The sequence below is a fragment of the Vipera ursinii genome (assembly GCF_947247035.1).
Source record: "Vipera ursinii genome assembly, chromosome: 1".
Classification (NCBI taxonomy): Eukaryota; Metazoa; Chordata; class Lepidosauria; order Squamata; family Viperidae; genus Vipera; species Vipera ursinii.
In genome coordinates this window covers 191,443,126-191,587,304 of record NC_139512.1, presented here as the reverse complement: position 1 = coordinate 191,587,304, position 144,179 = coordinate 191,443,126, and the positions used below count along the sequence as shown (strand labels likewise).

Here is a 144,179-nt window from a genome sequence, read left to right as displayed (position 1 = left end):
ACATGCAGGAGAGGAAATACAACTGAACTGATGGGAATTGCTTCCAAATAAACATGATAAAGTGACACTATTAGCAAACTCTAATCTTTCTGCAGTCCTCTTTTAGGGGTAGCAAAGTGTGGCCAATTGGAATCTTTAGAAAATAGATTTGAAATACTGACTTCCAAAGGGTTTATCTTTTCTAGCATAAAAGGAAGGAAGACAGACATGGCCTGAAATTAGCCAGGCCAGCAAGGTTCCTAGGCACTGGTTAGATGTTTAGAATACTTCAGCTTGCTTTCAATTGGGTTTCTCATAAAGAACATTGGAAAACTTTAACTGATCCAAAATGAGGCATTTGACTGCTAACTGTTGAAAGATACTGAAACCATATATTGCCAATTCAGAACCGTGTACATTGATAACTAACTGCTTTCTTGATTCAGTTCTACAAGTTACCCTTGAACTTTATTTTAAATAATATAGGGTCAGGTTATTTGATGGTCATGGGCTTTGAGGGTACAACTAGGCTGGATAGCCCTTTCTGGGACACATAATGGCCTTCTTATCAGATACATGGTCAAGGTCTTCTTCTGCCTTGATCATGAATTGTGGATGAGATTTTGGAATAGTGTGGATAGAAATTAAGACATGAACCTTTAATTTGATTTTTTTTCCCTAATGGTTCATAATGGGTTTTGAAATATTGCATTTGTTCTTTATGTTTCTCATGTATTTGTTTTTCTTTTTTAACATCTGGTGCTGTTAGTGAAAAGTAATTTATAAGAACTTATTAAAAATGATTTTTTTCTACAGTTTTTCCAAAAGAAAAGTTGTGACTAAGACCATGTGGATGAAATTCTCACAGTGAAAGGTGGAGTCATTTCAGTTACTTGGTTCTCAATAGCCACATCCAGATAAACCAAAATGACATCAAATAGATGATCATCACACAAATGCAGCAATTACATATGTAGTTCATAACACCTAGCCCAGATATATAAATCATAGTATTGTATGTGATGCTATCATTTGTCACATCTGTCATCATTTGCACACCTGTGGACACCCTGGTTCCAAGATAAGCAAGATGTCTGTCCTATTTTTCATCATGCAGCAGATTATACTCTTCCTGATTTTTCATACTTCAATTAAATTTGAAGAGAAGCCATCCAATTGCCCTACTTGCCTTTTTTCATAACACAAAGCAGGCAGCCAAGGAGGATTCAGGGCAACAGAAATACACATAAAAGCCTATTCACTATCCCTAACAATCTAACACAATCCAGAACACAACCCTCTTGAGAATAAACAAGAAAACAAATGCCTCCTTCTCTGAGGAAAAAAGCAAGGCCCGTTTCAGACTGCATTGAATACAAACTAAAATCTCTTGCTTAGGAAACCTGTAACTGGACTTCGTTTCAAATCCTAGCTGAGCTCTTGAGCAGTGATCTCAAATGTCACCCCTCACTAGTGGTGAGATATTTGTGTGTGCTTTTGTGTTTGTGTGTGCAAAGAGTTCTACTTACACTCTTGCTCTTTATTATGGAGCCTGGCGCTGGTTCAAATTACTTTTTCTCATCATTTCCTTCACCAAAAAATGCCTTATGAATTAATGGGATCTCCTACCGTACCAAAGGTTTCTGTCAGGGCTTTATGGTGCTTTAGATTTGATCTGCGAAGATTTGAAGTATATAGGAATGTACTGTAAAGTCCTATCTTTAGTTGCCATGCAACCCCAAGTACAGTCACAGCTGCCTCAAGGTATTACAGACAGGTGCTAAGTTAACACTCCTGTGTGCTCCTAATCACTGTTTGGAGATTAGGGTTGGTGTTGGTGAGTTTGATTGGGTGCATAGTTCTTGAGGAGTGGACCTGGCAGAAAATGATAAGTGGAGGCGAGATTGTTTTTGCCCTTTATTGAATTCAGTGTTTCTCATTTGTAACTCCTAAAAAAATCATCCTAAAGTCCATCCAGTTTTGGTAGCAGATTCTGAGCAATTTAGGATTTAGCATGTGTATACCCTTCCCCCAGAGATGGGATTCAAATATTTGAATAACCATTTCTCTGTGTGGATGCTGCTTCCAGAAGTCCATTCCGGGCCTGGGCAACAAAAAATTAGCTACCGGTTCTGCCGAACTGGTGCGAACCGGCTGAATCCCACCACTGCCTTCCCCTCTACCCTTCCCCATGAAGTTGTCACCATCCAGTTTGGCTCACTCTGTGACAGGGATGGTACAGGTGGTCTTGCAAAATGTGTGTGTTAAAGCTGCAATTTTATAACAGCATTCCCCAGCTTAGTGTCTTCTGGCTATATTGAGACAGCCTGCAAGAAGCTTATGCTTGTAAACAGCATATCTACATTTAGCAAGAAATATATAGAAATAATTTCTGTCATATCCTCTGACTCACCTATTGGATTCTGCCACATATGCAGTTGACATACATTAATCTGAATAACCTCTATCTATATTAATTGTTTAAATTACACTAGTTTACACTGGATAAGATAATACTCTTCTGGAAGGAATAGAAAGATATGGATGTATAAGGAATGGAAATAACAACAACAACAACAACAACAACAACAACAACAAGAAGAAAGAAGAAGAAGAAGTGATAAAATAAAGCAATTTAGTACCAATAGTTATAGGTGCCTTGGGTGCAATCCCAAAACATCTGAAGCAACACTTGAACACCATCAGCACTGACAAAATCCCACCATCAGTCAATTGCAAAAAGCAGCTTTACTCAGAATATCCTGTGACAATATCTTTAAGATATCAACATCTGACTATTCCAGGTCCTTGGGAAGAAGTTGATAGTTGGACAAAAATTTCAAATCTAGTTTAAACATCTAGCTGAGCGTGGAACAAACCATTATATCCTTACTATGAAAAATTGGAGGCCTTTATTTATTGTGGACATAATAAATAGCTGAAGAAGAAAAATGTGGATGGTAAATTATTACATCAAAGCCAGCAAAGAGAAAATGCTCATCAAAGTTTGCTAAGAAACATCTTGGGATAAATAGCAGAAACAAAGAATTATAAAAGTGAATTGTTAGAAAACCATTCATAAAATTGGAAAATTAAGCCATGGTTAATACATAGAAGAAACTGAAAATACAGTGGCTACCAAGAATGGTTACAAAGTATCACCATCAAGAAGGAAACATGAGATTTTGCTACTCAAGAGTAAACAGTAAAGCAAACATTGAAATAAAGAATTCAACATGTATTAAACAATGGCAATTGCAAACTGCTAGAAAAAGATGAAACAATGGGTCTGCAATTGGTAGATGCAATAAAATTGCTGAGACTGAGTATAATCACTATCATGACAGTGTAGCCACTACAAGTTTTTGGTATCTGTACAAAAATTATAATTTCTGAGCTTCCTGAACCTGGTATAATAATAACATTGAAAGAATTGTTGCTGTTAAAAATGTATGGGATTTTGTCTTTTAATAGATCATTAAACTAGAATACAACACAATCGATATAACAATAATTGAAAAAATAAGAAATCTTTTTGTAGAAGTAGCAATGCCTAGGGAGAGCAGAATGGAGGGAAAAAAATGAAAGGGATTACAAATATACAGATAAACAGATAAACAAAGTGTAGATTATTGAAAAGATCTTGCAAAGTCATCTCTAGAGTAATTGATGTATTAGAGTGATTAAACATATTTTTAAAAGAACTAAATATTTTGGCTCTATTAGCTGGGGATTTGGTGGAGCAGTGGGCTAATGCCTCCTTAAGTAACACCAGCTGCCTGCAATTAGTGCAGGTTCGAGTCCCACCAGGCTCAAGGTTGACTCAGCCTTCCATCCTTCCGAGGTAGGTAAAATGAGGACCCAGATTGTTGGGGGCAATTAAGCTGACTTTGTAATAATGCCGCTGGGGGGGGGGCGAAAGCCCTAATAAGCAGGCATATACATAGAATGAAGGCTACTGCTAAGCTTGTAAGCCGCCCTGAATCTTTGGAGAAGGGCGGGATATAAATGGAATTTAAAAAAAATAAAATAAAAAACAAAACAACTTGCTGGGTCCAACTAACCAGTGGAACAACCTGCCTCCAGAAGTGGTGAATGCTCCAACACTGGAAGTTTTTAAGAAGAGACTGGACAGCCATTTGTCTGAAATGGTATAGGGTTTCCTGCCTTAGCAGGGGGTTGGGCTAGATGACCTCCAAGGTCCCTTCCAACTTCTTCTTCTTCTTCTTCTTCTTCTTCTTCTTCTTCTTCTTCTTCTTCTTCTTCTTCTTCTTCTTATTATTATTATTATTATTATTATTATTATTATTATTATTATTATTATTATTATTATTATTATCTTAAAACAGCTAGACTCCTAGACTCAAATTTCAAAAACATTAAAGATTCTTTTCATTTGTTCTTTGTTATAATAATAATGCTAATGAAAATAATTAAAACAACATAATCAATTATTATTAATCACTATACTCATTTTTTGACTGAAAAGAGCCTATCTTTTACAGCACAATTTTAACTAAATAATTTAATCAATTTATGCAGGACAAGTCTCATTCATTAATGTTTCACAACTCAGTTAGTTAAATTTCTCTGACCTAGACTTTTGCTTCAGACCACATTTGTAGAAAATTTATGGAACACTCTTTTGACTTGCTAGAGGCAGAATGAGGTTTCTGGATGGCTTTGGGAACCCTCTAGTGGTTAATTGTTGAAGACTGGGAAAAATATTTCTTGTCATATTTAGCTGTTGAATAAGAAAATATACTACTATATGGCAATTATAAACAAAGTACTTTGCATGTTTCTGAGATATCAATGCTCAGTGTTCAATTTCACCATTAAACCCAGAATAATTTAAAGTTCTATCTCATAAGGAAATGCTTTCATATTAATGATTAAGAAGCCCATATAGTATATAGGCTAAGTGACTAAGTAAGAATTTTAATATTTTGTGTACTGTTTTATCCAGTGCTTTTTTTGTAAAAGAAAAAGGTGCCAGAACTCACACATGTCATACAACCCGCCTTGCCTACACTACAAGGTTCCATCCAAAAAAGGTGGCGGAACTCCATTCTGAGCGTTCTATGACAAAAAAAAGCCCTGGTTTTATCCATTGTTGTGCCCTACCTAGAGTTGCCTTTTGTGAGATGAAGGCTATGTAAATTTGACAGACAGACAGACAGGAGCCATTAACTTTTCTTTTATTTTCTTATTCTAAGCTATCTCACATGATTCTTGGGATAGTAAAACAAGGGAGAAATTTGGATCTGGTGTGAACTTTTCAGAGAAAGTCTGAAGATGATATTTTATTTTTATTTATTTATCAGAATTTTTTAAGGCTGCCTGACCTCCAGGAAGACTCCAAGCAACTTACAATATGCCCAAAACGTATGTTAAAATGTGACAGCAGAAAAGGCATGCTGTGAACCCTGTTAGTCAAGGAATTTTGGCTGGCTGGGTCCACTAGAAGAGCCTTTTTTGCCCCGGTGCCTGCTATCTGGAACATTTTTGCCTCCTAAGGTGAAGTCTGCACCCACCCTTTTGGCCTTCGGAAAGGGCTTGAAGATCTGGGTCTGCCAGCTGGCCTGTGGCCCCAATGGGGGAGTGGCATCCTGGAGGTGGTTAATGGATTAGACAGGAAGATGCTGTTCCAAAGGGCGGGAGCATAACAGAGAAGGGATGCTTCCTCAGTCACACATTTGATTGAAGGGACTTGAAGTACACCCCCTCAGAAAAAGTTGGAGACAGGCAGCCCCTCATATAAGCAGGCTTTATAGGCAACAACCAGCATTAAGAATTACACATGGAAGCCCATTAGTAGCCAATGGGGCTCACATAGAAGTAATGACTCACAAACATAATGAGAAGTATCAACTACTGCCTGTGCTACTGCATTTTGAATCAACTGTAGCTTCCAAGTCTTCAAAGGCAGTCCCATGTAGACTTTCGTAGCATAGTACAATTGTAGGGTGACATGGGCATCAATAACCATTTGAGGGGCCTTCCAGTCAAGAAAAGTTAACAACTGTTCCCCATTTGTAAAGGTCCTCCTGGTCACAGCTGCTTTTCAATCAGGAGCTGCCAGTCTAGGAAGATCTCCAAGATGTGTACCAACCCAAACAGATGGTTTCATGTAGATGTTCAGCAGGAGAGGTGAGAGTGTCAAATCTGGAGGGACCCCACAAGTGAGGCACAAACTCTCTTACAGATTCTTTAGCTCTGTTTTAGATGGTTGGGGAAAGAAGAGACCCCAGTAGTGAAGGAGTTGGGAGAGTGGCTTGTTCAAGGAGGTAGGATTTTGGGGGGGAAAACAAAACAGAAGGGTTTCTGTCATTTCTGTCCCAGTAAAACGTAGGAGAATGAATACAGAGGATTGGTACAAAAGTCTAAGAACTGCTAAAACTGACATTTTCATTTCAAATGCTTTTAAAAAATTAGTTGTAAGAAAGTATAGCTTAAGCAGCTACTTACTATTACCATTTTTGCAGTTTACCTATTTCTTTTTTCCTCTAACTGCAAAAATGTGCACGACTAGAGAAGCAGAGATCCATTTTAAATTGTATGAGGGTCAATTTTACTTTGGGAGAAAATACATTTAAATTCTCAAAGGAATTTTTGTTTTTTAAAGCTAGAAGTAAATGCAGAAATGAAACAGAATATATTAATGACAAAAGCTGAGGAAAATGACATGGACTGGAAATAAGACATATTTATCCAATTCTGCAGGATGATGCCATGTATGCAGAATTATTACGAATGAAGGCGAATAGAGGTGTCCCAGGGTAATATGGCAGGATCCAATCCAGGTTGGTCACCGGGACCAGAATTTGAATCTTCCGAGCTTTTGGACTAGTGCCAGAGCCCATCCCTCAGGGAACTTGTCTCTAGCAGAGTGTGTGCTGTTCTCTGTGTGGTATTCATAATGCCTGTTGTATGTGGCTTTTTAGATGTTTAGATGACACTCCGGTCAACATCGAAAAAGCCACACACAACAGCACTATAAATACTGCACCCAGAACAGCACACACTCTGCTAGAGAGGAGTTCCCTGAGGGATGGGGGCTTCACCACGAGCCTAAAAGCTCAGAAGACAAAAACCTCTGGTCCCGGCCGTGACCGACCTAGCTTGGATCCTGCAGAATTTTGTCTGCTATTTCCCCTCACACCCAATTTCATGTTTATATCATGTCTTAGGTCCAATGAAAATGTATTTTTGAACTTATTTGAGCTTTGCCATTCTACCAATTAATGATGCTTAATGCCCAAAGCTGGGCAGGCAAACTGGGCAGGTCTGCTCCTTTGTCTCAGCCTCATTGTGGAGTTCTGGGCCTGGTGATAGCAGCGTGACTTATTCCAGGCATCTGGAACATTTTCCTTGGTACTTAAAGAAAAGCAAATTAGAAACATTAAATATTAAATATAAATATGTTTTTCTTTCTAGGCCCTCACTTTTCATAGTATAAAACTTTAATCACAAAACAGGGAGAAAAATGGGAAAAGGCTGCCCGTTCTGCTTATGTTAATTCTTCATATGTGCAGCTGGAAATGAGCTGCTCCGAAATGACTGCTGCTCTCTTAGCTTTGCTAGAAATGAAAAGCAGAACCTAAATGCCAACGTCAGTCAAATGTTTAAAGGGAGCATCACGACCCTAAATAAAAGCTACAGACAGAGCATGCCAGATGCCGAACTGATTTTATTATGCTTCCAGTTTAGCATAAATGGGCAACTGTCAAAACACAGAATCTTGTCGTTTGACAAACTGAAATTCCACCAAACTGAATTAAGTAGAACAGAGAATTGTTTGTACTTTTGACAGGTCATCCTTTCCCTTCCCTTCCACAAATGTAAGCCTATTTGGCAGGAGGCTCAAGCTTCAAATGAATGAAATGTGTTGGAATATTTTAAAGGAGAGATAGAAGGCATAGGACTTAACATGTGAAGTTTATTAATTAGAAGATACACTGACAAGCCAGAGTGTGTGTTAATTGTGGATCTGACTAGAAGAAAAGGTTGCCTTTCTGAAGATCCATCAGCCAGCCAGCCAACCTTCACCCTGGAAGTTTAGCTGTGTTTACAGTTTGCCTTGTTAAGCCCTGACTTTACTCCATGCCAATTCTACTCCTGGATTTACCTGAAAGATGACCCTCCATTTAAGACAACCTTCCCCAAATAAAAATATATGTAGAGAAAAAGTTATAAGCACAGACAAATCCTCTCACTGAGATGACACGTGTCAACATGCATAGGCCTAAAACTGAGGTATTTAATTAAATGAACTGTGTTCCTATCTGTATATTTCATCAGGTATATGTATGAACCATTCTCAGGAAGAGAAGCAAATACACCACACAGATTTAATGCCCAGCTTCAGAAGGGTCACTGAAATCACTAGATGGATCACTAGGGCAACATGTCTATGGAGATTCTCAGTCATCCAGGTCACAATTATCCCAAAGATGCTTTTTCACAAGGCATCTGGACTTTCTTGTTTTTCTTTGAAGACATTTAGCTTCTCATTCACAAAGCTTCTTCAGCTGTGATTGGATGGTGGGGAATGGCAGGATTTATAATCCTTGCAGACAGCTGTTCATTTACATTCTTTTAGCAAGACGTAAATGCTATCTGGAGGCTTATCTGTGTCTTCAGGGTCACCTGAGTAGTGTAAATACATGTGGCCTTTTTGAGGCCATCTGTGTCAAAATTGAACAGCCCTCTCTCAACAGAGGGGAAGTGATCTGACATCATCTATCTCCAGTCTACAACATAGTCCTTTCAACAGTTCCAGGAAGGCTCCACACCCATTTGCACTACTCAGGTGACCCTGATGACACAGATAAGCTTCCAGGTAGCATTAATGATTCACTAAAAGAATAAAAATGACCAGTTGTCTGCAAGGAGTATAAATCCTGCCATTCCCTACCATCCAGCCAAAGCTGACGAAGCTTCTTGGATGAGAAGTGAAATGTCTTCAAAGAAAAACAAAAAAGTCCTGTTGCCTCGGTAAAAAGCACTTTTGGGATCACTATGGCAACTTGCAGAGAGGAATCACATCAGATTTGCTTCAGAAAATGTATGAGCAACTGGCTAAGTTACAGGATATGTTCAAAATCTGGAAGTTTTGAATGAATTCTGTCCAGAGAATTTCTATAAAAATTCAAGAAGGAACTCAAGGAGATTCAAATAGAGTTAAGTGTAGTCAGAGAAGACTACACAAATATTTCATGGTACAATATGAGACTAAAAGGGATAATACTATAAGCACTACCAGAATAGGTTTTTCTATTTATTTATTTATTGACCATGGTTTATAAATACTTAACATGGAATATAAATGTAACAAATGTTCCTCAAAAGAAAAAAAATCATTATTTGAAAAAAGCCAAGATATATAATTTGCCTAGAAGAGAGACAAATTAGAAAAAACAACGTAAAATCAGCTGAAATATTTGTTTTAGCAGGAACAAAAAACAACCACCAAGAGTTCTTCTGTATGCAAATCCCCAGCTAAAACCAGAACATGTTCTGATTCATGAGGGTGGTAGATTTAGTAGGGTTGAAGTTAATTTGCAAGGGACTTTGCTACTGAAAATTTATTTATTTATTTATTTAATCATTCATTCCGTTTAAATGCCACCCATCTCACCTGGAGGTTACTCTAGGCAGCCTACAATTTGTTATTTATTAATTTATGCTACAAATGAAGACAAAGTATCATTTTATAAAGAACTTGTGAAGAGATGTACAGATTTATCTTATGAAAACCACGGTATTTTGTGGTTGATTAGTATATAGAGTTCTCCCCACAAGTGGATAGAATTTCTGAGAAAAATATTAATATCAGGGCAAATTACCAAAAGTTTTCTTTTATTTAATGGACAATTTAAAGCTGGTTGATATATGAAGAAAGAAAAGTGGCAATTCAAAAAATATACTTACTTTTCTGAAAATATCAATTCTTCTCAAGAATAGATTTCAAAGAACTTGACTACTAAGTTTTTCTAAGTAAGGATATTGCTGAAGACATTTTCAGTTCAAAACTGGTGAGTTTGGTTTATGAAACAAAATCTGGTCCTCTTAGATGGTGACTAAATAAAATTTGCTACAGAAAGAAGTCATGATGGAGGATTTTAAAAGAAAATTAAAAGAATTTTTTGAAAATAATTTAAGTAATGGCATTAATTTAAGAACAATTTAGCAGAGGATATTTTATAGAATATGATACTGAATTTAAAAGAAGGAGAAAACCCAAGCTATTTTGGATGAAATTAAGAGGAAAAAAAGAAGTAACAAAATTTCCAGAGAAGATAACATTTTTCAACAAAGCAGTTACGATGATAATTATCTATGTTAACCATAGGAGAAATGGAGGTAGAAAATGAATTATGTAAAGCAAAAAAAAAGTTGCCAAATAACACAGGGAAAGGACTAACATATAAATAATGAAAAGAAAAAGAAAATGATACTAAAATTACAAGAGGGAGGCATTGTGTTAATAGACAATGCAGCCATACGAGAAGCATTTCATCAATATTATTCCACTTGGTATAAAGGAAATGACATCTCTCTAGAGAAAATAGACGAATATCTAAAGAAACAAAATGCATTGAGAATTAGAGGAACAGAGACAGATTATGAATGGACGTATGACAATAAGGGAAGTTTCTGAAGCTATAAAAAGGATAAAACTAGGAAAGGTGCCTGGACCAGATGGATTATTAGGTTCTGTCCCCATCCCCATGGCAATGTATGATGAGGCATCTTTTCTTTATTTCTGCATAAATTCTGTAAAATTCTATAGGATCTGTGATAATGCCAAAACAGGAATTGTCCCAGTGTGAATCTATAGGCAATTTAGTGGTTTTCACAACCACACTGGGCAGGTATTCTGAGATCTTCTTGCTTTGAAGTTAATGGGGTTATTATATTCTATATATTAATCTCATAGTCTTTACAACCTTCCCTAAAATATTAAGGCCTGAGCTTGATATTCTAGATTCTAGAATGTTTTAAGCAGAGAAAACTGAAGCATTCTGTTTTAAAATGCTAGAAGTTGAACTGATTAGGTTGGTTACTTTGCAAAAAAAATGAGTAAAAGTTTTGCATTTGAGATTTTCATAAGCACCAGCCTTTTGGTAATAAGTCTATTTTAAAAAAATCAGAGGCAGCTAAAAATAATGATGAAAGCATTTGGGAAAGTATATCTGTTTTGGAAAGGAAACAAAAGCTTGGAGCATAAATGCTGAAAAGCAAAATTATATTTAATCCTGTAAAACTGTCCATGTATTGATTCCTTATGGTCATCTGATTCATGTGATCTTATAAACAGCAGGGTAATTGCACATCAGAGTTACTGCATCAAACATCCCAGACAAAAAAAATTTCCAACTGCAATAAATCTCAGTATAAATATATGTTTGCTCAGTTTCAGAAAAGTTTCAGCATAACATCCAAATTACTTGTGTCCTCAAATTGCTGACCCTAGTTGTGGACTTTAAGTCAGCAAAATGATCCTTAATCTTTCCCCTTTTAATCTTTTTATGCTTTCCTTGTGTAGTCTCATCCATCTTTTTAACTAGCACTGTTTAAAAAAAAGAAAAGAAATAGCCTTCCTAAGAATAAATGTGTGTGTATGCATTTGTAGCAAGTATGGGAGAAAAATATCTGGGAACATTGTGGAGGTGAGAAGGAATGAGAACATCCATAAATTACTCTCTCTTTTTTTGGTCATCTCTCCTGTCCCTGCTCTAAAATATAAGCCTTGGTGACTGCACTGTTTGGGCAAAGATATTTTGAGAAAGCTTTCTGATCTAGAAATGACAATGAAAATTTTGAGGAAGAGCCCTCACTGTCAAAATGTGTGCATCAACCAAGAAAAGACCATATATCTGGCAGGTCAGAGAAATAAATATTTAGCTATGAGTGAACAAGTCTGTAAGTCAGATGGATTAATTAAATAATAATACAACCAACAATTTGCAATTTGCCCTTGCTCTTTAAATCAGGTTGAATGTTTATTGCACAATTATGTTCTACCTGTAGGCTAAGACCACAGCTTGGCCAAGATGTACTATGCTGCTAGTGACAGGCAGGCTACCTACCTAAATTGCAGGGGACTCATCAAACTCTAACACTTAGAGCCAGCCGACTCAGCTAATTCTAAGTTCAGTATTCACAAACCAGGAATGTTTCAAAAGCACACATAACTAGCTTCACATTGCTAAAGGTTTTTTTTAATTAGAATCTAGAAATAGAGAAGTAATATTAAATCTACAAAATATCTAGTTATACCCTTATCATGGAAACATTTCGAGTCAGGTATGTTCAGCAACCAAGCAAGCTCATAGACTGGCTTATGCATAATACAGAAGTAGATATGAAGTAGTGCACAGATTGCGTTCCATGTGCATGTAAATATACTGGAAATCAATAATTAGTCTACCCACTGATTTAACTATTCAGCTGAATTCAGGAGAACTCCCGTAGATAGATTGGATGCATTCTAAAAATGCATCTCTCAAAAGCAAAAATTATTAGGAATAATCTTTTGATCAGAGTAGGAGTTGGAAAAGTTCTTGCTAATAAAGGACAATTGAAATCTGTGTATCTCCCAAGGTTGTTAAATTGTGTGGAAATTTGTAAGAAAGAACTGGAGATTTCTTTGCAGTTCCATTTTTTTTAATGAGATCTTACATTAGAGATTCAAAGTACAGCCACATCATTAGCGGGTCAGGAAGATACATAAATTCAGCTTCATTCTGCTGTAGTTTAGCTTTAGAATAAACTCAGAAGCTAACTTTGAAAGATCATAATTACAGTTAAATTAAGGACACTACAATCCTTAAGGTTTGAATTACAGACATGTAACTGCTGAAGACAAGCTTCTAAACTTGGTTAGCCTATCCTATCTCATCCCACCCCTTCCAGTTCTATAAAACAAACAAAAAACAGAATAGTAATATTCTGTCAAAATGCCTTTAGCTCTTAGACTTAACTTGTGAGAATGATACTTCATAATTCTATATTCAGACCTATGGTTCTTTCAGAACAGAGTAACAAGGTTTTATTTTGGGTTTGCTTTACAAAGATGAAGTGATCTAGTCTATGTCTCTGAAATTCCTTTCTTTTCTGAGAAAAACACAATGTTTCAAAATTAAGAAGTGGTGAGCTTATTTGACCCCTGCATATCATAAAATGCTTGGTGTATGCATAGCTGTACAGTAAAAAGTATTGTGTTCTTGCTTCCTACTCAGAGAGATTCTATTGAACATCTGTATAAATTGTAAAATACCAGTTACAAGGAGTACAGTTAAGCCATTTCCAGATAAGAAAGTTTTGTTGACTACAAAAATATATTGGAAAAAGAAAAAGAGATAAACATGTTAATATACGGAGGGAGAGGGAAAGGATTAACCATGGAATTTTGATTTCCTGATATGACCTTCAAATAGTTTAGGCTAGCAGGATACAATTAGATTATAAAATAAAATATTCCTGATGTATTAATTATAATAGTTGGGATTTTAAGTTGCTGATGTTATTAGCTCGTATCAGTCAATAGTTTGAACTTTTGACTATATACTATTTTCTAATCTAGGGCATTTTCTAATATTCTATCAAATATTAAGAGCTTATAAACTACCTAAAATTAGAAGATTAGGTGACAGATATATTTTAATAAATAAATTGTGTAAAGATCTTATGTACTGTTTTGTTTCCCTTTTTTAAAAAAAGCATTTTTAAAGATATTTTTAAAGAAATAACTTAAATATACATAATTTAGCAAAAATACCATAAATAACTATAGATTAAATACTGACAATACCATTTATAGAGTTGATATACCATTTCACCCCAATGTGAAGTATCTGAAAAACTCAATCTCTTTAAACAATATCTTTCAACAATGTGATAAAGGGCAACCAAGGAGATACTAAGTCTATCTACTGAATACTTCCTATTGTTTTGACATTTCTGACATTCCAAGGCTATCCCATAATTTGATAAATGATATTTTCCCATGTTTAATTTCAAAATATTTCCATCAGCTGCAATATATGAGTTGTTTGTTTTATACCAGATCCATCTTTCATATCCATTATCTTTTGTTGTTACAGAATAGTCTGGATTTTAACTAAGGGCATATATGTATATGTATCCTAGTTTTATTGATGTAGGCTCCCCATTGGGATTCTTGTCATCTTGATTTTAAACCAAGTTAAAAATTCTTTTCTAGACTTGAGACTTTGTGGATACAGGCAGCAAGGAATTCAGTCCAAGCCCCACAGAATCCTTCTTCCTCTAGTGCTAGGCATAATGATGTATGATGACACACAAGTCTGTTGTAGTGTACTGTATTAAGACATACGTAAACCTCATTTTGGGGACAGATGGAAGAATTTTAGGTTCAGATTTAGTCCCAGATAAGGTAAGTCTAGCCATTGCAATGTTTGTTTATGCAGCTTGTAGAATTTGTACATTGCTGACTAAAAAATAGTGCAGGCATAATTATCCATTTTTTCTCATGTATACTTTGCTTTATTCTGAATGTTCTATTTTGTAGCTGCATACCACAAAGTGTTATGTGCTATATTTAATAATCACATTAAAATATACATTTTATTTAGTAAATTTTATTTAGTTTTGGTTACTGACCTGTAAAAAGAATGTGATAAAATACACACACATACACACAAGAACACAAGCACACGCAAATACACACACACATGCATGGACATGCACACATTCTATCTATTCATCTATCAATCACATGGAAGGAAGGATGCTCAGAAAGAAAAAAAAGTAATTTAAAGACCATTCCACTGGATTTAGACCTAGCGAGATTGGATTTACAAGGCATGAGTTACAGTATGTTGATATTGGTATTGAAAAATTTAGGGTAACCAGAACTAATGGTAAATATTGGCTCAATAAAAGAGGCCTTCCTTCCTCTGCAAAGGGGAATAACCCTTTGCCAATAATGTTGCAAGTAACCTATAAAGAGGCAAAGGACTCCCGTAAAAGCAGAGAAAAACTCCTTGCAAAATGTTAATTGAAAAATATGCATGGAGGCTAAATTTGGAAGGGAAAAAAAATAAAGGATTAGTGTTCATTTCTGCTTTCCTCAAAAATTTCTATCCCCTTCTGGTGATGGGGCAGCTAAGAAGGGTGAATAAATGCTAAGTTAGCATAAAATGGAGTGGGTAGTTCAGGGGTTGTGGGAACTCAGCATGTCATGTGAATTAGAACCTCATGTTAAGCTATATAATAATTTATTTAGCCATATGAACACAGGAATTGCTTTTCATTAAGTTCAGTTTAGAATGTAAGCGAATTCAAGTGATAGAAAATATAAATCCATATGTATACATTCCTCTGATAGAAACATAGGAACAAGACAACTTTACTTTATATACTCACCTCTCAACATTTGATCAGTAGACTCTACATTTAACTTGTTATTTTTAAAACTATGTCTTATTCACAGCAATGATTTTCCCTCACTACAAAGAAATGGAACTTTTTGTGACCCATGATACTCTAACAGTTGAGTAAATTTGTTGTTGTTAGTTGTGAAGTCATGTCTGACCCATTGTGACCCCATAGACAACGTTTCTCCAGGCCTTTCTGTCCTGCACCATCTTCTGGAGTCTATTTACGTAGGCTCATGCCTACTGCTTCAGTGACTCCATCCAGCCACCTCATTCTCTGTCGTCCTCTTCTTCTATTGCCCTCAACCTTTCCCAGCATTAGGCTCTTCTCCAGTGAGTCCGTCCTTCTCATTACGTGGCCAAAGTATTTGACTTTCAACTTCAAGATCTGGCCTTCTAAACAGCAGTCAGGGTTGATCTCCTCTAGGACTGACTGGTTTGAACACCTTGCAGTCCAAGGGACTTGCAGGAGTCTTCTCCAGCACCATAGTTCAAAGGCCACAATTCTTTGGCGCTCAGCCTTTCTTATGGTCCAACTTTCACAGACATACATTGACCATAGCCTTGACTATACACACTTTTGTTGGCAGGGTGATGTCTCTGCTTTTTAGTATGCTGTCTAGATTTGCCATGGCTTTCCTCCCCAAGAGCAAGCGTCTTTTAATTTCTTGGCTGCAGTCCCCATCTGCAGTGATCTTGGAGCCCAGGAAAATAAAATATGTCACTACCTCCATTTCTTCCCCATCTATTTGCCAGAAATTGAGAAGGCCGAATGCCATGATCTTGGTTTTCTTAATGTTAAATTTCAAGCCAACCTTTGCACTCTCCTTCTTCATCCGCAACAAGAGGCTCTTTAGTTCCTCTTCACTTTCTGCCATTAGAGTGGTATCATTTGCATATCTTAGGTTGTTGATATTTCTCCCGGCAATCTTAATTCCAACCTTTGATTCATCTAGACCTGCCTTTCTCATGATGTGCTCTGCATATAAGTTAAACAGACAGGGTGACAGTATACAGCCTTGCCAGAATCCTTTCCCAATTTTGAACCAATCAGTGTTTCCATGTCCAGTTCTCACTGTTGCTTCTTGACCCACATATAGGTTTCTCAAGAGACAAATAAGATGGTCTGGTACTCCCATCTCTTTAAGAACTTGCCACAGTTAGTTGTGATCCATACAATCAAATGCTTTAGTATAGTCAATGAAGCAGAAGTAATTGTTTTTCTGGAACTCCCTAGCTTTCTCCATGATCCAGCATATGTTGACAATCTCCGCGAGCTGCATTGGCTTCCAGTTGCCCTCCGAGTGAGATTCAAGGTGCTGGTGATGACCTATAAAGTCCTAAATGGCTTGGGTCCGGATTATCTGAGGGAGCATCTGCTGCCGGCATCCACTTCCCATTATCCTGTGCGCTCCCGCAGGGAGGGCCTTCTTAGGGTACCACCAGTGAAGGATTGCCAGCGGGTGACTCCCAGAGAGAGGGCCTTCTCTGTGGGTGCGCCTGCCCTTTTGAACCAACTTCCGATGGTAGTTAGGACTGCCTCCGATCTCCGCTCATTCCGCCGGGACCTGAAAACTTGGCTCTTTGAACTGTCGGGCCTAGACTGAGGGGTTTTAATTGGGTTTTAAATGTTTTAATTTTTAAACTTTGGGCTTTAAATTTAATTAATTGTTTTAATTTTTTTTAACTTTTTTTTATTGAAAAGTTTTACAATACATTTTTAAATACAACCCCCCCTCCTCCCCCTCCCCTCTCCCCAACCCCTCCCTACCCTACCCTCCCCCCACCCCGACTTCCCAGAGCTGAATACAGGGTATAAAAATACAAACAAGCATAATCTAAAATATGCTAACAATAATAAGACATTAAATTCTGTCACACTTTAACTCTCCATCATCAAAATATTAATAAAATAACTACTAACTAGTTATACATCATATAGATCCAGTACTTATTCAATGTAATAATAAAAAAAAATGCTAAATGAAACTTTTTAACTTTTGTATGGTATGATTTTAATTGCCCTGTAAACCGCCCTGAGTCCTACAGGAATAGGGCGTTATATAAGTCGAATAAACAAACAAACAAACAAACAAATAAATAAATAAATAAACAAATACATTTGATCTCTAGTTCCTCTGCCTCTTCAAAATCCTGCCTGTACGTCTGGTAGTTCTCAATCCACATACTACTAGAGTCTAGCTTGTAGGATTTTAAGCATAACTTTACTACCATGTGAAATGAGTGCAATGGTGCGATAGTTTGAACATTCTTTGGCACTGCCTTTCTTTGGAATTGGAATGTAAACTGATATTTTCCAATCCTGTGGCCACTGTTGAGTTTTCCAAATTTGCTGGCAAATGGAATGTAGCACTTTTACTGCATTGTCTTTTAAGATTTTGAATAGCTCAGCTGGAATACTGTTACCTCCACTAGCTTTGTTGTTGCTCAGTTTTCCTAAGGCCCACTTCACTTCACATTCTAGGATGTCTGGCTCGAGGTCAGTGACCACCTCATTGTGATTATCAGGGACGTTAAGCTCATTCTTGTATAGTTCTGTGTAATTTTGCCACCTCTTCTTAATCTCTTCTGCCTCTGTTAGGTCCCTGCCAGTTTGGTCCTTTATCATGCCCATTTTTGCATGAAACGTTCCTTTCATCTCTCCAATTTTCTTGAAGTGATCTCTGGTCCTCCCTATTATATTGTTTTCTTCTGTTTCTTTTCACTGTTCATTTAAGAAGGCATTCTTATCTCTTCTAGCTATTCTCTGGAATTCTGCATTCAATTGGGTGTATCTTTCTTTTTCTCCCTTGCCTTTCGCTTCCCTCCTTTCCTCAGCTATTTGCAAAGCTTCCTCAGACAGCCATTTTGCTTTCTTGCATTTCTTTTTCTTTGGGATGGTTTTAGTTGCTACCTCTTGTACAATGTTGTGAACCTCCGTCCATAGTTCTTCAGGCACTCTGTCTATCAGATCCAATTCCTTAAATCTATTTGTCACCTCTACTGTATATTCGTCAGGGATATGATTTAGTTCATACCTGAGTGGCCTAGTGCTTTTCCCTACTTTCTTCAGTTTAAGCCTAAATTTTGCAACGAGAAGCTCATGGTCTGAGCCACATTCAGCTCCTGGTCTTGTTTTTACTGACTGTATAGAGCTTCTCCATCTTTGGCTGCAGAGCACATAGTCAATCTGATTTCTGTGTTGACTGTCTGGTGATGTCCATGTGTAGAGCCATCTCTTGGGTTGTTGGAAGAGCGTATTTGCTATGACCATCGTATTCTCTTGACAAAATTCTATCAGCCTGTGCCCTGCTTCATTTTGTACTCCAAGGCCAAACTTGCCTGTTATTCCAGTTATATTTTGGCTTCCTATTTTAGTATTCCAATCCCCCATGATGATAAGGACATCATTTTTTGGTGTTAGTTCTATAAGGTGCTGTAGGGCTTCATAGAACTGGTCAATTTCATTCTCTTCAGCTCCAGTGGTTCGTGCATAGACTTGGACTACTGTGATATTGAATGGTTTGCCTTGAATTCGAACTGAGATCATTCTGTCATTTTGGGGATTGTATCCCAGTATTGCTTTTCCTACTCTTTTATTGACTATGAAGGCTACTCCATTTCTTCTGAGGGATTCTTGCCCGCAGTAGTATACCTGATGGCAGGGCTTTTTTTCTCATAGAACACGCAGAATGGCGTTCCAGAACCTTTTTTTGCAAAAACAAAAACAAAAACAAAAACCAACCCAGCTCGCTTATTGGTTTTCCTAAGCCTATTGCAGGGCTAGCAATCTTGGCTCTTTTTTATGACTCGTGGACTTCAACTCCCAGAAATCCTGAGCCAGCCATGCTGAGGGGAAAGAGAGAGGTTTCCAAGCTGAGCCATGCTGGCTTAGGAATTCTGGGAGTTGAAGTCCTTGAGTCATAAAAGAGCCTGCACTACAGAGTACATTAAAAATATTTACAGTATTACTTCTTTAGGAACTAAACTTTTAGAATCTAAAACAGCTAATTCAGAAAAGCCAACAGGAAAGAACCTCACATTTTTCATCTGCTTCTGTCTTTTGGAAGGTAAAATTAGATAACAAAATAATCTATTTCTTATGTTAACATCTCTGCAATGAAATCAAAGGTAACAGGAAAGAAATGAGAAACATTTTTCTCAATGTAATATGTCTAATTTAGCTGATTCTAGAAAAAAATAGTATCTTTTGTACACTCTTGAAAACTATTTTGAATCTAAACAATTCTTAAGAATGAAATATTCTTAATTTGGACTTTACTTTTACTGTTTGGAGTGTTGTGTGTTTTGAAAAATAGATTTAGAATCTAGTTATGCTGCACTTCAGTCTTTAAATAATTAACCTAGTATATACATAACAATATATGATGTTTTCCCTGGTGAGCTTAACATCAATGACAACATTTATTAAAAAGACTAAAATAATTTCTGGGGTATTATCTGTATAGTAAAATTTTGGACAAGCAGTGATCATGTTACATATGTGCATAAGCGTAGTCAGTAGCATATGCCTTTTTAAAAATATCAAACATGCAAAGAAACAAAAATAGGTCCAAAATATCTGTATTACATCCTGAAACGCCAACTTTGCAACCAATATTTCTCATCCATAACTATGGCACCCTAAGGATACCTGCATACATGCAAATGTTTCTCTGAGATCAGTAACGCAACAGGGATTGCTTTTTCCTTCCAGTAACATATACCTAAAACCAGTTTATTGCATTTGGCAATTGTACTAAAAAAATCTCATTCATTTAATTTGAAATGAAGTGAAAAATTGATTTAAATTATTTTATTAAAACAAATTAATGGCAATTCTTTTATAAAAAGTTGCCTCAAACAAAATGAGTTTGACATGCCTGCTCTTGATAGTTGAATGCTCCAAAATAAATTCTAGACCAGGCCTAGATGCAGCCTACCAAGCACCCTTGGACAGAGCACAGACTTTTTTTTTAAAGTAATAAAATCACCACCACTGCCCTGAAAGTCATGTTGCCTAGTGCCTCCATGGCTTACCATGACCACAAGCTCCAACACTGTAGATGCTCCTTTAGTCACCAAATCATTGATTAGCCCACCAGCATTCCTTTGCAGACCACAAAGATTTTTAATTTATCAGTGTGGCCTTTCCTTTCTACAAGTTAATAATAATAATAATAATAATAATAATAATAATAATAATAATAATAATAATAATAATAATAATAATAATAATAATAATAATAATGAGGATGAGGATAAGGAGGAGGAGGAGGAGGAGGAGGAGGAGGAGGAGGAGAAGGAGGAGGAGAAGAAGAAGAAGAAGAAGAAGAAGAAGAAGAAGAAGAAGAAGAAGAAGAAGAAGAAGAAGAAGAAGAAGAAGAAGAAGAAGAAGAAGAAGAAGAAGTTGGAAGGGACCTTGGAGGTCATCTAGTCCAACCCCATGCTCAGGAAGGAAACCCTATACCATTTCAGACAAATGGCTGGCCAGTCTTTTCTTAAAAACTTCCAGTGTTGGAGCATTCACAGCTTCTGGAGGCAGGTTGTTCCACTGGTTAGTTGTTCTAACTGCCAGGAAATTTCTCCTTAGTTCTAGGCTGCTTCTCTCCTTGACTAGTTTCTATCCATTGCTTCTTGTCCTGCTTTCAGGTGCTTTGGAGAATAGCTTGACTCCCTCTTCTTTGTGGCAGCCCCTGAGATTTTGGAACACTGCTATCATGTCACCCCTCACTCTTCTCTTCATTAAACTACACATACCCAATTCCAGCAACCATTCCCTATATGTTTTAGCCTCCAGTCCCCCAATCATCTTTGTTGCTCTTCTCTGTAATCTTTCTAGAGTCTCAACATCTTTTCTACATCATGGTGACCAAAACTGGATGCAATATTCCAGGTGTGGCCTTACCAAGGCATTGTAAAGTGGTATTAGTACTTCACATGATCTTGATTCTATCCCTCTGTTAATGCAGCCTAGCTGTCAGGACCCACCCCAAACCACGTCTTAGGAAGACAAAAACTCTTGGAGTCAGGGTTTTAGTCCAAAAGAAATCTTTACTATGACATGCTCGGTTGTAGGAAATGAGACAGGGCTTAATGGTTCCACGATGTAAATCCTTATAAAGAGTTCCCGGTTTAACCCCCCTTAATCCCCATTTGGTCAGTCCCCCCATCCTTCCTCTCGTATCATCCATCTCGTGGGAAAGAGGAAGTTAGGACCCTTTTGTTTATTGCTGTCTACCGTGACAAAAGCCAGATGCTAGCCCCCCCTTTTGTTTCCCCAGTTCAAAAGGCTTCTCCTTTCCTTTGAAATGCCTATTGCCGGTTCAATACACATCTATCCTCTTCTCTTCGGGAGATGGCAGAATCCATGGGATATGTTTGAAACATTCCATTTATGAATATGATATAAATGGATTCTGACAGTCCGCTCTCCTTAGAAGAAAGATGTGTCCATCTGTAGGGGGAGAAAAGAAAAGAGAAGGAAAAAAAACATGTGTAAATGTTAACTTGGTTTGTTTGGATATTCTGTATGAAATCTCTTAAGCAGCTTTGGTGGTGTTTCATTTTCTGAGGAGGGGAGGTGTTTCCAAGCCACTAGATATTGAGTTGTTCCATGATGTCTCCTGGAATCCAGAATTTCCTTCACCTCGAAATGTTGTTCTCCTTCCACCATGATGGGAGGTGGTGGTGGTGGTGGAATTTTTGTTCGTAGGGGAGATTGTTGTTCTCTCTTTATTAGACTGCAGTGAAAGATTGGGTGTATTCGTCTATGATTTTTAGGTAGTTCTAATTCAACTGTTACTGGGTTTATGATTCTTTTAATTGGAAAAGGTCCAATGTATTTTGGTCCTAGTTTTTTACAGGGTTGGAGAGACTTAAGGTATTTTGTAGACAGATATACCATCTCTCCCACCTTGAACGGTGTGGGATCAGATCTTTTCTTGTCTGCCTGTGTCTTGTGTGCTAGTCTAGCCTCTGTTAATGCTTTTCTGACAATAGGCCAGGTGTATTGTAACTGAGCAATCCATTCCTTTAGTTCTGGAATTACCGGTTCTTTTGGAGTTAGATCAGGTATGGGGTTGAAGCTCTGGCCTGTGGCTACTTGAAAAGGAGTGTAACCTGTGCTGGAGTGAATTGCGTTGTTATATACCACTTCTGCGAAAGGCAGCAGGTCTGTCCAATTGTTCTGCTGAAAATGTACATAACATCTTAAATATTGTTCAAGTACAGAGTTAGCCTTTTCTGCTTGCCCATTACCCTGAGGGTGATGACTAGATGTCAGTCCTTGGGTGGTTCCTAACAGAGATAAAAATTCCTTCCAGAATGCTGAGGTAAATTGCACCCCCCTGTCAGATATGATGCGTTGTGGTGCCCCATGCAATCTGTAAATATGTTGTACAAAAAGTTTTGCTAATGCTTTTGCAGTAGGAATTTTTGGGCAAGGTATGAAATGGACTTGCTTAGAGAACAGATCAGTAACAGTCCAGATAACGGTGTTTCCGTTGCTTTCTGGTAGTTCCACAATAAAATCCATGGCTATTTCTTTCCATGGGGCTGAGGGATTCGCCACTGGTTGTAACAGTCCTGGCGATTTCCCTTGTAACCTCTTGGCCATTGCGCAAATTTGACAGCTACCCACATAGCTTTCTATGTCCTTTTTCATAGATGGCCACCAAAATTGCCTTTTAGTTAAGTGTAAGGTTTTTACAAAGCCAAAGTGTCCTGCTGATTTTGTATCATGGCACAGTTGCATGAAATTGATTCTCTGTGTGGCCGGTATATATAGCTTCTCCCCCACCCACAGCAGTCCATCTTTAATTGTGCACACATGTTTATTTTTTTGGAACCATTCATCACTTTCCAAAGATTTCCTGAATTCTATTCCAGTTTGGCTATCTACCTTCGGCTTCATTTTTTCTTGTGCCCTGGTGGTGACTGGTGCTGCCAGTTGTTGTTCCGGTACAAGTGGTTTAAAGTCAGTAACTCTTGTGCTGTTATATTGGGGCATATGGGACAATGCATCTGCTAGGAAATTCTTCCCCCCTGGTAAGTGTTTGAGAGTGAAATTGAATCGGTGAAAGTGTTGGGACCAGCGGGCTTGCTTAGGAGTGAGCTTCCTGGGCGTTTTTAGTGCTTCTAAATTTTTGTGGTCAGTCCAGACTTGGAAAGGTATTTTATTTCCTTCCAAAAATTGACGCCAAGTTAATAATGACCACCTTAATGAGAATGCTTCCTTCCCCTATATTGGCCATCGTTGTTCAGTTCCTGTAAGTTTCCTGGATGTATATGTGCAAGGTTGCAATGCCCCCTCATCATTTTCTTGTAGTAATACGGCTCCGACTGCTACGTCGCTCGCATCTGCCTGTATTACAAAAGGTTTGTTGGGATCTGGGTGTTTAAGTACAGGTTCCGCAGAAAAGAGTCTCTTTAGCCTCTCAAATGCTGCTTAACATTCCATTGACCATTTTAGAGGCTGGCTGGGTTTCACGGGTGACCCCCCCTTCGTTTTCAACAAATTTGTGAGGGGCATGGCTCTTTGGCCAAATGCAGGGATGAATTGGCGGTAGAAATTTGCAAACCCCAGGAAACTTTGCAATTGCTTCCGTGTGCGGGGGGGTGCCCACTCTAGTACTGCCCTGACCTTCTCAGGGTCCATTTCGATGCCCTCTGGAGATATGCAATATCCCAGGTAGTCGATTTTTTCCTGATGGAATTCACACTTCGATAATTTAGCATATAAATGGGCAGCTCGCAATTTCTTCAGGACTGCTCTGACTAGTTTGATATGTTCCTCTTTGGTTTCTGTGAAGATAAGGATGTCATCGAGGTAAACCAGGACCCCCTTATATAGGTGCTCTCTCAGTACGTCATTAATTAATTGCATAAAGACTGCGGGGGCCCCTTGCAGTCCAAATGGCAATACTTTGAATTGATAGCACCCCATTGGGAAGTTGAATGCAGTTTTCCATTCGTCTCCTTCCTTAATCCTAATACGGTAGTATGCTTCCCTCAGGTCTAGTTTGGTAAAAATCTTTCCTTTCGATAGATGGGATAGCATATGCTTCATTAGGGGAAGGGGGTACAGATTACATTCACTAATTGTATTTAGGTTCTGGTAATCCACAACCAAATGAAAGGACCCATCCTTCTTCTCCCTGAACAGAACCGGGGCGGCTACTTTGGGTTTGGCGGGCTCAATAAATCCTCTTTCTAAGTTTTTCTTTATGAATCTTTCCATTTCTGCCATTTCCCTTGGGCTCATGGCATACATCCTGGGTTTTGGGAGTTTTGCCCCAGGTTTGAATTCTATGGTGCAGTCTGTGGGGCGGTGGGGGGGGGAGCTCATCTGCTCTTTCCTCACTGAAAACCTCAGCCAGGTCCCTGTATTCCTCCGGTATCTCTGTTAGCCCCTTCTCTTCCCCCACTGCTGCTTTTTCCTCCCTCTGGGTTGGGGGGGTGTTTGGGGGTTTTACGTTTTCCTGTTCCCCTTTTGGGAAGTTGAGTTCTGCAGTCCTCCAGTTTATCCCGGGGTTCCATTTCTTCAGCCATTCCAGTCCTAAAATCATTGGGCATGCCATGCCTGGGGCCACTATAAATGTTATGTCTTCCTCATGGGACCCCAGGGACATGTGGAGTGGTAGAGTGGCTAGGGTAGTTGGTCCCCCCCCTGCTATAGACCCGTCTAATTGACTGAAGGAGATTGGTTGTTTTAGCCTCCTCACTGGGATGCTCAGTTCCTCCACCAGCGTTGGGCTGATGAGGCAGCGGATGCAGCCAGAGTCTATCAGAGCTTTTATTTCATTGGCTTTTGGTGCAGAGGAAGCTAATATAGTTACTGTCTTAAGTATGGGTGGAAGAGGTCCACTTACCAAAGGTTCTCCCTCTGAGCTGTCCTCCGAAGTGTCCACCGCCCCTGCAGTGTAGGCCGGAGTCCAATCCCAGGTTTTGGCAGAAATTGTGGACTCTACAGCCTCTGTCCCCTTCATGGAAGATTATTTTGGGTTGCCTTGAGACTTCCCCAGCTTTTTGGAAGATGGTGCCTCTGTTTTGCGTGGAGGGGCTTTCGAACGACATTCTGCAGCATGGTGGCCCTCTCTCCCGCAATTGAAACATCCCTTTGATTTTTTAGCCATGGCCGGTGGGTTTTCCCCCTCACGTGTTTGCTCGAATGGCGGGCGGCCCCATGGTTTTCCTCTGCGTTGTCTTTTCAATAGGTCTATTTCCACTTCCTCTGCCAGGACATACCAGTCATCGAGATGGTAGGGGTCTCCCCGAGGCAGGCAAGCGTCATACAGGTCATAGTTTAGACCGTCTTTGAAATGGCTGAGGAGGATGTCTTCTGGCCAGTTCAGCTTGCTGGCGATGGCTCGGAATTCTTGGGTATATTCGGCCACTGTTCTCCTGCCCTGCCTCACCGTCTTGATTCTCTCCCGGGCCTTCCGGTCAGCCAAAGGGTCCTCGAATCGTTGCCTCAAGGATGACATGAATCGGTTGAAGTCATTGAGTTCTGGGGCGTTGGAGTCATGCAGGTTCACCACCCAGTCTGCGGCCATCCCGTCCAGGGCAGATTGCACAATTCGGATGCGTGTTTTGTCACTGGGGATGTCCCGTCCGTACTCTTCCATGTAGCTGAGGACTTGGGTTAGGAAAAATCCCAGTCGTGATGGCTCCCCCTTGAATTTTGCTTCCAGGGGTGGGAATCTTTGGCTGGATCGTTGTCTGCACCGCAGAGTGTATCGCTCCTCATCTCAATCCCCATCTGTGGGTCTGGGGGGGGGTACCGCTGAGTCAGCGGCTCCTGTTCCATTGGACAGTCCTGGGGTTTCAGGTGTTGGATCCCTTCCGTTACCCCTCCAGTTGCGACCCCAGGTGTTGTGGTTTCCAGCTCTCTCCTCCTTTAGTGAGCTCAGGGTTGTTTTCATCAAGTCAATAGCTTTTTCCAGAATCCGCTCTTCCTCACTGGCGTGCAGGGAGTTCTCCATCTCTTGCCTCCATTCCGGTTGGTGGTCGCTCTGTCTCAGGGTCACTTCTCTCGAAGCCTTTTCCCACTCACTTTTCCTTCCAACGCCCATCGACCACCGGGGTTTTTGTTCGTGCTGCTCCGCCGTTTCCTCCCAGGAGGAATATGATGCTTCAGCTTCCCAATGTTTCTGGGAGTTCGGCTGGGAGGAAGGCTCCTTCTCCATGGGGCTTTCTTCCCTTCTTGCTTCATCGTCAGACATCATATTTATTTGCAAAGTCCCCCGGTAAGGTTCTTCTTCCCGGGTTGACTTTCGTTGCAAGCCCTGTCTAATGTCAGGACCCACCCCAAACCACGTCTTAGGAAGACAAAAACTCTTGGAGTCAGGGTTTTAGTCCAAAAGAAATCTTTACTATGACATGCTCGGTTGTAGGAAATGAGACAGGGCTTAATGGTTCCACGATGTAAATCCTTATAAAGAGTTCCCGGTTTAACCCCCCTTAATCCCCATTTGGTCAGTCCCCCCATCCTTCCTCTTGTATCATCCATCTCGTGGGAAAGAGGAAGTTAGGACCCTTTTGTTTATTGCTGTCTACCGTGACAAAAGCCAGATGCTAGCCCCCCCTTTTGTTTCCCCAGTTCAAAAGGCTTCTCCTTTCCTTTGAAATGCCTATTGCCGGTTCAATACACATCTATCCTCTTCTCTTCGGGAGATGGCAGAATCCATGGGATATGTTTGAAACATTCCATTTATGAATATGATATAAATGGATTCTGACACTAGCACTGTGTTGGCTTTTTTGGCAGCTGCAGCACACTGCTGGCTCATATTGAAGTGATTGTCCACTAGGACTCTGAGATCTCTCTCACAGTTACTACTATTGAGCAAGGTACCACCTATACTATACCTGTGCATTTTATTTTTCCTGCCTAAATGTAGAACCTTACTTTTTTCACAATTGAATTTCATTTTGTTAGATAGTGCCCAGTGTTCGAGTCTGTCCAGATCCTCCTGTATCTTAAGCCTATCTTCTGGAGTATTGGCTATTCCTGCCAGCTTGGTGTTGTCTGCAAATTTGATGAGTTCCCCATCTATCCCCTCATCCAAATTGTTGATGAAGATGTTGAAGAGCTGCACAGACCTCTTCTAGATTTTTCTCTTGCCTTTCCGAGTTAACTCCTTGGTCTGTCATTGAGGAAGAATTGACTTTGTAGGGAAGCATATTATCATTTGATGTATATTTAACATATGTTCTACCTTTATTTACCAATTATATAATATTTGTATGCAATCCACATGGCGAGGTTTGGGGAAACTTACAATAGAAAAAATATATATTTAAAATCATAAGATTAAAACATCACCTGGCCTGCACCGCCTCCACTGCCCGCATTGCGCAGCCCTGCCGTATACAGTGGGCTCTGCTGCTCCCACAGCACCAGCTGCGCCAGCCCTGGCCCCAGGGAGGGGAGCCTGCCACCAACACCCTTCGCACCTGTGACTGCAGCAGCACCGCCCCCCACCCCCCTGCCTCCTGCATCCGCCAAGATGACAGTTCCGGCACCTTTTTTAAAAAGAAAAAAAGCACTGCCTGATGGTCATCTGAATTAAATTCAACCATTTCTGTCCATTTTAGTTCACTGATTCCTAAAATGTCAATGTTTAGTCTTGTCATCTCTTTTTTGACCACGTCCAGCTTGCCTTGATTCATGGATCTTACATTCCAGGTTCCTATGGATAAAAAAAAATCTTTGCAGCATCGGACTTTCCTTTCACCACCAGATACATCCACAGCTGAGCATCCTTTCGACTTTGGCCCAGTCGCTTCATTCTTTCTGGCGCTACTAGTATTAGCCTTCTGCTCTTCCCCAGTAGCATATTGGATGCCTTCTGACCTGAGGGGCTCATCTTCCAGCATCATATCTTTTTGCCTTTTGGTATTGTCCATGGGGTTTTCATGGCAAAAATACTGGAGTGGGTTGCCATTTCCTTCTCCAGTGGATCATGTTTTGTCAGAACTCTCTGCTATGACCTGTCCATCTTGGGTGGCCCTCCATGGCATAGCTCATAGCTTCATTGAATTATGCAAGCCCCTTCACCACAACAAGGCAGTATTCCATGAGTAAATTATTTGTTTATTATTAGGCAACACTGGACTTTTTCACAAATACACCAACATGGTGGGTCCCTCTTTTGGGGTGGGTGGAAGGGAGATAGAGAGAAAGAAAAGAATATTGACAGAGTTCTTTAAAGTTTTTCAAACTACAGTCAATAGTGTGTGACCAGCTAGCAGCCTGCTGGCTTACCTTAGCTATATGGTGCATTAATCTTACTGCTGTAATATAAGAATTTATGTGCAATACATAAATCTTTAAGTGCTACATCCAAATTAAAGCATCATGTCTCTATGCTTGTTATCTAGGGTTAATGAGAAAATGCATTATGAAGAATGGGAAAGAAACCCAAATTCAATAGGGCAAGTCAGGGAGAATGAAAAGTTTGGGTGCCTTTGGGCAAAGTTTTGCAAGACATCTCAAAAATTGCATGAAATGGGGCAAATGTTTGTCTTTTTATTTATTTAGATGTTGTTGGAGTCTGGGAATGAATTCTAAGATGCCTTTTATATATGAAATGCAAAGCCCATGTCTGTGTGGATGCTCTGTGCTATAAAACTGTATTTTTCAGGCTGAAAATTTTTTCTGATGTGTTAGAAATGAATATTTGGTAGGGATGGCCGGTATCTCCATAACAACCTGTGACCTTCACTTTCTGTGAAATTTACCATCTTTCTTGAAATATATCCTTCCTTCTCTGCCTCTAGAGATACTAGCTCTAGAGAAATCCACCAACACTGAAATGTTACGATGCTGTGCCCTTTTGTGTTCTTATGGTGCCATTTACTCACATGGTCTGTGGCCAAGAATCTCAAATAATATTTCAAGTACATTGGCCTTTTGAGAAAATATCTTTACATCTTCTTCCCCCACCCCATTCAACTGGTATTTTTACCACATGGTGTCTGTCAAATTTGAGAATGGGGGCAAGATTGTTTTTTCAGAAGTAAGATGTGTAATACAAATAAAAATTCTCCAGCTTTTCTGACACAAATTGTAATAATTCCACCCTAACATGCTTTATCATACTCAATGAAGTAGAAGGAAATTGTGGTTATTTATCATGCCTAGGTTCTGAGGATTGATTATGACCTGTGCTTTTATCTTTCAAACAGTCACTAAATCTAATTGCCTTGTTGTAATGCATTAACCTTTGAAGTTCTCAGTAGCATTTGTATTATGTTCAAAGAAAATGACAGAGACTTGGAAGAGTTTGTAGGCTTTTGCTTCTAGAACCTAGAAACGTTTTTACAAAATAATGTAAAAGCCCATTACAGGATTTCAGAAGTGGGACCAATTAGATCTTCAATTAAAGCAGTGCTTCCTAAATTTCTTTCTTTGTAACCCAAAGCTACTTATCAGACAGCCTTTTTTACCCAATATGTAGGTAAAACACATTTAGGTCAACTTAAATGCTCCTATTGTGAATATCAATGGAGAAACTGCAGTGAATCAGTCAGTACCTAACAAGAAAGAAATAGTGCAGTTCTGGGCACAGATATGAGATAATCCTACCTGATAATGAAAGATCTAGCAAAAGGGGCAGGACCAGGCAACTACAAGCCAATTACTTGCTTACTAACAACTTTAAAATTGCTAACTGGTGTGGTAGCTGATGCAGTCTAACAGCATCTAATTGAAAACGATCTCTTTCCACCTGAGCAGAAAGGAAACCAACCCAATAGCAGAAGAACAAAAGATCAACTCCTAATCGACACAGTGATTTTGGAAAAGTTCAAGAGAAGAAAGACCAACCTGCATGTAGCATGGATTGACTACAAAAACACATTTGACTCTCTACCACATGACTGAATAATCAAGTGCCTGGAAATAACAGGAGTCAGTAGAAACATTAGAAACTTTGTGCAAAGATCAAGGCACAATGGAAGACACAGTTGCAAGTCAATGATGAGACACTGGGAGAGGTTAACATCAAGAGAGGAATATTTCAAGGAGATTCACTATCACCATTACTATTTGTCATTTCACTGTTTCTCTGTGAACAATACAGAATAACTTAGGCCATGGCTATCAAACATCAAAAACATCTACCAGACTATCCCACCTCCTTTACATGGATGATCTGAAGCTGTATGGAAAAACACTATTTGAAATAGAATCACTGCTCAGCACTGTCTGTATATATAGCCAAGATACTGCAATGGAGTTTGGATTGGACAAATGTGCCACATTCACTATCAAACAATGAAAAAAGTGAAAACTGGGAGGTTCCATTTGACGTCACAGTATAATGGGTGCAGGAAGACGTGGCTTCATCTTCCATGTTCAATTTTGCCCTGCTGGGGACCCTAAAAAGGGGTCAAAAGTCACCCTAAAGAGGCGATGGAGAAGGAAGGGACCCTTATTGATCATGAGAGGATGGCAGCCCTTCCATTTGAGATCCAAGGAAGCCCTCCAAACTGGCAGGAGAAAGACTGGCTACATTTGTGTGGCCAGTCAGAAGCTGCTGACAACCAAAGAAAATAAGCATTAACCAGCACCTTTCGAGCAATGTGGATCGAACAGGGTGAGACCCTATCTTCTCTTTATGACTTTAAGACTTTTTCCTGGGAAAAACCACCCAAAGCAAAGAATCCTCCCCAGTGAGAGAGGGAAGGGGAATTTCTACCCCATTTCCTCAGGAAAAGAAAAGCTGCAAATTAATTGCTTGAGGGAAAATAGAGAAAATTACAAGATTAATTTGGAAGCAATACACATACATAACTTTGAAATTTGGGACTAAAAGTGCTTTTGAGATTTTTTTTTAAAAAAGTGACTTAAAAAGCTTGTAATATAAGTTTAGATGTAAAAAGCTGGAAGATGGCGTCAATGACATCTAGTGGCAAACTACAGCACTACAATTTATTATGCCTAAAGGAAACTTGGCTGGAAGCCGAGACTCTGATAAGACTCTTGTTGTTTTCAGAAACTTTCACTTTTGAAGACTGCAGCTAGGAAAAGGGGGAAAAAACCAAAATCCTCTTGGGCTGCTTATCTGTGTGGCAGAGACAATAAAATATTTTCAAACTGGCCTGCCTGGACTATGAATATAAATACTAACTGACTTTTAGAGCTGTGTCATGGAGCTATTCCCCTATAGGAGAAACATACATTATTGATTGAGATGATGGAATACTTTGGACTATAAACCTTTGATTAATGAACAATTTTAATGGCACTTCTCCCTCTGGGCAGAAAAGGTGTGTTTTTCATTGGATAGAAAAATTTGAAAAATTCAAACTTTACTTATATTTGCTGAGGGGAGACTTATGGATGGACTGAGAGGTCAGCTGGATAATTAGGAGTTCAAATGACAATTGACTGAAACTTTTTAAATCCCTTAAATAGATTGGACTAAAAAGACTACATATAAAACAAAATGGATGTTCCATACTTAGCTTCAAATGGTAAAAAACATCTCTAACACCTGTCCCCAAAGTCCCCAGTTTGACACACCAACAAGAAAATGTTGATGAATTTCAGAAAGAAATTCTTTCTATGTTGAAATCAATACAAGATACAATTGCCTTAGCTCATGATGAGACTAAAAATAATACAAAGGAGAAAAAATAACAATTCTTTAATCTAAATCTATAAACTCAGAAAATGACTACAAAGAAGGAACTAGCAACCCAGAAAATAGAAGGAAAATCAGAGGAAGCAGATCCAAAGATGGAGGACCTAAAGAAAGTAATTAACAGACAGACTCAGACAAATGAAGAATTAGAAGAAATAGTAATAATATTGGAAATGGAAAGGATATCTTACCTGTCAAGATCTCAGAACACACTTGAGGATAAGAAAGAAGAGCTAATTGAATGGAAAATAGAGCTGTTAGGAGAATTGTGGGACATTGGATAAAGAGGAGGCTAGTTAATGAATATCAATGGGTTGAGCATCCTCCCAAAAATACTTTAATCAAATTGTCTTTCTTATTCCAAACAATAATAATATTCCAAACAATATTCCACAAAAATAGAGGAAGAATTACTTGATGATTCAAATGCATTGACTTGGAAAGTTAGTTGGCAAAGGAAGAAAGCTAGAGTAAGACTGAAGAAAATAGAGGTTTTGACCCATTAGATGGGATATTATACTATTAATCAGATGTTTGAACATGGCTGAGATAATTATTAGAAATAGAAGTATTATTATAAGTAGAAAGATAGGATTTATAACTACAATATTATATTTTGGTATGAAAAGGGAAATATGAAAATGCTAAGAGGGTTTGAATAAGGGAAGCTTTTGGTTACCCAAATATAACTTATTATGAGAAATTATAAGTGAGAGAGACATTTTGAACACTGATGAGAAATTAATTTTTTTTAAAAAAAGCAGGAAAAACAGTATATTAATTGAACAAATGGATATTAAGTGCAAATGCATTTAAGATATATTTTGGTTAGAAAAGATATTTTAAAATGACATTATTGATATTATTAGGAAAATGTAACAAAGATGTTGATATTCAATTGTATATGTATTAACAACAATAAGAAATGTATTTGCCTAATGTGGGAAAATGTGTACTATCGGAAGAAGAGAGGAAGCATTGGATGGTGTAATATTGGGCCTAGATTGAAGAAGTTAATATGTACCACTGAATTACTAATGGACCCAGACAACACATTGTTTATTAAGTACTTATGATTGTAAAACTAGAAAATTAGTAAAATATTTATATAAAAAATAGTGAAAACTGGATGAAGATGATTACTAGAAATGCCTAGGTATCCTTTAAGCTAACAACATCAAGCATGCTGAAGTCAAGAAAAGGATTAGAGATGAATGTTGCAAATACATCACATGGTTCAAAAAGAAAAATGGGCTTTGGAAGAATATTTGAAGGACAATGATGAAGATGCACTGAAGTTAGTATATCAGGAAGGTTTACTGACTACTGGAGAGACTAAAGTGGCCCAAAAGAAGGACAAAAGGAAAAACAGAATGAAGGCATGGGAAGACAAAACACTAAATGGCCAGTACATGAAAAAAATAGCAGGGAAAGCAGATTGCATTGCCAGCAAGACCTGGCGATGGCTAAGAGCAGGACAGTTTAAGAAAGAGACAGAGGGACTAATTCTGGATGCACAAGACCAAGGCTTAAGGACAAATGCATACAAAGCCAGAACTGAGAAGACTGGAACAGACAGTAAGTGCCACCTATGCAAAGAATCTGAAGAAACATTGGACCACCTGGTAAGCTGCTGCAAGAAGATCACCCAGAGTGATTACAAACAATGGCACGATAAAGTAGCAACAATGATGCATTGGAAGATCTCCAAGAAATATCTACCTGCAAGCAAGAACTGAGAGGACCATAAAATAGAGAAAATTATAGAAAATGAAGAAGTTAAACTGCTCTGGGACTTTAGAATTCAAGCAGACAGGCACCTGCCACATAACACCCCGGACTTAACAATTGTCGATAAGAAAGACAAAAAAGTCTGGATAGTAGACGTGGCAGTGCCTGGAGACAGCAGAATAGACGAGAAAGAACTGGAGAAGATAACAAAATACAAAGACCTACAAATAGAAATAGAAAGACTGTGGCAAAGGCAAGCAAGGGTAGTACCAATAGTAATAGGTGCCTTGGGTGCAATCCCAAAACAACTGGAGCATCACGTGAACACCATTGGCACTGACAAATTCGCCATTAGTCAATTGCAAAAGGCAGCCTTACTAGGAACTGCTTCCATCCTGCGATGATATCTGTAATACCATCAAACATTGACATTTGCCTATCCCAGGTCCTTGGTAAGGACTTGGTAGTTAGACAAAAATGCCAAATCCAGTCTGAACATCTGGCTGACTGTGCGATGATCAATAATAAGTTTATAGATAACTACAGTTATGGGATAAATTTAAGATAATACTAAACTTCATAACTGTTTGTAATTGCTCTGTTTTTGACTGCAGATTATGAAAAAATGCATTGAGCTAGTATATTTATTTTTAGAGAACATCGAATGTTATTGCTTGACATTGAGTTTGTTTGGAATTGTTTATTTTATGGAAAAATAAATGGAAGCAAAACTGTAAGTATATGCTGTCCTGTCTGCAAAGGCTTCCATGCTCTTCTTCTAGAGCAGGCATGTCAAACTCACAATGTCACGTGACATCATGCGACGTATCACAACTTTTTCTCCATTGGTGGCAATGGGGTGGGCGTGGTTTCGGTGTGATGCATCCAGCCTGCAGGCCGGCAGTTTGACATGCCTGTTCTAGAGCTTCTGAAAGCTAGTCACACACACCAGAGATACAATATAGTTATTATTTTATTAAGGCTACCATGCCTGGGCCTCAAAAATTGGAATTTAAGATAAGGGGCAGCAAAGTCATAACAAAACTAATTCCTTGCTGCCGTCCTATGATTGCCAGGATATCTATAGCCCCAATACAATAGCTATAATTGTATTTATACATTTTGCCCACTACAAGTTGTTTTATTCCCAAGCTAGAACTTTAGTGATTATAGCCAGCACTTCAATTACACTTCGATATGAATTTGAAGCCAAATTAAAAAGCAACAAAGAAACCACTTCAGCATTGTGTACCATGGAACCATCTAATGTTGTGTAAAGAAAACTTCATGTAGGGCAAAGCCTGTGATTACTCCACCTGAGAATCAGCTATGATTTAATGGAAGAAAAAAATGTGACTCTACATCCTGATCAGGCCTGCCTTCTCCAAGATAGACTTAGCTATGCAAAACTGCTCTTTGTTAAGCAGCCAACAGATCACTCATAAGCAATGTCAGGCCCAGAAGCATTGCAGAGTTGAGGAACTCTTCAGATGATGGCTTGTAATCCAATGTAAAATGGATAATCTTCTCAGACAATCATAAGCATTATTGATCTAATAATAAAGGCAATAAAGTTTTATTATTTTAATCCCACTTTTTTCATAAACAACCTAAGGTGATGAACATGCCATTTTCCTCAGATCCTTTGTGCCATTTTTATAAAATTCCTTGTGCCCTTTGAGGATGTATCATAAAGTAGTACCTTTATGTATTTTTTAAAAAATATTTCTTTATTTTTATTTTGGACCAGTTGCATCAATGAGTCTTTGTCTTGATTTCCTCTACAGCAATTAGGCCAGATCCTTCTGCTTTAGACCTAATATTTCCTATGAACCTCTTTCCCAAATTATTTCAAACTAAATAATTACTAAACCATTGCCTTGTTTAGTAATAGTTTACATATCTTGGCTACCATTCCTCTCTGATTGTTTTGATTGAGAAGTATTAACTCTTTCACAAAGACTATCTCTGAGAGCTGGGAGAACCCAAACAGTTTCCTTAAGAGGCTGGAGGTGAGAAAGAAATGGAAAAGTTAAAAGGAAGATTTTGGAAGAAGGTACAGTTTTTATAGTCTCCCCTGAAGTACAATATAATAGATAAATACATAAAACACACTAAGATGCTATTGAGTATTCTAAGGTTGTGGTTGCCATTTTTTTTTGAAAGCTCCAGTTTGGGAGATGTGGCATCAGCAGATCAAGAGCCAATCCCAAAGCCATGTGCCACAAGACAATTTTATTTCTAATACATGATTTGGAATAAATAGTACATTTTTGTTTATTTGTTCTAAACAAAGATATTTTACCAGACTTGGCACATTGATCCTCCCTCCCAACTAGCATTTTTATAATCAGAACCACTTAGTGCTATTACTGAAATATTGTTTTGAAATTTCTGAAACCCTACAATTGCAGAAAGACATCTAATTATATGTGAAGGAATCCCGAAGCTGCTGCTGGTGAAGTGGAAAATAGAGACAGAAACCAGCAGAAACTTAGTAATGGGAGATGTTAAGTGGAATTTGGATATGAATCCAAAATAATGACTAAAGTTATGAAACAATGAATGAGACTTTGAGGAAATATCATTGCATATTTGTAGGCTAAATTGAATCACAAGGAGAAAAATATATTGTAATGCAAGAAACAAAGAATGTACAGTTATTTGTGGCTTACAAAAGAGGCATATGTCACTGTTTAATATTCAAAACCCAACCTTATGCACACATAGTTGTCTAGTATGTAACATTACAAGTTTAGAAGAATTACAAACTTGCTTATGCTTAAAATCCCATGTGACCAAGTGTCTTATGAAAAAGGCAGCATTAGTAGTATTCTCAAAAGAAGTAATGTAGGTAAGGTTCTATCCTTAAAAATGCACTTTTATGGACCATAAGGCTCTGCGCTTCTTGAAACAAGAGAAATTCATGATGGAATTGCATAAAATCACAGAAATAGAGAAACATGCATGTCATTTACATAGTAAATAAGTCATGTAGTTAATCTAGCTATACACTTTAATCCTTCAGTTTATTTACATTAAACAACACTTACCCAGGAGGAATTAAACATGGTTAGTGCAACATTATCATTTCTTTTATATTTCATTTTATAAGCATTTCATTGAAGTTGATTCTCTTCATTCCATTGCTAAATGTTTCCATACTGTCCAAAATATCTGAAATATGCAGAGAGCAAACTTTTTGCAAAGCATGCAAAACCACTTTCTGTTTTAAAATTTATTGAAAGTTCTCATTTTAAAAAGATTGATTTTTATATAGGTATCTGAAATAAAAAGCCACAAATGAAGTACATGATGAAATGTACTGCGCCCAAAGTGTAAGGGTTGGTCTAAAGTGTCTTTTTCTGGTGTTTCTAGCCAAAGCTGAGCTTTTTTGTCTAAGAGGCAGAATTCTCAGATGCTTCCTTTTCCAACTAAGGAGAAGACTTCCAGCACTTCAGTTTCCACACTGTGCTGTTGTTGGAAATGTCTTCTCACCATATCCTGCCTCTAAGTCATGCCTCACTTGGAGTGATGACTATAATCTTCTCTTGACATTATGATGTTATGAAGCATCTTGAGGGTATTTTAAGCAAAGGAATGCATGTTTGGCCACATCTGTGAGCTGACAACTCAAAAAACCTTGCTAAGGAAATATATTTTTCTGTGCAGCTAGTTTTCATACCAAACAAAATTCTGTAGTAATTAGATGTCCCATTTGAACAAAATTGTTTACAAGAAATAAATCATTCCTGGCACTAAGAAAACATAAGACCAGAGACTTGCAAGAGAAGCATCATTTCATCTCTTCATTTCTCATAAAAGTAGCCCAAACATGTGTCTTCTATTCTAATAAAAGTATGACTTCTGCTTTCAGTCATGGCTGCTTCATATCTGTACCCTGTTATTATCATGCTTGCTGAAATACATAGCTGTATTTGGCTGCAGAATACATCTGCAGCCTGAAAGTCTAGTCTTAAAGATGCTTTGATTGAATCAAACTGAGACCAGGTTGGACACAAAATGATAAAATTCACTTTGTTGATTTTGCTGCCTGGATTTGGGGCTTAACAATGTCAGTTCATCATCATTATCATTATTATCATTATTATTATTATTATTATTATTATTATTATTATTATTATTATTATTATTATTATTATTATTATTATTATTATTATTATTATCTGAAGCAAGAATGAGAAACCCAGGCAGCATGACTATACTGATGGATACTTGGAGGGATAGTTCAGCCATAACTGGAATTTCATAGCTTCTCCACCCATATGCTAAAAGGCTTTTTAAAACAATTACAAGGAGGTTAAATAAATATGAAATTAATTGCAAAGTTTTGTGACCGAGTCAGAAATAATCAGCACCGACAGTCAGAACCATAGCACTGAGACTTTTCAATGCAGCTATCAGCAAACTCAAATGAACAGCCTCCAGATGAAGAGCTACAGCAACAATTCTGCAGTGTTTCCTCCAGAGCTGCAAAGCTCACCTCTCAACCATGAGATCACACACACAAACACACACAAAGAAACAACATAAGCACGACTTCTTAGTTTGTCACTTGCATTTATGTTCTTCCTCTTACTGTGAAAAGCTAGCATGGCCAGGTACAGTGAAGAAAATTAAAGATTGGTTTTGATTTTCTTCTCATCATTTGCTGGAATCCCATTGGCTGCTGGGCATCAAAAAGTAGTGAAAACATAATTACTGTATAGAGTTGAAGGCAAAGCAAGAAGCATGTAGAAAAGACTTAAAAAAAATAGATCATTGAAGCCCCTCAGCAACTGAACTCTCTCTGAAATTGTTTAGCTATCTGACAAAGGCAGTGTTGTTATCTAGTACTATGAAAGAAACCTGGTCATCTCAACATTGTCTTATGTGGAGGTGGGAATCATTTTTAATATGTTAGATTGTATACAGTACCTTATTTGCTTAATGCAAGTTATCTCAGTAGCGAAAGGGTTGTTGTACATGTATAAGCTTCTGGCATATTTGGTGGAATACCTCCCTTAGCTTTAATAAACCTGACGTTAATTGAGGTAGCACCTGCAATGAAAACAGCCCTATATCAGTTTTAAGTCATTTCTCTTTTCCCTAAGAGTAAACTAGCCTGAAATACTAATAGCTGTAAAAATAGCAATAGCAATAGCACTTAGATTTATATACCGCTTCATAGTGCATTACAGCCCTCTCTAAGCAGTTTTACAGAGTCAGCATATTGCCCCCAACAATCTGAGTCCACATTTTACTCACCTAAGAAGGATGGAAAGCTGAGTCAACCTTGAGCCAGTCAGAATCAAACTCCTGGAGTGAGCAGTGAGTTCTAACCGCTGTACCACAACAGCTCTAAATGAAGGTCTATAGAATACAATTTGTTTGGTTTTGACTGGATAGATATACAATAGACAGTTGTTTAATATACTTTCGTCAAAGATTTAGTTGTGGGGATTTCTGTGTTTGTCCAATTCTGGATGTTTGCTGTCCTTGCACTTAAGGGGGTGTACAGAGCCAAAATGACTTCGGGTGTCACTCTTGCGGCTGGGTCATATATGAGGTAAGCCAAGTACTTGAAGTTGGTGACAAAACCAATAACCAACATTGAAAAGCAAGTCAAAAGCAAAGCAAAAGCAAGAGTTCAAGACCAAAGAATAGGCCAGAAGAGCCAAAGATCAATGCAAACCCATTCAGGAAATGCAATGTAGACGCAAGCCAAGAGGTACTTCTGAAACAATAAGCTCAGAATGCAAGCAAGCCTTATGCAGAAAGTGAAGACTACTGTCTAAGTGAGTGGTAGCACTTTATAATCTGCATTAGTTAATCTGTGCCATGTACAAATCAAAGGTTCACTTCACAGGCAGGTTATATTTGAGCCCAAATGGCCTCTAATGCCACAGAACATATTCATCCATCCATCCATCCATCCATCCATCCATCCATCCATCCATCCATCCATTCTCCCTTTCTCTCACATCAATCTGTATATTAAACACATATACATACAGGAGTTAAAAAAAGAGAGGCCCTGTGTGTTTTACTACACTAATCATAGCCAGGGTTTTTTTTGGGGGGGAGGGGAATGCTCATCTATGTTTCTAGGTCATTGAGCGAGCACTGTCTGAAAACATTTCTGCAGTCATGTGTTCAGCATGAGCATGCGGCAAAACACAGAGCACTATTCCCACCTATTTATCTACTTGCATTTGCATGCTTTTGAATTGCTAGGTTGGCAAGAGCTGGGGCGAGTAACAAGAGCTCACACCCTCATGCAGTGCTCAGGTCTCAAACCTTGGGCTGTTGGCTTTCCAGCCAACAAGCCCAGCATCTTAGCCGCTGAGCCATTGCACATCCCCCTAGACACACAGGGGCACATAAAAATGCACACAGATCCCTCAAACATAGGGTCAATGGCCTAGTTTGTTCTTCATTTCCCTCCATTTCAACGGATCAAGTCCCAGCGTGCTTCTCTTTCCAAATCAGTATGATCAGTAAACAAAAGCGAACAGGAGGAGCTTTAGCCCGTCAAACAAGCTGATCTGTTGATTTGTCAGATACCCTCTTCGAGCACATGGGCAAGCAAGGCATCTGATCATGCTCATCTTCAATGCTTCTGGTACAATCATAGAAATACTGAAGATGAACATAATCAGATGCCTTGCTTGCTCAGTATGCCAGAAGAAGGCAAAGGTATCTGTCAGATCCACTAATTCTTCTAAAGAAATAATCCACTTCAGAAGACAATAGCAGAGCACAGCAGAGCAGAGCAGAACTATGACTTTGACTATGGATGGCCCAGTTGCTATACAAGGCTTCCTAGGTATGAGAGCTGCTAGTTCAACAAATGGCTGATGAATCAGGTTGAGGCACCTTTATTAAAAGTTATCATTAATTAATTACTTGTTTGTTGGCAGTCAGAAAGAAAGACTGTGTACCCTTTCATCTGAATATTCAATTAACTTCTAAAATAGCCACCAGATATTTAAAATAATTCTTTTTATAATTTGAAAGTGAAGAATTGTTTTTTCTTGACAAACGCAATAGCCAATATAAATATTGGTGGAGCTGATTTTATGCCACATCTCTTACTATTCTTCCAGTAAAAGAATTTGCCTTTGGGGTCACTCACAGTAAAAAAAAAGCAAACAAATAAACTCCAACCATTTTGGTGAGTAAATTTAGCAAAGCAGAAGAAAGTGGATATTATTATTTGTTAAGTGGCTTCTTAGACTTTGAAGTTGGAAGAACCCGCCTCATTCACCACACAGCTTTGGTCAATTTCTCCATAGTAGAAATTGTCTTCCTCCGAATGTCATTATGTGAACCCACTGCCCTTTCCACAACCACAAAGGATGTATTTTTCACGATTCTGTAGCACTGTACCAGTTGGATCACGTGGCCATATAGGAATCACTGCCAAAAACCATTTCTGTAATGTCTGTGAATCAGATTACTGTGGCACAGCACTGTTGACAGTTTAAGGCAATGTCAATACACGAAAGATAAATCTATTTTATTTGATACAAGTTTTCCTGTAACAACTGGCTTCTGACTTGTATAATGGACAAGGAAAAATACATTTGTTCATCTTAAAACTGGGTTTTGGCAGACCAATAGAATCTCCAGCCTAAAGAGCAATAAAATTGGTTCTGCAGAATACCTTTTAAATAAGCCATTTTGTTGAATCTTGGAATAATCCCAGGTGTAAAGAAGAAACAGCTTATTAAAAAGTTAAGTTATGTGATCTCCCATCAAGTTCAGCTTGAAGTGCAATGATATAAGCCATCCTGAGACCTTAGATATGAGATGGATGGCAAATAAATTTCATAAATAAATAAATACATTTGAAAACTAAGTTTAATATACCATTTGTTGTTTTTGAGGAGGCATAACTCTAAATCAGACAAAAAAAATGAGAGATGAGGAATGGGGATTTTAGTTGGGGAAGCTGTCTCTCACTGGGCGGCATGTAGGTTTGTGTGTCTGTCTGTCTGTCTCTGTGTATAATGTATATCTGTCTCTCTGTGCATGTGTAATGTCTGGCACAGCCCAAACTATTGCTAATCATACCACTCTATTATTCTTATGTGATGGGGTCTAGATTCCTGCTGTCCTCCATTCCATTCGATCGTTACTACGATTTTGGCTTTGGGATCTGCCACAGGCTGACTTTTTATTGATTCCATCTGCTGGCACCCTTCATTGTCTGATGTTACCGTTTCCCTTTTGTATGCCAGCGTACACTGCAGCAGAACTTTACTCGCTGCGAGATTCTCCCCTCTCGCAGGAGCGTCCATCTGTTTTATGGAAGATCTTCCTTGATGACGGCTTGTGGGACCCTGAGAGATGGCATGCCACAAAGAGGAACCTGAGGGGATTTTTACTAAGATTTTTAAATAACATTTTAAGGGGATCCGGGAGGGGGGAGGCCCAAGGGATCCGGAATGAACTTGGGGGAGTTCGACCCGGACAGCAGTCCAGACCATCGGATGGTCACAAGGGGGGGAGTAGGGGTTTGGGAATGGACGCAGCTCCGAGTGAGGAGCGTCTTTCTATCCTGACAATGATTGGGAGGGGCAGAGAGTGTGGGAGCAGAGGCCTTTATTGTAATCAGGGAACGGGCCACCGCTGTCTTCAAGCGGTGGCCTGTTCCTGCCCTCATTGCTCTTCTCACTCCCTGGGGGCATAGGATTACAGGAACCTGGGCTCAGGTTGGTCTATATCAATGCCAGGTCCATAGTGAACAAGGCTCCCCTCATACAGGATCTTATTGAGGAGGAGAACGCAGACCTGGCTTGCATCACAGAGACCTGGTTGGGCGAAGAGGGGGTGTCCCTCTCTCGGAATTATGCCCACCAGGTTTCCGGGTGCTTCACCATCCGCAGACCCAGGGCAGGGGCAGGGGGTGGTGGTGGTGGTTATTATTAGGGAGAGTCTTTGTCTGCGAGTGGCAACTGTCCCTCAGATAGGCGGGTGTGAGTCTCCCCTTTTGAAGTGGGGTCCTGGAATTTAGTTGGGCCTATTGATTACATACCTGTCTCCCAGCTGCATGTCATCGGTCCTGCCCAAGCTTCTCGACGTCTTGTCCGGGTTGGCGATTGAGTTCCCCAGGCTTATAGTTCTGGGGGATTTCAATCTGCCTTCTGCAGGTGAGGCGTCTGAGTTGGCCCGGGAGTTCATGGCTTCCATGAAGGCCATGGACCTGACTCAAATATTTCAGGACCCGACCCATAATGGAGGGCACACACTTGACCTGGTTTTTATCTCTGGGCAGTGGATTAATGATCTGGGTAGGGGGGATTTAATCATCCAACCCCTGTCATGGTCCAATCATTTTCTTCTCCAGCTAGACTTTCAGTACGCCACCCCCCCGCCACTGGGAGGCGGAACCGACCAGGTGGTTCCGCCCCAGGCGCCTGATGGACCCTGAAAGGTTCCAGACGGAGCTTGGGACATTTCCTGCTTCCCTTGCCCACGACTCTGCTGAGGCCCTAGTAGAAGCCAGGGGAGAGGGTGGCTGCTGGGGCCATGGATCGAGTTGGGCCTTTGCGGCCTCTGACCCGGCGCATATCCTGGGTGGACCCCTGGTTTACCAAGGAGCTCCGGGAAGAAGCACCGGAAAAGATACCTAGAGAGCTTTTGGAGATCCAGCGGATCCGAATCTGATCGAACACAGCTAAGAACTTATCTTAAGTCTTACCTAGTGGCGATGGAAGCGGCAAAGTGTGTCTACTTTTCTGCTCTCATTGCATCTGCAGATAACCACCCAGCCGCCCTGTTTAGAGTGACCCGCTCCCTGTTTAATCAGGGACCGAGGGATGACCCCTTGCAGGGTAGGGCTGAGGAATTTGTACAGTATCTGCAGGACAAAATCGCTCAGATCTGGACTGGCTTGGACTCCGACTGGGCGGAATCCAGCGGAGTGGAGAGGGCAGGTCTTGATCATACCATTTGGGGTGAGTTTGACCCTGTGACTCTGGATGATGTGGACAGGATCATGCATAGACTGAGCACTACAACTTGTCTACTGGACCTATGTCCCTCCTGGCTGGTTTCGGCCACCTGGGAGGTGACAGGGGGCTGGCTCCAAGCAGTTGTCAATGCTTCTTTGATGGAGAGTGTCTTCCCCCTGCCTTAAAAGAGGCAGTGGTGAGGCCTCTCCTCAAGAAGTCTGCCCTGGACCCAGACTCGTTGAATAACTACAGTCCTGTCTCCAACCTTCGCTTTGTAGCAAAGGTTGTTGAGAGTGTTATGGTGCATCAGCTCCCGCAATTCCTGGATGAAGCGGACTATCTGGACCCATACCAGTCTGGTTTCAGACCCGGCTACAACACAGAAACGGCATTGGTCGCACTGGTGGATGATCTCTGGCGGGCCCAGGACAGGGGCTGTTCTTCTGTCCTGGTCCTACTTGACCTCTCAGTGGCTTTTGATACCATCGACCATGGTATCCTGCTGCGATGGCTTGAGGGGTTGGGAGTGGGAGGCACTGTTTTATGGTGGTTCTCCTCCTACCTCTCAGGCCACTTGTAGTTTGTATTGGCAGGGGGACAGAGATCTACCCCGAGGCCCCTCACTTGTGGGGTGCCTCAGGGGTCAGTTCTCTCCCCCCTCCTGTTTAACATCTATATGAAGCCACTGGGTGAGATCATCCATGGCTTTGGGGTGAGGTATCACCAATATGCGGATGATACCCAGTTGTTAATCTCCACCCTGAGCCAACCCAGTGATGCCCTTGACGTGATGTCCCAGTGCCTGGAGGTGGTGCGGGTCTGGATGGGAAGGAACCCCTCCAAGACCAAGTGGCTGTGGATACCGGCATCTCGTATTGCCCAACAAGTTCCATCTCTTTTGATGGGGGGAGGTGTTGCCCCCCTCAGAAAGGGCTCACAACTTGGGTGTCCTCCTGGATTCACGGCTTAATTTGGAAGATCATTTAACGGCCGTGACCAGGGGAGCCTTCACACAGGTTCGCCTAGTGCGCCAGTTGCTCCCCTTTTTGGACCAAGATGCCCTATGCACGGTTACCCACACCCTTGTCACTTCTCGCCTGGATTACTGCAATGCTCTTTACATGGGGCTGCCCTTGAAGAGGACCTGGAGGCTTCAACTGGTGCAAAATGCAGCCGCGCGGGTGCTTATGGGAGTATCTCGGTACTCCCATGTTACACCACTCCTGCGCGAGCTGCATTGGCTTCCGGTTACCCTCCGAGTGAGATTCAAGGTGCTGGTAATAACCTTTAAAGCCCTACATGGCTTAGGCCCAGGGTACTTGCGAGACAACCTGCTGCCAATGTCAACCTCTCATCGCCCGGTTCGCTCCCACAGAGTTGGCCTCCTTAGAGTGCCATCAGCCAGGCAATGCCGGCTGGCGACCCCCATGGGGAGAGCCTTCTCTGTGGGCGTGCCGACCCTCTGGAATGAACTGCCCCCAGAGCTGCAGACAGCCCCTGACCTTTGGTCCTTCCGCCGTGACTTGAAGACCTGGTTGTTCCAACAAGTGGGCCTGGACTGACTATGGTTTTTAATTAGGCTTTTTACTGGGTTAAATTGTCTCGTAATTTTGCATTTATTGTTTAATTCTCTTTTAATTTTTTTACTCTATGTTTTTTAATTTTTATTGTTGTGAGACGCCCTGAGTCCTCAGGGAGAAGGGCAGCATATAAATTTAATCAAATCAAATCATTCCAATAAACATAAAGAATGAAAATCTGTCTTTAAAAAACAGCTTAATTTACTTTTTTCATTTCAGAATCCCCCAGTTCTAATTTAATGTCTTTCTCCACAGCGACTCAGCTTCTGAAGCTGGCTCACAAATACAGGCCTGAGACCAAGCAAGAGAAAAAGCAGAGACTGTTGGCCCGGGCAGAGCAGAAAGCCACGAGGAAGGGTGATGCTCCAACACAGTCACAACCTTGGTGGAGAACAAGAAGGTTCAGCTGGTGGTGATCGCACACGACGTAGACCCTGTTAAGATTCGTCATCACTGGGGTGGGGACATCCTGGGTCCCAAATCGGTCGCTCAGATTGCTAAACTCGAAAAAGCCAAGGCTAAAGAGCTGGCCACCAAGCTTGGATAGATGTGTCAGTTTTCCTGTATGCAAAGTCACGTGGTCGCACAGAGAGACGGACACTTGAGCTGGGTAGTATTTCTTTTATTTGGATCAGGAATGAATCTGGGACAAAGGGATTTACCTGGTGTTTCTTATACCTGCCCAGGTGAATGAAGGCCAATAGAATTGAACCTGGGCTTCCCGCCAGTGCATGTGGCCAATAGGTTTAAACCCTGGCTTCCCGCCAGAGCTGACCATGCCGGGGGCTGTCAAACTTGCTCCGTCCGGCTTTTCCCGCCTCAGCGGTTATCGCCTGGAGCTGACCAGCCCCCTGCTGCGCTGGCATTTCCTGTGTATGCTAGCAGCATACACTACACCCCTTCCCCCATAGTGAGGATTTTCCTCTGTCATACCATCTCCAACTATATACACATATTTACAAAACATGGTTACAATGGATACACTTGTTGATCTGTTGCCCCCTTATGAACGTACATAGTCAGCGAGGTAGCTTGGTGCTTTGTGTGGCCTACTTGACCTTCTTGGTACATGATTTTCCAGAGGTATGGTGGCGTGGCTATTCATTCCTTCCTGAAGCTCCTGTTGAGGAAGGTTGCTGTGTGTCTGTGTGTGTGATTTGCTGATTCCTGGTGACTGCCTGGTTTCTCTATCAGACTCCTGCCTGTACAGGGGTTGCCATTGCTCCCCCCCAACCATCCTCCTTGGTGAATGTGTTTGTATTGGCTTTTGTGTTGGATCTTCCTCCTCACCCCCCAGTGTGTCCTCTGCCACCCTTTCAGGAGTCCTTTTCCTCAGTTGATCCAGATGCCTTTTCCACAGGAGTCGCCCCTCCACCCTTACTCTGTAGGAAAGGGGCCCTGTTTGCTCTATAATTTCCCCTGGCACCCATGGATAACCCGTACTGTAGTTCCTGGCCCAAATGAGGTCCCCTGAGGCAAAATGTGTCTTGATGTTGGGGTTCCCCGTGTCTGCGGCTACTCTTGTCTGGATGGAGCCTGTCTAAAGTTGTAATGAGGCGTCTCCCACATCTGAGTTCCGCTGGGCTTTTGCCTGTGGCAGTGCAAGGTGTTGCGTGTTGGTGAAGGAGGAATGTGGCTAGTCTTTGCTTCCAATCTCCCTGTACTATGCGCTTGAGTGCATCTTATGTTGTTCTCACGAATCATTCTGCCAATCCATTACTGGCAGGGTGGAAGGGGGCCGAGGTGACGTGTCTAATCCCCAAGGTCCTCAGGAACACCTGGAAATCCGAGGAAGTAAATTGCGTTCCATTATCTGACACGATTACATCAGGCAACCCATGTGTAGTGAATATCCCCCTCAATGCTTGGATGGTCCCTGCTGATGTCATGCTGCTTACAGGTACCACCTCAAGCCATTTTGAATGACTATCCACAACTGCCAGAAATGTGTGACCTTGGAATGGGCCAGCGTAGTCTATGTGCACCCTGGACCAGGGTGAGTGTGTTTCCTCCCATTTATGGACTGGTGCATGTGGTTGTTCTGGCCGTGTCCTCTGGCATGTGTAACACCCCGCTACCTGTGCTTCTATCTCCTTGTCCAACCCTGGCCACCACAGGTAACTCCTTGCTAGAGCCTTCATTCTTACTATCCCTGGGTGTCCTTCATGTAGTGATTGGAGAACTCTTTCCCTGAGCCTTGTGGGAATTATGACTCTGTTTCCCCACAAAAGGCACCCTTTGTGTGTGGACAGTTCAAACCTTCTTGAGAAGTAAGCAGTGAACTCTTGCCCTGGTGATTTGTCTTGCCACCCACTACTCACCCACGAATGAACCCTGCTCAGAACCTTGTCTTTTGGTGTCTCTGTGGCTATGTCCTTCGCGTTGAGGGGGCATTCTGGCAGTTCTTGGATTGCCAGGATTTGGGCAGCCGGTGCTGGGTCCGGCTCCCTGTCCATTAGGGGCAGACTGCTGAGACCATCAGCATGCCCCATCTCCTTCCCTGGTCTGTGTATCAATTTACAAGAATATGCAGAGAGAAATATTGACCATCTTAGCATTCTAGGTGACAAAATCTGTGGTGTTTGTCTCTCTGTTGTGAATAGTCCTAATAAAGGTTTATGGTCTGTGAAGATTATGAAATCTCTGCCATACAGGTAATCATGAAATTTCTTTACTCCAGCAACCACTGCCAGTGCCTCCTTGTCTATCTGGGCGTAGTTCCACTCTGCAGCTGACAGGGTTCTGGAGTAGTAGGCGATGGGAGCCTGAGTTCCATCCTCCTTGAGATGGCTGAGCACTGCTCCAATCCCATAAGGGGATGCATCGCACGCAAGACAGATTGGCTGATCTTCCCTGAAATGGGTGACAGTGGCATCGCTTGCTAACATGTTTTTTAGTGTTTGGAATGCTTTTGCATGTTTGTCAGTCCATTCCCAAGGCGCTTGCTTGTCAAGTAGCCTATGTAGGGGTTCTGCAATTGAGGCTTTGTGAGGCAGGAATGTGTGGTAGAAATTGAGGAGCCCCAAGAACGCCTGCAATTCAGGCTTGTTTTTGGGAGCAGGGGCTTCTTTGATTGCCCTCACCTTTGATGCAGATGGGTGGATGCCTTGAGCATCTATCCTGAACCCCAGGAATTCTGTCTCTGGGACCCCAATCCTGCACTTCTCCCTTTTGAGTTTGAGACTTGCCCCCCTGAACCTCTCAAGGACCGTCCTTAAACGGGTCGCCAGCACGTCCGGGGAGCTGGCTGCGATCAGGACGTCATCAAAATAAGGGCAAACCCCTGGTATTCCCTTAAGCGTCCTTTCCATCACCTCCTGAAATATCCCCGGCGCTACGCTAACCCCAAACTGCAACTGGTCTACCTGGAACACTCCCTTGTGAGTGATGATCGTTTGTGCTCTAGCAGCCCCTGGGTCTACCGGCAACTGCTGATAAGCTTGGGCGAGGTCCAATTTAGCGAACACCGACCCGCCTTGTAGGGACGCTAAGATGCTGCTGGGCACTTAAAGCTCGGTTTATAGTCCCTTTATAATCAGCGCAGATACGAATTTCCCCATTTGCTTTAATTGGCGTTACGATGGGAGTTTCCCAATCTGCTCCATCAACTGGCGTTAACACCCCCTGGTCTACCAGCTTATCCAATTCCCGCTCTATCTTTTGCTTTAACGCGAATGGAACACGCCTCGCCTTCATCCTTATGGGTTGTACCTGGGGATCTAGTCTAAATGAGATTGGGGGACCCGTGTACTTTCCCAACTGCCCATCGAACACGTCCGCGAATTCCTCACAGACTGCTTCTAGGGACAAATGGCTCCGTGTCTGATTAATCCTTGTGATTTTGATGCCCAAGGCGTTAAACCACCCTAACCCCACAAGGCTAGTCCGCTGGCCCTCGACGACCAACACACTTAATTTACCCTTGAATCCCTTGTACTGCACCCACAACAACACCTCCCCCCGGATTTTGATCGGTGAATTTTGAAAGTCAGAGAGGGTCAGTCTGGATGTCCTCAAGGGAACCCGTTGGCTGCTCTGCTTGCAAATGTCTAAAAACGTTCTGGCGGAGATGATGGATACGGCTGACCCTGAGTCCAGCTCCATCAAACAGGGGACCCCTTGAAGCCTCACCCTCAGTTTTATTTTTCAGGCTAGCGCCGCAGGAGCCCCTGTTTTGAAAATGCCCGGCTGTCCCGACGTGTGACTCACAGTCAGACCCAGCGACCGCTTCCCAGTACCTGTGGCATACTGGAACTCAGCTTCCACCTCGTGTAGGCTGTCCCGCTGCTTGCCTCTGCAGACCGCCGCGATGTGCCCCGTTTTTCCGCACGACCGACACTTCGCCGACTTGAAACGGCAGGTAGACCGGGGATGCTGTCCTCCGCAGCTTGTACAGCGGGTAGACCAGGAGCCACTCGCGCCACAGCCGGAGCACTGGGTAGACCGGGGCTGTCCGTAACCGCTGTTCTGGGTAGACCGGGAGTTGCAGCCGCAATGCTGGGTAGACCGAGGGCGATTCGCGCTGTGACTGTGAGGCTGGGTAGACCGGGGTCCGCTCGCTCCACATCTGCACTCCTGGTCTCTCTCGCCTGCCGTGGTTGGTCTCGGTTCTTTTCTGTTGTCTCGGTCAGGGTTGAAGGATCGCTGAGGTCGGTTGATGGCATCCACCTCCAGCTCTGCCCCGTCTGCGTCGGTGCCTCTTCTCACCTGGTGGATGGATCCGCCTTCCCTCGTCTCGGGCTCCTCGGCTGCATCCAAGGCTAGGAGTTCGTCTTGGACATCCCTCAGGGTCAGTTTCTGCTTAGCAAAAAGTTTCTGGCGCAGCTTCCTGTTCCTCACCCCACAAACGAGCTGATCCCGCAGCCTAATTTCTAGCTTTTCGAAATTGCAGAGGCGAGCTGCCAGCCTCAGAGCTGCCATATACTGTTTGGCAGACTCACCTGGTCGCTGATCCCGTTTTTCAAAACGATACCGCCAGGCGATCTCAGACCTCTCGGGCTTGAAATGTTCAGACAGCTTCGCCAGCAATTCGTTGTAGCCGACGGAGTGGATGTCATCGGGTGCGCAGAGACCGACCACCAGCTGGTAGGTTTCTGTGCCGCAGCTGCAGAGCAGTACCGCCACTCTCTGCCGGTCCTCCTTCACCCCGTTCGCCCTCAGGTAGCATTCTATCTGCCCCACGAAGGCTTCCCACTCCTCGGGGCGGCCGCTATTGAAAAGGGGATACTGACCCAGTTGTGTCATCTTGTCGTCTCGGTTGTCCTGCGTCTGGATCCGGGGCTGCCGATTGGATTCCGTCCGCGGCTAGCGTTGTCCGATGCAGGATCCCACCTTCGTCGCCAGTGCAAAGTCGCGTGGTCGCACAGAGAGACGGACACTTGAGCTGGGTAGTATTTCTTTTATTTGGATCAGGAATGAATCTGGGACAAAGGGGTTTACCTGGTGTTTCTTATACCTGCCCAGGTGAATGAAGGCCAATAGAATTGAACCTGGGCTTCCCGCCAGTGCATGTGGCCAATAGGTTTAAACCCTGGCTTCCCGCCAGAGCTGACCATGCCGGGGGCTGTCAAACTTGCTCCGTCCGGCTTTTCCCGCCTCAGCGGTTATCGCCTGGAGCTGACCAGCCCCCTGCTGCGCTGGCATTTCCTGTGTATGCTAGCATCATACACTACACTGTACATAAAAATAAAATTCTAAAGAAAAAAATGAAAACTTTTCACTTTTATACTTATTCGCTTGTGAATAAACAGTGTACACTTCAAAAGGGAAGCTCTCCACTGCTTGCTGCCTTTCCCAAAAGAGTTAAAACAGCATTTGCGATTCCACTGAGTGGCAGATCCCTCTATCACTTACCAATTTCATCTCTGTGGCTGATGTGACATCCTTATTCACACTGTACTGCAAAGTAATTGAGCAGGTCAGTGGTAACTGTAAGCTTCACCCATTCTTAATTTCTTCCTTAGCCTTCCTGAATGAAGCTTTTAGAGTTAAATACGTTGCTTATTAGATAAAATAAATACAGAAATAATGTCAAATTAAAGCAAAACAAAATGGTGTGGAATTAAATTCAGACTGACACTGAGCAAACAGTCCTGGGATGGTATCCTTAGATGCTTTTTGAAGTCGGCACGGACAGTGGCGGATGGTTCCAATTAGTTCCAGACTGAAGGTTCTTCCCCGCAACGGGCTGCGGAAAGGCTGCACCTTCGTGGGCAAAAAAAGAGCAGTGCAGCACTGCAGATGCCCTGGAAGAATTGCAGGAGGGCTTCTGATGCAAAGAAGAAAATATTTACAAAATAAAAATGACACATGTATCTTTGAGGTTCTTGCTGTGCGATGGAAATGCTAAAGAATGTGCACATCTGTTTTTTTTTAAAAAAAAAACACATTTGAAATGTGTGTGAAATTTACATACTGAAGAGTAAATAAATATTGATCAGGAAACCCCCCCTTCCTAAGGCCTTGTGCACCGTTATCAGCATGGCCACTCCACTCTCCGAAACAGCTTTCCAAATGCCTCAGGACAGAAAAGCTTCTACAGTTCCATTTGGATTGGTCCTTTATAGCTTTTTAAAATATGTTCTCTGACTTGGTGAATGAAGCATTGAATGTTTGCTTTAAATTTAATAACTTTGAGCTTATGTGAAAGAAGGAAGATACAGCCAAACCAGTTTTAGAGCATGCCAGCAAGCATGAGACTGGGCTTGATATTCAAAACAATCTGAGTAATTGAAGTTGTCTCCATCCAAAATGAAAAAAAGAGAATTAAAAACTGGAAGAAGAAGAAGAAGAAAGAAGAAGAAGGAGAAGGAGAAGGAGAAGAAGAAGAAGAAGAAGAAGAAGAAGAAGAAGAAGAAGAAGAAGAAGAAGAAGAAGAAGAAGAAGAAGAAGAAGAAGAAGAAGAAGAAGAAGAAGAAACATTTAAGATGCTTACAATTTTATGAATGCATTAAAAATATGGGAACTCTTAAGTTTACTCACCTTCTTAATGTTTGTTCTCTGCTATACAAATCTGATAAACAAAGTAGGTAAAATAGAAGGAGGAGGTGTTTTGGTATGTTTGCTGACTTAAGTTGTACATGAAAAAAGGAGGAATAAAAATCTCTAAAACAAATAGATAAATAATAAACAGGAGACAATTCTACACTCTTGCATGGTTCGGTATTGGGCTAAGCAAGGCTTAGCTTTCATGCATCTTTATCTTGGAGCCTCACCGCTGCAACTGAGGTTTAAGATGTAGTGGGAACTAGGGTCATTTTTAGATAAGATTCTCAGTAATTTTGCAGCAGAAAGATGATATAATTATGTCAGCTATTGCTGGGCAAGATACTTTGTAAAGGCCCATAGATGGGGTAAGCAGAAATCTCAGGAGTAGTAGACAGTCTTTAATATTATATCTGCCTTGCTGTCACATTAAAAACTACAGTATGGCAGAGTAAGAGAATTATTAAGGAGGTATCATATTCGCTGATTTCTTTAATTTAAATTCAACATATACTTAGTTATTTTTTTAATACCTAGTATGGTATTTAAAAGTTAATTACAGTTCTCAGCCCCTACAAAACTGCACATACATAATTTAGATGATCACCCAAAATTGTAAATATTTTCTTGAAGCAGAAATCTGTTAGCACTGCATACAGGAAAATATTCTAGTGGGGTGGATTTTTGTTTGTTTGTTTGTTTGCATTTTTCATTCTAAATTTAAGATGAAACGCTCACATTTCAGACAGTATTTTCAGGATCTGTGCATTTATTAAAGAGTCTTTTGACTCTTTCTGAGATAATACAAAATACATTTTCTTAGCCTTTTGATAAAGCTTGTTCCATCTAGCAGGAATAAACTTTGTTTATAGAAAAGGATCTACCAAAGTGTCAACCATGGTAACTGCAAAATTAGATTTAAATAGGGAATTTTAAAAAATGCCATTTTTGTGAGTAGTGTATGGTACACCGTTGCCTTCATCAAATCAACAAGAACTTGCAAATCTTATGACTTGCTGGATGTACTAACAAAGATCAAAGAGAAGATATGCTACTAACTATCCCCTTTACCTTGGACCACCTTTATTATGTTTACATTTTTGTGCTATTAATGACGTTGTCACCATATGGATTTTCTATATATGAACTGGAAAAAGTTGATTAGAGCATTCATAACACGGTTTTGATCATTCTGCTTTAACCACCCAGGTGCTTCTCTTGCTAAGCAGAAGAAAGACAATTGTCAGTGTTGTTTCTCTAATATTTTATGATGCTGAAGGATTTTGTCAATTCCAGTGCTTTTTCCAGTCATCCCAAGGAATGCAGTGGTATATGATCAGCACATTGTGCCCAGTCTAGCAGACTCATTTTTAAAAACTCAGTTGGCAAGAGTAGGATTTTATTTCAAAGGCTTGGCTGTTCTTTCAAAAATAAATTTAAAATGTTATTACTTTAGTGTAGAAAAATTTAGAAAAAAATTACAAAAAGAAAAGAAGAAAGAGGAAAAAAAGGGAGAGACAAAAACAAATGCTCAATTTTTAAACAAAGTATTAAACCTTGGCTGCACAGAAAGTATTGATCAGCTTTCCATTACACAGCCAGTTCATAAGCAATAAGAATATAAATCTGTAAGGGCACTGCTTTTTCAACATAAAAGGGTAATCTTTTTTTCTACACCTCCTGTGTAAACCCACAGATCTTCATAAATTAATGAAATCCAATTAAAAATCACTTTTATATCTTTAATCCTTATTAGTCTTTCAAAAACCACAGCAACAATGTATGCATACTGTATCTCACCAAAGCAAAACACAATCAAACAAGCCCATAGTGTGTGTTTAAGTGTCCCTTCCATCATTTGCACTAATATGCATCACAAAGTTGTCAACCAACCTTTGTAGAAAAAAAATTGGGGGTATCCAATAAGTGTACAAGAAATCTTTTGTTGACTCAGTCTCTTCTTAAATACTTAAAAACTTACTTAATGTTTCTAAGATTCTTAACCACTGATATGTCATTTCATTTCATTATTTTTCCAAAACCTCTGCCATATCAGACAGTTTATTAATAATTTCTATTCATGCAAATAATAATTTGGAAGTTTGATTGCTTGGATTCCAGAGATAACTAGAAGTAGAAATGCATTCCAATGATACAAGTGAGAACTCAGAAAGTTACTCCCGACCCCCAAAACATCATTGGATAACCATAATTTTGACAAGGGTAATCTAAGGATTTGCCCTTCCCATAAAATTTTCTTAATACATTATCCATCCATGTGCAATACAAACATGGTATCCCTCATGTACTTACATTAGTCTTGAAACAATAGTCAGTTTTACAACCTTTACATTTCTCCTTAACGATATTGGAATTGTTAACCATCTATTTATATCAGCATTAACCCAAAATACACAATTTGAGGTATTTAAATCTACAGCAATTTGAGGTAAGATATTTCAGGAATTCAAACACCAAGTAATTTTTTTTGCACATTTCCAAAAATACATTAGAGCCTATAACAAGCGTATTAAGTTTACTCTTGATTAACTTAGTAACCTGTCTGCAATATGAGTGATTTTCATGTCAGTTGCCTGATACAACAGGCAAAGGTCATTGTTCCAATATCAAGTTACATTGAATAATTGATAAAGAATATCCCCAATGAGTTTAGTGAGATGTTTTGATCAAAGAGGAAATAATTCAAGGCAGAAAAAGATATAGTATCCTCAGTATCAGATTGGGTATTTAAACTTGGAGAATATGCAGCAATGACAAAACTAACAGTATACATATGTACATAACAACAGTTTGAGGTAACCCACTGCATGCTTCCCTCCATATAGATGTAGTTCCATCAAGGACTACCCACTAAGTGTGGTTGGTCAACCAACTGCAAGTATATCTGTAATGATACTGTCTGTCCCACATTGCTTTGTCTCATCAAGTAGATTGTGATTTACTTTGTCAAATGTCTTACTGAAATCCAGGTATACTCAATGCAATGTGTTTCCCTGATCCATTAATTTAGTCATTTTGTCAAAGAAGGCAGTAAGGTTTGTCTGAGCCTTAGCTTTTCTAATTCTGTCCTTGCAGATTCATGCTATTTTGCTGGTATTCTGCTTTGATTATGGGATACTCTTTCAATTTTTTTATACTTGTCCTTTTTGTTCCTCAGTTTGTCAGAGAGTTCTTTATGCAACCTTGATGGTTTCATCTGGGGTCTCTTGTTTTTGTTTTTCTCTGGTATTGTATTTGTTTGGGTTTTTATGGTATTATTTTCCACAGCCACCCAAACATCTTGAATAGTTTTTCCATCCATGAAATCTTTCCTAATCTCTCTCTCTCTCTAGTCTCTCTCTTAGTTTGTTGAAGCCAGCTCTCCTCTGAAATCTAAAACACTAGTTTGACTTGGTTCAATTACCTGTGCCTGCATTATGTTGAATTCTAATATGACATGTCCATCCTCCCTGAGGGTTTTTACAATTTCTACTTCTTCTATCATTTCATCCCTATTGTAAGAATTAAATCCAGTATAGTTGACTCTCTAGTTCCCTTCTCTACCTTTTGGGTGACAAAGTTGTTGGTAGGCATGTCAGGAATCTGTTTGATCTCCCACTTGTTGCAGAGTTTGTGTCCCAGTTAATGTCAGGGTAGTTAAAGCCCCCCCCCATTACTACTGTGGTGTGTTTCTTGCATACTTTAGTTAATTGGTTAGCAAAACTTCATCTATTTCCTCTGCTTGGTTAGGTGACTTGTAGTATACGCTGATAGCAATGTCATTTCTTTTTCCTCTATGCTATGTATTTCTATAGAGATATAGTGATTTCTCACGTATAATGAAACTGTCTCTCCTCTTTTGTTGGGTTTTATTTTTTGAACAATTTATATCCTTCTACCAGTATGTTCCAATTATGGGTTCCATCCCACCAAGTTCTGTTAATGCCATATCTATCCTCGTGTACTAGGGCTTCAAGTTCATCCTGTTTGTTCCCCAAACTTTGAACATTAGTTTATAGGCATCTCAGCTCTTTATAGTTGACCTTGCATTTGCTTCCTCCTTCTCTTGTTTTATACCTGAGTTCCCTTTCATTCTCACGACTTCTTTCCTTTTTGTCTGCTTGGTTATCAAAAGGTTTACTTTGGGGTTTATGTTTACTAAATATTCATCTCCTTCCCCTTCCAATTTTAGTTTAAAGCTCATTGGACCAAGGAATAAGCCATGTCAATTGTTTTCCAAACACATTCTTTCCACATTTTTAATAGCAACATATCAAATATAATACTAATATCTACTATTATCTGAGATTTGTCACATTTATAAAGCCAGACAATGCAGGATGGACAATCATGTGTAAATATTATCTGTAATCTGTGTTCAAGGTCACTCTTACATAGCATCAATATTTAACAAGGAAATCAGCAATGGTTTGCACATTAGTACAGGCTAAACATTGCTTACCTTAATATACCATCATAAAAGCTTCACTAGATGAAATAAAAAAATATAAAAAAGCATAAACACTTCCAACAATTTAGGAGTCAAAATAGGATAGATTGAGTGATCTCAATTATTTTCTGAAGAGATAGTGAGACAGTTAAATAATCATCTTGATCATATGTATTTTTTGCAAGAGCTATATTATTTACAAAATTATTCCTTTCTAAAATTTGAATCAGAATTTAAAAGTCATATATAATTTTTTTATCATGTGATTTGTTGAATCATTGTGTACTCAGCTTATTATTTTCAGTGAGGAATCCAGAAATTCACTAGATTTTGTCTTCAGTTCCAAAACCTTTTCCTTATGCCACAGATATTTCTATATTCTTTATCTAACGTATCGAAAGAATTAAGTTTCAATTTAACTGACAAAAGTTATATATAGTCTTGGTAAAGATTGTCTTGCATATATACTCAAAAGTTCCTTAAGTTTAATTTTCATATCTTCTTGCTTAGACTTTTGTTCCTTTTTTCCATGAAACATGTCTAATAATGAGTCTCAATTGGAGAAAAGCAAAGTCTTACATTTAGGGCAGGAAAAACCAAAGGTACAAATACAGATTGGGCGAGACCTGGCTTAAAAACAATTAACTGTGAGAAGGACCTTGGAGTCCTAGTGGACGATCACTTGACTATGAGCCAGCAGTGTGCAGCAGCAACCAAAAAAGCTAAGGAGGAACAAGTTATAGAAACAATGATAATATGGGCAAAAAACGTTGGACATACTATAGAGCTTGAAGAATGGGAAAAGTTATGGGACAGAAATATTAGATTAACCAAAGCTGTACCATATAAAGAAAATTTGTATAAAATGTTTTATAGATGGCACATGACACCAGTGAGACTAGCAAAAATGTTTAAAAATACTTCAAATGTGTTTTGGAAATGTAACCAAAGACCAGGTACTTATTACCATATCTGGTGGTCATGTCCTAAAGCTAAAAGGTTTTGGCTTAAGATACATTTATGGTTGGAGAAAATGATTAAAAAACAAATAGAATTTATCCAGAATTGTTTCTGTTAAAAAATGATAGGCCCCCAACTATGACAAGGAGAGCGGATACTTAATGTTACATGTATTGACAGCAGCGAGAATTATGTATGCCCAATATTGGAAAAATGAAAAGTTACCGACTAAAGAAGTATTAATCAAGAAAATATTGGATTGTGCAGAAGTGGATAGATTAACTTTAGAGATTAAAGAGAAAGAGCATTCAGTTTACTATAGAACTTGGAATAAATTCTATCAGTGGCTAGATAAGCGAGTTAGAGAGAAAGGAATGTGATATGCAATTTTGAATTTATTTGAGTAAGAAAAATACTATACATTGAAAACTAAGTATTGTTTATGATAATCTATTATACCTATCATTGTTATCAAATATTAGCTTTATTATTTTTATTTATATATATTTACCCAGACAATATGCTGTTATTGGGGAAAAACCCAACCCTTACCCCCAACCTTCCCTGTACCCTAACCCTAATTCCCACCCCTTTACCCCCCTCCTTAACCTTACAAAAACTAATGAAAATTTTTTTTAAAAAAAGCTAATACAATCCTGGGTCGTATAAACAGAGGCATAGAATCAAGATCACGTGAAGTATTAGAACCACTTTATAAAACCCTAGTAAGACCACACTGGGAATACTGCAGCCAATTTTGGTCACCATATTACAAAAAAGATGTTGAGAGTTTGGAAAAAATTCAGAGAAGAGCAACTAAGATGATCAAAACATACAAAGAACAGCTACGGGACTTGAGTTTGGCTAGTCTAAAGAAAAGAAGAAATAGAGGAGACATGATAGTAGTATTCCAGTATCTGAGGAGCTGCCACAAGGAAAAGGGGGACAGGTTGTTCACCAAAGTACCAGAGGGAAGTATGAGAACCAATGGTTGGAAACTGATCAAAGAGAGAAGCAACCTGGAACTAAGGAGAAACTTCCTGACAGTGAGGACAATCAACCAGAAATCGTGGGTGCTCCATCACTGGAGATTTTTAAGAGGAGACTGGACATTCACCTGTCTGAGGTATTGTAGGTTCTCCTGCTTGAGCAGGGGGCTGGACTAGAAGACCTCCAATGTCCCTTCCAGCTCTATTCTATTCTAATTTGATGAGAAAGATATGTGTTAAAATACATATTACGTTTGTGTCATTTTGCTTATGTTTGATAATACCTGCAAATCAGTGTGCGCAGACAACAAATTAAATTATAGTTAATAAAAGTATATGTGCATCTAGTTTTATATTATTACTACTCAATGACCTAATCTGCTCTGCTATATTCAAAACAGGTATAGTGGCCTGGTTTTCAGTTATCCATGAAACATGTCCTGAAAACATTCTGTTTTGAAAAAAAGTAATTAAAAAGAAGTATCTGCTTCCAGGATCAGAGGTACTACAATCTTATTTCTATTTCTGGCCAGCAAAAGCAGGAAGAGATTCTTGCCCTCATCACTTCAATATAAATTTTATAGTAGTACCTGGTTGGCCACCAAGGTAAACAAAATGCTCAATAGGGTGGACCATAGGCCAGGCCCAGCAGATCATTTCTTAAAACTTTCTTTTGAAAGTTACATTAGAGTTTGAATGTTAAATACTTATCTAGGACTTTAGTTAAACCAGGGGTAGGCAACCTTGGCTTTTTTATGACTCGTGGACATAAAAGAGCCAAGGTTGCCTACCCGCTGGGTACCTCTACCACCGTTTCCACTTGTGTTCTATGGTAAGGAGCCTCATCACACAAAAAACATTTTAAGGAGCAATTCTTATGTAAAGATTAATAAATGGTTAAAGTTTCATTGTGAAAAAATCCACCACATTAATAGTATCACTAGAAGTACATTGAATGGTGTCACAACTGAAGAGAACTCCAAAGTTCAGAAATGGAAAATACAAATGGCACAATGGCTTAGGAGTGTAAAAAAAAAGAAATCTTTAGAAGACAGTGCATTTGGTAATTTCAGAGAAGTCTTTGGAATCTATCACTAGGCAATTTCTTTGGAAAATTACATTCCCCTACACACATACATCACAGACATTATTGTTGAAAAGTTTGGAGGTCTTCAGGAGCTCCGGGTACAACAAATGGAGGAGTGCATTTGTCAGCCTTTTCCCCATCCCATGGCCACATTCCTTGTGGAAGACATTCTCTCTTTCTCTGAATCAGTAGAGGAATGGAAACAATGGTCTGTGAATTGAGTGGAGAATGAGACATTCAATTAGTTGCAGAATAAAAAACAGCTGTTGAAATATAATAGTTGTTATTCTGAACACATGAACCTGAAAAAATACTATTTATTTTATAAGACAAACAACGTTTGCCTTCTGTTTGATCTCAAAGAGCATCTACCACTGGAAGTTGTCCGTTCTCATTTAGTCAATTCTCTGCTGGAGTAGGCTGTGCAGAAGCTATAAACACAAAGCAGAACATATCACTTTCCATGTTAATTTGACAGTAAACAATACTAATTTGACTTTGCGGCTGTTTATTGATAGCAAAATAATACATTTCAGTGCAGAGAACAGTAGCTAGTGGATTGGGACTGAATAGTTTATAAAACCCAAGGAGCCAGGTTAGCCACAAACTCTCCAACTAAGGAATTCAACAAGCAACACCCTGGGTTTGTGGCTTTTCTTCTGCAGTTTAACAGGCAGAGGTGGCTATTGCTTGACATCTGTAATTTGGATTTTCTGCCTAGGTGTCTTGTTTAGCTTTTATTGTTCCAACATAGTTCAGCTTCCAATGTTGATGACAATGGGGAATCATCTCCTGAGTCAGCCTTAGACAATAAAACCATTCTATCTGCTTCAGATTGAAAAGAAGAGGGAGGGTTTGCTTAATTCAGATGTTATTCGAATAGTTTGGTGCTATTTTTCTGTGGATGTGTCTTGCAGTGATCCAATAAAGTAAGAAATTAAAACATCCTGTGGAAGAGGTACATCACTTCCAACCTCTGCATATAGTGTAAATGTTGGGACCTGTGATCTTGGATAATATATCAACCTATCCAAAATCTTATCAGATCCACACAACCTCTCCTGCCCCCAGCCAAAGTAGGAAACATATTTTTGCCTGGTTTCAGTACTCATTTGCCTACACTATTCATCAGGCATTGTGCCATAAACCAAAAACAGCTGCATTGCATGAAAGGTGTCTATTGAGCAAATAACACCAGATCATTCAAGCATGTGAGCCAAGTTTTATGTTACAGTAGATAGCAAGTATTTCATTTTTCCCTCCCTTCCCCTGCTTCTCAGCCTCCAGCCAAACTAACCTCTGGGAAATTATTTCCTGGCCATAGATGGAGCAAACATAAAGCCGGAATATTCACTTCATCTGTTTGAAGACCAGCCCCTGAAATTTAATTTATGGAAAGTCATTGAACCACCTCGGCATATTTAGATTTCTGCCTTAATTGCTGATAGAAGGCCCTGAATTGGATCTCTGACTTCTCAATGGACATCAAGGCACTGAAGGGAGAAGAATTAGTAGGGAATTGGAAACAGGATGGATAGAACAAGGGAATCATCAGAGCAGAATCTGATGAACAGACAGGAATATTTCTGTCACAATTCTAGGATCATTTTCAATGCAGTTTTTAAACTTTCTCTTTTAAAAAAATATTTTGCCAATGTCATATGCATTGATGGTATAAGTCCATTTGAGAGTTGCTCATAATAGCAATAATCACTCTTGAGGAGTAATAATTATAAGTTCAGTGCAAGCCCTTCTTTTTACCCTCTGGTTGTATCTTTCATGTGATTTGAGTGCCAGTGTTTAGCAAGCTTATTTCATTCCAACATATTTAGTTTTCTGTGTATATTATTAGCTGTATCTTTGGGATGAAAACTAAGCAAGATAAATAATCATGCTGCAAATTTATGTATGAGCCAACAAAGTAGATTCTGGATCTTTTTTCTTATTAAGAAAATTCAGATGCTTTTAACTGAGATTTATCAAGTAATTTAACATTGTTTTATCAGATACATCTTTTCAGGAAATTGGACACCGTGGAACAAAAGAAAATGAGAGACATGCATGGAAATCTTTTGCAATAAATCTATATGCAATCCCTCTATAAGACAAGTAAGAATGTGGCAAACATGATCAAAAGACATAGAAGCTGCCAGACAGTGTTTACTTTCCTCCCCCTCCCCCTTCTGGTGACTGAAATTCTTTAGATTTGCATTTCTTTTTATAACAGTTTTGACAAATGTGTCTAGTCCAAAGGTACAGAAATGTAACAGTAATCATGGATTTCTTTGTTGTCAGTCTCTTCATGCAAGTAGTTGCCAAGTTGCTGCAGTGAAGCAAGGACATCTTGATTTTGTTCAGTGCCAGATTCTTGTAAGGGAGTAAAGAGAAAAAAACCTGAACATTGAGAGGCTTCAAGTAACTCTCATAACAAAAGGCTTTGTATCCTCTTCTTTCAGCCCATATAGCAAATCAGTCTGAACTATATAACACAATGCTGATGCATCTATAGAGGAATAGTTCCCCCCCCCAGAATTTTGATTACAATATTAAAATCTAATACAAACTAAAGAAAGAAAGAAAAGACAAAGAAAAGTGTGGGGAAAAAAGAGAAAGAAAAAAGTAAACATGTGATAAAGAGAAAAGAAATATATAAAGAATTCCAACTCTCAAAAGCATAAACAAATTTAGTGACTCTTTATCTCCTTCTAAGGGTACAAACATTTATCTCTTCATCCCATATCCTATCACTTATCTACAGACAAATCCATGAAGCATCATCTTGTCAGTCCTGGTGACTGCAGAAAGTCCAAACGGTGTAGTCAGAAGTAACAACATATCTGTTGGGGGAAAGAATCAGGACCATCTGTTAGGCTGCAGCATAGAAGATATATTCAAGTCTATATACAAGAATTTAGTCAACTAAAGTTCAATACTAAATTGGCACAAGATGAAAGGTCAAAAAAATTCAGGAGGGGTTGGGTTTGGACCTCTTGTGGGAATACAATGATTCTAAGCTAATGATACATTTCACCCCATCCCCCAGTGCTCCCTGCTCTTCTCCTAAAATATCTTCTTTTAAATTTGATCAAATAAACCAATTTTATATTCCTCCCCTTTACTTCTAACAGTCTTAATCTTTACTTCATTGACATATTATTGTAGGTTTTTATTTCACTTTATTTTTTCTTTGTCCCATCACACAGAGTTCTTCAAGGCTTTAACAAGCCCCTTTTGTAAATCCAAGATGAAAAACTTGTCCAGATAAACTTACTTGATTTATCACTCTCTTTTATTTCCCTTTTTAATTTTAAAATATCAACCAATTTCTTTTGCAGATCCAGTAAACATTCTTTTTAAAATTATTTTCTTGTCCTGTCAGTTGTTAAATTGAATTTCAATATCATCCCTATCTTGTCAGAAAAAAAAATTGTTCTACAACTTCATTTCTTCAAAAATATCTTTTAGACATAATCTAGTCATAGAAGCAGGCATTGTTATTGATATGATTATTGATTTCTGATTCCATCCTTCTTCAGTATTTTCATTGTTCTTTTTCATTTTATGTTTACATTTCCCCTGTACCTAAATCTTTAGTCCTGTCTTGTGTCCAGTTTTTAAGTCATGAAATTGGTTATATCTGTTATGTCTTCCAAAAACCAAAGCATGAAAAGTTGTTTGTCCGTTACAATTAATTCCAAAGTCTTATTGTAAAAATTTCAATATTTCAAATTTATCTGGACCCTTAGTCCTTTTATAATTACCTAAAATCAAAATTATATTTAGCTTTTTAATGTTTATTTCAGATTCTTTAAGTTCTTAAGTTTATAATTATTTTTTATTTTATTCAGGGTTGAAAATAAACACACCCATTGAAGACTTTTCAAACTTGTGATTCTGAAGGCCTCTAATAATTTTGAAATGGTTAATAAGCAATTTCCAAAAGTGATTAGAAAGTGAGGTTTGCAAATTTAAAAGGCTATTCAAGCAAATGTTTCACCCCAATGGGATTGGCCTACCCCACTCTTTCTGGCAGTAGGGGCATGCTGAAGACCGGTTGGCCAAGGAATTCCAGCCAATGGGGGCCAGGAGAAGGGGCTTTTCTGCCATGGCTCCTGCCCTCTGGAACACTGTTCCCCTTGAGGTAAGATCTGCCTCCACCCTCTTGGCTTTTCCCTAAGAGCCTTAAGACCTGGTTCTGCTTTAAATGTTTTTCCTAATGGAAAGCAAACCAAAACCAAGATTATTAGTATCAATTTAACAAGTTTAAATTGTGAAGAACATTATTTTAGACTAGGGGTATCAAACTGGTGGCCCACAGGCCAGATGCGTCACATATAGGCCACGCAAACCCCCGCTCCGCAAAGGCAAAAAACATCACAGTACGTCACGACACATCATGTGACATGATTGAGTTTGACACCCATGTTTTTACCCATTAGAGGGTGAAAATCTTCTTTCAAGGATCATTTTTTTCAAAGTCCACTACATGTTTACTTAGATAAACATAAAACATTTCACTGAAACAATGCAATATTAGAGATCTCATATTTAAACTCAGGATGCAGATGGCAATTCCTATTCTCTGAAATATATTTGGGTGTATTTTCTTTAAAAGAATTCTGAAGAGATTTTCAAAATTGTGAGGGTGCTTCTACATAAGGGTTTCACAACCAGTTTAAATGCAGCTCCAGATCACTTCTCCACATTTGAAGTTTATGGTAGAGTATGGATCATTTGGCTCATGTAACTGTTCTGTGCAAGAGTCCCAATTTCAGACCCATTGTGCATTTCTCTTGAGAAATAAAAGCACAAAGCTAAACATTAATCAACTTCTTCATTTTTTTTCATTTCTGCAATTGTTTGACCACACTACAGATTCAAGGTGCTGGTGATGACCTATAAAGCCCTAAATGGCCTGGGACCGGACTATCTAAGGGAACACCTGCTGCCGGCATCAACTTCCCATCATCCTGTGCGCTCCCATAGGGGGGGCTCCTTAGGGTGCCGCCGGTCAGGGAATGCCGGCGGGTGATCCCCAGAGGGAGGGCATTCTCTGTGGGCACGCCTACCCTTTGGAATGATTTACCTGTGGAACTCCGGACTGCCCCCGACCTGCGCTCATTTCGCCAGGACCTGAAAACCTGGCTTTTTGATCTATCTGGCCTGGACTGAGGGGTTTTTTAGTTTTAAGTTTTTAACATTGTTTTATTGTTGGGCTATTATTAATTTAATTCTTTTTAATTCTATTTTTATCTTAATTTTATATTGTCTTTTAAATATTGCCCTGTAAACCGCCCTGAGTCCTTCGGGAATAAGGCGGTATAGAAAATTAATTAAATTAATAAAAATAAATAAATAAATAAATAAATAAATAAATAAATAAATATACATCAATTGTGAGTAATCCCTCCTCTGTTCTCATCTAAAGATATGAAATCAAGGGAGCTAATAAAAAAACAAATAGGGGATTAGAGGCTAAAGCATGAATGAATGATCAATGAATCAATGAACGTTCATAAATGTTGAACAATTGTGGGAACTGGGCAAGTCTAATCCAGCGAAGAGAAGAACTAAGGATGACATGATAGCAGTCTTGCAATATCTGAGGTGCTGCCATAGGGAGGAGGGGGTCTAACTATTCATCAAAGGACCAGGACAAGAACCAACAGATGGAAATTAATCAAAGAGAAATTCAATCTAGAACTAAGGAGAAATTTCCTGACAATGAGAACAACTAATCAATGGAACGGCTTGCCTCCAGAAACTGTGGGTGCTCCATCACTGGAGGTTTTTAAGAAGAGATGGGACAGCCAATTTTCTAGAATGGTTTAGGGTCTCCTGCTTGAGCACAGGTTTGGACTAGAAGATCTCCAATTTTTTATTCTGTATTCTATTAGAGCAAAAGTAGGCATTTTCTTTTGATTGTAGGTGGAAGTGGCAGTCTAGTCTTGAAGATGGTTGGCTCTCTTTTCCTGGAACTATTAAGCAAAGAGGCTGAAAGCTCATCTGGCAGGGATACTGTATTTTCAAACATGGTGCTTGGACAACACAACTTCTAAGCTCTCTTCTAGTTCTATGATTCTATGGTTCAGCACGATAGCAATATCATTTAGGCTTATATGCCATCCCATAGCGCTTTACAACACTGTCTAAGCAATTCACAAGGTAGAAGCATTATAAATAAATAAATAAATTTGCATATTTTCCCCCCCCCCCAACAATCTGAGTCTCATTTTACAGATCTTGGGAGGATGGAAGGCTAAGTCAACCCTGAGCCCCATATGGATCAAACTCAAGGCTGTGGGCAGAGTTTGACTGCAAAACTGCACTTTAACCACGGCACTACTGGCATACAAGAGATATGTTGGAGTTAACACCAAAGTATATTTAAAGCTGTTTTCCTGGGATCTGAGAATATTTTTTAATTTTAATTTTAACTGGGTTTTAATTTTCTCAGGGTTCTATTTAATCTCTTTTAATTTTGTTTTAACGTTTGTATTGACTGTTTTTTAAATGCCCTGTAAACCGCCTTGAGTCCTTCGGGAAAGGGCGGTATATAAATCTAAATAATAAATAAATAAATAATAAAATCCCAGAAAACAATTTACAGACATAGGACATTCTATTGCTAGCTAAATCTGCCTGAACCTATCATTTATCTGAAAAGGTATCTTTATCTTTACAAAAGAATTGGTACAAACTACCCCAGGATGCAAAGCCAAGACTTTTGAACCATGTATTTTACCTATTTTTTTAAAAAAAATTAGTGGCTGAATTTCTATCTTGTTTATTGTATTGTGCTATTTAATGTCTTATTTTTATATTGTGAGCCTCCTGGATTGTTTGGGAGTTTGGCAGCACCTAAATCAAATAAATAAACCTGACCGATCGATCCTTCATTTACAACAGCAATCGGGACCATAAATTTTGTCACTAAGTGATGTGGTTGTAAAGTCACATAGTCATGTGACTGTGTTATTTAGCTTGGACAATCCTAGCATTCCCCATTGTTATTTTATTATTAACCAAAACCCACTAATCATTAGCTGAGGACCCTCCTCACCTGACACAGACTTTGAAGAAACTTCTGTAGAGGAAGAATATGATTATTCAGACATCCCTTTCTTTTAGGGAACCCTGCAGATTGACCAACCCAGAAGCCCTCAGCCAGCCCCTTCAATCCCATCAAGCCTTGGGTAATTGGACGTAGTGAGAGTCTTGGAGTCATGATAAAACATGGTTGCTTCAAGCGGTAGATTTTGGAGGAGCAAGATGGTGATTTATTCTGGTATAGAACACCAGCATTCACTTTATGCTGACATTTAGCTTGCTTCTCCTAGAGCGACAGGGAATGTTCTTCTATATCCAGCCTTGCTAATATTGTGATAGTCCTTTAGTAGCTCAAAAGAGTATTTAAACACCTTACTTTATTTTAGATTTATCAGCTCCACTGCTTTCTGTATCTGAAACTGGAGATAATGAGATACCCTCTTATCATTCACAGCAAATGTGTTGCTCTATATCTCTCCAAATTCATATTCTTTATAAAAAGCATTACTTTGATTGTTACTGCCTTGGTTCATGTATTTCCTTGAGATGAATTTCCTCACAAATGCATTAGCTTGGTGGCTATCAAGCATTTCCATTTTTAGGGTAATAATTACGGCAATGCTTACCTCAGGCTGTTTCCACTAGAATGCCCTGAACATTTGCATGGAATTCACAGCCAGAATCTATCTCACACTAGAGTCCTGCTGACAGCTTAATAATGTGACAAGTTTCAGGCATGGACAGGAATGCAGTTGGAGTTGGTCTGACCTGGAGTTTTCTAAACAGCCCAGAGTAACGATGGAATACTTGACAAATAACCTTTCCTTGGCTAGCCTGCTCAAATCCATCAGCTCTAACCAGGTGCCATACAGAGGCCACATGCCACCATTAAAATGCTAAATGGAGTGGCATGGCCATCAAATGCTCTGAGAAGGGACATTGCAAGTTATTATGGTTGTTATTAATAATGGCCTTCCATTGCATTCCTGAATATTTGTGGAGCACTAAATCACCTGGTTGCCCATCAGTGGTCCTGATAAATCAAAAGAGAAATACAAATTTAGGACAGCTATCAAATCTGACTTTATACTAATGTATTGCAAAGCTTAAGGGAGGCACTGTTGAAGGGCAGAAATCAGCCAAGGAGAAGAGGAAGAAAAACAAAACAGATCTGAAAGTGACACATTGGGAGATGGCCATAGGCTGGTCTGCTGGTGCCTGGGATTTAGTTGCTGCTGCTATATGACTGCATCACAGCTGGGATGGGTGAGCTCAAAATGGAAGTGGTATCAGAGAGATGCAGTTTTCAGTGTTTAGGAGGAAGTAGACAGCACTAAAGATCAGACAAATTCTGGTATTCCACCTCACAGGATATTACTTCTCTATTGGCCTAGCATCGAAAGATTCCTCTCTCCCTATTTTAAAATATCTGAACCAGGGAAGGAAAAAAGTTTGTATCTGAGTCTGCTGAATGAGTCAGGAGATTGCTAGCAAATCCTATGGTCGTGAAGAATCTTAATTTGCCTGTTGACATCTGCATCTTTAAAGGAATTCACAATCTTAATCTACATTAATAGAAGATATATAGCAGTTAATGAGGTTTTTTTATAAAGTTTTATTATTTTTTAACAGAATTCAGTAATAATTATTCAACAAAAATGTGTTGTCTGAGTATCTTATTCACTAATACAAATTAAATTCCTAAATCTTTTCTCTAACCATTAATAAAACAGGTCCCAAGTTTGAAAATAATCTGTTTCTTCTGTTTCTTTCAACCTTAAAGTAAGTCTGTCCATTTCCGCACAGTCTAATATTTTTTAAATTATTTCTTCTTCTGGTGGTATTTCTTCGTTTTTCCAATATTGTGCAAATATAATTCTTGCCACTGTTATCACATGTAGAATCAAATATGTACTTTGCTTATCACGTTTTTCTGGCATTACACCTAGTAAAAAAAATTCAGGTTTGTAGTCTATGTGTTTCTCTAACATTTTTTCTAACCAAGTGTGGATTATTGCTCAATATCTCCTTGCTTTAATACATGTCCACCACATATGATAATATGTACCTGGTTTGTGTTTACATTCCCAACATTTCTCTGACATATTTTTAAACATTTTTGCTAATCTTGTTGGTGGCAAAGTGCCATCTATAGAACATTTTATATAAGTTTTCTTTATATGAAGCTGACATTGTCAATTTATAGTTTCTTTCCCACAAACTTTGCCAGTTCTCTAAGTTTATATTATATCCAAAAAAATTTTGCCCATGCTATCGTCTCTTTTACTTGTTCATCTTCCATTTTGAAATTTAATAAGAAATTATACATTTTTAATTAGGTTTTCATCGGAAGTTAATAATGTCTGATCAAACATAGTCTGCTCTTTATAAAATCCATACTGTTTAATATCTTCTTTGTCATATCTGACTTGCATTTGTAAAGGTGAACACCTTGTTAAATTGATGCTCTGATTTTCCATCTCTTGCCTGGATTTTAAGTTCCCTTCAAAATTTATAATATCTTTGTATGTCCATAGTTTATCAAGACTGACTAGATTTGGGTGTACAAATGTTTCCATTGTTGAAAGCCATCCTGGAATTTTCAAATAAAATTTACATTTTATTTTTCCCCAAGTTAAAAATAGTGCATTTCTAATGTAGTGGTTTTGGAAGTATTTGTGTATTTTATTTTTTCCATACCATAATAAAGCATGCCAACCAAGTTGCAGATCATGTCCCTCCAAATACAGCAATCTTTTATTTCTAAGAGTTATCCATTCTTTTTCCATGTTAATACTGATGCTTGATAATACAAAACCGAATCTGGCAAGCCAAAACCTCCATTTCCCTTGACATCTTGTAACATTTTCAATTTAATTCTAGCTTTCTTTCCTTGCCAGATAAATTTTTGAATTAAATAGTTTAAATCTTCGAATAATTTTTTCTCCAATTTTATAGGTATTGTTTAAAAATAGTATTTTTGGCAATATATTCATTTTCACTGTAGCAATTCTTCCTAACATCGACAGTTGAAGATTCTTCCATTTTTCCCAAATCGAGCTTTATTTGATTTAACAATTTAATGTAATTATCTTCTTTTATTGTTGAACATCTTGCTGTCAAATATATTCCAAAAGTATTTGACCTTTTTTGACTATTTGGAACTCTATTTTTCTGATAATTGCTTTTTTTGTTTATCTGTAAGATTTTTAACTATCACTTTAGTTTTTTCTCTATTTATCTTTACTCCTGCTATCTCTCCAAATTGTTCTATCTTTACCAATAGTTTAGGAATTGTCTCTAAAGGTTTGTCTAGAATGAATACCAAATCATCTGCAAATGCTTGCAGTTTGTAGGTTTCACCTTTTATTTTCAATCCTTTAATTTCTGGATCTTGCCTAATGTTTCTATTTAAAGCTTACAAAGTTGAGATAAATAGCAATGGGGATAATGGACATCCTTGTCTTGTGCCTTTTCGTATATCAAAATTATCTGCATAATCCCCATTTACAATCACTTTTGCTGTTTGTTTCTGATATATTGTCTGAATCGTATTTATAAAATTTTGACCAAAGTTCATTGTTTTTAGTTGTTGAATCATAAATTGCCAAGAAACATTATCAAATGCCTTTTGGGCATCTAAAAATACTAATGCCAGTTGTTTCCTGGATGAAGTTCATAATATTCCAATATATCTAGTAATACCCTCAAATTATTTTTTATTTGTCTCTTCGGCAAAAATCCGTTTTGATCTGGGTGTATAAATTCAGTCAAAAATCTTTTCAGCCTCTCAGCTATTACTGAAGTGAAGATTTTATAGTCCACATTCAGTAGTGATACTGGTCTATAATTTTTTATCTGGGTTAAATCTGAGTCCTCTTTTGGTATCAAAGTAACTTTTGCTTCTGTCCATGTATTTGGGAGTTTTGAGTCCAATAAAAGTTCGTTACATATATCTTTCAATGGTGAACTTAATGTATCTTGTAAACTTTTATAAAACTCTGCCGGGAGTCCATCTGGTCTTGATGTTGTTTTTTTTTCCATTTTATTGTCTTTTTCTTGCCTCTGTCAGTTTCATCATTGTTATTTTTTCATTTAACATAGTCTTGAATTTTTCTGGAATTTTTGGTAAATTATTTTCTTCCATATATTGTCATTTTCTCCCATGGAGTTTCTTCCTTAACATACAGTTTCTAATAGTATTCTTTGATTATCTTTTTTATTGCTTCATTTTAAAATTGTAAACAGCCTTTTTCATCTACTAAATTGTTTATCAATTTTTTCTCCTTTTGTTTTTTACGTTTATAAGCTAACCATCTTCCTGGTTTGTTTGCATTTTCAAAGAAGCTTTGCTTTGCCCTTTTAATTTGCTGTGCCAATTTTCCTGATTCTATTAAATTTATGTTTTATTATTTCCATTTGTCTTTTCAATATTTTCAATATATTACCTATGACTTTTTTCAACATGATAGAGGAAATTGGTGTACAAGATATTTGGAGAGAAACAAACCCAGGAAAATCACAATATACATTTTATTCTAATAGTCATAAATCTTGGTCCAGAATTGATATGATGTGGAGGATGCCTGAATTAAGGGTTAATATGCAGGAAATTGAAATAGAATTAGGTACTTGGGTAGATCATAATCCTTTAAAAATTGTGTGGAAATGAATGCAGAAAAAATTAAGATGGACTTTGAATCAATCTATATTAAAAGAGAAAGAATTTATAGACTTAGCAACAAAAGAAATGGAATTTTTCTTCAAAGAAAATAAAAAAGAAGATACAACATTGCAAAATGTATGGGATTCAGCCAAAGCATATTTTTGAGGTGTAGCGATAACATATATGGTGGGAAAAAAAATAAAGAAAAGAGACAACAATGTCAGTTGTTAAGAGAATAATTTAAAAAATTAGAACTTGAACTACAAATAAACCCGCAATTAGTGAGATTTTTTAATGATGATGGTGGTTTATATTTACCACTGTAGCATTCCCACCTATTTGTCTTTAATAGTATGTATTTCTCTCTTTACTGTTTCAGAATAGTTTGGTGATTGTCCTGACAGGTCAAAGTTCCAATTTCCTAACAAGCTGACAGTGGAATCAATTATGGAAGGAGGTGGTAAGTCCTTTGTCTGAATGTATTCAAGCAGTGACTGGACAGTTTTCTGTCAGAAATACTTAACAGAATGTCTGAAATGAGCAATGGCTTGAATGGTCTCTTCCAACATCTCCTACTATGAATTGACTCACTCCAAATGGCGATGGCAACAATATTGTAAATTTGGTATGAATTGGAAAGAACGTGCATTCTCAAGCACCCCATTGGCATTTTGCCTATGCAAAACTGGAACTTTTATTAATTTTTTTCTTTTTTTGCAACATACTATAATATGTAAATTATGTTGTTAAATGTTAAATTATATCCTGAAAAACTGAATGAGGTATTGTAACAGTTTCAGCAGAATGGGATTTTGATATTCAATGTCAGAGTTCTGTAGCGGATGGAGACTTCATTTAACTTCTGATGCTATGCAAAATATTACATCACCTTTGGAATGTTTCCAGTGAATAAATTTATTTTAGAATTTACTACCTTGTTATATATTATTGGCACCTTTACATTTTGAGGGTAAGAGGTAGTAACTGTTTTACAGAGCAAGCCATGCCTTCTTAAGATTTTCAGCAGAAATTCACAAGTTTTTTTTTGCATAACTGTTGTCATTAGGAAACACGAAAATTACCACCCATATACAGTAGAAAACTGTGAGAATATATCATGTGACAGAAATATATCATGATTCTTTCAAAGGGGAAGCCAAGTTTACCTATTGCAATAATTGTTGTTCTACCTGACTAAAATATTGTAGCCTCCTGAGGCCATAATACTGCTTTTAAAACAGGGGTGTCAAACTGCTGGCCCATGGGCCGGACGCATCATTTGGAAGCCATGCCCACACAATTGCTGGCAAAGGCAAAACAGTCCCGATACGTCTCGCGACATCATGTGACATTGCAAGTTTGACATGTCTGTTTTAAAACATGCACCCCAAGAGCCATAACCCAGAAACATGTGTACTCTTGCAAAGTGTCTACACAGGACATGACAGAGTATTACCTGAAATTAGGATTGTTCAGCACTATGATGGATAGCCATAGGTTTGGTAAAGGTTAGGATCCCAGCGTGCTTCGGAAATAATTTGTAAAAACAATTTAGGAACACACTGGGCTTCAAAATAGCATCTACCTGCAACTCTTTAAACAACTTGGATTGTTCTGGGATCAGGATAAGCTTTAGACAGTAATACATCCATGTCTTGGGATGCTCCAAAGCGCCTTTTTGGATCTGAATCTGTACCACACAGTCTTAGACAGATTTCAGTACAATAGACTTGTATTGATCTTTCCATTATATGGAAAGCATGATAACCACTGAAAATACATCTGTACAAAGTGTATTATTTCACTGGGGTTCCTGGCAGTTTTCTTTATTTCTCAAACATCTACTTAAATTTTCTCTGCTAACCAAAAGGAGGTTACAATGCTTTCTCTCGGCACTAACTGCTAAGAAGTGTGATACAATATCTAGGCCCTTTGAATTCACAGTTGCCTGCCTAGATATAAAAGAAAAAAGTGATGTTTTTCAAGGAAGAATTCTTTCTTTTAAGAATTCCAGATGATCCAGTTTGATTTGCTTAGTTTAGTTTTCCATTTTTTTCCTGATAAGAAACCTCAACATACTATTATTTACTGCAAAGCTTAATAATACTTGGGGGGGGGGGAAACCGGAAATGATTAAAGAAGACTGACAACTGCTTGCTTAATATGAGAAAATAAACCCTTTTATTGAAATCATTTAGTATTAATCAGGAAAGGGGAAAATATTATAAAAATCTCAGTTTTGGAAAGTTCTGTTTTATCTTTCAGTACATACATACAAATGTTAACACTTTAAATACAGTCCTTCCTTTTTTGATACAATCATGGAAATAAATTTTATACTTATCAAAGCAAAATGAACTCAGCTGTTTTAAATGTAAAAATACATTATTTTACCCTTGGATATCTTATTTTTTAAATGCATTACTTAACAGTAGTTGAGTATAAACACATAGCAGTAATTTTAAAGGCAACTTGATAGTCCTTAAAACATCAATGATTGTGTTGTATCAGCAAGACCAAGCTATCCAGTAGCAAAATTCCAATGTGAAACAATGACAGCAACAAGTTTATGGCAAGACTGGATTCTCCTCAGCTTATGTTACATTTTGTTCCCTTATTTATCTCAGTAGTCTCTGAATCAAGCTTGTTGCTGACGACTGTATGGCTGTACCCATGTAGCTTGCTTGGCAATAATTTGGAAGTTGTTTGCCATTGCTTTCTCTTGAGAGGTTTTTTTTTAAAACAACCAGTCTAGCCAACAGTTCAACCTGATTCTTCCTGGTCTCTGAGCCCATTTATATGCAAATGTCAGAGTTACACCTTCTTCTTTATGCTATCGTTATTATGCCTCTAAAACACAGAAATTACCTAATATTATATACATCAGCAGGACACATTTTAAAGGCTCGTAACATTTGGCCTGTTTCATCTGATATGCAAATAAGATTGGTCAATTCCTAACTTTCTGGCTGTTAACAGAGCTTCAAAAACCACTAACCAAAGCAGTAAGATCTCATTTTATTTTCTTTGTTGACCAGTAATTATTTTTTCTTATCAGACTTAATACAAAGAGTAATTTAGATATGACAATGTATACATTATTATCGCACAAGTGCATCACCCATTCCAGATCAGAAGTCTATATTTCACTTAAAAGGAAACATTATACACAGATGTGGGGTATTCCACTTTTAGCTCTGGATTTCTTTAAGTTTAGAATACATTTTTCAGGTCATAACTTTGCTTATTTCTTTCAAAAATAACTCCTAGCAAAACTATCAGACATAATTTTAAAACAAATAATATAAATATTTTAAGCTCCAAGATTTTCTCCGATTATATTTATTTTTAAGCATTATAAATATACTAGCTGCTGCTTTAGAGGAAAATGATAGCCAACAGGGACAAGTCTGTATCAGTTCGAAAGCATGTAAAAATGCAAGTAGAAAAATAGGGACCACTACGGGGGGGAAGGTAACAGCGTTCCGTGCACCTTTGGCATCTAGTCATGCCGGTCACATGACCACGGAGAAGGCCTCGGACAAGCGCTGGCTCTTCGACTTTGAAACGGAGATGAGCACCGGCCCCTAGAGTTGGAAACGACTAGCACGCATGTGCGGGGGAAACTTTACCTTTACCTTTTACTGTGTATCACTTTAGAATCAGACCAACTTAGATTGTGTTTGTAAGCATAGGTTATCTCTGGTTGACTGGCAGCCAATTTGCAGTGGTTTCTGTACTTTCAAAATAATATTTTATAATGGACTACAATAAATAGGTACCACTTATTACTATAAGTAGGTACTACTTCAGTGGAAAGGTAACACCATTCCGTGATGTCATGCTTAGCCACATGATCATGGAAATGTCTTCAGACAGTGCTGGCTCTAAGGCCTTGAAATGGAGATGGGCACTGGCCCTTAAAGCCAGCAAGGACTAGCAGAGTAAAATCCACAGGGACTCCTTTATTTTTAAAGGTCTACAGCAGCAAATGTTTCATATACATTGGCAGCAAGGACACTTGGAAATTTTTCTAGAGCAACCTGTTTGGTGTTACTCAGCAGCTTTCATTAGAGTTGCGCTCACAGTTTCCAAATTAACCACTACAATAAATATTCCTATGCTTAAGTGGCTATTAAGAGAGAAAATTAGATTAGTAAATTGCATTTTTAAAAGTCCAAAATTTCTGAAAAGAGTATTGAAAATTTATATTCATATTGAGTGTCCTCACAATTATTTTTTCCATTAGTATAAAAGAATGTTGGGTACATTACACTGATAGGACTTTTTTCAGGCTAGAATATCTGTTAAACAATATTTAACATTTCTTGAGTGCCAGAAACCAGGCAGTGCAAAAAAGTGAAGCCCCATCTGTGCACGCACAGGATGCAGGATGCAGGTGAAACCACGCCCCCTCTGGTCTGCAAAAAAGCCTTTCTCTCTCCATGGAACCGGTCCCTGGTGCCCAAAAGGTTGGGGGTTCCTGAAGTAGAGAATAATCCAATCTCTCCCGTGCTGAATGCTTTAGATAATATAATTTGTGAATGGGGTGAATTTCTCTCTTAAAATGTACACAAAACCTAATACAATACTCATGTTAGGTTTTTAAAGTACCCTAAAGTATGATATGTAACATTTAATACAGTGGTGGGATTCAGCTGGTTTGCACCACTTCAGCAGAACTGGTAGCTAATTTTTTGTTGCCCAGGCCCAAAATGGACTTCCAGAAGCAGCATCCACATAGAGAACCAATTGTTCACTTATTTGAATCCCACCACTCTTGTAATATGTGTAATAGCATATTACATATAATATGTAAAAAATGTAATATGTAAGAATATGTATCCTGCTACATACAAAATAGATTACTTTAGTTTCTTTATAATAAGGTTTTGGTTATTTATTTTACAAAATCCTTTCCATAATATATGATCTCTTAGTTCATAAGTATCTTGTATGACTATACTTCCAAAATTAGCAAAACAGTTCTAAAATGGAACAACAGTTTCTTGATGAGTCAGACATGAAGCTTCAAATGTATCTATTGTTTTCTAACTAAAAATGAAACCCTAGTAGAGCTAGTATCATTTGCTGTCGACAAAGAAACTTCTTTTTATAGAAAACAGGTTACTTTTTCTTGCTGGGGTAAGTAATCATACTTTATTTTTTAAATCATATTTTGATAAGGGATCTGTGATTAGGAAAATTAGTAGAGACCAGTGTCATTCTGCCTTATCCATGATTTTGCTATATTATTTATGTAGTAACTGGTTATTGGCTTTGATTAACAATTTCTAGCATATCTATTATAACCTCTTGTGACAGCATAGTTTGAAAGTGAAAAATCTAACATTAGTAATATTCTTCTTGTACATACAGCTCTTTCCTCCACGTATGGATTCATATTTAACCTTCGAATATATCCTCCAATTCTGGATAATTCATTGTAATCATTGTTATCAAAGATTTCAAGCATTTGGATTCACTGAATATCTCTTGAAATGTTTTATAAAACACAATCTTGTTGATGCAAATAGAAGAACATTTAAAAATTGAGGCTGTGTGGGATATGTACATTTATAGAGGACCATATTCTCACAGAAGAATTTACTTGAATGAGACTAAATTATTGATGCAAAATACTGTCAACCCAGTGAATGATATCACCTGTACTGAGGATCTCAAACTGTGGAAAAGAACCAGTTTGTGGCTCAGTGCAGCCTTCATAGTTTTTAAACATTTTTTCTTCACAACTAACAGAGAGTGACAGGAATCCTAATGGTCTTATGATGACATCTTTGAAGGTTGTGAGACCATAGTCTTCCAAATGTTATCCGACAGTTAAGCCCCAGTAACAAATTAGGTTCTACTTTTTAGCAGACATACATAACATATATCATAAAAATTCATTCCTATATGTGTTTACTCAGAAAAAAATTACACTGACTGTCTCCAAATATTGTATTAAGCCATTAGAAGGAAGTTGGAAATTGGAGTTACTGAGTCAAAAAGTAAATAGAGATTTGGATTCTCCAAATATACATACGATACAAGAAAAGTGCACAGTATTAGAAAGCTGTTCAAACTTTGGGACTGTATTCTTCCAGGAATTCAACATCCTTACAAAAATCAAATAGTCTTTAAAAATCTAAAAACCAACAGATTTATTATACTAAAAGTTTTCATGGATTGTAGTCCACTTTTCCAGATGTGTCTGAAGTGGACTGTAGTCCACAAAAAACATATGTTATAACACATCTGTTAATCTTTAAGACACCAACATGTCTTTTTATTGTTGTTACTGTGATAGGCTACAGCTACCCCGTGGAAATCTTTGCAAAAGGCATTTACCATAGAACTTGTTTAAAATTCCTTAAAATGTTATGGCCCGGCTTTTTAGATATCCTACACTGTCAACAGCTCAAGTACTACATCAGAAAAAGGTGTCCACTAGCAGTTTTTAAACTAATACAAAAACAGGGATCAATGTGGATCCCAGTTAGGAATGAAATACTGTGTGAAGTTCTGGTGTCTTTGAAACAAATATCTAAGAAATGTTTGGCTACAATTGACATTTTTACAGACATTTGGTCTGCATTTTCTGTAGCATCAGTGATTAAATCCATATTGTTGGCTACTTTCCCCTCTGATCTGCATCTTTCTTTACATCTTGTGAGAAATTTATGAACAAAGTTATTGTTAATCCATACTGTCTGTCTCACCATTTAGATTCTTTTCAACAGTCTTACTTTGCCAATATAGATAAACAATCTTCAGCAGGATTAACGCATACTACTTCATATTCACAATGGAAAGGAAAAGAAAGGAAAGGAAACAAGAAGGTGAAGTTCTGTTTGATGTCAGTCAGAAGCTGAAAATATACACATGCTAGAAATGTGTAGATTTCCTCAATTAGTATCTAAGCCTTCAGGGTATAATGAAGCAGTTTTCAAGAAAGCCGGTTCCTCATAAAAATGAGCTTAAATACATATTTTAAAAATAGCTTGCTTTAATAAAGGAGAAAAGATGAAAATAGTATACAGAATATTAGCACTTTACCTTATTTTTTTATCAGATCTCGTTTGAAAGCACTGAAAAACTATAGTATTCAGTATCTGAATTATAGAAGCCATGGTTTCCTTAAGTGTTGGGATGGCATTGCAGTATCTGTTTACTAAATACAGTATATACTGCAGCCAGTTCTGTCTTAGTGTATAAGATTAGGACTTTAGCCTTCTCTCAACAGCATACCATGTATATTGGGCCTTTAGCAGATGATTGTTTGGGGAACAGGATGACTATAACATAGTTGCTATTAAAAGTAAAAAAAAAAAGTGCACCCCTGTCAACTATCAATATAATTTCATTTTTCACCTTGTTTTGCTAAAGGAATATTATTCACGTGCATGTTTCCTCGGCAACTGTATACCTAGCAGTTCCATGTTCTTAGTGCTAAACTTGTGAAATTACAATACACAGTTGTTCTCCTCATTCCAATAAATTTGATGCAGGGATGTTTAGATCTGAGATGAGATAGTGAAACAGTCAGTTTTTAGGAATATTAACATTTCTTGCTCAGTGGATAAATCTGGAAAAAATAGCTAAATAAAGAGAACCAGGTGGACAATAACTTATGTATCAAGGAAAAAAGCTTTGACATTGGAGGAAGAGCAGAATAATAGCTAGGAAGTGAGAGAATTTGAGGATTTAGTAGAAACCTTTTGGGCCACTTCACTGCATGATATATTGAGATTTCTGATAGATTACAAGGAAGTCGTATGTAAAGTAAAAAGAAAAAAAGATTATCAGATGTTTTACAGACTTCAGAACTCCTTGTATCAGCAGCCAATTGTATGATAAATGGCAAGGCAAAGCTATTAAATTCAGTACGGGGAAGGCTACTTCCAAAAAGTGCTGAAGAACATTTTAAAATTATAGCTAAGATAATAAGCATTCCTTCCATGGCTAAAAGAGCTTCTTCCCTTCCCAGAAGGCCTTAGAATGAAGTTGAGGAACTTCTGAGCCTCAGAACGTAGCTGGACACCTGCAATCCTTACCTATGTTAGTGAATGTGAAATTGGGAGTCCAATAACATCTGGAAAAGAAAAGGGACATAAGTTCCCCAGCTTCTAATTCAGCCAAGGACTCTGCAAGCAAAGGTGAGTCTCTTTTCTGCCTGAGAGGCATTTTTAAGGATTGCCCTCCAAAGAATTAAAGGGACTTCAAGGAGAACTTCAGACAGGAGAAAATACAGACTGGCCAATCTGCCTATGGCTCCCTATTGGAAGGAAATCTTTCTGTCTTTGTATGAGCGTTCCTGAGACAAGTTTATTACTATAACACAGAGTTATTTTTTACATGACAGGAATAGGCAAAGCCTAGCACGGAGCTACTGTAACTACACGCTACCTGAGTTATCTGAGATCAGCAATGTTTTAAATCAACAGGCAGACAAAGAAGGGTCCAGAGAAATTCTCTACACTCAAAGGTTGTGAAGTACTGACATTACATTTTAATCCTCTCTCCTCTGCTTGTTTTTTCAGCTTTTAGTGTTGAAGCAAAGAGTCAGTTTTAATTCCATTTGAAGGGGAGCTGATTCACACATTAATATAATTAATTTGATTCCTTATCATTTGATCATACATGGAGAAATCTGTGAACTTTGGGGACTGAATTACTTTTCTTGATAACAAGGGAAATAAGAATTATAATTATGACAATTAATTTGTGTTTTTTCATTTCATACATTCAAGTCTTCACTTGATATTACAAATAATGAGCCATTCGCCCTAAGTGTATTTACAATAGACTAACTGATCAGCAGTTTCAGAAGTGGAGGCTAGCATTAAAAAGAGAGAGAAATATTGATGACACTCTTCTTTACATAAAAACAGGTCATGATTATTATATATAGGATCAGTGCTTTTTTTGTAAAAAAAAATAAAAAAGGTGCCAGAACTCACATACGTCATACAACCCACCTTGCCTACCCTACAAGGTTCCATCCAAAAAAGGTGCCAGAACTCCATTCTGGCCGTTCTATGAAAAAAAAGCCCTGTATAGGATCATTTGTTTTTGAATGCTGATTTGGAAACACATCCCTTCATATATTTAAAATAGAAATAATTCCATCCTGGTTTCTCTTTTGTTTTACATGAATAGATTTTTGTGATCTCACTAGACTTTTCTGGCTATTACTTGCATTTTCTGAGCCAGCTGATTCCTCAGCAAAGTTTTAAAATCAGGAACCACTGCTTTCTAGTCTAGCCTGTCTTTAATTTGTCCATTCAGAAGGAAAACTGGAGAGTTCACGGACTTTCAAAAAAGGCATTACAAAGTTCAATGAAAACAAAATGCTGGATATAAACAAAGGATACAGCACAGCTTTATTTTCTGCAGCCAAGATTTTGGATGGAAGGGCTCATTTTAGATTACTGTGGATTCCAGTGGAAGTTCATTGCAATCAGTGGTAGATATGTGAGAATTGCATGAGAGTGCATGGAGAGGCTGATGATATCTGCATTGTCTTAGCTTGCTTACCTTCTGAACATAGCTGCAGGGTTATTTCTGCAGCTCCTTTAAAAAGAATTTTTTAAAAAATTCTTATATGTTTCAAGGAAAGCCTTTTACTGTGGCAGCTCCCTGACTTAATAGAATTTATGGATGTCACTGTTAGGTCCTTATTATACCTTTCTCACTCACATGGCTTTCTGTAGTTTCTATCTTCTTTTTGCTTTCCACAGAAATCTCATTTAAGCAGGACAAGATGAAATACGTAGCTATATATTATGTTTTGTTGCTAGAACACAGAGCTCTCCATATGGAAACACCCCCAGGAGGCATCACCTTTTGAGAGTTGAGGGTTGTAAGTGGTCCTTGAGAGCATTCTGGGACTGCACATTTCATGTCTGTGTGTCTGTGGAGTTAAATTGTAAATTAAATTTGATCACTCATTTAACATTATTCTAATCTTCCTGGAAATAAATCCCTTCTATCATACTGAAAATTCCAATCTGGAAATAACTTTGGGAGGGGACCTGGGCACAGCAGTCCATCCAATCTAATGGTGCACTTTAGTTTTAAATAAAAAGATATATCAGTCAATAGATCTGCTTCTTAATATCTAGAGGTTTGCATATTTATTTATCACATGAGTATTCTATCATTTATTTTAGATTAGAAATACTAGTAAGCATGAATGTGAATTCATATTATATGCCCTTTGAATGTCACATCTGGCTTAAGACTTAAGATCAGTTTCTTAGTCTTCTTACTCCACTTATGAGAATAGAATAGAATAGAATAGAATAGAATAGAATAGAATAGAATAGAATAGAATAGAATAGAATAGAATAGAATAGAATAGAATAGAATAGACAGAGTAGGAAGGGACCTTGGAGGTCTTCTAGTCCAATCCCCTGCTCAGGCCGGAAACCCTATGCCATTTCAGATAAATGGTTGTCCAATCTCTTCTTAAAAACTTCCAGTATTGGAGCATTCACCACTTCTGGAGGCAGGTTGTTCCACTGGTTAATTGTTCTAACTGTCAGGAAGTTTCTCCTTAGTTCTAGGTTGCTTCTCTCCTTGACTAGTTTCCATCCGTTGCTTCTTGTCCTGCTTTCAGGTGCTTTGGAGAATAGCTTCACTCCCTCTTCTTTGTGGCAGACCCTGAGATATTGGAACACTGCTATCATGTCACCCCTCACCCTTCTCTTCATTAAACTACACATACCCAATTCCAGCAACCGTTCCCTATATGTTTTAGCCTCCAGTCCCCCAATCATCTTTGTTGCCCTTCTCTGTACTCTTTCTAGAGTCTGGACATCTTTTTTACATCATGGTGACCAAAACTGGATGCAGTATTCCAAGTGTGGCTTTACTAAGGCATTATAAAGTGGTATTAACACTTCATGTGATCTTGATTTTATCTCTCTGTTAATGCAACCTAGAACTGTGTTGATTTTTTTGGCAGCAGCAGCACACTGCTGGCTCATATTTAAGTGATTGTCCATAAGGACTCCAAGATCCTTCTCACAGTTACTACCATTGAGTGAGGTACTATCTATACTATACCTGTGCATTTGGTTTTTCTTGCCTAAATGCAGAACCTTACTTTTTTCACCATTGAATTTCATTTTGTTATATAGGGCCCAATGTTCAAGTCTGTGAAGATCCTTCTGTATCTTAAGCCTATCTTCTGGAGTGTTGGCTATTCCTGCCAGCTTGGTGTCATCTTCAAATTTGATGAGTTCCCCATCTATCCCCTCATCCAAATCATTGATGAAGATGTTGAAGAGCACTGGGCCCAGAACAGGGCCTTGGGGCACCCTGCTGTATATGAGCCTGGTCTCAAATATGAGCCTGGTCTCATGTATATGAGCCTAGTCTCAAATAAAGATTTTATAAACAAAAATCTTTCTTTGTTTTTATGGCTTAAAGAAAATAATAGAAAATTGGAATCTCTCCTTTACTGAAGTTAAAAGAGTGCAACTGGATGTTATCCAACTTAGTTGGCAGACCTGCTATATCATATTCAATTTTTTTCTCTTGCAAAAATGCCAAAAGAATATGAACTCAACCTCTACATTTCATTACAAGAAAATAATACAGTGGTGAGCAATTGACAGAACAAAGACTCGTTGTCTTAAAGCACAACTCTTTCTGCAAAGACTGCATGTATCACAAAATAATAAAGTTCAGAACATTAGTGAGATTTTAAGATTATCTAGATCTTGTTTCTATATCACTCCTTCTAACATCCCCCAAGTCGTGAAGACACATAACATTTTTGAATCATTATTTCAATGCTTCCATCTTCTGCATGGAAGAAAATTGGATGCATGAAGGCCTTAAATTATGCTAAATAGTCCTAAAGCAACATTCTGCTTAAGATACATTTTCTTACTCTCATCCCTACTTTCCTTCCAGATTTAAGCTTCCCAATCCTAATTGCAGCATACATTATTTTCAGATAGATTACAATTAGTGTCCATGAAAAAACATTTGCAAGAAATAAGGCAAAGTTTTACTTTATATTTACCTTTAAATTTTTAGCCCAAATATATGAATAAAGTCAAATGATATCAATGGACCATATAGCATTTCTTCCAGTTTATTGGTAAAGATTTCAGAAATGTTTTCCTGTCCTACATTTTCTCTAAGAAAAGGGAAGGTCCCCCTCTCTTCAAGTACTTCCACCAAATCATAAATTATAAAACATTATAATTTGGAGTTGTGCTTTCTCTATTCCATACTGTCTTTCCTCAGTATTTCATCAGTGAAATGAGGCATCCAGAAAAATTATCAATTTCATCAAAGTTATCCAACTTACATACATACATATTTTAAGGCATTTGGGGAGAAGCGTCTATAAAACAGGAATTCTCTGGAGAAATGGATCTTGCTGATTCTGATTAGGATTTGCAAAGCCGTTTAGCTACTTCTGCATAAGCTATTTCAATTTCTTTGTCTGCAGCACAAGTGTTGATGAATTCATCCCGAGCATAAGCATTGTTCAGGTATTGCCACAGTCTTGTCATTTCTGCTGGGAATTCATAATTTCTATATTTCTTCGTTACAATCTAAAATGAAAATGGAGGGCTTTAATACTTATAAATATTATTGGTTTTATTAAACATAAAATAAAGGAAATAACATTATATAATGATTTTTAGCTTGACAAAAAGATTAATTTTTTGCCGCTGACCATGCTTATTTTTGTTTAAAGTTGTTACTTATGTTTTTATATGTTTATATATTGGATTTTAACTTGTTTTTTGTTGGATTGTTATGAGCTTCCCAGAATAATTTAGGTGAGATGGGCAGCTACACAAATCAAATAAATAAATAAATAAACAAATATATCATGTTTATATTTTTTTAAAAAGCCAGTTTGGTGTAATGTTTAAGGAATCAGACTAGAAACTGAAAAACTGCGAATTCTAGATCTGCCTTTAGGTATCCACCTAGCTGGATGACTTTGGGTTGCCACTCTCTCTCAGCCCTAGGCAGGAGACAATGGCAATCCACTTCAAGAAATATTGTCTAGAAAACTGTAACTTTCATTCAAGCAGCCTCCAAATATCAACACTGTGTCAGAACCTCACCAGCATTCTGTCATCAGTGAGGGAAGGGAGGAGAACAAGGGGGGAACAAAAGATCAGTTTACTGTGTACTTTGATGATGGAAAATTGGGAGGGGGGGATTGACAGTTGAAGAAGAACTGAGCAGCTTGGAATCCAGTTCCTGCTGGCGCCCTAGCATCCTCAAGGCCATTTGCTCTGAGTGTGGAATTTCACCAGCCCAAACACCTCAGAATTTCTCATAATACCACAGTGGTGCTGGATTGGTTATGCTATGGACCAAAGGAGGAGGGCTGAAGGAAAATGGGGTTTATAGTTCTCTATTGCCGCACGGAAATTTCAGATTCCGCTTGACCTTACTGCAACCAGTATTCCTTAGTAAAAGCGCCTTTTCACTTCAAATGGAGTTGAGAGTTTTACTTCCCTAAGGGATCAAACTGAGGCAAGTCTGATATACTGGCTGAAAGGCACACATACACACAAAAAGGGAAAATTAAAAACATACACTCCATGCTTGCACAAAAAGAGCATGACTTGTGGCACAGCAGTACTTTCACTGTTTAGATGAAACATTAACAATGCAATAAGTTAGAAACTTTAAGACCAACCATAGAAATGGTATATTAATTTTGACAGAAAAGAACTAAATGAGGACCCAGATTGTTGGGGGCAATTAAGCTGACTTTGTAATAATGCCGCTTGGGGTGTGTGTGTGTGAAAGCCCTAATAAGCAGGCATATACATAGAATGAAGGCTACTGCTAAGCTTGTAAGCCGCCCTGAGTCTTCGGAGAAGGGCGGGATATAAATGGAATTAAAATAAATAAATAAATAAAATAAATTAGGAGAGAGATAAGTATGTGCCTAATTCTGCCAATAGAGGCCAGTAAGCCTTCAAGAATCTTAACCAATAGTTTGAAATCAGCTTAATTAAAGGATAATAGTATTAACTGTCTTTGGTATGTATAATTAGCTTTATGGAAACCTCAGCAATTAGGAAATACATTTAGACAGATTGGCTTACTTTACATAATTTATCTTCCTGAGCAGCATGAAGAGGTGTCTGTGCTGAATTTATTGTTAATTAGATGCTTTTTGCAGAATCTGAAGTATTTTCTGCCCTATTTATGTCTTTACACCATAAAAAACCTTTAAATATGTGTGTGACAGCAAAATGATAACCATGGTCCTGTATAATTTAAAGTAAACAGGTTTTGCCAATTATTGTGCATCCTGTTTTCTTTGACATGCCTCCATCTGCCACTACTGTCTAACATGTGGGCAAAATGCATACTTTTCACAGTACCGTAACTTTTATGTCTTCATTCACTTATCTTTTTTTTTTCCTCTCCCAAATTTCAGAAAGAAAATGCTTCACCCATAGGATGCTTTGGAACCTTTGACTTATCGTTCAATGAAAAAAACCAATCAATCAGAATACTGGAAGGGACCTTGGAGATCTTCTAGTCCAGCCCCCTGCTCAAGCAGGAGATCCTAAACCATTTCAGACAAGTTACGCTCCAGTCTCTTCTTAAAAATTTTCAGTGTTGAAGCACCTACAACTTCTGAAGGCAAGCTATTCCACTGGTTAATTGTCCTCACTGTTAGGAAATTTCTCCTTAATTCCAAGTTGCTTCCCTCCTTGATTAGTTTCCATCCTTTGTTTCTTGTCTTGCCTTCTGGTGCTTTGGAAAATAATTGACCCCCTCCTCTTTGTGGCAGCCCTCAAATACTGGAATACTGCTATTATGTCACCCCTAGTCCTTCTTTTCACTAGATTTGCCATAACCAATTCCTGCAACTGTTCTTCATATGTTTTTGTCTCTAAGCCCTTAATCATCTTAGTTGCTCTTCTTTGCACTTTTTCCAAAGTTTGAACATCTTTTTTGTAATGTGGTGACCAAAGCTGGATGCAATATTCCAGGTGTGTCTTACTAAAGATTTATAAAGCGGTATTAGTACTTCACGTGATTTTGATTCTATGCCAAGGATTGTATTGGCTTTTTTGGCTGCTGCTGCACAATGCTGACTCATATGTAAGTGATTGTCCACTAGGACTCTCACGGTTACTGTTTTGAGCCAGGTTTCGCCTAATCTGTTCTTGTACCCTTGGTTTTTCCTGCCTAAGTGTAAAATCTTGCTTTTCTCCACATTAAATTTCATTTTGACGGATAGGGCCCATTGTTCAAGTCTGTCACGATCTTTTTGGATCCTGAGCTTGTCTTTTCAGTTTTGGCTATTCTTGCCAACTTAGTGTCATCTGCAGATTTGATGAGTTCCCCATCTATTCCCTCACCTAAGTCATTTATGAAGTTATTGAAGAGTCCTAGGCCTAAGACTGAACCTTGTGGTACCCCACTGCTTACTTCTTTCAATATAGATGTAGTACCATTAAGGACTTGTCAGCCAATTATAGTTAGTTTGTCATCCAGTTACAAATCCATCTGGTGATGATGCTGTCTTTCCCACATTTTTCTAGCTTACCAAGAAGTAGGTTGTGTCTACTTTGTAAAATGCCTTGCTGACGTCTAAGTGTATTATGTCCACAGCATTTTGCTCAGTGGTGGAATTCAGCCAGTTCACACCGGTTCAATAGAACCGGTGGCTAATTTTTTGTTGAGTTCAGCAAACTGGCTGAATCCCACCACTGGATGGCACCCACTGAATCCCTAGCCCTTTTTCGCAAGGCTCAGAACAGCCCTCCGGAAGTGCATGGATGCTGCTTCTGGATGTCCGTTCTGGGCCTCAGAGGCCTGGAGGAGTCCTCCCAGGCCCAGAATGGCCTGCAGGAAGTGCGTTGACACCGCTTCTGGAAGTCCGTTCTGGGCCTCAGAGGTTCAGGCCCAGAACGGACTTCCGGAAGCAGTGTCCATGCAGAGAATCAGTTGTTCACTATTTGAATCTCACCACTGATTTCTCCGGTCTACTAATTTAGTCACTTTGTCAAAGAATGAAATAAGATTGGTTTAGCCTGATCTGTTTTTAACAAACCCATGGTGACTTTTACTTACAATTTTATTTGTTTCTAGATGTTTGCAGATTTATTTTTTTATTATCTTTTCCAGTATCTTCCCAGTTATTGATGTTAGGCTGATTAGTCTATAGTTTCCTGGGTCTGTTTTTTTTTTTTTTTAGAAGATGGAACGGCATCAGCTCCTTTCCAATCCTCAGGTAATTCCCTGGTGTTCCAGGATTTTTGAAAGATATGGTATAATGGTTCTGAGATAACATCTGTCAGCTTCTTTAAAACTCTGGGATGTAAGCCATCAGATCCTGGTGATTTGTATTCATGAAAATCAGATAGATGTTCTTTAATCATTTTCTTGTTTATTTTTATTTTTAGTCTGTCTTTTACAGTTAGGTTTTTGGTGTTGTTGTTGTTGTTAGCTGCGAAGTCGTGTCCGACTCATCGCGACCCTATGGACAACGTTCCTCCAGGCCTTCCTGTCTTCCACCATCTTCTGGAGTCCATTTAAGCTCACGCCTACTGCTTCAGTGACTCCATCCAGCCACCTCATTCTCTGTCGTCCCCTTCTTCTATTGCCCTCGATCTTTCCCAGCATTAGGCTCTTCTCCAGTGAGTCCTTCTTTCTCATTAGGTGGCCAAAGTATTTGAGTTTTAGCTTCAAGATCTGGCCTTCTAAAGAGCAGTCAGGATTGATCTCCTCTAGGACTGACCGGTTTGATCGCCTTGCAGTCCAAGGGACTCGCAGGAGTCTTCTCCAGCACCAAGGTTTTTGGTAGATTAGGCTATAGTTTCTTTTTGCATGAAGACTTTTGCAAATGAGTTAAGCAGTTCTGCTTTCTCTCTACTGCCTGTTACTTACTTGCCATCTTCTCTCTTAAATGGACCTACTGTTCCTTTTACCTTTTTCTTGTTATTTATATGTTGAAAGAAACTATTATCTTTGAATTTTGTTGCAAGTCTTTCTTCATTCTGAGCCTTTGCTTTCCTGACTTCATCTTTGCAGATTTGGGCTATCTGCTGATACTCTGTCTTAGTTATGTGTCCCTCTTTCCATTTTTTGCATTTGTTCTTTTTGTCTTGCAGTTTATCAGAGAGATCTTTGTGCAGCCATGCTGGTTTCTTCTTGGATTTTTTCTTTTTCTTTTTCAATGGTATTGTGCTGGACTGGGCTTTTGTGATCATATTTTTCAGAGTTTCCCACGCTTCTTCAGTTGTTTTCCCCTTTAGGATTTTCTCTGAGTTTGTTAAAATCAGCTCTTTTAAAGTTTTTAAAGACGCTGGTTGGATTATGTTTTATTGCTTATGTTTGCATTATATTGAATTCCATTATGAAGTGGTCACTCTTGCCCAAAGTTCCAGCAACTTCAACTCCCTTTATCACTTCTTCTCTATTAGAAAGAAATAGACCTAGCATAGCTTTTCCTCTAGTTCCCTTCTCTTGGATAAAAAAGTTGTCAGCTAAGTTGATTAGGAATCTGTTTGATCTCCCACTTGCAGCTGAGTTTGTCTCCCAATTGATATCAAGGTTGTTAAAGTCTCCTATTACTACTGTGGTATATTTCCTACATTTGTTAGTTGTTTAGCAAAAAGTTCATCTATTTCTTCTGCTTGGTTGGGTGGCCTGTAATATATGCCTATAGCAATGTCATTCATTTTTCCTTATATATTGACCCATATGGATTCTAGATTTTCATTCTTAGTTTTGTGGATTTCTGTAGATTTGTAGTGATCTTTTATATATAATGCAACTCCACCTCCTCTTTTGTTAGATCTGTTTCTTTTGAATAGTTTGTCATCATACAAACTATCTTTTGAATAGTTTGCATGATGACCTTTGGCCAAGCCTCCCCCAAATTTGACTTCTTCCAGATGTGTGGACTTCAAGTTACAGAACCCTCAACAAGGTCAGGCTGGCTGAGAAATTCTTGGCACTGATGTTCACACATCTGGAGGACAGCTAGTTGAGGAAGCTTCCTGTAGCTATGCCAAAATGTTTGACATGACTTTCTATTTTAGTCTAGAATCTCCTGTAAAAATAGGTGTTCAGAGATTTTTCAAATTTGTACATCCTGGTAAGGTTGTTTTAATCCCATATAAAAATATATTTAACTTGGAAAAATACACTTGACTTATTTTTTTATTTTTATTTTTATTTTAATTCCATTTATATCCCGCCCTTCTCCGAAGACTCAGGGCGGCTTACAAGCTTAGCAGTAGCCTTCATTCTATGTATATGCCTGCTTATTAGGGCTTTCACACACACCCCAAGCGGCATTATTACAAAGTCAGCTTAATTGCCCCCAACAATCTGGGTCCTCATTTTACCTACCTCGGAAGGATGGAAGGCTGAGTCAACCTTGACCCTGGTGGGATGCGAACCTGCACTAATTGCAGGCAGCTGGTGTTACTTAAGCATTATGAAACTAGATGAATTATGAAGTCATCAATTTCTAGGATGCTTCACGTGTCAGAAGGGACATAGAATGATAGAGATGGAAGGAGCTATTTAAGATATCAAGTTCAATCTTGTGCAATTTAATCTTAGTTTTAATCGTTTTTAATTGTATATGATGTATTTTAACTTTTAATTTTCCCTGAGTCCTACGGGAATAGGGCGGTATATAAATTTAAATATAAATATATATAAAAATAAATATTCAAACTGAAGCATCTATAACAAATGGCTGTCTGTCATACCTGTTTTAGTACATGCATTGAAGGAGAGCCTCCTGACTCTCTGAGTAATTAGTTCCATAATTAATTGCTCTTGCTGTCAGAAAATGTTTGCTATACCCTTCCATTACTTGAAAAATGGTGTTCTATAACCATATAATATTCTATTCTCAAAACAAAACATTGGTTTTTTTAATTTTCTCTTCATAGGACCTGGCTTCTAGTACAATGATCATCCTGATCTTATCAATATTAGGGATGAAGAAATGTCCAGCAAAGAGTACAAAGCTTACCTATAATTCTTCTGTCTGACCATTCTGATTCTAAGAATATAATAAAGTTTTAAGAAGGAAAACTATCTTTTTTCTATTTCCCTGAACTTGTTGCAAATTTTTTGGCACTTTTTAAAAATAGTAGCCAAAACAATTACAAAATTTGAAGTAGACTCTGACTACATCAAATATTAAAATGCCACTTCAAATACTGAAGTACCAGACTTATTGCCTAAGATGTGAAACCTATATATATATATTCAGCTATATCATCCTGTTGATTCACATGCAGTTCAGAAGCGAAGTCCCCTTTAAGTCAAGCTTAAATTCAAAATCTTACTTAAGTAAGACTTGGGTAGATTGGCAGGCAATAGATCACGATTGGGGATCTATTACTGTTGCTTGGAAATCTTGAGCAAGACTAAGAGTTACACAACTGGTTTCATCAGTCTTACTTCAGTATGTTTGGCTAGTACCTTGATGAATGAAGTTGCTCTTCAATTCATTCAAAAGAAATGTAATTATCTATTTAAGACTATTCTGAACTTCTCTCTCCTAAAAAGAAGTGGGAAACATTTGTATAAATGGATCTTAGTATCAACTAACTATTGTTGGTATATGAGTTTCAGGTATGTCATGATAGATAAGAGAGCATTTCACCTTGGCAACATGAAGCTTGGGCAGGAGGTTACAGTCGGCAAGGGTCAGCTCATCCCCATCAAGAAAATTGCGTTTAGACACTCTTTCCTCTTCAGTGTTGCTTGTGTCTATCTCTTCAGGCAAAGGTTTTCTCAGATAGTCATCCAACTTCTTCAAAGCCTTTGTTAACCCTCTCTCAAGACCTTAATAATTAGAAAGAAAAAGTGGTTAAATCAACTGTATAGTTAAATCTATGACGAAATAGAGAAAGGTATGAACCAGAATGATGACAATGGCTGTAATATTACAATGGCCTAATGTATAAACATCCACACTATTAGCAATATTTTTGGGTTGTCAAGGATTGAAAACAGGATACACTAAAGTAACTTACAAAAAATATAAAAAACACATTGACTATGCAACTTTGTTTTTTTTTTAAAAAAGTAAATCAAATTCAGATCAAAACAAGATAAAATTAATCAGATTGGATGAGAAAAACGAACCCTAAACAATAATATTTTACTTACTTTATTAAAGGTCAGAGGCCAAAAACTGTATACAAGAAGCATGTTACAAAGGAAAATTAGTGATTAACTCTATAAATGTTAACTCTACAATGAGCCTGGCTGCAGCCATTTTGCTCATTCTAGGTTGCCACAAGAATGGGAGAGGGTGCGGAGGATTTTTACTAGTCTAAACATTTTGCTGTCCCGTGGGAACCAAGGTCATTTCTGTTAGTTAGATGGGGCATGAGCATTTAGTCAGAAAGCCTGCCAAGCTATTCTATTGGAGAACATAGGTGATTGCATGACATCAGAGTGGGAAGTTCAACTCTGTAATATTGTTTCATTTTGGAGGGGATTTTAGACTTGGTTTCACTTTTGACCATGCTGGTACTATGTAAACAATAAACATGTTCTTTGGGGAAGTTTCAAGCCTCAGAGTTCTGATTTGTTTGGTCTTGTCGATCAGAACCTTGACATGCTGTATATAATATAGACCCATAAGAGTCAGATCCAAAGACTTCTAATAGAAATTCCAACTGAGCAAAACGTAACTGAGTTAAGTTAAGTTAACTAACACGGATATAACTATGGCTGGTAATTCACTGCATACCCCCTCTGTAGTATTAAAAAGTATTATGTGAAACTTTGATTGGCCAAGGCTATGATGGTTGTGAAGGTCAAATATTATGAATCTATCTGGTGATAATCACAGTATATGGAAGATTGTGATTTGAAATGTAAGAACAATAAATGGTAAAGAGCATAAATTAATACACGTCATAAAAAAACATAAATATCAGCTTCAGTATCAGATTAGAAATTCAGAGTTCGGCGACAATTGTATGTTGTTAATAAATGATGATAATGGAAAATCCAAAAATTAGTTTTGAGGAAACCTGTTCAATATTCTGAATAAACCCCATGTAGAGAAAAAAAAGATTCTGTTATATGAATCACACTCCCCTAAAATGAGTAGGAATGAGAAAGAGAGAACTAATTGGGCTATTTGAAGACCCAAGAATGATGAGTGGGACAATTTGCTTTGGAACTAGTTTGTAATTTTCAAATATAAGCATAAATCTGTTAATACATACATGTGGCAAAGGAATATAAATCTAAAAGCACGATTGATTTCTTTATGACTGAAGACTAAGAGAATTGGTGAGGAAAAAAACAGACCATAAAAATTTATGAATGTGAAACATACCATTTTGTTAAACCTGCAAGATTGGATCTTGGGGAAAGAGTTCCTTTTAAAAAAATGAATAATATTAGATTGAAAGCAGAGCTATTGCAAGAAAAGGGAGTCTTGAATGAAAAGTATCAAAAGATAGACCAATCTCTCAACATAATACAAGGTAGAATAAAAAATAAACTTAAATAAAGAAGACGTAGAAGCTGCGGGGAACAAAATGCTATTCAGGTGGTCCTAGATTACAACTGTTTACTTAACAATGACTCAAGTTAGGACAGCCTTGGAAAAAGTGATTTACAACCTATCCTCAAAGTTATGACCATAGCACCATGCCTGCAGTCACGTGGCTGTAATTCATGCGCTTGGTAATCTGCTCACATTTTTGATGAATGCAGCGTCTTGTGGTCAAATGGTCATGAATTACAATCTTCCCAGTCAGCTTCTGACAATTGTATTGAATTGAAGTGAACTTTAATTGGCCAAGTGATTCATTTAACAACCACAGTTAACAGTAGTCGTAAAATCTGGTCCACTAAAATGATGACTCACTTAATGACTGCATCATTTAGCAACCCAAATTCCAGTTCCTATTGTGGTCATAAGTAACTCTGCACCACCTGCAGAAGTGTAATGAGGAAGATGAAAAAGAATGTTTAGTGGAATTAAGTGAAAGAGGATATGGACAAGAAAAAAATACATATAAGAGAATCATTGCTGCAAATAATGAATAAAAATATTGCACAGTATTATAGAGAGAACAAGATCATTACAAAAATGTACTTAAAGAGAACAAAGAATGGTTAAAATTTTGACAGAAATAAGAAATGCTTTGGAAGTTGCTGAAGAGCTAAACAAGCAATCTTAAGCAGGATGAATAGAATTAAAATAAAAGTGATGAAATTATTTGGGATGAAACTGAAGAAAAACTGAAAGGAGTCCTTTGGAGATTTATATAAAGATAGTAATGAAACATCAAAGAATGGAATTGAAACAAATGCTACAAGTGTTAGTATTCAGGGGAGGAGATGAAAAGCAAGTCATAAATGATGTAAAAATGTGTAAGCCTGCAGATGTAGATGGTAATTTGTCAAATGCTAAAATATGAATATGGTTTGCTCAGGGAGTGGCTGTGTGACTTAGTTAAGATGTGTGTGAGGGATCAATCTGTGTCTGATGATTGAAAGAATGTTGTCACTGAATACAAAAATTACATGGGGATTAGGGAAGATGTTCGGCAGGATTCTGATCAAAAAGGCATAAGAAATAACAATGATCAAAATCTGAGAAGTGCAATGTGTCTTTCTGCTAAGGAAAGTGTACAATTTTTGGTCCTCAGTAGGTCACTGAAAAGATGTCAAGGGCTATCTTTATTGTTACCACACCTATTATATCATGCCAAACTTCTCACCAACAAACTGGCTGGAAGTTGTATCCATTCCCGCCGCATAGGGGCTTTGGCATATAGTTTCACCTACCACATGCCAAAGGCCTGGATATCATTCTGGTGGTGGCTGACCTTTTCCCATAGTGCCTTCCCTCCTTTCCTGAAATGACTGATCTATTTTAGTTACAAGTTTTCTGAAACCACGAGCTGCATTACCATTTCATTTTTGAAAGAGGTACAGAATTCGTGGCAGGTTTTTTGGAAAAAACTAGTACAGCTGTTTTGTGTTCATTGCCTACAATCACAAAAACATCCACAGGGAGGGGTTGGGAGGGGAATTGTTAAATCAACATCATGCCACAGTAGTACAAACCTCCGCTCCATTTTTTAAAATTCTACATCCAAATATTTATGAAACAATGTGGTGATTGGCTAGTCAAAAGTCCAGTAACAAAATCTTTTTGTACATAGCTTAGGTCACATCAATAAAAGTCCCCTCTCCAATTCTCTTAGTTACAATATCATAATCAAATTAATACATTTCTAGTTGTGACACAATCAGTTAAAATAATTATCAATATATTTTCACTTATACTTAACCATGTCCTGTTTTTAAATTTTACCTAATTTCAATTACAGTGCTTCAAATTAGCCTTTAGTATCTAGAAGACTTAATTTTCGAGTAACCCACATTTCCCCTATTTCATTATATAGTAGTTATCATATCTGAAATACATATTTTGTTCATTTAAGTGCATTCTTATTTTATTTCACAAATATATTTTATTTATCATCTTGGTAGCTCATCAACAGGTATCTTTTGTTGTATCATCCCAAGTTCTATAATATAATTCAAAATTATGTTCTAGTAGCTAATTTTCATTTCCGTTAGAAATCTAGATCCTAAATATAAAATCAGTTTATATCTTTTAAAGATTCCCTTAGCCCATTAAGAGAAATTTTAGGCTCTATCATTACAAATCCCAACAGAAAGAAAAAAACCCATTTTTTAAATCTGACTCTAACTTTCTTTTTGTGCCAAGCAGTCTTCCATATCAGTGCCTTTAAGTTCTCAGGTGATCTCTCCCTTCATTCCTACACATGTTATTTGAATCCAGGGAGACCATCCAGTTATCAATTTTTCAAAAAGAGTGACCCCTTTATAATCATTGAATTGTTGCTCTAGTAGTTCAAATCCCCATGTTTGATGTAGTATAGTTGTCATTAGTTCAGTCTGGTCTTCTTCTTCCAGTCCCATCTGGCTTGGGTAAGAGGTCATGTCCAGTGTTATTGTTTGGTTGGCTAGATTCTCAATGTACTTCACAGTCATCGCCCCTCCAGGGTGACTTTCAATCCTTTTCAGGGTCCCCCAACAAAGGAAAACCAGACGGCGGGGAGAGCATTCTTCCCGCACGTCCGCCAGCGCTGTGCATGCAAACCAGAAACCCCATTTGCACATCTTTGAAGACACTGCATGCACATACAAAAGGAGTGGAGCTTGCATTATGATAACATGATAAATTTAATAAATTAATTAATAATAAATGATGCTTCTTTCATCACTTTGACAAAATCCTCCATTCCTGAAGATATATCCCCATAAATGGATGGAAAAACATACAGGACAAATGCCACCTTAGAGCAATAATGCCATTGCTAAACAAATCACCAGGAAGAAATAGGCCTGATAATCTAACCTACGGCTGAGTTTGCTTATTATAACTGGGTTCATGCTTCTATTAGGATGCTGCAATTTCAAGCCATCTTCTGTGAGGACTCATATTTGGAAAAGTTGGAAGCCAAGAAATTAAATCCTGAACCAGGAATGCACACAATTTGATTTCTTGGTTTCCCAGTGGGCACATCTTCTATCCATACGTAACTGCTATCTTGTCTGCAAAAAGCAACTAGTCTAGCCATGCCATATCTGCAAGTTTCTGCTGCAAGCAAATTCCTGAATATGAGATTTAGTGTTGGGAGAGATTTATTACTGAGCCAGGCATAAAGTCTGCCAATTTCAGCCTAAATAGAAATTTAAATCCAGATTTCTATGGCTGTAATCCAAAATTCTATCACTGACATACTGGACGTACTACTGCAGTTCTGGGTCTTGCAACAATAAGCTTCTGCCTTATGCAGATTAAGCACCACTGGGATATTGCATCTGCACTGTATTACAGAATTGTTAGTTTTGGACATATTTCAAAATGCAAACTGGGTTTCATTTCCTTTTCCAGGATTGTCTTCCCTTTCTAAAATATTATTTAAAATATATTTTCACATTAAAAGGAACACTGATACTGTTTAATATTTATCATTATTTCATACCAAACAATTGTGATGCTAAAATTCTAACCACTGGAATGGTAACGATTTACAAAGAACTTTCAGTACTGTATAATTGATCTGGCATCATATTCACCGTAACAAGATGCAATGTGGCCAAGGTATCTCTTCTGCCACAAAGATCCTTATTCATTGACAAACTTGTATTTAATAGTAACTGTTCAAACTTGTATTTAATTAACTGTAATTCTATGTCCATTCCCATGGGCTTGATTCCCATGAAAAAAACAATGAGGCATCATATCTGAATAATGCAGTTATTTATCCGTAATTTTTAAATGGGAAAAACCCTCAAAGAAAAGTACAAATTGAACCTAAAATTCAGACCTGAAATGATGTCAAAATCTAAAATTAGATTATTTTAAAAAGATCTACTGGCTTTGTTGAGGATACAGGCTTAGAATGATTGATTTCAGGAGGCTCATACATACAGCAGAATCTACGAAAGTATCTTACTCATATTCATGCCTGAAGGGGCACACATGGCAAGAGATAAGAATCTTGCTACTAGTACAACAATAAACCAGAAGAAATGGATAGTTTAGCAGTTCTTGAAAAGCACCCAAGAGCCAGGGAACAAGTGATCAGAAGCTCCTAAAACCCCTCGCCTAATTGTCCGTGTGCCTGAGCCTCTTGCTCAAAGACAAACAAAAATTGCTATAGCTGCTTAGCAAAGGAGAGAGAGAGCCTCTATCACTGACTGGCATTTTGCCTATCTTCCTGGATGCAAGGCTTCGTTCTGGAAGGAGAGCAGAGTATTAGTGTACGGAGAGGGAGAAACTGTCAGCACTAAAGAGATCAAACCGCAACCAGCGATCTACTTTTTTTTACTACTGCATCCCTATTCGTGAACATCAATGTCTGTATGTGTCTGTGATGTATGCACGTGCACATGTACCCACATGTTTGGGTAGATTCTTTCTGAATTTAATTTTTTAAAACTAAGAACATGAAAAATCTGGATCAGGTGAAAAGCTCCAGTCCAGGATTCATAGCTCCATCTCCCAGTCACCAACCAAATCCATTCAGGTTCACAGATCTGCATAGGCAGCCTTCCCGTTTTCAATTTCTAGCAATTACAATTTAGAATGTGCTACCTATAATTTCAAAGACAGCATTCTGCCTTCAGGTTCCTTCTGGTTTTCATGGGCCAAAAAGTGCAATGCAGTGTAGATAAAGCTGGCTAAATTGGGGGAGGGAGGCTGTTAAAAAGCACAAATCTCCTGGGATTATTGCTATTGAAAAAGTTGAAGTAGGAACGTATCTGTCTCTGTCCCATCAACACAAAGTGTCCTCTACTCTTCTTACATTTGGTGTCCAAACTTTAGGGTGGACAAGTCTCTCTGTCTCTGTCTCTCTCTTTCTAGATAGACAGACAGACAGACATGTATATATAGTCAGTGTGTTGTATATATCTGTATACCATCCTGGAGGAACCCTTCACCAACTTGCACAGACTGAAAAAGCTATTTGGATAAGCAATGAAACATTTCAAACCAATACGAAAGGAGTCCGGTTGCCATGATTCAACTCCCAGACAACTCTACCTGGATGACTGAGAATCTTCATTAATATATTGAATATTATATTCTGTAAAGTAATTTATTTACAGGAGTGTTCATATATTTGACCTTCCATTTGTACATAGGCTGAAGCATATGCATATAAACCTCAAGCTTCACCTGTCTGATTTATTTCAATTTTATGAAGAAAGCTATGAGCAGGATCAATACTGTCTCATCATAAATACAAGAAGGGGGAGGGGGAGAAGCAGTAGCCCATTTTAAAAGACTCCAAGTAATCAACTTTTTCCCCACCCTCTTTCCTCCTCCTCAGGGTTGTTGGAAAACAAAACATGCTCAGGAGGGAAAAACAAATGATTTCTGGGTGTGACATTTTCAGAGAATGCTGTGCTTGGAGCATTGGAATTCACATTAGTTCTTCCTCTGTTCTGGGAAGAAAGCAATTAACAGCCAATATCCCCCCCCAAGAGCCAATATATTTTACTGGAGGGGGGCAAGGGGGCCTATCTGCAGCCATGCCAACCTCTCTCTCTCCCTGGCCTTCTTCCCCATATTTTAGGTAAAAGAATAAGAGAGTAGGGTAGAGAGGGGGCCAAAAAACAAAGAGAAATCTTTTTCCCTTTCCGATTCTTGAAACCCTTCTATTTTCAGACTCTGGTGATTACACTAAGGCTTGGATTTTGGACCAAATGATGCCATGGCCAGAAGTACCTTTTAGGAGGATCCTGCACTGCACATGTTGTTGCTAGTCATACTTGTCATTTTAAAAAGCAAAGCTAAAAAGGATTGAAGTGTTGCCAGGTTCTCAAACAAAAGTGCTACTAACTCTTTTTAGTCAGCTCATAACTTGAATTTTTACACTGACATTCTCCTGTCAGAATAATTTCCTTCAGCTGCTTTTTTCTTCACGAGCCACATATTAAATGGTAATGATGGCAATGAACCTAAAATGCTATTATGAGAGCAACCCTGGAAATCCTAAAAAATCAATTGGGTTTTAGAATAATAGCACCTGAAGAATGAAAGATTTTTCTCTCACTGCCAGGAAGAAATCATATTATTTTGTTTTAACCTCCCTTCCAAAATCAACTTATTATTTAACTTAATTTAACTCAATTTGATTTTTGAAATCCTGGCTCAACCAATCAGTGGCTCTTCTCAGTCTACTTTTGACCATCTGCTTCATATTTTCAGTTGCAGATTGCCAAATGGAAGTGGGATGGGAGCATGAACTACAGAGCCATGCTTTGTACTCCATGTCTTGAACCAGGGACCAAGAGCACCCATTTTCTTAGGAATTTTAAAATCTTGACAATCACTTGGAGGAATGGACTCTTTCATCTTTACCAGTGAACTGGTTCAGTTCTGAGCCACTCCTGTTTAACTGTTACATGCAGTGTGAGAAATTTCACAGGTTGTGGCATGTTGCCCTTGTTTTTAACTCCCTCAGCCCTCAGAAACAGTTGGGAGGTTATCTAGAATTGTCTTCCCTTCTGTCAGCTTGAAATTCAATGGAGCAAAAGATCAATGCTTTTCCTGAAGATGCCTCAGATTTAATAGCCACAAAATTCCTTTCATTTTCTCCCCTACTCCTTCCACAGGAGAAAGAAAAAAAAATCCCTTTTTCCCCTTCTCTTAATTCTATTTTATTAAATAAAAGTTGAAAGAAGGAAGGAAAGGAGGGAGGGAGGGAGGGAGGGAGGGAGGGAGGGAGGAAGGAAGGAAGGAAGGAAGGAAGGAAGATGGATGGCCCACTAGCATTCCTGTTCATCCCCTGCTAAAATATAGAAGTGAACTGACTCTGCCCCTTTGTTCGGGGTACTTTACTCAACCTTATTTTTTTAGTATAGAGCTAAAAGCATTTCTCATAAGGACAGTCTATTGAGCCCAGCTATTTACTGAGCCAAAAGTAATACATTTCTATCCTCTTGATCTAGAAGGATATTTTGCTACACTATAACTGAACTCCCCCCCCAAATCACCATTCTCTATGATGATAAAGAAGATATTGCCTACATTAAAAAAGCATAAAATTAAAATGCAAAATAGCCCCCTTTTTAAAAGAATAAATGCTTTGCAACATACCTATCACCTAGTTTTCTTCGCCAGAAGCCATTACATTTTTTAAAAATTCCATTTATGTCCCGCCCTTCTCCGAAGACTCAGGGCGGCTTACAAGCTTAGCAGTAGCCTTCATATATGCCTGCTTATTAGGGCTTTCACACACACCCCAAGTGGCATTATTACAGCTTAATTGCCCCCAACAATCTGGGTCCTCATTTTACCTCATTTTAATGGCTCTTATGTAGAAGATTTCTTCTAAACAATGTCAACACTTAATGCCTACACTGCAGGGGCATCTACTGGCTTCAAAATGGGGGGGCACAATCAGGAAAATTCTGATTAGCCTTCATGTAACCATATATAAGCCAAATATAAAATTGACAAGCCACCTTAGGTGGCTGATGAATCTTAAGTCAATTTTACAACAAATCCAATGGTCATTATTCTAGATTTAGTGCAGTAATTGCTCCTTATTACAGCTAAGTATCAAGAGAGTTTATAACGATGGAGACAATAAAATCTGTCATAGCAATATAAGAGAACATTATTTAGTGGTGCCAATATCCCACATGTGTTTTTGTTTTTGTTTTAAAGGCAATTGGTCTTCCTTTCAATGTGCAACTGAAATGATCTCTGTAAATCTATGGGCTGCTTAACTGTCATGCAGAGCCATGTTCAACAAACTATGACCTGTGTGCAAAATGAATCGTGACTGCTGCTACCTTAGCCCACTGATTGATGCTTTTTCTTTTTATTGCTCTTCTCACAAAATTTATCCCATAACACATACAGATCAACTGGATGCAATATAAAATGAATGAAAGAGGAAAGCTGTTCATTAATATTCAGTCTCACCTAAATAACCTGAGATTTATTCTTTTAAAAAAAAGTTTAAAAAAACCAAAACCACCTTCCTTGATCACTTCCAGATTCATTGCAATTGATATTGCATGAGGTCTGTTAGAATTTTCTGATGTGCAGGGAATAACAAATTGGAAAAGAAATGCAGGGTTCAAAAACAGAACAAATCCACTTCATCAGTTAACCAGATTTCAAAGCCATCACATTTTTGTTAAAACTTTCAGAATAACAGAGTTGGAAGGGACCTTGGAGATCTTCTAGTCCAACCCCTGGCTTAAGCAGAGACCCTGTACCATTTCAGACAAAAGGCTGTCCAGTCTCTTCTTAAACACCTCCAGTGACGGAGCACCCACTGGCTATTCAGTTGGTTAGCTGAAACTAACCAACTAATATTCACATTTCAATTTGATCCATTCTGGTGAAAAGTACACATCAAAGGTCACATTTATCCCCAACTCAGTTTCTTAATAATCCTATTAGCTTGAACATGGGCAACTTCTGTAGTTTCAGAAGCAGCCAGTTCTTCCAATGTTGGTTGGGAAGCAACTTAAAGCAGAAAGGAGTTCAGTCATGGATACACATACAAAGGCAGGAAAATGTTTTGTTTTAGTCCCAACATTCCTCCTCTAACTGGAACAATTAGTACATTTATATGAGTTTTCTTAGTTATTATGTATTTTAAGAAGGTTTGTTAACATTGTCTTATATTCTATTGCAATGAGCTCTATTTTATGAAACACCTAGAATAGTACAGCTGGTATAGAAATATAATAACTAAACAAAGTTCACATATATAATACTGAATATATGAAGCAATATAAAAATTACCGTAAACCAACATTTTGAAGCTTTTTTTACTTGCCTTCTCCAATTCAATTAATAAATTAGAGTTGAAAAAGCTGAATAATATTATAATAAGGGTACTATGATACTGAACACAGATTATTTTCAAAAAGAAAATAAAAATAATTTTAATTCAAAAATTTAGTTTTATAACTAAAATGGAAAAGTAGGGTGTAAATGTTTTTAATGCAATTATTATGCTCACACACTGCCATATTCACATAAAAGCAGGTTATTTGTTATCTCAGTTTTTAAATTGGCAAAGAAAATGTGTTTTTATGATTGACTTTTTATTGGGCAGGTCATAATCCATGAAATTTAATGGAGCATGCAGAATTAGAATAGAACACTAAAGCTGTTTTTTCTGACTCCTCCTCCATTTTTATTCCAAATGTTTCAGAGATTTAGACCCACTGTATAATTGGTTATATACTTATTTTTAAAAGAAAAGTGTTACGTTAATATAAGGTGAAACTATTTTTGTGGGGTTCACACCAAGAAGTGTCTAGCCTAGTTAATCATAATCATAATCATAATCATAATAGTAAAGTTGGAAGGGACCTTGGAAGTCATCCAGTCCAACCCCCTGCTCAGGCAGGAAACCCTACACCATTTCAGACAAATGGCTGTCCAGTCTCTTCTTAAAAATTTCCAGTGTTGGAGCATTCACAGCTTCTGGAGGCAGGTTGTTCCAGTTCACTGAAACCATATTTTCACAATATGCATATATCCTCTCCATTCTCTCCATTCATCATCATCTGTACAACTCAATGAAAGCTTTAGGCCAGGGGTGTCAAACTGCCGGCCTGCAGGCCGGATGCGTCATGCCAAAACCATGCCCACCCCATTGTCGGCAATGGAAAAAAAATCGTGATATGTCACAACACATCACATGACATTGTAAAGCGGCCCCTGCTTTAGGCCGTTTCCCCACTACAGACCTAGGGTGTCTTTTGGCATCAGCCAGCCATCTTTGAAGTGATACAAAGCCTGCCTCATTATTACTATTTTGGCACTATAATGGTTGGATGACTTTGGAAGATGATAGAAGTTCCTGGGGTAGTGGTGGTGGGGAATTGTCTTAATGACATTTTTAGTATTACATTTCTGCTTTGCCTCTAGCTTTGAGGTCTGATGAATCAGATGAATTACAAGAGGAGTTATTTTGGAACAGCGGCAGGGTTTTTTTGTTTTTAGTTATTCTTGGCAATTTTCTCATATGGATGACAATATGAACTATTTATAAGGTTGGTTTACAGCAAGTACCTGTGGTCCACTTGAATAGAGGGGGCCATGGAGGAAGAAATCAGCATGACTAAAACTAGCAGCCATTAAACAGGGATTGCACAATCTGGAGCACCAGGGGTACATGTGGTTTCCAAAGCCTTGAGTGTTCTTCACCCCCCAAATCCTTGCAAAATTTTCATCCAATTTTGTGGTAATTTTTAATGTGACAGAAGGAGAAATAGCCTAAAAAATTTAAAACTCTTTTACTTTTTATCTACGTCCCACTTTCTTTCTGAAACACTACCCCTGGAGCACCCATCCAAAGCCCCACACAACAGCTCCGGCTTTTAAAAAAAAGTCTTAATTCCTGTATCACAGGTTCAATGGATTACAGGAATAAGTTGATGCAAAATGAAAGTCTGGAGTAAGTCCATTATTTTTTCTTCTAAGCAATTTCCAACATATTTTTGGGAGACTAAATCAAATGCTCTTTAGTGCTTTTCTGCGTTTTTTTTTTTTCGTATTTAACTCTCCCATTTTAAATAATCATACCTTCACAAGTGGAATTTTCTTTCATCATTGGAAGACAGTAAGACAGTAACAATGTCAAGGCTACACAGAATTCTCACACTCCATTTTTGCATCCCTCTACATAGATATCTACTGGAGGTAAGTCAGGGTGGCAAGCGAGGCCCAATTCTGCCCCTTACATAGTTGAGTGCAACCATGAAAGGCTGGTGCTTGCGTCGTTACACATTTTGCCATGTTAGCATCACTGTAGTTAGGAACAGATGCCTAATGAATCCCCAATACCTTTTAACTTTAGATACCAAAAATCTACCCTTTTGAGAGAAACAGTTTAATGTAAACTCCTGAAATTGGAAAAAGGAAGAACCTTAGTTCTGCTCATTTATAAAATGCAGCCTATGCAGTATACATTAGCACTACAGTCTTTGATCCTTTAAAAGATATGATGTGTAGCCCCTGGGGATAAAAAGTTACCCATCCTTTATATATGGAATGATTGGCAAGGTCAACTTTTCAGTGGAAGTGACTACATATAGACCATCTGAGAGAGAATTCATAAACAAAGGGGTATCAAAGGTTGATAGTTATATCAGCAGAATGCTCATTCATGCAAAAAGCAAATAGGGCACATTTTTATAGTAAAAGCATATACGGTGAACAAAGTTGCACTGCTTTTTTCCACCCCAGCCCCACAACCAAGCACAGGATTTGCAATTTCCAGGATGTACGAGGACAGTTTTCTCCATTGGGGCATTACTTAGAACTGCAAACTTTATGTGATCCAAGTCCAAAAATCAAGTTGCTTGGGCTTCCAAAAACTTGGCATGCCCCAAGGGATTCCTGCACAACAATCACTAAGCACAAATTGGGCTTGAAATAGAGAACTATCTGGAGGCTAAAGCATCTTGAGGCAAACCTTGAATTTATTCTAGCCCCACTTGGCCTTCTAAAGTAACTGTCACTAGCAATCTTGGTTTGTTGATCTGTTTCTTTAAAGAAACTGTGTTTGATAGTTTGTGCATTTATCTGTTTCCTTTCTTTACACCACATACCAAATACTAATGCAATAAAGGGAAATCAAGTCCTAAATATAAAGCCACTGCAATTTATAAATGAAAGATGATCATTACAGCATTCCAAATTAAGCTGCTGTGTGTTTACACAATGTGCAGTGTAATTTAAATGATCAAAGAACAACAGGGGATACCTTGAAAATCAGGCACCCAAAGTAACTAGAATTTTTCCAAATATAATACACTGCAACCAAGAGAGAATAGAATTGCTTCTAAGATGTTTGGCCTAGACTATGCTGCCCTCTTGCGTCTTAGCAGTACAGTAGTCCAAATTGCTTTTAAATAATTCTAGCAGATTTTGAATGGCTCTTGTATTTTATATATTTATGTTAGTTTCATGTACAAAGAAAAAGATAATAAGAACCATTAAAAAACAACATACTATTTATTTCAAGCAATGCACTAACGTACCATTGAAAGGGACTTTTTATGACCCCATAGTAGACATAAATCCTTCATGCTGCAATACATGCAAGAAAGTTACAGGTATATACAAACTACCTGACAGAGATCCAGCAATTAGTTTTTTTTCCCAAAAAGCATTTCTCAGTATTGCATCATTAATATTAGATCCCCCTCAAATTTAGTTATGCTTCCCCATAGTGCTCTCTCTCTCTCTCTCTCTCTCTCTCTCTCTCTCTCTCTCTCTCTCTCTCTCTCTCTCTCTCTCTCTGTGTGTGTGTGTGTGTGTGTGTGTGTGTGTGGTGTTTTCCTGGAAGGAAAGAAGGAATGAGAAGAATGTTGGCAGTGTATGCCAAGAGTATACACTCTAAGCAGTGTCACCCAGAGCATGAAGGTCAACTCAGCTTCCCTGCTGAAGCAAGCAGACACCTACTGTGTATCAGGCAGCATGATTTATGACTGCTGGAGATAGCAGCAACAGCAAATGCATCAATTCATCCTGTGCAGCAGAAGACAATTGTAAACCATTCCTGCACTTTACCAAATACAGGAGAGACAGTACAAAATGCTTGACACTATAGAGGGGGATGATGGGTCCCTCAGGTCAGATTGCACTTAACATGCTACTAAGGAAAACTAGAGGTCCATTGTAGAACAGATCACAATCTGCTCACGTGTGAGTTCCAAGACAAGTAAAGTGGAAGAACAAAGTCAACCAGTTTCCACAATAAGATCTTCAGCATACACCCCTCATTTTTAAAGAGAACATCAGGAATCACTTCGAAATCCTGAACTTCATAGATAGGGGATTAAGATAAATGCATAAGCTTCCAAAAAACAAAGTCATATAGTATCTGCCTCCTGGTGGTCAATGTAACTGCCAAAGACCAAAAAACAGAAGAAAGCAAAAAATAGTAATTAATTCAATAGTTATTAATGGTGTGAACTGAGGCCAACCATGAAAACCCACAGCAGTATAGTGGGATGAATTATCAAAAAAGAAGAGAAGCTGATACAAAGAAGGACAAAACCTCAGGAAGGAACAAAGAATTCCACAGAGTCAAGGGAGGACTATAGGAGTCTAGGTGAATTTGGAGGTTCAAAAAACAAAAAACAAAAGCATGTCCCAAATTCAACCTCCAATATTTCTGGATTGAGCAGAAATGACTTCCTCTGAAACTTCCTGACAGTGAGGACAATTAACCAGTGGAACTCCTTGCCTCCAGAAATCATGGGCACTCCATCAGTGGAGGTTTTCAAGAAGAGGCTAGACAGTCATTTGTCTGAGATGGTATAGGTTCTCCTGCTTGAGCAGGGGGCTGTACTAGAAGAACTCCAACGTCCCTTCCAGAGCCTATCCTATCCTATCCTGTCCTGTCCTGTCCTGTCCTGTCCTGTCCTGTCCTGTCCTGTCCTGTCCTATCCTATCCTATCCTATCCTATCCTATCCTATCCTATCCTATCCTCTGAGAGCCAGTTAGTGCCAATGGAATTGAGCTAATGGAGCAGCTTCCAATGTTGCTATTATATCAGCATAGTTATCCTGTGTCCTGATGGGAAAGGAGGAGCTTCTCTCTCTTATCTTTGCACTCCTGCCCAGTTACCTCATTCCCTTGCCTCATTTCCATCCTCCACCCCTTTTTTTTTACTTCCCTACTGCAAATGCCACAACCACTTCATTGCCCCTATCTCTGTTCTGTTCAGGTTACTTTCTTGCTTGCTTGCTGGATGAGGTCTGTGTGGGTACTTCTGTGTTTGTGTGTCCAAGAGTAGATTGTGTGTGAAAGAGAAAAGTTGGTTGTGCACATGTGGATCAATTAATTTTATAGATAGGACATCTCATTCTGCAGATAATTAAACAGTAATTAATTAAACTTGCTGCCTTTTGGGTATGTAGTTTCTTGTGGTTGCATATAACACATAGACACATTCTATATGGGTTGCTTTCTGCATACACTTCCTTGGAGTATGAGGAATAGTAATAAATTCAGATCTTCCTTTTGGGTAAATGCAATAGGGGCAACATAAGTGATTTTAGATTTATATTAAGTACAGAGTGCATCACAGGTAATAATATAAAATATTTTCAAAGGTAGCAAAGAAACTGAAAACAGACAGCCAAGATTTAAACTTATTTATGATTAATGGCCCAAGATTAAGCCAAAGCTCTTATTTATAATTTATGATGCTATATATTAATTTACCGGAACAGAGGCTATTTTATATATTTAATTTATAATTTACCATTCTAGCTCATAGAAGCTTACATCAATTGTCAATTTCATCAATGTTCTCATTCACTCCCCAGAGGGCATTGTAATTTTTTCCATGTCAGAGCTAAAGAATACGGTAACCATAAACCAAAGAAAAGGAATTTAAGCTGAAAAACAATTCCTTTCTACACATGAGCAGTTTGTGATTACTTGCTTTTCTACAGCACAAAGCTTTCTGAGAGATTTGCATAAATATTTTTCTACTGTCTACTATAAGTTTGCACTTTCTCAGGTCATAAGCAAGTCAGGCACAAGAGGGAAGTGGGTGAACCCACCAAAATCTTTTTCTCTTTATCGTTGTGTAAATGTACTTGCTAGAAAATGTGTCAGCCTGCTATCTTGTTGTTACCCTCCTATATCTTATAGCAGTTTGAAATTAAAGAAATTAAATTGAATAATACAATGAAAAATGTATGATCTTATAGGAGATCAGATAGTCATTAAAAATAGAGGGGGGGACTATTTATGCAAATCCACAGAGGCAAGGCCTAGATGATGGCTTTGGGAACATCCCCAACCATGCACCTGATCTTTCTGAGGGAGTAAAAACTCATTCAGAATAGAACCATATACAGAACAGAATTCTCCTTGTTTTGATCCTCTGGATCCCTCTGTTGCTTGCTAAATGGGATCAGTGGGAACTGGACTGCCATTTTCATCTGGCTTGCCTCTCTGTCCTGTCATCATGGCACATGCACCCATGACCCTGAATGTTCCACCTTCATAAATCTTCCTTTTCTGTGTTCTGCTGTGATCAGACACACACCTAACAGAGAATAAAACTCAAAAGTCTTGAGAAATAGTTGGGTGGGAAGAGGGAGAAGAGATATCCATGTTTGAGCTCCAGTGATTCAATTTGGAAAAACGTGTATTTTACAAGGCCTGAAAATCAAATCCATACACTGAAACCTCAAACTCTTTTCCTGAAAATAAAAATGCTTAGATTCTGACCACCTTAATTCATTATGCACACGCTCCTTCTGCAAGGTTGCCAAATCTAAACTCTGGCAAAGTTCCAGTAGTGAATTTCTCCAGGCCCAGTTCTTTTCATCTCAGGCTGTGGTGACAGAAGAAATTGTATTTGGTAGAATTTCCCACCCCATGAAACTCAGAAGAGTACAGCCCTAATTACAGCCATTAACCCAACTTCTAGTTATCATAAATGGTTTAGGAAGTTGATAACTGTGACATACACTGTGGCTCAAGCACTGCCCTAAGACAGATGCAACTGATTGCCTTTGATTTAACATGTTGTGTGAATCTGAATCTTGTGGCTAATTGAAGAAGTCATACTTCAAACTAATCATGACCCAGTCCCATATGTGATTCCAGCAATTGCTTAATTAAAGAAGTAGCATAAGTGGAATCTAAATATTTGTAGACATTTTGTAAATACATCCAAGTCAGCAGGCCTAAACTGGAATAAAATTCATACAACTACATGGAGAAACATGTCCCACACCATTTGGCCAACATCCTCATTTTGTTCTATATAGCAGCAAAGGATTCTTCCATTTATCACGTAGCCACAACATTTGTTAGAACAGGAGGAGGAGAGAGAAAGTTTTAATCCAATGTCAATTAATGATTTAATGTTTTTTTTTTATTTTGAGGCCTTGATTTGAATTCAGGCCAGGCCTGAAGATTCCTCTGGTCAGACAGCTGGAAAGTCCACTGAAAGAAATCATGCAGGTGGTCTTCCAGTTCAGTTTGCAGTGAAAATAACCCAGTGAAATACCTTAATGAATGCAGCCACCCACACTGGACACCCTTTAAAGTAATTTCAGAAGCAAATTGAAAAACAGCCTCCAATGAAATCAAAGAGCTAATTCTCCATGCCAAGATAAGTACAACATTAAGAAGGATTAGTTAACTGGAAAGAGCTTGTTACTATATACCTTCCTCCTTAGCAGCAAATAAACAATATTTAAAATATGACTGATAAGTATGAATAAGTTGTGGCTGTTCAGTCTATTTATTAGTGTTTTAAAAGGGTACATTGACCTGCTACATTAAAAGCAAGCAAGCAAGCAAGCAAGCAAGCAAGCAAGAAAGAAAGAAAGAAAGAAAGAAAGAAAGAAAGAAAGAAAGAAAGAAAGAAAGAAAGAACTCTAGGAGTTGACACTCAAAGAGAAGATTTTAAGAAACTGATTTTGAGTATCCTCCCATATGTATCTCCACATCTCCCTAGAATTCTTTGTTCTTGGATCAGAAATGGGGAAAAAAGTTATACTCATGGCAACCACAGCACTAGGACTATACAGAGAATGTCAAAGCATAGTCTATGATGGTATGTGGTGAAGATCATGCCTTAGAAAAACCTGTTATTAAAATGATTTGGGTGATGTTGGGGGTAGATGGAATCAAGTTGGCTGTAACTGAACTGGCTTGAAATAATAAATATGCGCACTTTCTTTAAACACAGCTTGCCACAACTTGAAAAATCTGGAATCAATTCCTTCACTTTCAAGATGCTTAAAAGTTGCAGAACTTTGATATGTGTTTGCTTCTGGGTTTACAGTCCTAGCCAGGCTGCTCCAGACCTTTCAACTAGAATATTTCAAGGCAGCAAACCTAATCAAACAAAAGAGAGAAAAAAACCAAAAATCCAGGAAACTATTACATGAATTCCTGTAAGGCTCAACTGAGTGAAAGTAATTTTATCATCCTAACGTGGATTCACCATCACATTCATATTATCACTATATGAACATAATTATGTTCCTTCTTCCACCATCTCAAAATGGGGATGTTAGACTGAGTTGAGAATTTGGCAACATTCACAATTTCTTTATGAAAAGAGGTAGAAAATAATATAAATAAAATATCAAATAATGCAGAACATGAAGCTGCAAATTCCTTCAATCTAAGAAAAGAAAGAGAAGGGAGGTGTGCATGGCATATTTCATTCTCAGCAGCATTCTGCCCCTATCAGGATAGTTTAAGAGCCACCAACATCAGTTCATAATCTGTTTTAAGCAAGGTTTACCCAAAGGTCCAGCTGGCTGAGCAATCAATATTATTCTATCACAACCCTACAGTTGGCAGTTGGAAGAAAACTCCCTGCAGCTTACACATATTCAGCAATCAAATCCATATCCAAATTACTATAAGAAAGCAACTTGAGAAATTTTAAAAAAAAAACTAAAAATGGCTCGCAAATGCTCACTACATCTTCACAAATAATATTTCTTCTCTTATCTACAAAATACACTATGCATACATGCACCAACTAAAAATGCCCATCTGAGTGGCCGTTTTCATATGTCTAATGAACTGCGAAAAAGTGTGAGAGAAGAAACGGGAGGCAGCTTTTACCCTGAGAAGGCTGAGGATTGGGGAGGGAAGCCAGGGGGAAAGGATGCATACATGTGACATGGAGAAGTGAAGAGAATGTTTAATCATCAGAGAAAGACAGTATTCTATAAGTCTGCAGAGGAAGCAGATGCAGTGGCTTCTCCTCTCACAACTCACTGTTATTGTCCTGCTGCTTTGTGTTTTTGATAAATGCAGAGAATTTGGAGAATATGTCTATGCCTGCACTATTGGATTCACGATGCTTGGCTGCAAGCTTAGGATATCTGTAAATAGAAAGAGATTTTTTTAAAATAATAATAATAATGTTCCCAGGAAAGTAAAAAAAACTTTACAAATACATGCACAAAAAGATACACTATTAAAAGACACATTTTGTTCCTGGCAAGTGCTGCTTGAACACGAAGCAATGTTTCTGTGGACCAATTTTTGTTTTAAAACTGCCTCTTATCTCAGCAGGTCAGCCTTACAGGACCCTGCTGAGAATGATTGGTGCCACGGGAAGCCAACTAGTTTTAAGTCACACCGCCATGGTTTTATGACAAGGTTAATTGCACCAATGCTTAAAGTCAAAGAAACCAAAGAACTGTAATTTTATATCAGAATAAGCCATATATCTTTGATGATACGGAGGAGTTTGGCAGTACACAGCTTCATTTCATTGTAAATGTAGCCTGTTGCTTAATTCCCTCTGGAGAAAAATCAATCCAAGCTATAATAGTTCTTTTCAGTGTAGCAACAGAAAAAAGTGGAGGGGGGCTCCCAGTATGTGTGCACTTAAAGAGATGTGTGATTAAAGTTCTACATAGAAATTGAATTTTGAAAAGTGCATTCTAATTCTTAAAAAGTTTCCTGCGGGCTGAGAATCAGAATCTTAAAAGATTAATCACGTTTTAGTATCTGCTGCCAGCTGCCACCAAAGACCATTGAATAAAATTTACAACATGCAGTTCCTGAAATCAAATGCAGTTATTCTACAGATCATAAAAGTGTTGGTGAGTGGTCATGTTATATACTGGGGGAAGATGTATCCCACAACTCAGCATGACATAAATACTCATACTTACATCTGCTAGGTCTAATACGCTTGAATGACATTCAGCTACTGGAGAAATGAACTAATTATGTACTCTATTTGGACAATGAATCTGAGTTTATTTCCCAATTGGAGACCCAGGAACTGTGGTTTAATATGAAACAAGATACTTCAGATGAAGATTCTTAAAAATAGAAGAGCTCATAGCTAAGGTTTCTGGCCATCAACTCAAATTCAGAAAAATATAACTTCAGAGGATAGAGAAAAGAGATATACACTTCGATTTATAATCTGACTGACAAGCTATGAGAAAGGCAGACTAATTATAAGCAAAGTTATTAGTATATTTGTCATTTACTTTGATATAGTGCCTGGCAATCTTAAAGTAAGTATAATAAAATATTTCAAAAACAAAGATAATATATATTACTTTGGAGGTGAAAGAGTTTCCTCCAAAAATTCCTCAATCTTGTTAATATCAGTCTTGACTTCTCCATTAAAAGTCAGAAATGGTGGGTGGGTCCCTGGAGCTAAATTATGTAAATCAGCAGGCTTTCTGTGGAAACCAAGAAGAATACATTATTATATGTTTAATCATGTATGCTCTATTATTATTATTATTATTATTATTATTATTATTATTATTATTATTATTATTATTATTATTATTCCTCTTTTGTAATGATTCAGTTCTTTGCCTCTTTCTGAATAGCATATCTTAATAAGTCCCATATAATTAAAAAGGGTAAGATTTTCTTATCAACATGAGAAAATCAAGATTCCTAATAAAGATGGGAATAAATTAATGTAATATCATTATACAAACATCTTTCCAAGAGAGTCAGAAACTTATAGTATTACTTTAATTGATAACATTTACCTTTTCAGATCAACTGTGGTTACATTGAATACAACCCCTTTGAGCCAAAGTATCATGAAAAGACGCTGTGAGAATGGACAGTTCCCAATGCTTTCTCCATCTATGCCAGCCTATAGATAATAGGAAATCAACAGAAAATTAAATAATTAATTACTTTAAGAAAGCACAGCTTGACTTATCAATAAAAGTAAACCCTGGATTCCTTTAAGATAGCTACATGGATGTCAGAATCCATTTATATCACATTCATAAATGTATGTTTAAAACATTATCCCCCCCCCCTCCTGGATTCTGCCATCTCCCGAGGAAGGAGGAGCGGAGGTGGATTCAGCCTGCCTTAGGTTATTTCAAAGACCAAGGGAACCCTTTTGAACTGGGGGAACAAAGGGGAGGGTTAGGGAAGAAGGCATCTGGCCTGTGTCTCCATTTGAATCTGTAAAGGAAGAAGGCAATAACCATAAAAGATCCGAAGATCCCTTTTTCCCACGAAAGGGATGACATGAAGTAAATGATGGGGGGCTGACCAAATGGGGTTGAGGGAAGGGGGGTTGAAATGGGAACTCCTTATAAAGTCTCAATCTGTAAAACAATACCAGGTCCCGTCTTGTATTTCCACAACCAAACATGTCCTAGTAAAAATTCCTTTTGGACTAGAACTGACTCCAAGAGTTTTTGTTTTCCTAAGATGTGGATTGGGGTGGGTCCTGACAATGGATTCTTTTGATTAATTTTATTCTGTGCATATAAATATTTTTTTCCTAAACAAAACTCCGGCTAGAATAGAGGTATTACATATCATTGCCAGCCAATGTATTATAAACTGGCAGTGAGCATTCTCAAGACTTGGAGAGGGTGGATCAGATGTTGTAAACAGCTATTAAGTAGATATAACATTAGGCTTCAAGTCAAGGGAAAAAATGAAGGGAAATTAGGCTTTTTAGGAAAAAAAAGAGAAAGAGAACATTCATTTAAAAAATTTCTACACAAAGTCCAAGATGTTACGTATTTCTGTTGTAATTGTTGCTGCTTCCAAGCTGGCCCATTGTTGTCTGTTCACGGGTCCTTTTTTCATTTCATTTGGCATATGGGGATCCTGGGAGTGATAAATAAAAAACACTCTATAGAAAACAGGAAAAGAACTTCTTTGTCATTTGTCTCGCCTCCTCTCATAGGTAAATAATTTATTGATTTGCCTAATGTCAAATAAATGAAAACCCTTTGATAGCTGGTGTCTGATTTCCGCTGAGAATGTAAGAGGAAGCTTTTGGAATCTGACCGAATAAGAGTGACAAGGGAGTAACAAAAGAGTAACTGAGTCCATGGACAGTAGACAAAAGGCTTAGAAATCCCATCAGCCTGTTCAAAGCGGTCTCCAAATGGCAGGTGGGGTGAGGAGAGAGAATATTTGAATGAGTGAGTAAATAAGTCTACTGCGGGCAAAAGCAATATTGTAGAGATAGACTGAGGTATGGATACTTTGAAAAGTTGGAGAAAATAGTTCCTTAAAAGATCACGCAAAGCATTCCTCTCCTCCAAGAAGAAGAAGCAAGGTGCCGTGTCTGGATGTTTGAATGATGGTACAAAGGAAAAGGTTCCTAAAGGGGAAAGCATCAGAAAAAGACAAGGAGTAGTACACAGAAACATTAGTTGATTCACTGGGACTAGTAAATTATTGTATATGGAGTCTTACTGTGGCAGGTAAAACGTTTGTTAGGAAGACCTTCCTATTTCTACTTACACTTCTGTGTCCTCACTCCTGCCCAACTCAAGCTCTCTTGCGATCTGAGAACATGCCTTTCTTTCTGCCCTTCAAATCTGTGATGCTGTTAAGAACTGCTCCTCCTTTCCACTGGTTTGCTAGTTTATTTTTGGTTAGAGCTTTTGGCTACCGCCCTTTCCCCTTGCGCTGCATTCTTCCTCTTTTCTCCACGTATCACCAATCTGCTTTTGCTTCTCTCCCTAACTCACTAATCTGGCACACTCTTTGACTTGTAAATATGCTCTGTCATGCTCTATGGAAGATTGCTAATTAAATATGCATCCCCCTGGTCCGGTCCTGAACTGGCTAGCCCTGTTTTGTTTATTGGTATGATTTTGTACTGATAAATCTAAGTTGGAGGTAGAATTGGATGTTCAAAGCAAAATTATTAGAAGCATCTCTCTTTTATATATACTTTTTTTCCTTTCATATAAAAATTTGGTTTTGATATTAAATATTAAGAAAATTAGATAGAGATCAGGTTGTTCCACAAAAGCTGCTGAGCATTGGCTCAAGAATTGGAAAACAATCCTATACACTTAGAGAACATAAAGTGTTTTTCATTCAATTGGCTCAAACTGTATTTGAAATATTTGATCCTAGGTTTTCCAAGTTATAATTATTCTTTTCTTATATTATTGTAAAACCTATCTACATAATCCTTTATGTTATTTGGATACAGTTGCATTTGTACAGAACTGACTAAAGGTTAGTAACAATAATGTTTAGATAAAAGATAAAAGGAGAGAAATATTAAATCATTATTAATTATGATTTAAAATATCAATGGTTATGGTAAGACTATTTAGCTTTTTATCAAAAACTGAATATGACGTTTAAAAAAACCTGCAGATGGTATCAAAATATTTGCTATGCATTAAAGGCTTTTGTCTTCAGCTGATTACTTAGCATTAATGTCTCCACCCTACTGTTACTTAATATTATTATATTCTAATTAAATATTAGAAATCTTAACAGATAATTAAACTTGATTTCACATTTGATTACACAAAATCAACTAGCTGCTATCACTGTCACAACTCTTTCAAAGTTTCTGCTCCTAAGAGTCCAGCTAGGAACACTCCTTCAGACTCAAGGACACATTGCACAGCCTTAAGTTATGTTCTGAAATACTGGCCAAAATTATTTTTGGGGGTGAGTAGAGATTCTGTGGTGGAACATAATCTCCCTTTCCAGGAGGGAGAGGCTGCTTTCCAGAGGCAAAGAGTCAGTGAAGCTTGGAAAGCAGGAAGAGGGTTAAAACGACGTTCCAAGGGTATATCTGTAGTTATGCAAACAGCTGCTTTAGTCTGACAAGATTCTGTCTGCAGGTGAAGAACAATAAAGGAAACTACTCATAAGTGACACTGGAGGTTTTTAAGAAGAGATTGGACAACCATTTGTCTGAAATAGTATAGGGTTTCCTGCTTGAGTAGGATGTTGGACTAGAAGACCTCCAAGGTCCCTTCCAATTCTATTATTCTGTTATTCAGGTGTGGTTCTTGGGCCTGACAGATTCTTAAACCAGGTAATCCTTGTCGACAAGTTTCAATTCCTCATGGAAATAGCATAGATTTGGTTTTTTGTAGATTCTTATCTAATCCTTGAGAATACTGTGGCCTGAGGGTTTTAGAAAAGCAACATGTCCCAGATGGAAATTTGCAGAACAATAGCAGCAGAATTTATTACCCCTGTAAATTTGGTTTCCCCCCCCCACCCCCATTCCTAAGGGTGTTTATGACATCTTTGCTGTTCTCACCATAGACATTTACTTTCATCAGGCTTCATCAAGATTCTGGGAGGGAAATAAAGTAACCTTTGAAGACTTAACTGTCCCGATACTTGAATCTGTGTGGTTGAATCAGTGCTACCTATTTGTTGAGCTGCCCATACAGGGTCTCCAGAATTAATACCATCCCTTCGAACTGCTCTAGTTATTCTATGAAACTAATACTCTGATTTCCTATTACCTGATAAATTCTTTGGAAATTCAAAAAAGATTCAAAATAGAAAGAAACTCTAAGTATACATAAAATCTGACAGACTGCTTTCTATGTTAAAAAGCAATTAATTACCCGTTTTACCTTTTAGACATTTTTACTTTATTGTACGGTTTGCTGCTGGATGTTTTAAACAAAATTTTTACCTGCAACCATAAATAAATTTAAATTGAAGTGAATTATATGGCTGGATGATATGGCTGATCAACAGACTACATTCTTCTGTTTCCTTACTCCCAACTTGATATTTTCTTTCTACGAAGAATTGAGAGACAGTTCAGAAATATATTGGGTGGACAGGAACCAAAACAGCACTCTCTGAAGCTCTGAAATGATTCCAAATCTTTGATAAAAGACATATTGGAAGAGGTTGGAGTAGCTTTGATGTGTCCATTTTGGTTACTAACTGAAGATTCAGCCAAAGCAAATGCTTACTGCATGTAAGAGTGACTGTGTGTCAACGATGAAATGTTTTTTGATATTGGCAGTTATGGGCTCATGCCAAGGTCAAAGCACACCAATATAGCCAATGCTCTGTCAGCTACAGACCAAAGCGATGGAAATATCCTCCTAAAATGTAGCTCCCTTTGCAGGAAAAGAGAAATTAATTTAGAGCAGCTCTTATGCTGTCCATATTTCTGTCCTAATTTGGGAATGTGGTGGGAGACTATACGAGGATTGGATCCAAAGCTCCTTACCACCCTATCCAGGACTCTACATTTCCTTTCATCACTTTCCAAGATTGGAATTTTCCAACCTCATAAAGCACCAGGGAAGAAATCTCTAACCTTGTAGAGAGATGAGGGCTCTCCACTGCCTTGGTCTCAAAGGCCACATAATGGCAGTCTAGCTAGCATTACCTGTTAATTATCAAGCACTGAATGCCAATTGTTTTCAACTATTAAGCAATATATAAAAGATCACCCTTTTAATTGGCACTCTAATATTTTTCAATATGCATGTTGTTTAGTTGCATACACCCACAGATACATTGCTAAAGTTGTTAGAAAAGAGCATTAAAGAGTTTGTAAGGGAGAGGGAAAGCTGCACCCTTTCCAAACATCTATTTGAGGAATACAGGTAGTCCTTGACTTACGACCATAATTGGGCCCAAAATTTCTGTTGCTAAGCTTGGCAGTTGTTAAGTGAGTCTTGCCCCATTTCATGACCTTTCTTGCCACAATTGTTAGGTGAATCATTGAAGTTGTTAAGTTAGTAACACTGTTGTTAAATGAATCTGGCTTCCACATAAGGTTTAGTCACAACAGAAGGTCACAACTGGTAATCGCATGACTGGGACATTGCAATGTCATAAATATATGCCAGTTGCCAAGCATTTGAATTTTGATCACTTGACCATGGAGATGCTACAATGGTTGTAAGTGTGAAAAATGGTCATAATTCATTTTTTCAGTGCCATTGTAACTTTGAATGGTCACTAAATGAACAGTTGTAATACCAATGTTGGATACATTGTCCCCACCCAACCAAATTGTTTCTTAAATGGTGCAGAATAGAGGAAGAGTCACCTGGGGTCACACTTTATTTTATTTTATTTTATTTTAATCCCATTTATATCCCGCCCTTCTCCAAAGACTCAGGGAGGCTTACAAGCTTAGCAGTAGCCTTCATTCTATGTATATGCCTGCTTATTAGGGCTTTCACACACACCCCAAGCGGCATTATTACAAAGTCAGCTTAATTGCCCCCAACAATCTGGGTCCTCTTTGTTCTGCTATTAGAATGACCAAAAGCTGCTCCTTTTGGCACGGTCTCCTCATTACTCACAGTACTGTTTCTGGAAAGTTTTATATGCTTTTGACATAGAGATAATGTAAATTCATGCTAATGGTCATATCTGTCTCTCCATATTTTTATCTGCCTTTTTGCCCTTTTGCCAGTTATTTCTTTGCAGATGTTTCATAAAGAAACATGAACTTATCATTTTGCTAGCTGAACTGATTACTTGCTCTGATCTGGAGCTAGGGCTTGATTAAAGTAGATGAGTGCAGATTAAACTGGAAATTACCCGTCGTAATGTCCCAATATAAAAAAGAATCACTGAGCAAGAATCTAAAAAGAAACTAACATAGCTCCAAACAGCCATTTTCTGGGATTAAGGCTTCTTCTCATCTCGCTACTTATATAAACCAATGAAATAAAAAATCTTTTTCCTCTATTTTACACCTTTTATTTGTGCTCCTGGTAATGTTGCCTGCACCACTTTGAAAATTAATCTTAAAGATGTAGCTCTAAAAAATAAAGGATTATTTCTTTTTTTTTTCCTGAAAAGATCTTTGGGTGTAATGAATTTCTTTCACTCACAGGAGCAGTACTGTATCATTCCCATTTGAATGGATGAAACATGAACGCTAAATTCTTGCCAAAAAATAAAATAAAATGCAACAAATCTTCCAGAATTTTGCTTGCAGTTTACTGTGGAAGATTGATGGTTGCTGCTTGATTTTAAGAATTGGGAGTTATTATTTATTGCACTTTAGTTCTTTGGTTAATCAAAGTAATACTGCTGGTGATCTGTAAAGCAGCTTGGATTTTGACACTATCTCCGATTGTTCTGGGTTGGGAACTGAGACACTGTCCTTAAGTGGTCTTTGCCATACTTGAAGAGTCAATTCCAGAAGGTGGCAGTAGGAGACCAGAGCTGAACCTCATGGCATCTCTCCTAGGGATTCTGCCCGTTCAGCCTCCTCTTCTCCGTAGATTCAGGATGAAGTGTCTAGAAATTCATATTGCAGATAGCCATGCTTGGGGGTATGGGTGGGTGTCAAATCAGGACAGATGTACAGCTAAGCTGTTATATTGTGTTGAAAATTGGTAATTAATAATAGATCAGAATGAGGGCTAATATAATAAAACTCAAAGTAAAATGGAAATTCTGTGGCTAGGCTCAAGCAGGTTTGGGGTAGGATTGTATCCCTAAAAATTCTGTATTACTTTTTTTTAATGTTATATATTTTATTTAAATCATTCTATTAAATGCTTTAAAATCATCAACAACATTAAATTAAGATAGGGGTAAGGATTAACTTCTTAAGAAGGGAGCAACAATTGTTATAATTGGGATTACTGCAACAGGAATAAATTAACTACCCTTCTTTTTTTGCCAAGCTAAAAATAATCAATATAGTGTTTTGTATACTGGAAAATCTCCGATAGCAGAACTGAGTCCTACCAGGAAACAATCTCCTGTCTCTTTCCAAGACTGGATTATACCATGTTATAAATAGTGGAAAAATAGAAAAGGTTTGTACAGTTTAAAAAAACCAATTATGATACTATTCAAGGAAAGCAATGAAAAATAAAAGAGAGGGAAGAAAATAACACTGGAAATTTGCAATGATTGATTGAATCAGGCTTTCAAGATGCATGCTGATTAAAAGCAGAAGTATAGAGAAATAATTTAGGACAAAAAAAATAGCACCGGAACCTGTAGGAAATCATCACTTGTTCTCAATCGTTAATGGACCATCTCCCACTCCTTACTAATATACAACTGCTGAAATTTCCTGCTGAGACACTGCATTGAAATTCATACTAGAGTAATTTTCTTCTAGAAAGCATAAGTAAAGTTTTCATTTAAAAAAAACCCTGATACATCATTTTATTATTTACACTTCAGGCCAACCACAGTACAGTCAAAGCAGTGTCCCAAAGGTGCTTTTTCAGGAGGCAACTGGCCTTTCTTGCTTTTCTTTGAACGAGTAACCGAGCGTCTGTTCTGTGCTCATTTCTCTGTCCACATATGAGTCAAAAGATATGGTGCCGACAAATTGAAAAATTATCAACATCACTAATTTTCACTGCAGGTATATTCTTCAATTCTATATTTTCAAAAGGGGGGGGGGAGAGAAGGAGACAGGCTTTCAACTCTAGCCGCTCTTTCTCTTTCTACCTCAAATGAATGCTTTCGTTCATTTGCTTGCCTGGTTTGTTCTCTCAGCAATTTCTCCTTCTGACTTTTCTGGGTTTTTTTCAGTGCTTCCTTATACCTTTTATTTTTGCTGTTTCTTTCTTTTCTTCTGCTTGCTTTGCCAGTGCCTCCAAATCAGGCCTATTTTCCTTTGCCTCTTTATGCCCTTCTCCCACAGCTCTTAAACTTGACAGGTATAGATTTTCCAGACCTTTCATCTTCTCATCCTGTGTTTTCTGACATTCTGTCTCCAGTTCTTCGGCCAACTACTTCAGGTGTTCATCTGTTCACTGTTTAACATCTTGCTTTATCTGCAAAGCTATATTCTGCTCCTGTTCCCTGACCTGTTGCAGCCTTAGTTTTCTTCTTTCATGTTTGAAACTGTCTTAAGAGATGCCCCTGATGGTGAAGGAAAAGTATGGGGTTTGCATTGAATAATAATTGTAACCAACAATGAGAAGAAAATTGGCAGGAAGACTTAGTCCTAACAAAGAAGTTCAGCTGTTGAAAGAAGAACACAAAAATCCAATTGCCTCCTGAAAAACATACCTTTGGGACAACCATGACCTGGATGGCTGAGAATCTCCATAGACAGTCAAAACAGTGGAGCATGTTTTGACACTTGATAAACAATGGTAGACTGTTATAAAAGCAGGATACTTCAGTGCCTCATAAGTGAGGCAGAGAAATAAGAAATTAGAAAGACTGTGGTTTCCACTCCCCCAACTTCTCCAGCGTATGAAATCCAAAGCTTTTGGAAATAATTCTTGCATGTACAATTCCTTGATCTTCCTCCTTGCATGGGATAACTTGCTGTGAATTTGGCCACAGCAGCTATTTGTCAAATCTTTATTGCAGCTACTTCACAGCTACATTAATGTTCTTTGCAGCCCCTCCAAATGGCTTGTACAAACCTAATATATACTACTATATGGATTTCTTCTTTGGATTGAATTGATAACATAAAAATGAATATTTATTCATAAAAAATTTATCATACATTTTCATGGGATTTTTTTTTACATTAGTCAAAGGTTGTGGGCATTTTCAAAAAGACTTTTCAGAAAGCAAAAATTAAACCTGGTCCAACTGGATTTTGCCATGGTGTAGAGGCAAGAATTTGGCCAACAATTTTTCTATTGCTTTCCAGAGGCTTAAGGGATGTGGTGACTCTCATAGTTAGAACACTGAGTCAGAAGACCATTGAGAGGTCGACAGTGAGCATGAACCACGTGACAGAATGAGCTCCCATCAGTTTGTCCCAGCTCCTGCCAACCTAGCAGTTCAAAAGCATGTGAATGCAAGTAGATAAATAGGTACCACTTTGATGGAAAGGTAACAGAGACATGAAAGGAGACATCTCAGGTGTCCCCTTTGAAAGGTTAATCTTTTCAATACGTGGTAGGCGCTTCTGACATGAATGTAGTACTAGTCCGGACCCTACACAAAGTAAATTGTGAATATTATTATTAACTTCAATCTGAAGGTCACTTTACATGTTTATTTATATGTAAATGCATCCTCATCCTCACTTAAACCTGGCATTTTATTACATAATTTCTCTTCAACTCTTCAAAATTCTGCAAAATAATTATGTCTTCAGTGTCCTTTAAAAAATTGTCAGAGAACTGCTACTTGAATCTAAGGAGAAAGAGCATTTTGTCATTTGGGTATATACAAAAGAAGCAGATTCTTGTTCTACTTACCTCATCTAAGTTTAAGATTCTTAACAGCTCTATTCTAGCTAAATATATTGGATAGAATGATACTGCTTAAGAGTAGTCAATTTTTCAGACAGGATTTAATAGGATTTAGTAGAAATTTTATCTCCATATAAATTACAGTGTAACAGGGTGCCCAGGCATGCAAAATTATGATGGGAAATTTAGATAAAAGAACTAAATTCTGGTCCTGCCCAAACTGAAATAGCTCTAAAGGGAGTGGCCAGAGATCAAATGAGAGGAGCTTTACCTATAGCAACATAGTCACGTGTTGATCCTATTCCTACGGAAGTCATCTGAATGCAACAGTGAGTAGCTAGTGAAGCATGTCAGCTTCACCAGTTTGTTACTAATCTGGCAACAAGCCACAGTGAAAGTGCTCTGGCTTGCTTCCTGAAGGGACAAACACTACTTGAATATCAGAACAGTTAAGAAGTGCCTCAAATGTTGATCAGTTATAAGGTGACAGCAGTGTCATCATGACACAGCATGATTATTATTATTATTATTTATTGGATTTATATACCGCCCTTCTCCCGAAGGACTCGGGGCAGTGTACAGGGCAATTAAAACACAATATACAATATACACTATACAAAGTTAATATAAATTAAATTAAATTAGCCCTAATAAGTAAAACACATTCTAAAAGTTTAAAAATTAAAAAATTTAAAATCTCAAACCCTCAGTCCAGGCCGGCCAGCTCAAATAACCAAGTTTTCAGGTCGTGGCGAAAGGAGCGAAGGTCGGGAGCCATCCGGAGCTCAACAGGGAGTTGGTTCCATAGGGCAGGTGCCCCCACAGAGAATGCTCTCCCCCTGGGGGCCGCCAGTCGGCATTCCCTGACCGACGGCACCCTGAGGAGGCCCTCTCTGTGGGAGCACACAGGACGATGGGAGGTTGACGCTGGCAGAAGTTGCTTCCATAAATAATCTGGACCCATGCCATTTAGGGCTTTATAGGTCATCACAAGCACCTTGAATCTCACCCGGAAGACACCTGGAAGCCAATGCAGCTCACGGAGCAGAGGTGTTACATGGGAGTATCGGGAGACCCCCATCACAACTTGCGCGGCCGCATTCTGCACCAGTTGGAGCCTCCTAGTGGACTTCAAGGGCAGCCCCATGTAGAGAGCATTGCAGTAGTCAATCTGAGAGGTCACGAGCGCATGAGTGACTGTACGTAGGGCATCTCGGTCCAAATAGGGCCGATTATATGATTGTTAGGCACAAATGGGAAAACGATTTGGAGAACAATGGGCGATTTATGCTAAAAATGGTGCCAAGTTAATTCAGAATGGTCCAAAGAACACACACACAAATAAGAAAGGAATAGAAAGGACAACTATCATGCATTCTGCATCCTATATCGCTATGATTGGACATAACAGCAAGGAAAAGACATCAAACAGTAGCTGGACAACAGAAAACTAAAAAAAGCAGAAACATCAGCATTTTATATAGATTAAATAAGTACACATTTACCATTATTTTATTTATTGTTACAATTATTAAATTTTAAGTGCATTAAGTTGCTAAAAAATGCTCATATGAGAACGAATTGTAGGAATGACTTTTAGCAGAGATGCTTTACTATGCTAATACAACAATTTTTTAATTTCACAAAGCAATTCTGGAGTTCACTAGCAACAGTTATTATGCATGTAATATAAATTATGTGCTTCAGAATTTCAATTAAGGTTTAGAATCCCTGGGCACCTTGCTTTTTGAGCATCCCTGCAAGTGGGAATGAATCTCAACCACATTTCAATCATTTTAAATACTATTTCAGACAAACTAAAATTAATGGCAACCAAGAACTGAAAGTCAATTCTGAAAATGTAATAAGAGAAGACACTGAATTATTTATTAAAATTCCATGACATTGCTAGCACAATTATCAACAGTATTTTATTTACAGTCAAACTACTATTTAATCTGGCATCTTTATCTCAAACAATTCCTTAGAATTCTGTCCTGATTTCAGTGTAATTTGCTTCAGACAAACGATGTTTTGGCTTTGAATTCTGAAACCTAAAGGTACAATCCTATTGTCCTAGGATGTGGTCATTTAAGAGCCCTACGAAATAATGCAGTTTCCTCACAATCAATTCTCTTTCAGAAGTGTTGGGTTTCAAGTTCCAGAACCTTCAAAGGCTTGGAATTCTGCCATTTGAACTACAGCACATTTGAAGGGGAATTGAGAGATCAAAGAAAATTATGTTATACTTCAGAAGATATGCAGATATAGCAGCATGGATAGGCTTGTACAATATTAAATTTGGCATATTACCACTGCCAGAACACTTGTGTTTTAATTATTTTTATTAATGTGTTTTTACAGAATAAAAACAATACAAATTTAAAAAAAAGGGGAAGGAAGCATAAAAAGTACCGTGTTTTCCAGCGTATAAAACGACTTTTGAACCCATGAAAATCTTCTCAAAAGTTGGGGGGTCGTCTTATACGCCCAGTCATCTTATACGCCGGAAAAAAAACATAAATCAGTCGAGCGTCCCCGTTCTTGCAAAGCAACTTCAAGCCTCCTTAGTCCAGTCCCCCCTCCATCGTGACTCTCCCTTCCCACCCCCAAGAGCCTCTAAGCCCCTTCCCCTCCCCCTTGCAAACGTCAGACCCCGGGAGCGGCAGGAAGCCCCTCCCCCTCACCCAAGCGGCATCTGAGCATAAGCAGAGCGCGCCCTGCTACCCGCTATCTCTCCCGGCAGATGCCCGCATCCGGCCTCGCAACCAGCCACAGAAGCCCGCGCCCGGCTTTCCTTCCCCCCCACCCGCACCCGGTTACCTGTTCCTGGGCCCCGGCCCTAGCCGCGGGCCAGCTCGCCAGCGACCAGGCCGACGGACTCCCGGTCGCCAGACGCTGTGCTTTGGGAGACGCTCCCCAGCGGATTGGGGAGGGAGTGCCCGCCCGCCACCAGGCCGTTCCAAGTTTGGGGAACTTCCAGGGACTTCCGGCGGGCTGGGGAAGAGCGTGCCTGCCAGCCCGTTCCAGGAACTTCCGGGGACTTCCGGTGGGCCTGGCGCCCCTCTCGCCCGCAGACCACGCAGCGGCCCTCACCAGCCGGCCTTGGCATGGCCGCCCCAAGCCCGCCTCTCCAGCGCGTCTTCCGAGCCCACCTGGCTGACCGCCTCCTGGGCGGGGCTTGGCTCCAGACGCGTGGCTGCTCCGTCTGCAAATGTGCTCTCAAATGGGTAGATGGAAGGAAAAGCCCCTTTGGGCTTCAAAAGGGAGGCTTTGCACCATCTACATCAGACGGGGTTGAATCGGGCTTGTGTCGGACACTTGGCAACTGGCATGTAAGTATTTTCTGGCGTATAAGACTTCTTAAAATAAAATCTTCTTAAAAGTCGGGGGTCGTCTTATACACCGGGTCATCTTATACGCCGGAAAATACGGTAAAAGAAAACTGATAATAGAAAAGATTATATATAGAGAAGTGGATTTTAGTCTTCTTTACCATAGTTATAAATTCATTTATATTTTATTCTCTTTCTCATCGTGATTGTGGTTATCACTGCAGCTGCCTTCTTTCCATATTCCACCCATTCTAATCATCAAGCCTATAAATCGTAGGGTTTTTTTTCTGTTTCAGCAAAAAGTCTGATGTAGTTACTGTCTTTTCTCTAATCAAACAAGTCAGTTTTGTAATCTCTGCAAATTCTGTTTTCTTCACCAGCAACAATTCCACTGTGGGTATTTTATTCTTAATACTTGCTCCTGGTATATTGACAAATAGAGTAGTGGTATAGATGGAACAAAGAAAAAGCAAGCTTATGCCAATCAAGCCTTGGCTATCTTAGTATCAACACAAAAGACATCAGGAAATGGATGTAACATCAAAGGCAGTAAAAAGGAAAAGACAAATACAGTACATAATCCTTATCAGTTTTTCCCCATTTACATTAGCAGTCTGGAGTGTATGATTTGACATAACTTAGTATTCAAGATGATTCTCAAACTTGATCCTTCAAGCTACATTTTCCTTAAAAACAAATAGAACAATATGAGCTTTGCTCATTTTTCTGTGTTGCTTCTATTTTCAGTCTATCAGTACTCATCCAATCCACTAGTAATATAGTCAAGGAGTTCAGACAGTCCTGATAAAGGAATGGTTTTCTCTGAAAGGCCATTGAAAGATCATTGAGAGAAAGTAAACAATTAATTCCTGGGAAAGCAGACTTGAAATAACCCTGACTTGATTTTGTTTGGCATAAGACGAGGCAGAGAGAAGTTCTGGCAGGCTGACAAGATTCTGTTACTCTTCTCTACAGCCAATAAAGTAGCATTCCTGGTGTAATGTATTGGGCTTGATTGTTAACACCACATGGTAATGGCTGGTAGGCTGCTTGAGCAGGGAGCTAGCTAACGGCTCCCAGCATCTCAGACAACCCGTCTCCAGCGCTGCTATTGGTTGCCTCTAGGGCGGCAATAGTTTGCTTCAAACCTATTGGCCGCCGCCTAGGGGCCAGGATATAAATTGCTGCATCTGCAGCCCTGTTCTCTAGTTCAGATCCTGCAAGCAATAAACCATGATCTTTGCTGAACTCACTCGCCTCATCTTCATTCCTGCGCAACGAACCCAGTACACAACACTGGTGACAAAGGTGGGATCCTGCTTCTCCGTCGGAGCTGAAAGTCACTAGGGGAGAGGCAGCGCACGCCTGGGGGAAAAGCAATTCCCCCCCCTACAGTCGGCTAGCTAAGCCATGCTAGCGACCACGCGCTCAGAGGACCAGTCCCTGAGCAACGGAGAGGCAGGATTCGAAATAAGATTTGGTGCAGGCCTATCAGCAACTACCGGTTGATGAGGCCACGGCCACAGCACAAACAATCGTGACCCACATGAGGGCTTTCAGAGTAAAGCGCTTGCAATTTGGGGTCAGTGTAGACCTGGGCATTTTCCAGGGAATCATGGAACGCACACTCAAAGGCATTCCAGGGGTTTGCCCCTATTTTGACGACATGCTTATTGCCGGAGACTCCACAGAGGTGCTAGCAAGGAAGCTCAGAGCCATACTGCAGAGGCTGCGTGAAGCAGGCCTCAAACTAAAAAAGAGCAAATGCAGTATTGGGGCTCCCTCAACTGAATTTTTGGGGTTTCACATTGATGCTAATGGCATCCACCCATACTCTAGAATAGATTATACTCTACTGTAGTTTGTGTTTATTTATTGTGTGTCACCTACATTTCTCGCAACGATGGGGATAGATTATAAATTGTTCCAATAATTGCTCAAATAAATAAAAAAGCATATCTGAATTATAAATTCAAATTTGAATTATAAATTCAAATAGTAAATTATATTAACAGGCAATCTTTAGCACTGCAAGAGAAAAAAATGGTTTTCAGTGACTTTATTAAGGGTTATTTATTCTGCCAGGTTGACCCATCATCAATATGGGCTAGCAATCATTTTTGGAAGGTAGAAACACACATCACTGTCAGCCATCCCATTTGGCACATTCAACCAAAGAAACTCTCAGCTCTTTTAAATTACCAAGAGTGCAGCTTTATTGCAAGATCCATCTAGATACAACAGAAGCAAAGTCAGTTCTGGGATTTTTCCTGTGAAAACCCCATAGCTTAAACCTCTTTTCCTCCTCAGTTCTTTTATTTTGGGGAAAGACTCTCTGTGTCGCTCAAACATTTCAAAACTTGACTTTGGTGTCTAACGTCTCACCGGCAACAGAAGGCACTCTTGCATTCCGGAGCTTCCCTCCCTCCTTAGGCATTCACCCATCCCCCTTGCTGTTTGGCAAACTGCGAGCGACAGCAGGTGCAACTATGGAGTCCAGTCAAATTCACTCATTCCCCTCCACCCACTATGCCTATGACCTCTGAGTACGTTTCCAGTACTGCTTTCAAAGCAGTTTTACTGCTTCTGTCATCATGAGTATTGTCATCAGGTTGGCCTGCTGCACTTTAATCTCACTGCTACTTAGCTACTTTCTAAACATAGGAGTGGTCCCTGGCCTCAACAGGGTCTACTGCAACCTTTGTCACTGCAAGTATTACTCGCTAGTCTCATGATTAAAACATGTGGACTTTTAGAAAGTGAGAAGTCTGCTATAACAAGGCGTGGGAGTGGACTTTAGTCAGTAAAGACAGGAAAACACAAGAAAGGGACTTTTGTTTTCAATCTGATTGTTGTCCCTGCGTAGATCATATATACATTTGGATGCTTTAAGTGTGTGTGTGTGTGTGTGTGTGTGTGTGTGTGTATTCACACATATATGTCATGTATGTGTCTCACTTTGAGAGAGGGCAACTAAATTTCATTTTTGATATGCGCCATTGTGCCCACAGTAAAAAATGACAATAAAGATTATCTTATCTTATATACATCCATATACACCCGTATAAAAGTACAATATTTATATCCAGTAAAGACAGTAACAAGAAGGAAGGCAATTGTCCATTGCTTTCCTGAACAGAAAAATGGAAGGGGACAGCAGCAGGATGTGGTAGTTTTTGTCTGTATGGGATACCTTGTAAGCATCTCAGTCTAGACAGGATTTTAATAAATCAGTATAGAATCAAGCTGGCATCAGAATAGGACAGAAGCAACTTAAACGTGAAGTACAGACATGCATTAAGATTGATCTCATTAGTAGCAGATTTGTTAGCAATGTGAAATGCCCACCTTTCTGAATGAACAGAATTATATTCTCTTATCAGGATTTAACATATTGCAAGTCTGTTTCCATTTTTTCCACATCAATCTTTGGCTCACTTGTAGCACAGCATGTCAAAAAGCTGAACTCTAAAACATCCCTTTTTCAAATGAAAGCACGACATGAAAGTATAGCCAAGTAATGAAAAGAAAACCCTATTTCCAACAGTAAATATAATTCAAGATTGAATCTGAGTATTAGGAAATGAAATATGGAGCAAATTTCTTTTAAAATACAATGGCATGATCCATTAATATGGATATAAGCATGTCACAGTCAGAATCCAGTAGCACCTGCTTGCTCCTGGCCCAATATTTTGTATAAAACAATTAAAATCTCATATGGAAAATGGTCCTTAGTATGAATGCATTGGACCAGCAGTATTTATTGCTGGTAGGAGACAAAAATGTATCATAGTGGTTAGGAAAAACATTTCCTAATGTTTTCAAGAAAAGATCTGAGATTTTCCTTCCATTTTCACTATTTTCACCTCAGTTTATTTGCATGTTTGAAACCCTAGAGAAATCAGTATCATTTATGACAGCAGGGAGGGGGGAAGAAAATCTAAACAGCAGTTAACATTAACCCCAGTTCAAGATTTTGACATAACAGCATAGTAACTGAAAAAGGTAGGGAAAGCTTCTTCTAATCTCCTTAGTGTAACTGCATCCAAAACATACATGAACCAGAGGTTCGTACATGCAGTGATAAACCACAGTTCAGTGTTACTTTTGCAAGAGATCCTTGAATAGGCAAGAATTATAGTTTGTATTAATTATACTAATGTTAATCATTTTGATTTATGAACTAACAATTTAATATAGCTTATTACTCTATTAATGTCATCCTCTTTCTCTCTGTGCTTCTATGAACAACCACATTTGGATATAAATCATATAAAAAAAAGATTAGTTATCTACATTTTTATGCATTCTCTACTAAGCTTTAATTCCTGTTCTAGGAGCATGTCATGATAGCTTTTGTTGATGAAATTATTTTTTCTTATTGCTTTCTTTTTTACATTATATTATGTTAAGAGCAATTTCAGGCACCAGTTAAACAAAGACTTTTTGAAACTTAAACCCAATAGAAGACTTTATACATTGCACTAAGTCAGGTTTACAGAAGAAGATGCAGTTGACTGCCTTTTATACAATATCCTAAGATAAACTCAAACCTCATTATGGCTTAGCATGGTATATGAATTGAACCTATTATTTTTCCAGACCAGTATGTTATATAATAAAAGTTATACATAATAAAAACTATAATATTATAGGTTAGATTAAAAAAACTCCAAATGGACACTCTGTGTCCTACAGCTATATAATTCACTTGGAAACAATACAGAAGTGGTTCACTGCTTCCAAAAAACATTCCAGAATGTTTTTTTTCCAACTTCTCTGACTAACCTATCATCTTGTGATTACTGACTACTTTCCCATCTAAATACTTCTTAGCCTTTTCTTTCCCTTATCTTCTCAGGGTTTTTTGAGTTCAGCCAACGTCAGTATGTGAGAAAACTATATAAAGAGCAATAATAAAAAAATCTAAGCATTTAGAAAACTAATTGTGATCTTGTATAAGTAAATTACTGATTATATTTTCTGAGAAATTATTTTTGGTATCAATTATACTATCCATTGATTGCTGTTATTGAGAAACTCAGAGGTGCTGATATATTTGAAACACACTTCATTTTCTTTCATTCTTAAATCTACTTGCTCCAGAGGACTGGCTAAGCAAAGGGTTAAAATCCACTTGAATGAGAAAAAAATCACTTTAAATTAATTGGATTACTAAGAACAACTCTAGCTGGTATGTTAAATGTAATTTCTTGCCAATATCTCTGATTGTTATTCTAACAAGCTACTCTAAATATTTCTGAACATGTCTGTATAGAGAAACGGTAAGAAAAAGTTCCACCTTTATTATTATACAACCTGTGGATCACAGGCCAAGAGCATATCCTAATGCTAACATGCAGTACCATGGCAACTTGAAATTTCCTACATCTTTTGAGCATGGAACTTAAAATAAAGCTGTTTCATTTTCTGTTTAATTTTGTGCACATTAGTGGTGAGATTCAGTTTTGGAACTTTTATTGTATTTTGTTTTCTAGGTAAAAAAAAAAATCTAAGGTTTTCAAAGGAGTTGTCCAGCAGGGAAATAGTGAACTGAAATCAGTTTCTTTAAATAACAACAACAACCCCCAGTGAAGCACTATCTTGACATAGTTGTGGGGCTTGTGTACTCTGAGGAAGATGAGAGCTATGCCAGAGGTTCAACCATACTGGACAGGTCTCATCAGAGGACTCAGACAAAGAGTGTCTCTCCCATAAAAATTATGGTGAGACGTAAATTTCAGAAAGCCATACCGGCTTGGATGTCGCCCGGGTTAACAAGGTCTGTGCTAGATTTTGGAGTTCCTGGATATCTGGTGAAAAATGGGTTACAGGACTCAGGACTGTTGGCTGAGCAACCAGGGCCAGCAGCTGCAGAACTACTGGAAGAAAAGGTCTTTACCCGTCGCAAATAGACAGTGATTGAAAACAAAGAAATAATGATATATTATTACAGATCAAGTCCAACAAGAAGAGTATATCTGGGGGGCGGAGCCAACTGTCAGAGCGGGCGGCTGTGTGAACGGAGCTCTCTCCTCGCACAACCTCTCACCCAGTGTTCGCGGGGGCTTTTCGGAGCTTCAGGAGGTCCTGTAGGGACATCCGAAGTTGCAGGCAGCCCGGAGAACCTTCATGAGCGGCAGTTCGTGTTGAAGATCCGGAGAAAGTCTGATGCGAGCGAACCGGGGAGAAGGAGGCCAGTAATGGCCGACATGAAGATCTGACAGAGGGACGGAGCTAGCACGTAAGCAGCGGGACAACGGTAGAGCGGAGCTGACGGAGAGTGTATCCGAATATTAAATAGGAAGCGCTTGTGAAAGAGGTACTGGTTCGAAGTGGGAGCCTCACGGAGAGGGAATAAGCGGCGATAGAAGTCTTGAGGGAGGCGTTTGGCAAAAACAGCAAGGGAAAGAAAGCCGAAGACTATATGACTGTATTCTAGCTGGAAAAAAGCTACAACAAGTCAAAGTCTGAGCTTTGGAGCCTTAGAGACTGAACTCTGGATTGTCGGGCGTGGAAAGCGATCAGCTTGGTCTAGTCTGGTCTATCCTGGTAAATTTTGAATTTGTGAACTTTTGAAACTTTTGAAATTCTACTCTACTTGTCACGGGCGGCCATTTGATATAGCAATTTAGTAACTGGAGGTTTGTTTAGTGGGACACCTACTGGTCTTTGACAGCAGAGGAAGACGGAAAAGGTGCCAATTTCTGCGCCGGAAACGGGGGGGGGGAAAGAAGAAGAACGTGACTTTGATTATATTCATACTATAGAATTTTATTATATAAATTGCTTAGTTGGTAATAAGTATCTGGTGGTAACTGTTTTATATATCTTTTGTCATAGAGTTAAAAGGTTTATATAAGACTCAGGGTATTATACATTGATAAAACGCTGTTAAAATTGGGGAAACATGACAAGTATCTCGGGAGCAACTAAGCCTAGCGCTGGCAAAAAGGCAGCAGCACAGGGACAGGGGATGGCCTCAAGTCCCTCCAATCAGAAATCTATAGAGGATATGCTGCAAAGGGAAAGATCTAACTCGAATTCCTTTAAAGATTTACATGCCCTTTTGCAAAACCTACACGAGGCAATGGCCAAAAACCACGAGGAGATGAAGAGAGAAATAGGCCAAATAAGAAACGACACTGGTGAATTAAAGGGGAAAATCCAAGCGATAGATGATAAATTTGAAGGGATTCAACAGCAATTAGTCAAAAATGAACAAAGACTTCAAGATATGGAAGCTAGAATGGAAAAAGAGGAAAAGAGAGTAGATGATTTAAATGAAACACTCCTTCAGGCTAATAAGGAATTAGAAACAACAGTCATTTTTCTGGAAGCAGAAAAGGCTGCTCATTATCTACGCTTCCAGAACGTTCAAGAAAAAAGAGGGGAAGATCTGTTGGTCATGATGGCAGAACTGATGGCAAAGGCACTCGGTGTAGGGAAGGAGGAAATGCTGGCGGAAATTGATGAAACATACAGGGTCCAAACTAATTATGCGAGAAGGCACAACCTCCCAAAAGAAGTACATGTAAGGTTAGTTAAAAAATCAATTCGGGATGAGCTTCTGCATAGATCTAGAGAGGAACCATTAGAATTTCGGGGCCAACCAATCACCATCCTTAAACAGATACCTAAAAGGATGAGGGATCTGAGACGCGGCTATCAATTCTTAACATCCAAACTAATAAGAGAAAATGTAAACTTTAGATGGCTAACTCCAGAGGGTATTCTTGTTACGTGGCAGGATAGAAGGCATAGACTGGACACGATAGAGAAGGCAGAAGATTTTTACAAACGCCACTTCCATAGCCAAGAGGAAGTAGATTTAGAAGATCAAGATGGAAGGGAGGTAAGAGAAAGAGATACAATACGTGTGGCAATGGATGGGAAGATCTTAGCTACAGAGGATAGAAGGAACAAATCCGGTGAGTTAACAGAGAAACATGGAACTAGAGACAAGGAAGAGAGAGAGCCCCGAATCACGAGATCCACAAAAACCAGAAATAAGTAAGATGAAGGGAGGTGAGTGTAGTATTATGTCTGTGAATATTAATGGATTGAATTCGCCAGTGAAAAGGCGGAAATTTTTTAATAGGCTTATTCACCAACAATTGGATATCGTGGCAATACAAGAAGTCCATATAAAGGAACAACAAAAATATTTGTTAGTACAACCAAGAATAGGGAACCTATTCGTTTCCTTAGACCGACACAAGAAAAAGAGAGGAGTGGCACTATATGTAAACCCAAAATTGACTGCAAAACTAATTTATAACGATAAAGAGGGTAGAATACTGATAGTCGAGGTTATAATAAATCACAGGAAGGTCATGATGGTAGAGATATATGCCCCAAACCATAACCAAGAACAATTTTTCAAAACACTTCACAATAAGATATGTAGCATTGATTATGAGGAGATTTGTTTAATAGGAGATTTTAATGCTATCCTAGATATAAATTTGGATTATATGGGAAAGACGCTTAGGAAAAAGAAGAGAAGAACTCTACCGAGATCTTTTCTTAACTTGGCTGAGGAACTAAATATCCAAGATGTCTGGAGGGAAAGAAATCGTAAGGCTAGACAATATACATATTACTCCAACCGACATAACTCATGGTCTAGAATAGACATGGTGTGGATGACGAAAGAAATTAGTTCAGAAATAGATGAGGTACATATAGCGACAGGTACTTGGGCAGATCACAATCCTATTAAACTTATCTGGAAAGGTTCCAAAAAAATATCCAGATGGACGCTTCAAAGAGCAATTTTAAAAGAAGACGAATTCAAATCTAAGATGGAGAGAGAACTAAGTTTTTTCTTTAAGGAAAATAAAGCTATAGACACCTCAGTACAAAACAATTGGGATACAGCTAAGGCTGTGATGAGAGGGGTAGCGAGGGCATATATGGTATATAAAAATAAGGGGAAAAGACAACAACGGGAAAGATTAGAAGAGGAATATAAGAGCTTAGAAGTTACACTCCAACAAGATCCACAAAAAGAGAATATCAAGCAATCTATGGATCTGATTAAACACAAACTTAACATTCTAGACAAAGAGAAATTGGCACAACAATTGAGAAACACGAAACAAAATTTTTTTTTGAAAATGCAAATAAACCGGGCCGGTGGCTCGCATACAAATTGGGAAAACAAAAGGGGAAAAACTGGATTCACGAACTACGAGATGAGGAAGGGAGAATATTCCACCAGGAGGGAAAAAAAAAAATTATAGCCCAGGAATTTTATGAACGTTTATATAAAGAAGATAGCCAGGCAAGTGTGGAGAAAATGGAGGAATATTTTCAAAGAGCCAAACTACCTAAGGTCACAGAAGATACCAGAAATATGTTAAACGAGGAAATTCGACTATCTGAGGTGATAAAAGCTATTAATGCACAAAAGAATAATAAAGCATCGGGACCCGACGGTCTTCCATCAGAGATTTATAAAGAATTACAAAATATCCTAGCTCAACCCCTAGTGGAGGTATTTAACGCAGTATTAGAAGGCGCAAGGACGCCTAAATCTTGGCTAGAGGCAAACATAACCCTTATTCCGAAAGATAACACAGACCATACATTAATCCAAAATTACAGACCCATATCACTTCTTAACTCGGACTACAAGATATTTACATCAATTATAGCGGAACGATTGAAACGATTTCTGAATGATTTCATACACGCAGATCAAAATGGTTTTCTCGCTAAGAGACACACTAAGCACAACATTAGAATAATATTAGATACATTGGAGTACTATGAATTACATAGCGAACAACAGATGGCATTACTTTTCTTAGACGCCCAAAAGGCATTTGACAATGTTAAATGGTCTTTTTTGTGCCAACAGCTTAGCTTTATGAATATGGGTGAAAAATTTATAAATATAATTAGGGCAATTTATGACAATCAGGAAGCAAAAATAATTATTAATGGGGAAGCATCTAGCAAGTTTCAAATTCAAAAGGGAACACGGCAAGGCTGCCCCTTATCACCGTTGCTGTTTATATTGACTCTTGAAGTATTAACGAGAACTATAAGAAACGACCCAAAGATAAAAGGATTAACCATTAAAAAGGAAACCTTTAAATTGCAAGCTTTCGCGGACGATCTAGTTTTTATTATGGAGGATCCATGTCAGACGGGACCAAAGCTATTGGAAGAATTATCTAAATATGGTGAGGTTGCCGGACTGCGAATAAATAGAAATAAGACCAAGATGATTGTTAAAAATATGACCAATAAACAAAAAGGTAATCTGGCCGAAATCACGGATATAGAAATAGTAAAGAAAATAAAATATTTAGGGATTAACATTACGGCTAGATGCACTTCACTCAAAAAGGATAATTATGATAGTGTAGTGAATCAAATAAAAGGTGACCTGGAAAGATGGGGAAACCTAAAACTCTCATTATTGGGAAGAATCGCTGTCATTAAGATGAATATTCTGCCTAAAATCCTGTTTCTGTTTCAGAATATCCCAATTCAACTCGACTCTAAATTTTTTCGAAATTTGGATAAATTATCACTAAATTTTATTTGGCAGGGGAAAAAACCAAGAATTAAATTGAAATATTTACAAGACACGAAGGAAAATGGGGGTTTTGGATTGCCAGACTGGGAATTATATTACCACGCCGCGGCCCTGAGCTGGATTAGAGAATGGGTAATCTTGAGAAATAGAAGACTATTAACTTTAGAGGGTCACGATTTGCAATATGGCTGGCATGCTTTCCTATGGACGGAGAAACAAGGTCTTTTCTCGCATTTTCAAAGACACCGGATCAGGCAAGCGCTACTCAATACTTGGAAAAAAATTAGATCTCACAATTACACCAAAATACCGGTCTGGCTATCCACCCTTGAAGCGATAGTTTACCCAAATCTGTTTGATTTGGGTAACATAATCTCATACAAGGATATTCTGAATGAGGAGGGGGAATTGAAACTTAGGAATGAACTAGAATTACAAGGTATAAAACTCGATTGGTGGGCCTACTTACAAATCCAATCGAGATTTAGGAAGGATAAAAATGAATGGGGGATATATACCTCTGAAACAGCATTGGACAAAATATTATTGGGACCGGACTCTAAACAAATAAGGAATTTTTATAAATTACTTTTGGGATATAAGCTGTTTGAAGAGCAAGTGAAAGACCCCATGTTGATCTGGGCTAACAATTTAGGACATAACATCGACCTAGATACTTGGCAAACAATTTGGGATAGGAATAAAAGGATAACACTGGCCTCATCGTATAAAGAAAATTTATTTAAAATGTTTTACCGATGGCATCTCCCCCCAGCCCGCTTAGCAAAAATGTACACAACAGTATCTCCCAAATGTTGGAAGTGTTCTGAAGAGATAGGCACATACTTCCACACGTGGTGGTCTTGCAGTAAAACACAAAAATTTTGGAGAATGATTTGGATTTGGCTGAAAGAAATATTGAAACAAGATCTGGAGTTTAGTCCAGAACTTTTCTTGTTGGGAATCACGAAAGAGAAATATCCTAAAGATGTGCTATACTTAACGATCCATATTATCACAGCAGCTAGAATATCATTTGCGCAAAAATGGAAAAAGAATGAGATCCCAGGACAAAAAGAGGTTATTAGGAAAATTTGGGATTGCGCTGAAATGGACAGATTAACTTTGGAATTAAAGAATAAAGATCAATCAGACTATTATAGAATTTGGAACAAATTGTATCTTTGGATGGATAAAAAGAAAGGTCTCTATTAGGTTTTACAGACTAGCTCACTGTTTTAAATATTGTGGTATTTCACCGATTTGTAATCTAAGTGTATTTAAGTGTATTTTTGATGTACATATATACATGTATATATATATATATTTAAACATTGTAGACAAAAAGGTTTGTCAGCTCGCTGGTACTGTGTCCAATGTTTTTAAATAATAAATTTAATAAAAAAAATTAAAAAAAAAAAAAAAGAAGAAGAGTATATCTGAAATGAATGCACTAGTTCTGGAAAAAACAATATCCAGAATCAGAAATAACAGAACAGAGACTAGCAGATCAATGCAGATTTATAATACGAAATAAAGTATTCACAGAAACAGAATTGGATGAACGAACTGCAAAGGTTTACCCAGGGCAAAGAAATCAAAGCCTTGCCAGAAGTAATTCAGAATGTACAGGCAAGCCAGGGGGAGTTGGCAGTGAAAGAATCCAGCAGAGATATACAACTGTTCTCATTTGAAAACCAGGTACCTCTTCCTCAGGAAGAACAAGGCCCTCTAAAGAAATAAAAGCAATGAAACAAAGAATAACTGAGCATCTAGAACAGCACAAAAACAACAGAATAAGGCCGCCTGCATTGAAGCTTGTTCCAAAGAAACAGCTAGCACAAGCATTAAAAGATACAAATACTGCAATATCAAGTATAAGCACCAATTCACTGCAAGAAACAAACCAACTAATGTACAGCACAGCTGTAGTTATAACTGAATACCTGGGATGCAAAATCAACAAAGAAGAAAAACAAACAGTGCACCACAAAAATGGAAGGTTAGACTAGAAAATAAGATCAGCAAGTTAAGATCACAAGCAAGCAAGCTAGAACAGATGAAAGAAAAGAAGCTGAAGAACAAGAAGACCAAAGAATACCTAATCAAGAAATACCACTTAAAAACAAGGAAGGTCAAGGAAGCACTGGAAATAATAAAGCAGCAAATAACAGCTATAGCCAGGAAAATCAGTAGATATGAAGCTCGAATTGCAAATTATAGGCAGAACCTCCAATTTCAATCCAATCAGAAATGTTTCTACCAATCCATCAATGGAGAAACTGCAATGAATCAGTCAGTACCTGACAAGGAAGAAACAGTGTAGTTCAGGAAGTTGATACAAAGAAATACAACAAGGATGTGGCTTGGTTAAAAGAGGTGGATGCAAATAAAACAAATTGAAATGAAAATAACTAGTAATAACAACAAAAATGGTACAAAAAAGAGCAAGGAAGATCAAAAATTGGTCAGCACCAGGTAAAGATGAACTGAATGGGTTTTGGTTGAAACATCTGTTATATGCCCACTCATTGCCAAGCAGTTCAACAATATACTACAAGGAAGAGAAATTGAAAAGTGGCTAACAACTGGGAAAACCTACCTACTAATGAAAAATCCAGTAAAGTGGGAAACACCAGGCAACTACAGGCCAATTACCTGCTCACCAACAACTTTCAAATTGCTAAGTGGTGTGGTAGCTGATGCAGTACAACAGCATCTGGTTGAAAACAATGTCTTTCCACTTGAGCAGAAAGGAAACCGCCCCAATAGCAGAGGAACAAAAGATCAACTCCTAATAGACAAAATGATCTTGGAAAACTGCAAGAAAAGGAAGACCAACCTGAATGTGGCAAGGACTGACTACAAAAAGGAATTTGACTCTCTGCCACATGACTGGATAATCAAATGCCTAGAAATAACAGGAGTCAGTAGAAACATCAGAAAATTTGTGCAAAGATCGATGGCACAATGGAAGACACAGTTGCAGGTCAATGGTGAAAGACTCAAAGAGGTTAATATCAAGAGAGGAATATTTCAAGGAGATTCATTATCACCACTACTATTTGTTATTGCACTGTTTCCTCTGTCAACAATATTGAATAACTCTATCAAACATCAAAAACATCTGCCAGACTATCCCACCTCCTTTACTTGGATGATCTGGAAAAACATAATCTGAAATAGAATCGCTGTTCAGCACTGTCCGTATATATACCAAACAAGGAAAAATAGTGAAAACTGAAGGAATTAAGATGCCCCATGAAAATAACATTAAGAGTCTGGATGAGGAAGATTATTACAAATCCTTGGGTATCCTTCAAGCTGACAACATCAAGCACACTGAAGTCAAGAAAAAGATTAGAGGTGAATACATCAAGAGAGTGAAGAAGATCTTAAAGTCCAAACTCAATGGAGGAAATACCATGAAGGCAATCAACACCTGGGCAATTCCAGTCATTAGATACAGAGCTGAAATAGTGGACTGGACTCAAGCAGAACTAAAAGCAATGGATAGGAAGACCAGAAAAAAATGACAATGAATCATGCCCTTCATCCACGCAGTGACATTAACAGACTCTATTTATCAAGGCAAATAGGTGGGCATAGAATGCAGCAAGTACATCAGATGGTTGAAGAAGAAGAAATGGCTTTGGAAGAATATCTGAAGGACAATGATGAAGATGCACTGAAATTAGTATATCAGGAAAGCTTACTGACTACTGGAGAGACCAAACTGGCCTACAAGAAAGACCAAATGAAGAACAGAATAGAGGCATGGGAAAACAAAGCACTACATGACCAGTACATTAAAAATATAGCTCAAAAAGCAGATAATAACAAGACCTGGCAATGGCTAAGAGCAGGAAAATTGAAGAAAGAGACCGAGGAACTAATTCTGGCTGCACAAGACCAAATGCATACAAAGTCAAAATTGAGAAGACAGCAACAGACAGCAAGTGCCGCCTATGCAAAGAAGCTGAAGAAACAGTGGACCACCTGGTAAGCTGCTGCAAGAAGATTGCACAGACTGACTACAAGCAGTGGCATGATAAAGTAGCAACAATAGTGCATTGGAAGATCTGCAGGAAATATCATTTGCCTGTAAGCAAGAACTGGTGGAATCATAAAATAAAGAAAGTCACAGAAAATGATAAAATTAAACTGCTCTGAATTCAAACACACAAGCACCTGCAACATAACACCCCGGACTTAACAATTGTTGATAAAAAGACAAAAAAGTCTGGATAGTGGACATGGCAGTGCCTGGAGACAGCCGAATAGACGAGAAAAAACTGGAGAAGATAACAAAATACAAAGACCTACAAATAGAAATAGAAAGAATGTGGCAAAGATAAGCAAGGGTAGTACCAATAGTAATAGGCGCCTTGGGTGCAATCCCAAAACAACTGGAGCACCACTTGAACACCATTGACATTGACAAATTCGCCATTAGTTAATTGCAAAAGGTGGCCTTACTAGAAACTGCTTCCATCCTGCAATGATATCTGTAATACCATCAAACATCCACATCTGCCTATCCCAGGTCCTTGGTAAGGACTCGATAGGTGGACAATAATGCCAAATCGTCTGAACATCTGGCTGACTGTGCGATGGATAATAATAATAATAATAATAATAATAATAATAATAATAATAATAATAATAATAATAGAAGTGTACCACAAAAAGCATGTCATTCTCTATTGAGACAGCCAGTATTATTCAAATCTGGCCAGGTATTATTGTTCCCAATTCTGCTATCGTTACATATATGTTTGCAGACATAAGAAGTGATCTTGTAACAAATCTGGGCAATAATAATATGCAAGTATTCTTGAATAATTAGGATGTGCCACTGGTCTAGATCAACCTTGCCACATATTCACTACATTTGCAATTGTAACTTTAAAAAGTCAGGAGTTTCTAACATTTAATTCAAACATGACATGCCATGACTCACCATGGCATATCTATATCTATATCTATATCTATATCTATATCTATATCTATATATCTATATCTATATCTATATCTATATCTATATCTATATCTATATGAGCAATATATCATGGTTATTCATGTGCTATAGTGCTCCTTGCTGATCCCCCTGCATATTTAGAGAAGCAAAGTCAGATGATCCTGGTGACATTTACTGTTCTGGAATGACTCTTGTAATCTGTAAAGTTACAAACATCTCCTTGTGACATTGACTACAGCTTCACTGTTATCCCCGTGAGGAGGTAACTTATGCAATACTATCAAGCAAGCACATGCATTTGTGTCAAAATAAAACTCATGGCGGCCAACAACATTACAGGAAGATGGAAAAGAGCACCTCTTCATGAAAGCTCTGAAGCTCACAGCACCTAGCAAACTCACTTTACACCACAAGTTGTGATGAGGACTATCAGTTAGAGTCTTTGTGAAAAAACCCCAAACAGACATACCCATCAACGTCATCATAATGGCCATCCACTATACGGTTTTCTTAGAAGAATCTCTTTTTGCACTGTGTCTACATCTTGGTTTCAAAGAATCAGAACTAGGACACCACCAATCACACCTTTCTTACAATAATAAAATACCGGAATGAATTGAAATGGTGCCATTAAAATAGGATAAGCCACTGTCTACAAAGTGATACCTGTAGATTATTTGGCAATAGTTGGCTACTCAACTGACTAAATTTAGCTACCCTAAGATTGCCCATCAATAAGGCAAGGGAGACAGAGAATCACTTTCAACCAACGTTTTCTAAGATTGCCATTGTTTAGCAAAATATTTTGTTGACTGATCTATTCTCTCTAAGGATAAATATTTAGGGTGATACACCAATGCCAGCAGCATAACCAAGACAACATTTTATCCAATTCCGCAATCAAGCCTGCTACTTACTTAAGGCCTACCTAATTTTCCTTAAAAGAGTGGGAGGATTGGACATCAGCAGAACAGAGGGGCAGAAGGAGCTTGTCTGGTCTCTTGATCAATAGCTCCAAAGCCCTAAATCAGGGGTCTTCAAACTTGGCCCTTTTATGACTTGTGGACTTCAACTCCCAGAATTCCTCAGCCAAGCATGCTAGCTGAGGAATTCTGGGAGTTGAAGTCCACAAGTCATAAAAAGGCCAAGTTTGAAGACCCCTGCCCTAAATGCTGCCATGGATAATTCTAGAAATAGTGGCATTGGGAATTTTGTTCTTAGGGGTAATACAATTTCTCAAGGAGCAGAGCATCTGCACCGTCCCTGCAATGGATTCTACAATAGTAAAATGCTCGTGTTTAACATGCAGTGGGGGAGTGTTTGCATTATTCTTGTAGGTTACAAAGTAATTTTATTTAGATTCGATTCTGATTTCACCAGCTTTTGTTCATGTATGATTGGAAATGATACATTTTGCACCTTCTCATATTCCAAATGAGTTCATTTTTGCCCTCATTTGCATTTTCTCCCTTCCTCTCCAGCATGCTTGGAGGGCAGCATGCCATATACCATCCTTACTGTTTTGCATTGTTGTTACTATTTTTATGTGAAGATGGTTAAAATACCATGAAGTCTGCACTTCCAGCAAGGTTCCCTATTGTCCTTTTTAATTATGGCTACTGAGAGATAAAGTTCACAATGTCTGAAAGACCACAGGCTTTCTATCTCTCTCTCACACACATACCCTACATGGTTATCCTTCTCTGACAGATGGGATTTTTGATTACCCAATGACTGCAAATATAGGTGATAATGGCTTGCACATGTAAACAAGTAATTGGAAATATACTGCTAAAAAAATCTTTCACTTTGCCTCATTTGGCATCTTTATATGAGTGGATAGTCCACATAATTAACTGCTGCTAGTCACATTTTGAATAAAATCAGATTATATACACGCAAGTATGAGCTCGTTCCAAATGTCACGTTGCTTTCTGTGCTAATAGATTTTTGACTGCACACATAAAGGTTTTCCCCAACATCCTGCACGCTACAAGGCTTCTTGTGTGCCTCAGGGTCTGCTTTCCTTCCTCAAAGTAAATTCAGAGAGGAAACCACTGTGGCTGGCTTGGCATTTGATTGAGGAGATGGCTCTGGAGCAACAAAGACTAAAGCCAACAGCAGGAGGGAAAGCAAACAAGAAAGGGGAGGGAAAAAGGAAAAAATTCTGCACTAAAACACAATGGTACTCTGGACACTGTGAATGTCTGCAGCTGACTAGAGAAAGTCTCACCTACCTTGACAAAGAGTTCAATTTCAGGGTCTTTTCCTTCTCCATTGGCAGGAGACGAGTCGCTCATTTCTGATCGCCCCAGGCAAGGAGCTGTTATCCTTGCTCTGTAAAGGGTCCAGGGCCAACACAGCTTCGCCTTTTACCCACAGGACTTGGGAGGCTCCCTGCTCCTTCTCTACACAAGCCCTTTGCTCCTCCTGCTGCTTTTGAAACTTCCACTAACTCAGACAATAATTTTCCTAATTATGAAACTGTAAACAAAATAAACCAGAAAGGACAAGAAAGGCAAAGCAGGAGAAGCTTACACTGGTGTTCAGAGCAACAAGTGCTACAGTGCTGTGTTGTGTTTCTGAGTGCTCATCTGTCAGAGCTCTGGCTCATGCTGCCAGCCCAAAATAGCCAAGTGCAAGAGAGGAGGGTGGGGTTAATGCACAGCCCGTGGTACCTCAGAACAAACCATTTCTTTTAATCCCATTCTGTCAAAATAGTTCTTTCTTGCACTCCCCTTTCCAGCATTCTCGTATGCAGTACTTTTGAAAAAACAGTATGAGAGCCTTCCCCAAGTCTTCATTTACTCTCCAAACACATTTGGTTGAGGTAAACACAGCTTGATTGCTCTGATCGTTGCAAACGCAGAACATTTTCCTGGCACAGAAAGCAAAAAGCCAAAGGCTCAGTCACTCACTCGCTCACCAAAGGGTGCTAATTGAATCCTGGTATCAAAGAAAACTTGTGTAAAATCCAAATATCAAACTGGGCAGTAGGGAATGGAAGACAATGTGACTGTGAGAAAGGAAGGTAAGCAATTACACTCTGTGTTCACAACAATCAGAGATGAGAAATAAGACACCCTCATGTGGCCACATCTCCACAACGTATCATCTGCACGAATTCTTCCTGCATTCATAATTTTTATGGTCCAGTCCATCAACTCTGGGTGATTCCTTCAGTCTAATTGCTGCAATGCTCCTGGTAGAAGGTGGTAGACATCTTTGCTCCATCCCTTCTTTTTTTACCGCTCTGGTTGCCATTGGGGGGTTTCTTTTGCCTGTTGAACATTAAGTTAGTA

General features: G+C 38.4%; 1 protein-coding gene across 1 annotated transcript; it reads right to left on the bottom strand.

The window, feature by feature from the left end:
- Positions 1 to 83,560: 83,560 nt before the first annotated feature.
- CLIC5 (chloride intracellular channel 5) lies at positions 83,561 to 143,442 on the bottom strand. The gene is made up of 6 exons (XM_083349209.1): positions 143,115 to 143,442; positions 112,614 to 112,723; positions 112,164 to 112,289; positions 110,857 to 110,963; positions 91,176 to 91,357; positions 83,561 to 84,102 (listed from the first exon to the last, which is right to left on the bottom strand). Exons 1-6 carry the CDS (start codon positions 143,175 to 143,177, stop codon positions 83,935 to 83,937), a joined length of 756 nt encoding a protein of 251 aa, XP_083205335.1. The 5' UTR covers positions 143,178 to 143,442; the 3' UTR covers positions 83,561 to 83,934.
- Positions 143,443 to 144,179: the final 737 nt, after the last annotated feature.

What these genes read in the sequence shown, in the direction of transcription:
- CLIC5 (XM_083349209.1), bottom strand. Translation starts at nt 143,177, where the DNA reads ATGAGCGACTCGTCTCCTGCCAATGGAGAAGGAAAAGACCCTGAAATT. An exon ending in AAATTGAACTCTTTGTCAAG is followed by an intron (nt 112,724 to 143,114) that starts GTAGGTGAGACT and finishes TATTATCTATAG; the next exon opens with GCTGGCATAGATGGAGAAAG. An exon ending in CCAAGCTTCATGTTGCCAAG is followed by an intron (nt 84,103 to 91,175) that starts GTGAAATGCTCT and finishes TTTTCATTTTAG; the next exon opens with ATTGTAACGAAGAAATATAG.